Consider the following 144,179-nt stretch of genomic DNA (forward strand, 5'->3'; position numbering starts at 1 on the left):
CAAGGGTTTCTTCTTATACTAAATTCTCTCGCCAGGGAATAACAAGTATGACCTGCATTTCGATTATCAAGTAAATATGACTATTCCAGGTTTACATCTCCAGACCAGACCTCCTGGGAGCTGCAGACTCTCCATTCCAAATGCTTACTCTGCATTACCACTTGGAGGTCTCAAACGTATGGTACTCTCAAAGGTACTTCCCTCACCAAATCTGTTCCTTCCCTGATAATTTATCAAAAATTATCCAAAAATATAGGCATGCTCTGTAATCCAGGCACTATATGAGTTAATACAGTACAGCAGAGAATAAGACAGTGTCTACCTTTCTGGGGGTCCAGTGAGCAGAAGTCAGAGGTAGAAATGGAAGTATCTTCATGGATACTTCTTCTTCCATATCTAATTTATCATCAAGTCATGCCATTTTTATATCAGTTCATCTAATTTGTAACTCTCTGACTATCTAGCTGAAGCCACAATTTTTATTCACACAATTTTTATCACTTATGTTCTCTAAAGTGTACTTCTCACACCTACTCTGCACTTTCCTAAACCAATTCCTACAAGGGATAGGCAACGTCGTCTTTCAAAACACAGTCTTGCCGTATGATATTCTCTCCTCTTAAAATCCTTCAGTGACTTTCTATTGTTCTTATTTCAAAACTATAGTTTTTAACATATCCCTCAGGGTGCCCAATAATCTGGCCTCTGCTGGCCTTTCTAGCCTGACCTGCTGCTCCTCTTTCTCCTTTATCTCTGCACTTCAGCCATATTTCCATTTTTAAATGTATTCAGTGTCTCTTAGTGCAGTCTTACTTACCTTTCCTTCCTCATCTCAAATCTCCTTTTCTCTACAAACCTGTCCTTAATTCTCAGACAAGATCAAGTGATCATTATACGCATTTATTACCTCCTGAACGTCATAAAACATGCTTCATATGTTTCTGTAATACATGAGTTAATATCTCTCTTTTCTAATGGTGTACAAGTTTCATAATGGAAGAGATTTCCATCTGTTATTTTCAATTTTATACCTTTTACATCTAGAACAATGTCTAGCACACAGCAGATGCACAATAGATAAAATATTGAGGCTTCAGGAGTATGTCATATCACACTTATCAGACCTGTAGCAGATGCGGTCAGTCATATCCCCTCAGCCTATTCTAGGACAATCACACATGGTTCCTTTACGTAGTTGCAGTCTTCTGTGTCTCTTTGCCTAGTGGTATTCTCTAGCACTTCTAGGCTGCCAAGGAAAGCCTAGAAGTGCTGTAGAGTTAATGCCCCTGGAGTGACATTCAGCCAGTGAGGGATGGGAATCTCAGGGTGTGTTGCACAAAGACTCTCAGAGGGTCCTCAGTAGTATTGACACCCAATTGCCTACAGAAATAACTTGTTTATTTATTCACCCCTTACTAACATATCCCCCTTCTGCTCTCTCACTTTTCTACTTCTTCACAGTATTTCCTGGCATCCCCTCCCTGCAAAACCACTTGTACCCACATCATTGTCTCAGAGTTTGTTTATGGAGAAATCCAAACTAAGAAGGAGCTAGAGCATCGCAGAATGTCAGGGGTACTATTCTAGTGGCACTAATCACGTTATATTCTGTTTTTCAAAGTACCCCTTACATTAGAACATGAAAATAAAAATTATGAAAGAAATAGTTCAGGACAAGATTTTGATAATAACTAAAAGTTTTAGTTAAAAACTTTCAACTAAGCTGGATGCAGTGGCTCATGCCTATAATCCCAGCACTTTGGGAGGTCGAGGCAGGCGGATCACCTGAAGTCAGGTGTTCAAGACAAGCCTTATCAACATGGTGAAACCTTGTCTCTACTAAAATTACAGAAATTAGCAGGGCATGGTGGTGGGTGCCTGTAATCCCAGCTACTTGGGAGGCTGAGGCCGGAGAATCGCTGGAACACTCGAGGTGGAGGTTGCAGTGAGCCGAGACCACGTCATCGCACTCCAGCCTGGGTGACAGAGCGAGACTCCGTCTCAAAAAAAGAAAAAAAAGACAAGAAAATACTTTCAACTGGTGTTTATTGACTTTATTGAATGCTTTCTGTATTTTAGGAGTAGAAGGGAGGAAGGGATGCATGAAAATATATAGCTACTATGTACCCATAAAATGTAAAAAAAAGGTATGACTTTGATCTTTTTGAATTTATGCTTCTATTGAACCTAAAACATTTTGGTATATGAGACTTTCTATTTCAAAGTGCTACTTTTGGCCTAACAGATGATAACTGCAACTTGAGAGACTCAGAGCCAAAGCTGGGAGAGTTTGTCTCCTTGATGAACTGAATTGTCCATTTTATCCTAAGCATTAAGCAGGAATAGATCATCTGATTTTTTAAAAATGTCATTTATTGTGTCTTCCTTCAGGCAAAAATAACCTTAAGAATGACACAAAATAGCCTACTTAAGATATCACTGCCAGAGTTCATCAAGGTTCTGATTCTTCCTACCCTCTTGAGTGTTTTGAATTTTCTTCTCAGTTGTTTTTCAGTCTTCCATTTAATTCAATTCAACTAGTACTTATTGAACAAGAAGTATGCACCAGTTTGTGTGCTAGACACTGTAGAAAATTCATAGATACCTTTGAAATATGTACAATTTAGTGAGGGATATAGATAATTGTTATTACACAGTGTATATTTGAAATGGCAATGTTTAAAGAAATAGAAAGAACATGGTTTTGAGGACAAACAGGGAGATCATTCTAGAGAAAGAACATTGCAGGTGGGTATTGAAAGATCGGATGCAGCATTATGAGGCGGTAAGTGAGGTCACATGGTCGCTAGGTGTAAGCAAAAATAGTAAAAGTAAAGCACAGTAGGAAGGCGCAACCAAGAGCAGAGGGGGGTGGCCAGAACACATCTCAAGTGTGCAGTTTGCATAATGGAAGGAAAAAGTGGAAAGTTGGGTAGGAGCCTGGAGTAAATGCTGAATTCATAAGGACTGCCTTTATTCCATAAGCAAAGGAGCAGGAGCACATTAAAGATATGAGGCCAGGAAATACTAATAGCAAGAATGTTTTGGTTGTAAATAATAGAAACTTGGTTCCAACTAGCTTGAGCAAAAAGGGAATTGATCTCAACTAGTGTGAACAACATAGAAACATAGGAGGAGTAGGCATGGCTGGGCTCAGATGCTCAGATGATACTCTGAGGAATCTTTTTCCACCTCTGGGGTGATTTTTTTTTCTCTGGCGTTTTCATTATTCAGCAGCAAGATGACCATTAGGAGCCCCAGGGTTTTATCCCTAATCACTTTCAGTGGAAAGAGACACTCTATTTCTCTTAGCTCCAGGGGAAAGAAAACCAAAATAAAACAAAGTTTAAAAAACAACAACAACAACAACAAAGGCAAAACCCAAAAAACTCCATGATGTTAGGTCTCATTGACCTGGATTAATTCATGTGCCCATTCTGAACCAATCACGGTGGCCAGGAAGAAGGCCTAGCTACACAATTTGTGGGGCTTAGTGCGTGATAAAAGTGTGAAGTTTCATGTTCAAAAAGTAAGAAAAGAGTGTTGTCAAAGGTGATTAAATGTGAAGTTTCTTTCTTCTGCACTCACATTCAACTTGTCATGGTGTTTTTTATTTGCTGTTTAATGTCATTCTAAGTAAAGAAAATTTAAATTTTAAATGATTAGCATAGACCTTACCATTTCTCTTTATATGTGCAATGCCAGTTTTAAATGACATTTAATTCATATACAAATTCATCAAAATTACAAAATTTATGTTGTATAAACTTTCTCATGCATATGGATTTTGTTCTTTTCAGAACTGTAGAGATGCTGCATCACACTATCTTCACTTCTTGATATGTCCTCATTCTATCAATACTCTCTAGGTCCCACTCATTGATGAGTAGGGAAGGGTCAAAAGGAAAAGGAACTCTGAGTTGCCCTGTTTTTTCTTTTCCTGAATGTCATCATTTTCAGCTAAGTGGTTGCCTAATACAGGAATGTTACACTGGAAAAAATGAATACGATAGGGTTCTTTGGTCACCCGTGTTTCTTAGAATGCAATTGCCTTCTTTTCCTATTGAAGGAAATTCTGGCTCAAAAGAAAAATGTGGCTTTCAGGGCCCTCAATTATTCAATTTTAGATGCAAATGATACCTTCTTGCTTTGAATCTCACTGAACTCTAATGTACTGAAATTCTGTATTCACGGGGCCATGTGAATGCTACATGCAAATGTTATGAGTGAATGGGGTGGCATGGAGTGATGGACATTGTGCATATTTACTATGCTCATATGGAAACCTTATTGTCCCACTGGATTTTGCTTAAAAAACACAAGTTCAGAAACAAAATTATTACCTATTTTGAGACAGAGGCTGTAATGCATTAAGCCAAGTCTGAGATCCTTCTGACTGCAGGATCATGTATATTTACATGTCTCACACATTCCCCAATGAAGCTGGCCCTGCAAGGGAGCAAGGAATACTCTGTCTTAGTTTGGATTACTTGCTCATCCCTGGAGCCAAATTTCTCAATCAAAACTGTCTGACTCAGAAAGGAGGAGGGGATGATTCTCCAAGAGAAAGGGAGAATGGATTTGGGGCAAATGCAACAGATGTTCATTATAGGAACAGATAATTAGGGGGAATTGTCTGTTCTCTTTTCCTCATCCACAAAATCCAAAGAAGTGTCCAGCCAAAGAATAATTGGAAATTTTTTTCCTGCAAAATTAGGTCTCTTTATTTCTTGCTTTGCTTCATGGGTAATTCACCTCTGTTAAGAAAGAATAATCTAATCTGTCTGTGTCTATTTTTAGAGTCGATGCTATCTAGTACTCGTGAATAATGTTAAATAGGTAATCTGCTGATTGTTTGTGTATGGAGATGACCATATCTGTAGTGTGAGACTCCAAAGAAAATTTTCTTCAGAACGTTGCTGATGGTGCTTGGCGGTGTAGAAGGTTGATTCCATGTGCTTGAGTTGTTTTATCACATGACTCTGCGTACATGTCCTTGTTATTTATCTGAGACCAAGATGCCAGAAAATGCAATCTTCTTATTTGTATTTTTGATAATAATACAAAAATAATACATGAAACATAGTGCATGCTTATTAAATATTTCACTGACTGTTGAATGAGTGCCATATTCTTCAGTCTTTACTTGGAGGGGTTCTATTTTCTAGATTTAAATAGCAGTGACCACAATAGCTGGATGCGATATTCATTTAGACTTAAAAAAATTGCATCATATTGTCATTCTGGATAATTTTCCTGGGTGTCCACTGTCCAGGGCTTGACTTGCAAAAGTACATCTGAAGATTTTCCAGATTTTTGAAAGCAGTTCATTTCGGGAAGGTTGAACTATCCCATGGCTCACCTACTCATTCAATGTAAAAGATAGTTTAATAAGAAAAGATTGGTCACATGGCCTGCTTGTACTTTTTCACCCCATTTTTTTTGCCTTGATCCTCTTTCTGCCTACCATACTCTTTCCCCAGATATGCAAAAGGCTTGCTACTCATCTGTTTTAGGTCTTTTCTCAAATGTTATCATCTTGGTGAAACTTCCACTGAACACACTATTTAAAATTGAACCTCTCTTCCTACCATGGTATTTCTATTCCTATTTCCTGTTTATTTTTCTCTAAAACACTTATTTGCCAGATAGTATATATTACTTATTAATTTTTATGTGTCTGTCCCTAGATACTAGAATATAAGTCCAATAGATCAAGGACTTTTTACATTTTATTTACCACTCTATTTTGAGTATCGAATAGTTTCTGGCACATACTATGCTTAGTTAATATTTGTTCCAACTCCATTGAGTTGGAAAAGACCATGGCCCACCATGGAGACTGTGGCAGCCCACAATGGGCCATGGACCACATTTGGAGAAATCTGACCGACGAAGCACCAATTTATTAGTATATTATAAATATTTTTCCAAGGCCCCTTGGATTTGCATCTTTTGACCCTTTCCTTTAGATTTGAGAAATTCTGTGTGCCACTAAAGGTAATCTGAGCAGTTCACATGTTAGTATTTTTCCAGCTCAAAGTCCATTCTTATAAAAGAGATTAGAACTGGATGGCCCAGAACCTGCTGAAAACAAAAGTAGATAAAAAGATTGAGTTATGACAGAATAGAGTATTCCTAATCACTAATTGAAACCAAAACCAAACTTATCCTTTATAATTCTATTTTAGTTTCAACTTAATAAGTTGAATTTACTTTCTGAATTCAATTTTTTTTTCCTTCTAGCATCTCTTCACACGTTCAGAGTGGTGAAAACTGAAATCAGTTTAATCCTTTAGAGCTGAGCTTATCATAATAAAATTGCCAACAAAAAAAAGATACCAGTGGGATAGCAAAAGATAGTTCATGAAATGAAACAGCAGGTTGGTTGGAGGAGTGATTTCTGAGAGTAACTAACATGTAACCAGCATTTGCTTTATAGTAAATACCTTAATAGGTATTATCCATGTATGTACATGAATCTTGTTATTTAATTCAAACAATTCTATGAGATTACTGTTATTGTTTTCCTTTTACTAATATGAAGCTGGAGCTCATGGAAATTAAATTCTTTATAATCAAACAGCTAGTAATTACTGAATCTGAAATTCAACTCCATGTCTGCTCTTACCCAGAATTTATGCTCTAACCAATATATGCTGGACTGCATTAGAGAACTTAAATTTTCTAGCAGAATAAAGAAATGGATTTCATTGATTGGTAATTTCTTCAGATAGGTGGTTTAAGCGTCTTATATTTACATTCATTCAGTGCTTTGCACTTTTCAAAATTTTTTCATATTACCTCCCTCTTTTTCTCTGCCTCTTTCTTCATCTCTCTCTCTCTCTCTCTGTGTCTTTTTGTCCCCCTCTCTGTTTCCCTGCCTTATAAATGTATTTATTTTATTTTATTTTTTGCCAGAAGCTACTGTTTGTATGCTTTTTGATGATTGAAAAGACCAGTATATTATTGCCCTCTGAGATATCCTTGTAATGAATGGAATAAATGGATACTTTTCAGGTCTCTTTTCTCTTGACTGTAAATTGGTTGAAATGAGACAACATTATTTTATTAATAAAAAAATTGATGGTAATTGGGACAGGAGCTAGGCTATACTAAAATGAAAAATACCTTTTGGTATGCAAATGTTTTCTTCCTTAGGAAAATTAATCACATACATATGGTTTCAGGGGAATATTTAAATCACTTCTGGCATTAGTTTTCAAGGACCTTAAAAGCCTTCACATACTTAGTTCTAAAAGCACAGCATTAAACAGCTGAACAGACCCTCTATGAGCATTTATTTCAGCTATTTTATTTTGTGTTGGAAAACAATGCATAGAAAGTTGACTTGTGCAAAATCACAGTTAGTAAGTAGCTGAGTGAGATTTGAACCCAGATATGCTGGGGTTTTTTGTTTAAAAATCATTTCTCCAAATCACATGAACATAAAATGCACAAACAATACTTGCAAATCCAAACATAGTTCTACAAAATAGCATGATAGCTGAATTAAATTATTGTATCTAATTCTAAATACTAATGTATATTTCTCTTATGAGGGCCATAATCCAGAATTTTCCCTAATTTGGATAGTCCTCTATTCTTGTTTTGTTAGAGAAAGTGAAGACTGAGTTTACTGCCTCTACTAATACTGCTGCCATTGCTACTACTGCTGCTGTTTCAAGCGATCCTTTATTGAGTGCCTATGAGAGCTAGGTGCTGCGATGGATACATTATGTGTTTATCAGTGGGGTCAGTCAGGAAACAGATACCACCCTAACTATTTTGAGAAGAAAGGAATTTAATATAGGGGATTAGGTGCTTAGAAAACCACTGAATGGTCTCCAAGAGTGAAGGTCAGGAAAGGCTGTCACATGTTTTCTATTTGCTGTAGATTTTTAAAGGATCAGGAAATTGCTACTTTTTCTCATGTTAAGAAAATTTGTAAAATGTGGAGCATCAAGGAAGATGACTCAAGGAGAGAAGGTCAAATGACTGCTTGTTACTGCCAGAGGAAGAGAAATATGCTTCGGCCATCTTCTGTCTTCCAAACTCGCCAAAATTGGTGGAACCTAATCTGTGTCCAGAATAGTGTCAGCAAAGGAGCCTGGGAAATCCAGCTCTTAAGCTCCTAGTCTTTGCTATAAAAGGGAAAGTACAGCAAAGGGTGAAAAGGCTTCCAAATCTCAACGGACAACTTACAGCATACTATTTACTGTCTCATTAAATTCTGTGAGTAAGCATTATAGATGAGGAGACCTGAGACTTAGAAGTATTAAGGAACCATGTTAGTAGCCCTGGCTTGCATACTAGGTAAGCCGAAAATGTTTGGTAAAGCAGAGAGCGATAAACGATAATGAAACAATTTGTTATTTGGTATTTCTAAAAGAAGCATTAAGGCAGTCATTGTGGGAAACACCAGGGATTTTACTGAATTTCCTTCCTTTGATTTTATGTCTCTGTCTCTCTCTATGTTATCTACCTATCTATTTTGAACTATAAAAATAGTGAGGGTGTGACTTATGGTCACACAGCTGAACAATGGAAGAAGAAGGCTTTGAAGTCAGAAAGTCTCACTCTGGCACCTGGAATGAACCACCAAGCCAAATGTGTTATCATCGAGGGCACTCTACTTAACACGATTATTTGTTAATTAGCATTCACTGTCATAACTTCTCTTTTGTTTATCCTGTGTCTGCAAAATATACTTTACTTACTGTCACCCGATTCTGAGAGGAAAATAATAAAGGTTGTATTATATTTTAGACCTATTGCTTCAAGCTATAGAGCAAACAGTCAAGTATTTTTCTCCTTGAAGATATAAAGATCCCAAAGTAAATAGTCTTGACTTTTAGGGTGAAGTGAAAGCAAGAAAACACACATGAGAATAAGGGAATGAAGGTTTCATATTATATAAGCAATGGCAACCACTCATCTATGAAGACAAGAAACTGAGGGGGCTGCATGTTATTATAAAGAGGTGGCAAGCGTTGCACCAACAGGCAGCACCCTTGGGATCTAATCCCAACTACTTGTGTGCCTTCTAGAAAATTACTTAAGCACTGTGGATATGTTGCACAAATGTGAAAATTGGGGTTAGGTGGTTGCAAAGATTTTTTTTTTCTGCTCTGAAAATCAACTTTTGTGGTTTGTGAAACATGATAATTATATAAAGTTTATGCTTGCTTACCATCACCTGCTGACATTTTTCTTTTGTCTTTGAGATTTTGAAAGTTTAATAAATTTGAAATGAGGCAATTTTGAGGCAACTTATTTAAGCACAGATTTTTCATATTTCTAAGTACATTTCAGACAGGCAAAATTTTCACTTTTAAACATTTCTGTATCTGTTGCATATATTTTTAGTCCCAGCAGACAACTCCCAAGCTATTTAAAGAAAAAGATTTTTACAGATTATTACTAAATTTGCAAGTTTATAGGATGCATATCAGTTTTAGACCAAAGAAAACTAATTAGAATATAAGTTGGAAAAATAGCTGCATCTGCTCAATATCTGATTATTTTGAGGTTCAAAGCTGTACTTTTATTGCAATTAAACTACTTTTGTGTTTTTCTTCATTTTAGTTTTAAAAGTCATAGGCTGGAAAACCTAGCCATTTTAACCAACTCCCATTGAAGTGATTAATTCGAGGTATAGCTTATTCTCATCCAAATTAAATTAATATAGTAGAAGAAATGGATCACTCTTTTTTGTTTAATTACTTTTAATTGGTTCCAGCTTCATAAGCAAACATTACTTTAATGAAGTTTCTGAGTTTATTATGGTGTGAAGCATGTTGGTGTGAGCTGGTGTGCTTTGGTTCCAGGATTAACTTGTCACCTTAGGGCATGGCTGCTTTATACTAGTACAACATTTTGTCTTTAAGGATGGAATATAAGTTTATTCATTATCTAGGGTATGGGATGCATAGGGTAGAGGGTATTTTAACCTCTCTATCTGCTCTGTTAGAAAATGTGTTGTGATAGACAAACATTGGAGAGAGAGAGAAAGACAGAAAGGTAAGGAAGTAAGGAATGGCTGCAAGAAGTAACATGTAGCAGTTCTTTTCCATCAGTGGTGTCATACATGGGTAAAAGCATGGCCCTAGAGTTAAAGAAAACTTGGCTCTAGTGTCAAATGAGTCACCAGTTATACCTATTTTGTAGGACAAGACACCTTATCTCTCTGGGTCTCAGTTTCCTCACAGTGAGGGATTGACCCTGGTGATTTGACCTGCTCTGAGATTCCATGATCCTATTATGTTCAACTACTGTGAAAATTGACCATAGTTAATTCAGTCCTTGGTAGTTCATTTCAGGCTCATCTTTTTTAATGTTTTGGTGAGAAAAATAAGAAAGAGACTTGCTAGAAATTGACAGAGAGAGAGAGCCATTCAGGGAGACAATCTTATCCTTCAATAATACCAATTTTATCCACTTTAGGAAGGTCAGATTAGTTTATCCTGCAACTCTTTGCTTGAGCCTTTTTTTCCCTCCCAGAAGTTCTACCTCTCAGAATTTGCTAAAAAGTTGCTCTATTCTTTGAATTTTTTGTATATTGAGGGTAAGTGTTCATCTTTCTCATGTATATGTAAGTTTCTAGGGTACTTAATTTCTTAATATTTAGAAGTACATATTCAATGAATGCTATTTTTCTTTTTATGAAAGCTCATAAATATAAAAATATTTAATTTTCTTTTCTACATTATTTAAATTCTTTTTAATTCTTGTGATGGATATTTGGTTTTAATACACTTTTAAATATAAAATAGTTTTAGATTTATACAAAAGTTGTGCAGATAGCCCACACCTGATTTTACCTATTATTAATATCTTACATCAACATGATACACTTATTACAATTAATGAGCCAACAGTGACACATTATTATCAACTAAAGTTCACATTTTCCTCAGATTTTCTTAGTTTTTGCCTAATGTCTTTTTTCTGTTCTAGGATCCTATCTATGATATTACATTTCACATAGCGCTGTTTACTTAGGCTCCTCCTGGTTGGGACAGCTTCTCAGACTTTGCTTGATTTTGTTGACTTTGAAGATTTTGAAGGAGTTCTGTTCATACATTTTGTAGAACGTTATTGAGTGCCTGTGAGAGCTAGGTGCTGTAATGTATACATTATGTGTTTATCAGTGGGGTCAGTCAGGAAACAGATACCACCCTAACTATTTTGAGAAGAAAGGAATTTAATACAGGGGATTAGGTGCTTAGAAAACCACTGAATGGTCTCTAAGAGTGAAGGTCAGGAAAGGCTGTCACGTGTTTTCTATTTGCTGTAGATTTTTAAAGGATCAGGAAATTGCTGCTTTTTCTCCTGTTAAGAAAATTTATAAAATGTGGAGCATCAAGGAAGATGACTCAAGGAGAGAAGGTCAAATGACTGCTTGTCACTGCCAGAGGAAGAGAAATATGCTTCGGCCATCTTCTGTCTTCCAAACTCGCCAAAATTGGTAGAACCTAATTTTGTAGAACATTTTCCAGTAGTGATTTATATTGTGATTTGCTTATGATTGCACTGGTGTTATGAGAATTTGGGAGGGAGACCACAGAAGCAAAGTGTCATTATTATCATGTCATAGCAGGGGCACATACTAATCAACATATGCAACCACTGTTGATACTAACTTTGATTACCTGGCTGAAGTAGTGTTTGTCAGGTTTCTCCACTATAGAGTTATGTTCCCCTCCTTGAGAATGGGGTATCTTTGTAAATGATTTGAAATTCTTCGGCATAAGAAACTTATTAGTCCTCTCTCATCTATTTATTTAATTAGCTGTTTATATTAGTATGGGTTAATGGATATTTATTTTATATTTTAGGTTATAATCAAATATAATTTTATTATTACTGTTCCTGCTTTGGCCATTAGGGGCTCTTGCAGTTAGCTCATGTGCCATTATTTTGTCATATACCTATCAACGTGGGTTTGTTTCTTTTTATTCTTGAGTAAAACAGGCTCCAGACTCATCTTGTACATTTACTGCCCCAGTCTTAGAATCAGATATTTCTCTAAAGATATTTGGTTCCTTTATTGGAGAAAGGTATTAGAAACCAAGATCTGGCCTTTAGGTGTGGCTACTGGTGTGTTGTCTCTTGTAGGTAATTATCGTTGACAGAACAAGAAAACATATATGTGTATGCTAAGCTGTGCATAAACACATACACATGTACATCTCTAAACATTTCCATCAACATCTATATTAAGCTAGACAGGAGTTCGTACTGATGTTCCCAACTGTAAACATTACCACATGGATTTTTCTTGTCTTGTCTCTTTGCTTGTCTGTTATCTACCGCTCCAATAGTGAGAAATCTTACTCTCATCATCCATCATCCATTTACTTTTTTGTAAAATTACAATATACATACGTAGTTTTTAAATAACTGTTAACTATATCCTCAGGGAAAACAATTTTATCAAAGAGAGTATAATGCTTATGTTAAGTTTCCTTTGCATTTAGTCTTACAGTCTTTACTCCTTTCCAAAGTTACTTAGATGAGCACACTCTTCAGCAAAATTATTCCATGCATTTTTTCATGCATTTTTAATAGTTATGTTCTTTGGTCACGGTCTGCATTCCGTATTTGAATGTTTTTTTGTGAATGCCAACTTAATGTCTTTGGATATTCTGTTTTCTTTCTTTCAGTTACTTCTCATCCCTTTCTTTCTTCCCACCTTCCCATGAATGTATCTGCTAGCATGCCATTTCTTGCATTGCATTATGATTATTTGTTTATATATCTATCTTATTCTGTACTGATATAGTTTGGATTTTTGTCCCCACCCAAATCTCATCTTGGATTGTAATTCCTAATGCTGGAGATGGGGCCTGGTGGGAGGTGTTCGGATCCTGGACGCAGATCCCTTATGGCTTGGTGCTGTCTTCATGATAGTGAGTTCTTGCAAGAGCCCATCATTTAAAAGTGTGTGGCTCCTCCTGCTCACACTCTCTCTCTCTTGCTCCTGCTTTCACTATATGAAGTTCCTGTTTCTGCCTCGCCTTTTACCATGAATAAAAGCTTCCTGAGGCCTCCTCAGAAGCAGGTGCTGGTTGGCATTATGTTTCTGTACAGCCTGCAGAACTGTGAGCCACATAAACCTCTTTCTTGTATATTACCTAGTTTCAGGTATTTCTTTATAGCAATGCAAGAATGGCCTAATAGCACCCACTACACAGTATACTCTTCCTGAGCTGAAATTATCTTCTCCCTAGTGCCTAGTGTGACATTTGTGATACAGTAAGTGCCAATTAAATGTTTGTATCAATGAGTCTTTGAGTCTTAGGTGAACAGAGTAACATTGTCATATACCAGGGTTACATAGTTGGGTTGCCTTCAGATAGAAAGTTAAGCTGCTTTTTAGGTGTTTACCTGTAAAATGTGACCTTATGCAGTGAAATATCCGAGAGTGGAGTCTCTGTCATCAATATGTCTAGCAGTGGATCCTGGCTCCACCACTTACAAGTTATATGACCTTGGAAAGAGAACTTAACTTCTTTATCCCCCTGTAAAACCTGAGTAATAATAAAATCAAGCTCACAGCATTATCCAGAGTTGAATGAGAAAATACTTATAAAAGCATTTGACACAAGGCCTTGCACATATGGCTTTAAAAAGGCAAACATTATTATTATTGAATTACTTTCATATAATGTTATTCTTAAGAGGCATATCTAAATTATTCTTTCTCCTTTTCCATTTCCTTTGATAGAATAATTTAACCTAAGTACTATTCCTTTATTTCTACAGATTTGATTATTTTCCTCCTAATATTTGTGTGTGTGCGTGTCCTTTTCCTGAGCAGTGAGTAGAATAATTATTTCTCAGAACATACTCCCTAGTTTGGCTTCTGGCTTGAGAGGTAATTATTTTGGCATTATCTTCCACTGCCCTGCATTTACCATCTGTTGGCAACATCATTGAAATCATCTGAGTCTTCTGTAGTCTGGCAGTATTTTATCTTTTTATTGGCTCTACCTCCAACTTAAGTTTTATCTCCAAAATGCGGGATTTGGCTAATTTCTGAAGTAGGCCTGAATATTTTGGGGTTTTGTAGGACATCTGTAGTTTGCAATTTGGAAAGGTACCTGTCTTCCTTCCCAAAACCCTATTAAATATGAAAGAAAAGAATACCTTGAAAGTGAAATATGACTGCATTTAGTGTTAATTTTGGTTTATGCTATCATTTTATTAACTCAGAACTATCCAAAAAATGACCCGACTTTGTAATTTCTACACTACAAATGGATATTATCTTTTAACACTGAGACATTTTTAAAGCAAATCCATGCCTTACAATACTTCAACACGACTGTCTAGTTCTGGATCCTGTCAATTTCCCCATAGGTCTTCCAACTGCTTGATGTTCTTTTAAAATGCCATTTTCAAGGACTATTCAACAGGCTGAGTTTGCATCCCCAGAATCACTGCCTTTCATGTCATATGAAGGATATTCTCACTCTGTCACATCCTTCTTTTCCTGTTCACATTTGTTATTTTTCTTGCATCTGGATCTGTGCCAAAGCCGCCTGTAAATCTTAACAGAGTGCCTCTTAGCCTCTGAATTCCCTTTATCTGTCATGGAAGCATATTCTTGAAAGAACTCCAGGAGGGTAGTTATAATGAGTGATCCTCTCATTTTCCCCATTCTTTCTTTCAGACTTGCCAAAGAAGCTGCTTATTTCACAGAAGGACGGTGCTGGCTGAAAGATGCTTCCTTGAAACTGAGAGACTGCTGCCTTAGACAGGTCTCCTTGAAGAGGTATTTGATTTGCATTTTAATTGTTGGAGCTAAAAATCTGTGGACATGAACTATTGAAAATACTAGCTCGAAACTTTAGTTATCTGCATTGTTTCTGTTTGCATTCTGTACAGTCTGTCACTTAGGAACATACTGAAGTAAATTAAATATGCGTGTTTGGATACACATTAGAATTTCACATTTACTTGATAAAAGCTGCAACTATCCCTTAGACAAAAAGTACATACACAAATAACAAAAAGAATGATAATGTCTAGAGTTGGTAAAAGCGTGGGGAAGTAGTTACAATCATTCTTACATCTTGCAGAAAAATATTGATTGCAGCAACATTTTGGGGAAATTAATCTGGCAGCATCTATCCTAGCTTTGAGTCTCTCATATTCCTTTATCAATTCATTTAATAAAAATCAAGTGAGCATTTACTATGCGCCAGGCACAATTTTAGTTACTGGGGATATGGCAGTGGAAAAAGTAAGTCCTTACCCCTGTGGGTGGTACTCTTATTTGGAGTAGGACTGGAAACAGAAAATAAACAAATAAACAAGTAAATCCAAAGTATGTCAAATGTAATTAACGCTTTGAACAAAATAAGGTGAGGTAGGAGGAGAAGAGCTACTTCTTTTGGGGAGGTATGTTACTGTTTTTATTTAGCATTTAGCATGTTCTGGAAGGGCGCCGCTAAGAAAGTAACACTTGAGTGGAGGAGACCTGAAGAATGTGAGAGAGTGGGGCGTGCAGAGACCTACGCAAAGAGAGCTCCAAGTAGAGGGAACAAGCAAATGCAAGAAATTCCAAGGTGAAGGCTTGCATTGTTTTGGATTCAGGGAATAGTGCTGAGGCCAGTGTGTCTGGAGTGAAGGAACTGTGGTGGGGAGTGGTAGGAGATGGGGTCAAAATGATACCGAGGATGAAGATGAGCAATTCACAGAGAGACACAGGTCATCGAAGGACTTTGTCTTTTGCTCTAAGAGAACTGACAGACCACTGATGGATTGGGGCAGAAGACTGACATGGTCTAAGTTACAATTTTTATGTACATGATAAAAGAGCAAGGACAGAGCAGGCACACTAGTTAGACGATTGCAGCAATCTGGAGGCTATTGCTTTTAATTTCTGTGTAAATAAACACATCAGAACATAAGGCTCTGTGTGCAGGGGTGTTTGTTGCAGCACTGTCTTATGTCACCTAATTACAGAAAACACTGAATGCATACTATATCGATAGAGGACTGGTTGGATAAATACTGCTACATCCATACAATGGAATAGCATATATGTATTAAAAGAGTGAGTTAGGACTGGGTGTGGTGGCTCACACCTGTAATCCCAGCACTTTGGCAAGCCTAGGCAAGAGGATTGCTTGAGGCCAGGAGTTCGAGAGCAACCTGGGGAACATAATAAGACTCCATCTACAAAAATGTTTCAAATATTAAAAACTTAGGTGGGCATCGTAGTGTGCATCTGTAATTCTAACTACTCAAGAGGCTGAAGTGGAAGGGTTGTTTGAGCCCAGGAGGTTGAGGCTGCAAGGAGCTATGATCACATCACTGTGCTCCAACCTGGGCAACAGGGTGAAACCTGTCTCTAAAAAAAAAAAGAATGAAAAAGAAAAAGAGTGAGTTAGAATTTTGATCTACTTGGTTTGTTGTCAAAGCTTGTGCTTTTCTGTGGTTTTACTCCTACGTTACATAACTTCAAGTCAAATGGTTGTTTTGTTAATAGGAAAAAGGCCATGGGTCTTTGAAGGCTAGAAACCTGTTAACATTTATTTTCATACTCAGACAATTCATGATCTAGCATAATTGTTAGCATAACAGACTCACTCAACACTTAATTATTGAATAAATCGAATGGGAATCATAACTACATATCCTGTAATTTTTATATTTACCATAGAAATTACATATACTAACACTGAGGAAAAATTTTCATAATTTACTTCTTTTTCCAAATGGAAATCTCCCTTGTGAGTAAGATTATAGAATAGCACAAACATGCAGAATGTCTTTGTGTGTAAATTAGTGAGCATCATTTGAAGAAGAGCTATAACTTACCATTTGGGATCTCTGTATATACTTTGCAAGGGAAATCACATCTGAATGTTCTTTATTGTATCATGTGCAGAACTCTGAATTCTGAATGAAATTTAGGTTCAGGCAATTAAGTACATAAAAAGTTTGTTCTTTATGTGGATTTATCCACTTCAACTTTTATTTTAAATTCAAGGGTTATATGTGCAGGCTTATTACAAGGGTACATTGCATGATGCTAAGGTGTGGGTTCTTTACATTTAAAGAATGTAAAGAGGTAGGAGGAGAAGAGCTACTTTTTTGGGGAGGTATTTACTGGTTGTATGTAGCATGTTCAGGAAGGGCCTCTTCCCGTACATTTGAAGAATGTGAAGGAATCTGGATAGGACTAGCTTGACCTCTCATTTTGATATGTTTTTTAAAAAGACAAATATCTGTCCAGACATGGTGGCTCATGCCTGTAATCCCAACAATTCGGGAGGCTGAGGCCAGTGGATTGCCAGAGGTCAGGAGTTCGAGACCAGGGTGGCCAACATGTTGAAACCCCATCTCTACTAAAAATACAAAAATTAGCTGGGTGTGGTGGCAGGCACCTGTAATCCCAGCTACTTGGTAGGCTGAGGCAGGAGAATCACTTGAACCTGGGAGGTAGATGTTGCAGTGGGCCAAGATCATGCCATTGCACTCCAGCCTGGGTGACAAGAGCAAAATGCCATTTCAAAAAAAAAAAAAAAAAAAAAAAAGACAAATATATTTGTTTTCCTAATAGTTAATTATTTATACTCTTCATTTTTCTGGTATCTAAAGCTTTGATTCTCACTGCAGTGAACATTTAAGATAATTTTTTAGTAGGATTTCCTTGCCCAATACCTCCTTTACAAGCTTCCTTGAAGTAATATTATCCTAATGTTGCTCTTGAGTTGTTTTAAGCCCTCAATATATAAACAAAACATTAAAAATATTCTTTTATCCTAAAGAATATGCATATAGAGATATTTCAAGTGATATTAAGCATAAGTAGAAAAATGTACATAGAAGAATGTTATTATCCATGATCTATCAGCTGATTATATCCATAAAACATTTTGTTGAATAATCTTCCATGCTATCATTAATTCATTCATTGGCTCATTTATTTAGTCCTTCAGTTTGTTTAATAACTGCTTTCCTACCTTGTGCCAGGTACTGGGTGTTGGGAATATATTAGTGAAATAAGGCTATGAAGTCTTCGACCTCAAGGAGTAAATAATACAGGAGGAGAATCAGACAATAAAGATGTATTTATGTGTTGCGGGAAGTCAGGGACCCCGAACGGAGGGACCAGCTGAAGCCATGGCAGAAGACCATAACTTGTGAAGATTTCATGGACATTTATTATTTTCCCAAATTAATACTTTTGTAATTTCTTATGCCTATCTTTACTGCAATCTCTGAACATAAATTGTGAAGATTTCATGGACACTTATCACTTCCCCAATCAATACCCTTGTGATTTCCTATGCCTGTCTTTACTTTAATCTCTTAATCCCAGCATCTTCCTAAGCTGAGGAGGATGTATGTTGCCTCAGGACCCTGTGATGATTGCGTTAACTGCACAAATTGTTTGTAGAGCATGTGTGTTTGAACAATATGAAATCTGGGCACTTTGAAAAAAGAACAGGATAACAGCAATGTTCAGGGAACAAGAGAGATAACCTTAAACTCTGACTGCTGGTGAGTGGGTGGAACAGAGCCATTTTTCTCTTCTTTCAAAAGCAAATAGGAGAAATATCACTGAATTCTTCTTCTCAGCAAGGAACATCCCTGAGAAAGAGAATGGCCTCTGAAGGTAGGCTTCTGAGATGGCCCCTTTGGGGGCGGCTGTGTTTTACGGTCGAAGGCGAAGGGATAAACTTACATTAGCAAGTTCTTTAGTGGTGATTTGTGAGCAATGTATAATGCACAGTAGTTGTAGTCTTTTATCCCTCACTCCCTTCCTGCCCTTTCCCCTTGAGTCTCCAAAGTCTATTGTGTCATTCTTAGGCCTTTGCATCCTCATAGCTTACCTCCCACTTATGAGTGAGAACATATGATGTTTGGTTTTCTGTTCCAGAGTTACTTCACTTAGAATAATAGTCTCCAATCTCATCCAGGTCCCTGTGAATGTCATTAACTCATTCCTTTTTATGGCTGAGTAGTATTCCATCATATATATATATATATATGTGTGTGTGTGTGTGTGTGTATATAACAGTTTCTTTATCCGCTCATTGATTGATGGGCATTTGGGTTGGTTCCATGATTTTGCAGTTGTGAATTGTGCTGCTATAAACATGCATGTGTAAGTATCTTTTTTGTATAAAAACTTCTTTTCCTCTGGGTAGATACCCAGCAGTGGGATTGCTGGATCAAATAGTAGTTCTACTTTTAGTTCTTTAAGGAATCGCCACACTGTTTTCCATAGTGATTGTACTAGTTTTCATTCCCACCAGCAGTGTAGTAGATTTTTTGATTATGGTCATTCTTGCAGGAGTAAGATGGTATCACATTGTGGTTTTGATTTGCATTTCCCTGATTATTAGTGATGTTGAGCATTTTTTCATATGTTTGTTGGCCATTTGTATATCTTCTTTTGAGAATTATCTATTCATGTCCTTAGCCCACTTTTTGATGGGATTTTTGTTTTGTTCTTTTTGATTTGCTTGAGTTCATTGTAGATTCTGAATATTAGTCGTTTTTCAGATGTACAGATTTTTGAAGATTTTGCCCATTCTGTGGGTTGTCTTTTTACCCTGTTGATTATTCCTTTTGCCATGCAAAAGCTCTTTAGTTTAACTAAGTCCCAACAGTTTATCTTTGTTTTCACTGCATTTGTTTTTGGGTCTTGATCATGAAATTCTTGCCTAAGGATTTCATGCAATGTCTAGAAGGATTTTTCCAATGTTATCTTCTCAAATTTTTATAGTTTTAAGTCTTAGATTTAAGTCCTTTATCCATTTGAGTTGATTTTTGTATAAGGTAAGAAATGAGGATCCAGTTTCATTCTCCTGCATGTGGCTAGCCAATTATCCCAGCACCATTTTGGAAAAGAGTGTCCTTTCCCCATTTTATGTTTTCGTTTGCTTTATTGAAGATCAGTTGGCTTTAAGAATTTGGGTTTATTTCTGGGTTCTTTATTCTGTTCCATTGGTCTATGTGCCTATTTTTTATACCAGTACCATGCTGTTTTGGTGACTATGGCCATATAGTATAGTTTGAAATCAGGTAATGTGATGCCTCCAGATTTGTTCTTTTTGCTTAGTCTTGCTTTGGCTATATGGGCTCCTTTTTGGTTCCATATGAATTTTAGAATTATTTTTTTCTAATTATGTGAAAAGTGATGGTGGTATTTTGACAGGAATTGCATTGAATTTATAGATTGCTTTTGGCAGTATGGTCATTTTCACAATATTGTTTCTACCCATCCATGAGCAAAGGATGTGTTTCCATTTATTTGTGTCATCTACAATTTCTTTCAGCAGTGTTTTGTAGCTTTCCTTGTGGAAGTCTTTAACCTCTTCAGTTAGGTATATTTCTAAGCATTTTATTTTTTTTGCAGCTATTGTAAAAGGGATTGAGTTCTTGATTTGATTCTCAGCTTGGTTGCTGATGGTGTGTAGAAAAGCTACTGATTTGTGTACATTAATTTTGTATCTGGAAACTTTGTTGAATTCTTTGATCAGTTCTAGGAGCTTTCTGTAAGAATCTTAAGGATTTTCTGTGTAAACGATCATAGCATCAGCAAACAGCGACAGTTTGACTTCCTTTTCACTGATTTGGATGCCCTTTATTTATTTCGCTTGTCTGATTGCTCTGGCTAGGACTTTCAATACTGTGTTGAAGAGTAGTGGTGAGAATGGGCATCCATATCTTGTTCCAGTTCTCAGAGGGAGCTTTCAACTTTTCCCCATCCAGTAATATGTTGACTGTGGATTTGTCATAGATGGCTTTTATTATATTGAGGTATGTCCTTCTCTCAAGGGTCAGGTTTTTTATCCAATTTTCTAGATTCTTTTGTAATGAATGAGTGAGTCATTTCTCATTACTCCATCATAGTGTAAATAAGAAGTTTCAATTACATAACCATTTTAAAATTCTTTTTTTTTTAGTTAACAATATGCCATAGTAATATATTCTTTCCAATGAGTGTAAATACACATTCTTTTCAACACCTTCATAATATTTCATTGCATAGATCTTTATAATTTATAACAAATATCTTATTGATGGACATTTAGATTAGTTCCATTTGCTGACATTATTATAATTCTGCAAAAATAATTCTAATGAATATATTTTGCATTAGTATTAATCGATGATTTCTCTACAATAAACACTAAAATTAAATTTGAGTCAAAGGCAATTCACCTCATATTTGATAGATACTGCTATACACAATTCAGCAAATAGGCTAGTTAATCCTTATGTTATATATAGTGAATATAGCTAATTATATACTTCTTTCTTAACAATTAAATTTTAAACAATTTTGCATTTGTATATAGCAAAAGCACTACTAAGAAGAAAGTTTATACCTATAAGTGCCTACATCAAAAGAGATGAAAAACTTCAAATAAAGAATCTAATTATGCATCTTAAAGAACTAAAAAAGCAAGAGCAAACCAGCCCCCAAACTAGTAAAAGAAAAGAAATAATAAAGATCAGGGCAGAAGTAAAGAAATTTAAAATTGATAAAACAATTTAAAAGATTGGTGAAACAATTTTTTTTTAAAGTTAAACAAAATTGACAAAACTTTAACCAGACCAACTGAGGAAAAAAGGGAGAAGATCCAAATAAATAAAATCAGAAATGAAAAAGGAGACATTGCAACTGATACTGCAGAAATTCAAAGGATCATTAGTGGCTACTGTGAGCAACTATATGCCGATATAATCTAGAAGAAATGGACAAATTCCTAGATACATACAACCTACCAAGATTGAACCAGGAAGAAATTCAAAACCTGCACAGACCAATAACAAGTAACTACATTTAAGCCATAATAAAATTCTCCCAGTAAAGGAAAGCTTAGGACCTGATGGCTTCCCTGCTGAATTCTACCAAACATTTAAAGAAGAACTATTATCAATCCTACTCAAACTTTCCCAAAAAATAGAGGAGAAAGGAATACTTCTAAACTCATTTTATGAGACCTGAATTATTCTGATACCCAAACAAGAAAAAGTCACATCAAAAAAAAAATACTACAGGCCAATATTTCTGATGAATATTGATGCAAAAATCCTCAGCAAAATCAAATTAAACAATACATTAAAAAGAACACTCATCATGACCTTTCTCCTTGGGATGCAAGGATGATTCAACATATACAAATCAATCAATATGATACATTATATCAACAGAATGAAGGATAAAAACCATATGATTATTTCAAGTAATGCTGAAAAAACATTTGGTAAAATTCAACATCCCTTCATGATAAAAACTCTAAAAACAACTGCAGATATGAGTAACATACTTGAACATAATAAAAGCCATATATAGCTGACCCACAGCTAGTATCATACTGAATGGGAAAAAATTGAAAGCCTTTCCCCTAAGATCTGGAACCCACCAAAATGCTAATTTTACCACTGTTATTCAACATAGTACAGGAAATCCTAGCTGGAACAATCAGACAAAAGAGAGAAATAAAGAGCATCTAAATTGGAATGGAAGTGAAATTATCCTTGTTTGCAGATAACATGATCTTATATTTGGAAAAACATGAAGGCTGCAGAAAAAAAAAAGCTATTTGAACTGGTAAATTCAGTAAAGTTGCAAGTTACAAAATCAACATACAAAAATCAGTAGCATTTCTATATGCCAACAGTGAGCAATCTGAAAAAGAAAAAAGACATCCCATTTACAATAGCCACAAGTAAAATTGAATACCTAGGAATTAGCTAAACAAAACTAGTGAAAGATCTCTATAATTAAAACTACAAAACACTGATGAAAGAAATTGAAGAGGACACCAAAAAATTGAAAAATATTCTATATTCATGGATTGAAGAATCAGTATTGTTAAAAAGTCCATACTACAGAAAGCAATCTACAGATTCAATGCAATCCTTATCAGAATATCCATGACATTCTTCACAGAAATAGAAAAAACAATCCTCAAATTTATATGCAACCACAAAAGACCCAGAATAGCCACAGTCATCCTAAGCAAGAAGAATAGAACTGGAGGAATCACATTCTTGACTTCAAATTATAGTAGAGGGCTATAATAACCAAAACAACACGGTACTGGCATAAAAACAGACACGTAGACGAATGGAATAGAATAGAGAACCCAGAAACAAACCCACACACTTAAAATGAATTCATTTCTGACAAAGGTGCCAAGAATATGTGCTGGGGAAAAGACAGTCTCTTCAATAAATGGTGCTGAGAAAACTAGATATCCATATGCGAAGAATGAAACTAGACCCCTATCTCTTACCACATATAAAAGCCAAATCAAAATGGGTTAAAGACTTCAATCTAAGACCTCAAACTATAAAACTACTATGTGAATACATTGAGGGAAAATCTCCAGGACACTGGTCTGGGCAAAAATTTCTTGAGTAATACCCCACAAGCTCAAACAACCAAAGCAAAAATGAACCAATGGAATCACATTAAGTTAAAAAGATTCTGCACAGCAAAAGAAACAACCAAAAAGATGGAGACAACCCACAGAATGGGAGAAAATATATGCAAATTAACCATCAGATAAGGGATTAATAAACAGAATATATAAGGAGCTCAAACAACTCTATATGAAAAATCAATTCATCCAATCAAAAAATCAGCAAAAGATTTAAATAGACATTTCTCGAAAGAAAATATATAAATGGCAAACAGACATATGAAAATGTGCTCAAAATCATTAATCTTCAGGGAAATGCAAAGCAAAACTGCAGTGAGATATCATTTTACACCAGTTAAAATGGCTTATATCCATTAGGCAGTAATAAATGCTGGTGAGGATGCGGTGAAAGGAAACCCTCGTATACTGTTGGTGGGAATGTAAATTAGTACAACCACTATGGAGAAGAGTTTGGAGGTTCCTCACAAAACTAAAAATAGAGCTACCATATAATCTAGCAGTCCCACTGCTGGGCACATGCCCAAAAGAAAGGAAATCAATATGTCAAAGAGCTATCTGAATTCTCATGTTTATTGCAACATTATTCACCACAGCTAAGATTTGGAAACAGCCTAAATGTCCATCAACAGATTGCACAACAGGGTGACTATAATAACTTAATTGTACATTTTAAAATAATTAAAAGAGTGTAATCGGATTGTTTGTAATGCAAAAGGTAAATGCTTGAAAGGATGGAAACCCCATTCTCCATGATGTGATTATTTCAAATTGCATGCTTATATCAAAACACCTTATGTGCACCACAAATATATACACCTACTATGTACCCACAAAAATTAAAAATAAGAAAATTTTTAAAAAGAAAAGAAAAAATAAATAATTTGCATTTTGAGTATTTATTACCTTTTATTTGCTTTTAAAGAAATGTAATGCACCTTCTTTTGTAAACTTTAATAGAGCATTTTATTATTCAAATTTCTAAAAATTTTATGTTTTTAAATCAAGTTCTTTCTGTGTAGTTTTGAATTTTAACAGCATGTTTAAAATGATTTTCTGTGTGTTCTCAGTTATTTTTAAAATAGTTTTTTCTGTTAAACTCTATAGATAAGTGTGTTCACACACTTTTAAAAACTGCATGTTTAGGCCGGGCGCAGTGGCTCATGCCTGTAATCCCAGCACTTTGGAAGGCCGAAGTGGGAGGATCACGAGGTCAGGAGATTGAGACCATACTGTCTAACATGGTCAAACCCAGTCTCTACTAAAAATACAAAAAATTAGCTGGGCGTGGTGGCGGGCGCCTGTAGTTCCAGCTACTCGGGAGGCTGAAGCAGGAGAATGGCGTGAACCCGGGAGGCGGAGCTTGCCGTGAGCTGAGATCACGCCACTGCACTCCAGTCTGGGCGACAGAGCGAGACTCCTTACATAAAACAAAACAAAACAAAAAACAAAACAAAACAAAAACCTGGATGTTTAATTGGATGTTCAATAAAAAAGATTGGATATCAAGTTACTGTGTTTCCTAAAATCATCAATGTTTATATTTATCCTGTACTTGAACATCCAAATCACTCCACTTTTTTAGGTTTGTTAATATTAAGAGTATTAGCTATAAAAAATTACAAATCTTTGTAAAAGTAAATTACTATGGCAGTTTTGTTCTTGTATTAGGAATAGGCATTTCACGATAATATAATTTCACGTGAAATATAATTTCACGATAATTATATAGCCTATTATTTAATGTTCTTTTTGAGAAAATATTAATTATTAATTGTTATTATGGATCAGTCTTGGATAATATTATTTTCTGTTGTTACCTTAAATACATATTATCAAATATGCATCTCAAATTAGAAAGCAAAAGGTAAAATTTAACTATAATGTATCCATTAATTAATGGCAAAAATGCTAAAAAGGTAGGTTAAACCAGAATTGTTTACTTTCAGTAAGATTCCAGTTATGAAAACTTGCAAACATAACACCAGATTAAATTTTTATTTTTGTTTCTGGCTTGGTCTTATTACATATGAGGTCCTCCTTTTGGAAAATAAGTCCTATGACATGATTTGCTTTGATCAAGAGATGCTCATTAATATTAGAATTTAGATATGAACAGTTAAATGTTAGACTATAGATGAGTTAGATATCTTTTGTTGTTACTTATGATATTGCCTTTAAACTTTGAAAATATCTATTGATAATGTCAATTTCTAACTGAGGTCATGTTTTTCGCAGGACTTCAGCTAAAAGGATATTTACACACACACACACACGCACACATTATATGCAATGAAGGTGCATTCAATCTTGGAATTGTGCAAACTCTGATAATCATTAAAACATATTTAGTACTTGGCCATTTGCATTAAAATGGATTCCAGGATCCTTCTATATCTCTGATCTCATATTTTCAATGGAATTAGAAGATCTTTGCTTGGATGGCATATGGGAAAACAGCATAACATAGTTATGTTTCATAAGGGAGGTGCATATTATGATTTTAACCTGTATTTCCAGGGTAAAATATGGTCCTTATCATAAAGCTAGCTATCATATTTGTCCACTTCTGGTTATTTAAGGTTTTCTCTATTTATCTAAACTTTGCGGAAAAATGGTTCGATAGTTTGCATGTAAATTATTCCCTTGTCTGGTTATAAATAAATATACAGTGGAAAATGCTAATTAAAACAGTCCGGTTATTCAAACAATGCATTATTCAAGAAAATTCTCTAATATTTAATTTAATTTTTTCTTAGATTTTAAGTCTCTATGACCTTTTGTTATTAGAATTAATAAGTGAGTAATCAAAAACACAAATAAGCGTGAGTATTAAGATCTAATATCATTGTTCATAAAAACACTTTAATAGTGGATCCTTTAAGACATATCAAATATTTGTTATATTACAAAACCTGATGGTAACATTCTCTGTGTTGCCTGAGGGCATCAATTCCTCAATGAAATGTTTTTGTTATGACAATATTTTATGTTTCTTGTGGTGTACATTACAGCTAAAATAAATTGTGTTCTGAAAGCAATTCCTTTAAAAGATAATATGGTAAAATACTTTATACCTAGTGGCCAAGGGCAGCTCTTGTCTCTTTAAAGAGATTTTAATAAAAATATCAGTTTAATTTTGATTCACTACAATGTCTATAAATACATATTCTTTGGGAATGCACGTATGAAACTATTCCAGCTTTGCTCTTTGTTAGCATGCAAACCATTAATGTCTGTCTTTAAAAACTATTTTTCAGGCTCATTTATTGATAGTCAAGCTTTAATTAAATAAAAATGTTGGGGCCGGGCGCGGTGGCTCAAGCCTGTAATCCCAGCACTTGGGGAGGCCAAGAGGGGCGGATCATGAGGTCAGGAGATCGAGACCATCCTGGCTAACACGGTGAAACCCCGTCTTTACCAAAAAAGACAAAAAACTTAGCCCGGTGTGGTGAGGGGCACCTGTAGTCTCAGCTACTCGGGAGGCTGAGGCAGGAGAATGGCGTGAACTCGGGAGGCGGAGCTTGCAGTGAGCTGAGATCCGGCCACTGCACTCCAGCCTGGATGACAGAGCGAGACCCCGTCTCAAAAAAAAAAAAAAAAAAAAAAAAAAAAAAAAGTGTTGGGATTAATGAAAAGAGATTGAAAAATGAGAAAAAGATGTATCAACCTGGCAGATCTTGCTGATTTGGTGTAAAGCAGTTGTATTTAAGATGGAATTGTAAAAACAGTCTTTATAGTGTGACTCAATAAGGGAATATTCTTTACTGACTAATTTCCTTCAAATTTGCTAAACAATGTTTTTCTAATTTACTTAAATAATATCCAGTGAAGTGCAAGCATAATACTGCTTGCTGTCTAATTTTAGAATATCTCAGAGGTTTTCATTAGCAGCCAGATTAATGATTTTTTTTTTTTTTTCTGGAGGAGCTAGCATGATGTGTAACATTTAAATATTTTGAAGGAGATTCTCACTGTGTTAAAATCATCTACATCACCCCATCAATTGCAAAAAGAAATGTTATTTTAATAAAAAATAGTTTTGTGTTGCTGAATACACTATCTTAAAGATAATTTTTTTCACCTTAACCAGACCACGTAAGTATAGCTTAATAAAATTTGGATCATTTCAGAAATGGAAGCAAGATTGTTTATTTTTAATGTTTAGATTTTTTTTTCTTGCACAGGAGTGGAGAAATCTATTTCTAATTATGTTTAGCTTAGAAGGTGTAGCGGAAAATTATTTTCCTTTTAACCCATTAGGTTCTCTACTAGGTCTCTGAAACGAAAGATTAACAAGAGGAGAGCATGAACATTTATTTAATATAAAAGTCACATGATGTGAAAGCTTTAATAAACAGATTAAGACCTAAATATATGATTAAATCTGAGTGTCTTTACACTAAGTTTGATAAGGAGTGAAAAGTCGTGGAAAAAGCTAAGGTTTTTTTCTCCCAGTTCACTGGGGGAAACTTACCCTTCAGCAAAGCCTATGCCTTCAGATTATTCTTGAAGTTCCTCCATCTTTGGAGACAGGAGGTTCCTTTTCTCCAGGACAGGGTGGTCACCTCTCATGTGAAAGTCTTATGACCTGCCTCAGGGAAGACAGTCAGAGAATCCTTCTATCACCTACCATTACTCAAATGACTGCAGCTAAAAATACTAAATATGCTATGTTGTCATATTATGGGGTATCATGTCATGAACCCCACCATTCATCCACCTGAAACCTCCCCAAGAAGCTTCACAATTCAGAAGCCGAGTTGGTAAATTGCCCCACATCCCGTTGAACTAGTCTCTCAGCACTGGGAACAGTTCTATCCAGTTAAACAATTGTATCTCATTTTGGGAGGCAGTGGTATAGATGGGAGTAGTCAACCACCCAAATGAAGCGAGCAATCAGTCATTTAATAGGAGGTATGTTTATGGCAATAAGAGAAAAACAAAGGTTAATGGTTGTATCAAGTTAAGGACAGAGAGAAGTCAATTAAGATTTCTAGATGTTTAGACTGAATAATTTTAAGATGGTGGAGTGAAGATAATGGTAGCAATTTCATAGATTTTCCTGATTTATAGTTTGAATATCTTTGGTTATGTCACTGGGTGTTCCAGTGAACTTTCTGAGTTGCCCAGATGCCAACAGGAATGAAGGTTGTCTATACATGATATGTTGTGAAGATTTCTCTTAAGTTTGTATGAAATCCTCCAGCATCAGCCTGCAAGTCCTCAGGAAAAAAGATAGTTTTTGTTCTCAATAATTCCAAATCAGAAGGGAGACAATTTAAGAACATTTATTTCTGGAGTTGTAACCAGATATTGGAGAAAACTATTAATAATTAAAGATCCAGTCCTATTTATAAGTAGATAACAAAACTTTACAGTGAACGGGACTAGATTTTATTATCCATATGTGTTTCCTATAGTTTTTCATGGAAACATTGTTTTCTCCTCAGTCACACAGCTTATGTCAAATATAATTACAGTAAGACTAATTTACTTATAGTCTCATTAAACTTGGCCTGATTACTTACCTAAAAGTGGCAAGATTAGTAATTGACCACATAGGCTCTTTTTTCACTTTGCTTTGGTAAAACTTTTCATAAGGAATTTCAGATTAGGTATTTAAAAGCCTCTGAGGCTAGGAAGTTAAGCAGAGGAGCTTGTCATCAGATGTCATCCACAATACCTGTAGATTTCAATGAATTCATCTCTTCTCAACATTTCCAGTATTTGGAAGGTTCCTGGGCCTGCCAGCAAGCAACCTGTTTTACTCATCTGTAAGGTCAGAAATCCTGTAAGCCTGCTATCAGGTTGTTTTTCTTGTTTGTTTGTTTGGTTTTTCCCAAGAGGCTATTGAAAGCGCTGACTCAATAAAGTCAAGCTTAGTTCCTTAAAACTGGACATTCCAGTGAAAGCCTTACTAATGTAACCAATGTTTCCAATTATGTCCAGTTACAAGGAGAACAGATTCTTATTGAACTTATACAAATAACGACATTGCCATAAAAATATGAATATTTAATAAGAGTTTCTGAATTTCAGAGGATTAGATAGGAAGAAAAAAATAAGTGTTTCATTTTTGTTTACAATGGCATACTTTACCAAATAGCTGTAAGCTATAGATAGCTTAAGAGAAAAGAACAAAGTCATCCATTAGATCTGAAAACAAGACATTGAAGAACTATCAGTTTTCCAAAACAAAAATCATAATAATTGTATTTCAGTTCGTTCAGTTCCATGTAATTAATCACTGTTTGCTTGATCTTGGGTTAGTAGTTTTGTTACAGAAGCAGAAGCCCAGGAGAGTAACACCATTTTAAAATCAACTCCATTTTAAACAAGCAAGGCACTTTCCTTGTCAGTCACAACCCATGGTCCTGAGATGTTTATAGTTGAGGAAACAGCCTAAACCTATAAGGACACACTCTGACAACAGTAGACAGTCCAGATGTCCCAATACCCATAAAAATATATGCTTTCAAGAAAATAACACTTATGCTTTGATGTACTCACACATTAAAATGTCAAGGGTAGTTTTCTTTAACTCAATAGAATAATAAATTTTGTCATTTTGTCTGCTCACCTGTACATAAGTACAGCTTAGTTTAGTCTTTGCATAGCAAAGACCTCTATACACAAAAACTTAAAACAAATATGGTGCGCTCCTCCACTTGCTTTCTGAAGACATTGTACTCTGCAATGGAGTAACTTTGAATAAACTTGCTTCTTTCACTGAACTTTGAGACTCCATGAATTCCTTCTTGCACAAGATCCAAGAACCCTCTCTGGGTATCTGAATCTAGACCACTTTTTCTGGTAACAGTTTCATGAACACATCAGATTCTTCATTAGAGTTTTGGAAATTCTTACCCAGTCTAATGGCATGACCTTAAAATGATCATAAATCTGTACTTTGCAAAAGCTTTCAGGAAAGCATGAATGTAAAACTATCTCTAAATGACATAATACTTGAAATGACTAACAAATATAAAGAAGGTTAAATATCACTTTTTATTTTACAGTGTTTCCCTTGTAACTTAGAATATGAAACATTTTAATATCTCTCTTTTTATAAGGAGAACCTTTATATATATATATATTTTTTTTTTTCTCCCCCCCCCCAGACCCTCTGGAAAATCCTAAAATTAGTTTGAGATTGGAAAGACTTCGTTTAGATTTGATTTTAGGAAGTTTGTCAAGAATATTAAAAGGTTTGAATAACAGATCAAAGATTACTATGAAACTCTCTCTCTCTCTCTCTCTCTATATATATATGTGGTGTGTGTGTGTGTATACATATGGACAGAGAAGTTATTTAACCAAAATGACAAAAAAAAATTCCAAAGGCAAAGGCAAATAAAGAAGTTTACATTGTTTTAAGCAAAATGTAACTCCTTTGATTTTGAGATGACTTAGTTTTCCTAAGTAATAAAAGACCCAATTAAATGAACATAAATCATAGGAAAATTATTTACATAGAAGAAAAAAAATTTTGTGTCCTAGGCAGCCTACTTAAAAGATGAAGAACACCATGTTACAATTTACTAATAAGAGCAGACCAATAATCCAAGAAAACTGTGTTATTCTAGTTTTGCTTCAGTAGACTTTTGAAATTAAGGGTCAGTATGTTTTAAAAACTTGTAAGTAAATCCATTCAATCTTAGCAGCTGGAGTACACAGAAAATTCCTTTCCTTCACACCTATTATACAATCTTCTTCTTCTCTCCTCCTCCTCCTCCTTCTTCTTCTCTTTCTTGTTTTTTTTTTTTTTTTAAACACATCTATACTTTTTTCTCATTTTGGAATAAACAGTCATTCTCTCCTTCTCTCTCTCTCTCTCTCTCTCTCTCTCTATATATATATATATATATATATATATACACACATATAATTTTTTTTTTTTTTTTTTTGAGATGGAGTCTTGTTATGTCACCAGGCTGGAGTGCAGTGGTGCGATCTTGGTTCACTGCAACCTCCGCCTCCCGGGTTCAAGCGATTCTCCGGCCTCAGCCTCCCAAGTAACTGGGATTACAGGCACGTGCCACCACTAATAAAAATACAAAAACAGCTAATTTTTGTATTTTTATTAGAGACGGGGTTTCACCATTTTGGCCAGGATAGTTTCGATCTCCTTACCTCATGATTCGCCTGCCTCGACCTCCCAAAGTGTTGGGATTACAGGCGTGAGCCATCATGCCTGGCCCTATATTCTATCTTAGAATATAATTATTTTCATTTCTTCAGAACAAAAACATATTCTTCATACCTCACATACCCGGCCTACAAAGTTGTTTTCCTTTATGCTTACGGTTTCTAGTAATTTCATTTACATATATTAATTATAAATTTTAGCCATTAGTGACCTCTCTTTTATGGAGAAAACTATAAAGTAGGCAATTGTGAATTGTCTGTCACATACCAACATTCTATAGCACACTAGAAAATTTTGTGACTATTTCATCTCACAAGTTTTAAAAGTGTATAGTTCCTCATAGAATATATGAATTCTATGAGGAAGAATTTTTTATATTTTCTAAAGCAAAAAATTTTCTGCTATAGAATATTTTATGTTTGTTAAGAGACTGAAATATATTTAGCCTTTCTATACCATATAAAAATAATATGACAAAAGTACAAATTTAAACTTATGATTTTTTAATAAGTGAGTTTATCTTATGATTTTTAGTTAATAATTTTTATATCTTTAATATTTAATGCCTTCAATCTATTAATATATTTAATATTTAAAATTAATATGAGTTTAAAATATGTATTACTTAGCATAGCGTTAAGGTTGCAAGTTACCAAAAAAATTTTGGAAACAGTTTTCAGGCGGACATACTATAATAGCAAACAAAGCTAACCATCACGTCTAGTTATTTTTTAACATACATATATTAAGCAATCACCAAACATCACAGAGGCAAAGAAACTAAAACGTTAAGCATATGTTTTTTTTTCTTTTTTTCCTGCCATGCTTGATATACATTAAGCAATTCTCTCTCTCTTGTTTTTTGGTGGCAAGCAGATGAATAGAACTTTTTGTTTCTAAATTTATTTTTAAAAATTGATATTTTAACTAGATTAATATTCATTAATGGCACTGGTACAACATTTTCATTATTTTTAAAATAGAAATGACTTGGATTTGAAATGACGGGGCAGAGGACTATGGATAACTAGTGGTAATGCTACTCTTTTTATTTTTTTTGAGACAGTCTTGCTCTATCGCCCAGGCTGGAGTAAAATGGCTAGATCTCAGTTCACTGCAACCTCTGCCTCCCGAGTTCAAGTGATTCTCCTGCCTCAGCCTCCCAAGTAGCTGGAATTACAAGCATTTGCCATCATGCCTGGCTAACTTTTGTATTTTTAGTAGAGATTGGGTTTCACCACGTTGGCCAGGCTGGTCTCAAACTCCTGACCTTAGATGACTCGCCCGCCTTGGCCTACCAAAGTTCTGGGATTACAGACATAAGCCACTGCACCCAGCCAGTAATGCTACATTTATACACCATCTACTTTTTTCTTCTTTTGGCCATGTGTACAGCACTGCAGACTGTGTTTCCCACTTCCTCCCTTTCTCCTTTTCCTCTCTTTTCTCCTCTCTCCATTGTCCTCCACTGCTCAAACATGGTAAAGTTTCAACAAAAGAGGAATAAGGAAATATTCCTTTCTTTGAGTCTCTGATTTCATCTCTCATAATAAACCTCAGACAAGATTTCTTCAAGTAATTCTGTATTCCTAGAGAAGCTTTCAGCATGTTAGCCTTGAAGTGCCTTCATGTATATATATGTTCATACATTCATTTTTCCAAATACTTGTGAGTACCTCACTAATTCCTGGAGATATATGAGAATACATGCTCCTTTCCCTCAGGAACCCATTATCTGCCATCCTTTCTATAAATTAAAAAACAGTACTTAAATCAAGAAACAAACAAATAGTAACAATGAAGTAGAACTGGGATAATTTCTTATTTTCTTTCCTGTTAGATATCAAACCTCACCATGTCACTATCTACTACCTTGGAGTCTGGAGAACACTGAATGGATGAATGGATGGATGGACAGAAGGATGAAATAGATGGATTAATTAACATTATCTGCTGACTGATATTCAAAGTCCTTAGCATATAGTCTTAGGTTTTCAAAGAGAGTCTGAGCCTGCAGAGTAAAGAAATGGAAAATTTGAGAGCTTTTTATAATAAGAAAGTGCATGTCTTGTTATAGACATATAATGAATATATGTATTCTAACAGCACCATGCAAATTGCCTGTGTTTAAGAATACTTGAACTTTTGAATAGCTCATAAAGGGAATGAAGAAAAAAGAAAATTTGAGAGCTTTTTGATGGCCAAGTATATATGTAACGTTATATATATATGTGTGTGTGCACATGTATATGTTTGTATACCTACATGTATGTAGGCATATGTATGCATGTGTTTGTATGCCTACGTGTATGTAGGCATACGGATGCATGCATTTGTTTGTATGCCTACATGTATGTAGGCATACGCGTGCATGTATGTGTTTGTATGCCTACATGTATGTAGGCATACGCGTGCATGTATGTGTTTGTATGCCTACATGCATGTAGGCATGCGTATGCATGTATGTGTTTGTATATGCATGTATGTGTATGCCTACATGCATGTAGGCATATGTATGCATGCATGTGTTTGTATACCTACATGTATGTAGGCATACGTATGCATGCATGTGTTTGTATACCTACATGTATGTAGGCATACGTATGCATGCATGTGTTTGCATATCTACATGTGTGTAGGAATACCATGTATATGTTTGTATACCTACATATACATGTATATGTTTGTATACCTACATATACATGTATATGTTTGTATACCTACATATACATGTATATGTTTGTATACCTACATATATGTAGGTATATATACATAAACACACTATATAAACATACATGTATATATGTATGTATACATATGCTTATACACACTATACATACTCTTATATGCACACAAATATATAATAAGTATATGCACATATCTAATCACATAATTTCTAATACTTTATAGTTTACTGAATGACTTAAGTAACTGCTTAATTTTTCAAGAGCTTTAGGTGACTTTGTTCAAAAGGCAGGACTAATGTCAGAAGTGGATTAGACTTTGGTTCCTGGACATACAACACAATGTTTTTACTTCAACATGTCTCACCTTTATCTCTTTATACGTATTTTCTCCTTTCTTCATTATCAAACATATTTGACATATGTTAATAATTATTATTCTGTTTTAATCTGGTCTCAGAAAGCCAACAGCTGATTCTTTCAAAGGCATGCAGATAATGTAGAATTAGAATTTCTTTTGACAGAAGAGGTGGAAAATCATAGTGGCTGGAACATCTTCACATTTTCACAAGTCTAAATAAAGCTGGTCTTTGCTATTCTCTCGAAGGATTCACTGTAGAATGTGAGGAGAAAGAAGCATCTGTCATATGGAGGCATGGGAATTATTGGCATCACATAGGCTTTTTCCAACCAGCAGCAAAGCAAATATGAACCTGGCATCCTGCGGATTTCCATGCCCTTCCTGGTTTGAATCTTTGACGTGTCTGATAGGTCTGCCAGTTTCATAACTTGCTTTAATTTTAACTTTGATTATTTTTAGTTTTTAGACAGTTATATTTTAATGTGGTTGACCAAGACAAACAGGATACGTGAAAGACTTTACTTATTTTTATTGAGGCATATTTGAAAATTAAAAATTGTGTATATTTAAGGTGCGCAAGTTGATTATTTGACATACATATACATTGTGAAATAATCACTACAATCAAGGTAATTAATATATCCATCACCTCAGAAAGTCCGTCCTTCCTTCCTTCCTTCCTTCCTTCCTTCCTTCCTTCCTTCCTTCCTTCCTTCCTTCCTTCCTTCCTTTGTTCCTTTTTTCCTTTGTGGTAAGAACATTTAAGATCTACAATCTTAGGAAATTTCAAATGCACAAAAATATTATTAATTTTTGGTAAGTTTATCGTAAATTAGATCTCCCAAATTTTTTCATCTTACATAATTGAAACTATGTACCCCTCAACCACCATCTCTCCATTTTACCGTCCTCCTCCAGCCCCTGACAACCTCCATTTTATTCTCTGCTTCTATGAGTGAAATCAGTTCATGGATCTTCACAAGGGTGCCAAGCATACAAAATGAGGAAAAGATAGTTTCTTCAATAAATGGTGTTAGGAAGACTGGATATCCACATGCAGAAAAATAAAAGTTGACCCTTACATCATATACAAAAATAACTTCAAAATAGTAAAGACTTAAGATAAGATTAATTACATTAACATGAAATGTAATATTTGAAACCATGAAACTACTAGAAGAAGCCATATGGAAAACCTTCTTGAAATAGGTCTGGGCAATGATTTTTTTTTTTTTTTTGGATGTGATACCAAAAGCATAGGCAACAAAAGCAAAAATAGACAAATGATATTAAATCAAACCGAAAAGCTTCTGCAATCAATAGACTTAAAAAGCAACCTAGGAAATGAGAGAAAACATTTGCACACCATATATCTGATAAGAGTTTAATATCCAAAATATATAAGGAACTCATTCGACTCAATAGCAGGCCAAACACCTAAAATCAAAAAATAAATAACTGCATTAAAAAATGGTCAAAGGACCAGAAAAGATATTTCTGCAAAGAACCCATACTAATAGTCAAGAAGTATATGAAAAGGTGCTCAATGTCGCTAATCATCAGGGAAATGCAAATCAAAATTATCTCACACGTTAGAATGTCTGTCATAAAAAATATAAAATATAGGGCTGGGCGCCATAGCTGATGCCTGTAATCCCAGCAATTTGTGAGGCTGAGGCAGGTAGACCACCAGGTCAGGAGTTGCAGACCAGCCTGGTCAACATGTCAAAACCCTGTCTTTACTAAAAACTACAAAAATTAGCTGGACATGGTAGCAGATTCCTGTAATCTCAGCTACTTGGGAAATTGAGGCAGGAGAATCGTTTGAACCTGGGAGGTGGAGGTTGCAGTGAGCCAAGATCACGCCATTGCACGCCAACTTGGGCAACAAGAGTGAAATTCCATCTCAAAAAAAAAATATATATATATATGTATGTATATCTGTATGTGTATGTATACATCTGTGTATATAATGGAATATTACTCAGTCTTAAAAAGAAGGATATTCTGTCATTTGCAATAACAGATGAAACTGGGGGACATTATGTTAAATCAAGTAAGTCAGCTAGAGAAAGACAGATATTGCATGATCTCATTTATATGTGGAATCTAAAAACAGCTCAACTCATAGAACCAGAAAGCAATTTATTTTTATTGTACAATTTGTTCCTAGGTTAAATTTATAGTTTTATAATCTTAAACATCTCGTAGAGACAAGTTTGATTGACTAGTAAATCTACGTAGAAAAACTTACAACTCTGAAGACATATCTGCTTTTATTTATTGAAAATCTTAAAACTAGCTTTATATATCAAAGAATATCCTACCTCATATGAATCAAAAAAAAGAAGAAAAAGAAAAAATTTGAATGTTTCTATATTTCTGAGAGTTTCAGGAGTAATTAATTTACATAAGTGCTCATTCCTCCCTAAACAATTTCGAATAGAACTCCTTTAATGGGTTTTATAAATTAATTTGGTAAAATTACCTGGAGATGGAAAAAAAATATGTAACATAATATTAATATATAGACATACACATACATACAGATAGACACTAAGAGACATAGAATTTATTCTAAAATTATAGTCACAAGTCAGTAAAATAGTAATACAAACTCACTGCTTTATATCCACTTCATATTTTTATCTGAATTGTATTTCAGATAAATGGGACAAGTTGAGGTTACCTATTCAGTATGAGGGCAAATACTTCTCACCAGTATTTGTGGAGAAGGCTTTTTAGATTTCCCTTGTCCTGACATGTAATCTTATGGTAGCTGAAAGCTACATTTTAGGGAAGTGACTGGGGAAATATCCAGCAGTTGTCTGGATGTCTTCAAAGCCCATCTGAGTGGATAAAATATTCAGTTTATTGTCGATTAGACTTTTTTCTTTCCAACCTCAGTTATTTGCTTTTGGAGGAAGCTGAGTACCTAGCAACAAAGGGACCTAAAGTTCAGTGATTAAGAGGCTGACATGGAAAAGGGTAGGACCTAGGAAGGGAACCTTGGAATTTAGGAGAACTGAATGAGGATGGGAGGTGCCAAAAGGACTGTGGAAGAGCAGAAGCAATGGGGAGAAAGAGACCTTGGGGGGCCAGTGTGGGAAGATCAGAAGTTTCCCGAAGAAGCCAGTGAAATTCCAAATTATCCTCAGCAGATCATGCCAAGAGAAGGTTGGGCAGCACTGGCAGAACATAGAATCAGTAGGGTTTTGAGAAAGGAGTGTTCGTCGACAAGTTCCCATGGAAGGAGCAATATAAAATAGAAAGAGCGGACAGGCCTTAGAAAATCACAGCTCCTCTCAGGCTGTGAATATCAACTTCTGATTAGGCCCGCTTCTCACTTTAGAGCACTTAAAAAAGTCACCTTCTGTCCTTAGAGCACTTTAAAAAATCATTTGTTTGGGACAAACAGTAAATATTCCTGGCAGGACTTAACCCTTTTTTTTTTTTTTTTTTTTTTTAACCCAAGAATACATCTATTCCAAGTGACTCAAAACCAAAACCAGTAAGCCTTTTATGACTTATCCATGGACAAAAGAGGTGTCCTAAAAGAAATTTCCAAAGATACAGACCTCCCAAGATCCAAAATTATTTCCAAAGATAGCCAAAGGGAAAACAGATGAAGACACCACCCTCTCCACCTCACTAGAGACGGCAAAAGGTTGGTAGGACATTAGCAGCAAATGATGTGCAAACTCTGTTTCTGTTCAGCCTACTCCTGGCATCCCCAGTGTCGTGGTTGACTGCCTGCAGATGTTGTTGGCCCAACAATCTGTCTGCCCAGACAGGTAGAAAGTCAAGCTAAGTTTACAGGACACTAAACAAGATAAACAGGAAACTAATACTTGTCCCTGAGAAAGGACCAATAACCAATGAATACCCCGAAAACAAGTTCACAAGAATCACAACTCAAAAAATTTGTTCTTACAAATGCTTTTCTCCTACAAATCTGAATTTGGAAAGGAAGTGACAAGAAAACGGCTTTATTAATAACCTTCCTCTCTTGATTAGGCTCTATGGACAGAGACCCCGGAAACTGATATGGTAAGAATTCTTATCTTCTTTCAGATTTCACGGTTGTCCCAGACTTCAACTGCAGTCCCTGGGTTGAGTAGAGTATTCCAGGTTTTTTCTGCCTCTTTGTGGTCAACAAAAACTGTTAAGAGAGGGAGAAAATCTTTTCATTCTGCCCTTCTAGGTTCTCAGCTGGAGTTTTATAACAAAAGACAGATTACCAGGAAAAGATCATACTAATTCTTTTAATATATGTTTTATGTGACATGGAGCTTCATAAGGAAATGAAGACCCCTAATAAATGGTTAAGCCGAAGCGTTTTTATACTAAGTGTGATTAAGAATGGAGAGTTACGGGAAAAAAGAGTAATAGGACAAAAGGGTATGAGCTAAGTGGAGTAAACTGGAGGAAACTTAGTAAGGCTTATTCATTAAGATTCCTTTTGGCATTTCTCCATCTTCAGATGTAAGGAGACTCCTTTCCTTCTGGTATAGTGAGGGCACCTCTCACAGAAAGGTCTTATGACCTGCTTCAGCAAAGTAGGTCAGAAAGTCCTTCCAGCATCTGCCATTTCTCAAATTCCTTCAGCTAAAAATATTCAGTTTGCCACAGTGTCCTAGTTTGGGGTAGCATATCCTGAACCCCATCAAAGGTAATAGTATTCTGGAAAGCATCTCTGAGTTAATGAATCACACCAAAAGCATGTTACAGGTGAATTTTATGTGGTTGACCCACCCCTAGAGCACTATTAGAATTTTTCCCTTTAATTTTTTATCAAAGAACACCTTTAGATCTAAGTTTCTCTAATATTTCTCTGATGCTCTTTTTGTTCTTAGGTTTCTCCTCGCTTCTTGTTCTTGTTCTTCTTGTTCTTGTCCTCCTCCTCCTCCTCCTCCTCCTCCTTCTTTTTTGGTAAATTTCTCTCATCAGTGCAGTCCATGTATGTTAAGCATCCAAAGAGCTGCAAAATCTTCTCAGCCAACACATTTCTTTTTGTAAAAAAAAATTTATGAAAATTTAAAACATACACAACAGTAGATACAGAAATATGATACCCCATGTACCTATCAACAGTTTAAACAATTGCCAACTCATTTCTAAATTTGTTCATATTAACTATTTAGTAATCTTCCCTTTTGTAGATTATTTTGAAGAAAACCGTGTATTTCATATAGCTTCATCTGTAACATTTTCAACATAAATGATAGTAATTCTGCTTTTAAAAAAACCAATATTGTTATCACACCCTCCTTCAATTCGCCCCCGCCCATAAAAATCACAGTTATTGTTTAGCATCATTAAATATCCAGTGCTTCCATCTCTCTGATTGTCCTGGTTTTTTTTTCTTTGTCTGTTTGTGTTTTAGTTTAGTTATATTAGGATTGAAATAACAGAGCCAGCCTCCCGGGTAGTTGGGACTACAGGCGTTGCACCACCATGCCCGGCTAATTTTTTTGCATTTTTAGTAGAGATGGGGTTTCACCATGCTGGTCAGGCTGGTCTTGAACTCCTGACCTTGTGATCCACCTGCTTCAGCCTCCCAAAGTGCTGGCATTACAGGTGTGAGCCACCGTGCCCATCCCCATGCCTGGTGAGTATTTAGATGGGCATTTCTGAAGTGTATATACTGTGCAAGGAAGAAAGGTATATGTGATTAGGATATAAAGTATGGTGAAATATCCTGGAATTCAATGCTTTTAAAATATAGCTTAGAAGATAAATCACATTGATGTGAAAATAATATGTAGCTCAGAGGCTATACAGATTGAAGAATACTGTTTTCAAAGATAGATGCCTAGAATATAGTAATTTTCCCTCCCAAGAAAGAATCAACCATAGATTCTGGGGATGTTAGGGTTTCAGGAGACTTCAAACACTGTATGGTTGTTCCCCTTCATTTATTACTATTTTGATTTTTTAAAAGTTGTGTTAAATTATTATGGATACATAATGGTTGTATATATTTATGGTGTACATGTTATTTTTTGATACAAGCATACAATGTGTAATGATCAAATCAGAGTAATTGGGATCCACCTCCTCAAGCATTTATCGTTTGTTTGTATTAGGAACATTCCAATTTCACTCCTTTAGTTATTTTGAAATATACAATAAATTATTGTTAACTATGGTCACCTGTTGTGTTCCTGAACACTAGATCTCATTCCTTCTATCTCAGTGTATTTTTTGTGCCTATTAACCATCCCCTCTTTGTCCCAGGTCTCATTTTCCTTCCCATCCTCTGGTAGCCATCATTCTACTTTCTATCTCCATGAATTCAATTTCTTTTTTAGTTCCCACCTGTGAGTGAGAAATGTGATACTTGTCTTATTTTAATAAACATAATATTCCCTAGTTCCACTATATTTTTGAAAATGACAAGATGTCATTTTTTATGGCTGAATAATATTCCATTGTGTATATGTACCACATTTTTCTTTATCCATTCATTCGATGATGGACACTTTGGGTGATTCCATATCTTGGTGATTAGGAATAGTGCTGCAATAAAGATGGGAATGGAGATATTTCTTAGATAATAATAATAACCTTTCATTTGGGATATATACCTGGGAGTGAATTTCCTGGATCGTATGGTAGTTCTGTTCATAGTGTTTTTGGAAACCTCCATACTGTTCTTCAGAGCGGCTGTACTACTTGTATTCCCACAGAGTATGGAAGTTCCCCTTTTGTTATATCTTTTCCAGCATCCATTATTACCTGTCTTTTGCATAAAAGCCATTTTAACCGGGGTCAGACGATGTATCATTGTAGTTTCGATTTGCATTTCTCTGATGATTAGCAATGTTGAGCATGTTTTCATATACCTGTTGGCCATTTTTATGTCTTCTTCTGAGAAATGTCTACATAGATCTTTTGCCCATTTTCTAATCAAATTGTTTGTTGAGATGTTTGAGCTTCTCATATATTTTGCTTATTAATCCCTTGTCAGGAGGGTAGTTTGCAAGTATTTTCTCCCATTCTGTGGATTGTCTCTTCAGTTTGTTGATGATTTCCTTTGCTGTACAGAAGTTTGACTTGATGTGATCCCATTTGTCTATTTTTGCTTTGGTTGCCTGTGCCTGTGGGATGTATTAGTCAAGTCTTTGCCCACTCTAATATCCTGGAGATTTTCCCCAATGTTTTCTTGCAGTAGTTTCATAGTTTGAAGTCATAGATTAAGTCTTTAATCCATTTTGATTTGATTTTTGTATATGGGGAGAGTTAGGGGTCTAGTTTCCTTTTTCTGCATATGAATATCCAGTTTCCCCAGCACCATTTATTGAAGAGACTGTTGTTTCCTCAATGTATATTCTTGGAGCCATTCTCAAAAATGTGTTGACTGTTGTATTAGTTTATTTTCAACACTGCTATAAAGAACTTCCAAGACTGGGTAATTTATTATTTTATTTTATTTTTATATTTTGCTCCAGGTAACAGGTTTTTTAAAAAATGTATTCATCATTTTTTAAGTTTTGGGACACATGTGCGGAACATACAGGTTTGTTACATAGGTATACACGTGACACAGTGGTTTGCTGCACCCATCAACCTGTCATCTATATTAGTGCTACCCCTCCCCTAGCCCACCACCCCCTGAGAGGCCCTGGTGTATGATGTTCCCCTCCCTGTGTCCATGTGTTCTCATTGTTCAACTCCCACTTATGAGTGAGAACATGTGGTGTTTGGTTCTCTGTTCTTGTGTTAGTTTGCTGAGAATGATGGTTTCCAGCTTCATTCATGTCCCTGCAAAAGGGCATGAACTCATCCTTTTTTATGGCTGCATGGTATTCCATGGTGTATATGTGCCACATTTTCTTTATCCAGTCTATCTTTGATGGGCATTTGGGTTGGTTCCAAGTCTTTGCTATTGTGAATAGTGCTGCAATAAACATACGTGTTCATGTGTCTTTATAATAGAATGATTTATAATCCTTTGGGTATATACCCAGTAATGGGATTGCTGGGTCAAATGGTATTTCTAGTTCTAGGTCCTTGAGGAATCGCCACACTGTCTTTCACAATGGTTGAACTAATTTACACTTCCACCCACAGTGTAAAAGCATTCCTATTTCTCCACATCCTCTCCAGCATCTGTTGTGTTTTGACTTTTTAATGATCCCCATTCTAACTGGCATGAAATGATATCTCATTGTGGTTTTGATTTGCATTTCTCTAATGACCAGTGATGATGAGCTTTTTTTCATATGTTTGTTGGCTGCATAAGTGTCTTCTTTTGAGAAGTGTTTGTTCATATCCTTTACCCACTTTTTGATGGGGTTGTTGGTCTTTTTCTTGTAAATTTGTTTAAGTTCCTTGTAGATTCTGGATATTAGCCCTTTGTCAAATAAATAGATGGCAAAAATTTTTTCCCATTCTGTAGGTTGACTGTTCATTCTGATGATAGTTTCTTTTGCTGTGCAGAAGCTCTTTAGTTTAATTAGGTCCCATTTGTCAATTTTGTCTTTTGTTGCCATTGCTGTTGGTGTTTTAGTCATGAAGTATTTGTCCATGCCTATGTCCTGAAAGGTATTGCCTAGGTTTTCTTCTTGGGTTTTTATGGTTTTAGGTCATATCTTTAATCCATCTTGAGTAAATTTTAGTATAAAGTGTAAGGAAGGGGTCCAGTTTGAGTTTACTGCATATGGCTAGCCAGTTTTCCCAATAGCATTTGTTAAATAGGGAATAGTTTCTCCATTGCTTGTTTTTGTCAGGTTTGTCACAGATCAGATGGTTGTAGATGTGTTGTGTTATTTCTGAGGCCTCTGTTCTGTTCCATTGGTCTATATATCTGTTTTGGTACCAGTACCATGCTATTTTAGATACGGTAGCCTTGTAGTATAGTTTGAAGTCAGGTAGCATGATGCCTGCAGCTTTGTTCTTTTTGCTTAAGATTGTCTTCACTATGTGGGCTATTTTTTGGCTCCATATGAAATCTAAAGTAGTTTTTTTTTTTCCTAATTCTGTGAATAAAGTCAATAGCAGTTTGATGGGGATAGCATTGAATCTATAAATTACTTTAGGCAGTATGGCCATTTTCACAGTATTGATTCTTCCTATCCATGAGGATGGAATGTTTTTGCATTTGTTTGAGTCCTCTCTTACTTCCTTGAGCAGTGGTTTGTAGTTCTGCTTGAAGAGGTCCTTCACATCCCTTGTAAGTTGTGTTCTTAGGTATTTTATTCTCTTTGTAGCAATTGTGAACGGGAGTTCACTCATTATTTCACTCTCTGTTTGTCTATTATTGGTGTATAGGAATGCTTGTGAGTTTTGCACCTTGATTTTGTATCCTGAGACTTTGCTGAAGCTGCTTATCAGCCTAAGGAGATTTTGGGCTGAGATTATAAGCTTTTCTAAATATACAATCATGTCATCTGCACACAGAGACAATTTGACTTCCTGCATTTCTATTTGAATGCCCCTTATTTCTTTCTCTTGCCTAATTGCCCTGGCCAAAACTTCCAATACTATGTTGAATAGGAGTGGTGAGAGAGGGCATCCTTGTCTTGTGCTGGTTTTCAAAGGGAAGGCTTCCAGGTTTTGCCCATTCAGTATGATATTGGCTGTGGGTTTGTCATAAATAGCTCTTACTATTTTGAGATATGTTCAATCAATACCTAGTCTGTTGAGAGTTCTTAACATGAAGGAGGTGTTGAATTTTATCGAAGGTCTTTTCTGTATCTATTGAGATAATCATGTGTTTTTTGTCATTGGTTCTGTTTATGTGATGAATTACGTTTATAGATTTGCATATGTGGAACCAGCCTTGTATCCCAGGGATGAAGCCAACTTGATCGCGGTGCATAAGCTTTTTGATGTGCTGCTGGATTCGGTTTGCCAGTATTTTATTGAGGATTTTTGTATCGATGTTCATCAGGGATATTGGCCTGAAATTTTTGGTTGTTGTGTCTTTGCCAGGTTTTAGTATCAGGATGATGCTGACCTCATAAAATGAGTTAGGGAAGAGTCCCTCTTTTTGTATTTTTTGGAATAGTTCAGAAGGAACGGTACCAGCTCCTCTTTGTAGCTCTGGATTCAGCCGTGAATCCTTCTGGTCCTGGACTTTTTTTGGTTGGTAGGCTATTAATTATTGCCTCAATTTCAGATCCTGTTATTGGTGTATTCAGAGATTCAACTTCTTCCTAGTTTAGTCTTGGGCGGGTGTATGTGTCCAGAAATTTATCCATTTTTTCAAGATTTTCTAGTTTATTTGCATAGAGATATTTATACTATTCTCTGATGGTGGTTTGTATTTCTGTGGGGTTGGTGGTGACATCTCTTTTATCATTTTTCATTGTGTCTTTTTGATTCTTCTATCTTTTCTTCTTTATTAGTTGGCTAGTGGTCTATCTAGTTTGTTAATCTTAAAAAAAAAAAAGCTCCTGGATGCATTGATTTTTTGGAGGATTTTTTGTGTCTCTATCTTCTTCAGTTCTGCTCTGATCTTAGTTATTTCTTGTCTTCTGCTAGCTTTTGGATTTGTTTGCTCTTGCATCTGTAGTTCCTTTAGTTGTGATATTGGGGTATCGATTTTAGATCTTTCCTGCTTTCTTCTGTGGGCATTTAGTGCTATAAATTTCCCTCTCAACACTGCATTAGCTGTGTCCCAGAGATTCTGGTACCTTGTGTCTTTGTTCTCATTGTTTTCAAAGAACTTCTTTATTTCTAACTTAATTTTGTTATTTACCCAGTAGTCATTCAGAAGCAGGTAGTTCAGTTTCCATGTAGTTGTGTGGTTTTGAGTGTTTTGTAATCCTGAGTTCTAATTTGATTGCACTGTGGTCTGAGACACTGTTTGTTATGATTTCCATTCTTTTGCATTTGCTGAGGAGTGTTTTACTTCCACACATGTGGTCAATTTTGGAATAAGTGTGATGTGGTGCTGAGAAGAATGTATATTCTATTGATTTGGGGTGGAGAGTTCTGTAGATGTGTATTAGATTCCCTTGGTCCAGAGCTGAATTCAAGTCCTGAATATCATTGTTACTTTTCTGTCTCATTGATCTGTCTAATATTGACAGTGGGGTGTTAAAGTCTCCCACTATTATTGTGTGGGAGTCTACGTCTCTTTGTAGGTCTCTAAGAACTTGATTTATGAATCTGGGTGCTCCTGTATTGCTTCCATATATATTTAGGATAGTTAGTTCTTGTTGTATTAATCCCTTTACCATTATGTAATGGCCTTGTCTCTTTTGATCTTTGTTGGTTTAAAGTCTGTTTTATCAGAGACTAGGATTGCAACCCCTGCTTTATTTTATTTTATTTTATTTTATTTTTTTTGCTTTGCTTGGTAAATCGTCCTTCATCCATTTATTTTGAGCATATGCATGTCTTTGAGGTCTGGCTGGCAAGATGGCTAAATAGGAACAGCTTCAGTCTGCAGCACCCCGTGAGATCAGTTGCAGAAGGCAGGTGATTTCTGCCTTTCCAATAGAGGTACCCAGCTCATCTCATTGGTACTAGTTAGTGCATGAAGCCCGTGGAGGGCAAGATGAAGCAGGGTTGGGCATTGCCTCACCCAGGAAGCATGAAGGGTCGGGGAACTCCCTCTCCTAGCAAGAGAAGCTGTGAGGGTCTGTGCCATGTGGGAGGGTGCATTCTGGTCCAGATACTACACTTTTCCTACTGTCTTCACAACCTGCAGACCAGGAGATTCCCTTAGTTGCCTACAACACCAGTGCCCTGGGATTCAAGCACAAAGCTGGGTGGCCGTTTGACAAGACACCGAGCTGGCTACAGGAGTTTTTTTCATACCCCAGTGGCACCTAGAACAACAGCAAGACAGAACCATTCACTCCCCTGGAAGGGGCCTGAAGTCAGGAAGCCAAAGGTCTTGCTCAGTGGATCCCACCCCCACAGAGCCCAGCAAGCTAAGATCCACTGGCTTGAAATTCTCACTGCCAGCACAGCAGTCTGAAGTAAACCTGGGATGTTCCAGCTTGGTTTGGGGAAGGGACATCCGGCATTACTGAGGCTTGAGTAGGCAGTTTTCCCCTCATGGTGTAAACAAAGCCACCAGGAAGTTCCAACTGAGTGGAGCCCACCACAACTCGACAAACCCACTGTAGTCAGACTGCCTCTCCAGATTCCTCCTCTCTGGGCAGGGCATCTCTGAAGGAAAGGCAGCAGCCCCAGTCAGGGGCTTATATATAAAACTCCCATCTCCCTGGGACAGAGCTCCTGGGGAAATGGGAAGCTGTGGGTGCAGCTTCAGCAGACTTAAACACTCTTGCCTGCCAGCACTGAGGAGAGCAGCAGATCTCCCATTACAGTTCTCGAGCTCTGCTAAGTGACAGACTGGCTCCACAAGTGGGTCCCTAACCCCCATGACTCCTGAGTGGGAGACACCTCTCAGCAGGTGTCTACAGACACCTCATACAGAAGTGCTCCAGCTGGCATCTGGTGGATGTCCCTCTGGGATGAAGCTTCCAGAGGAAGGAACAGTCAGCAATCTTTGCTCTTCAGCAGCCTCTGCTGGTTATACCCAATCTATCAGGGTCTGGAGTGGATCTCCAGCAAACTCCAGCAGACTGGCAACAGAGGGGACTGACTGTTATAAGGAAAACTAACAAAGAGGAATACCATCAACATCAACAAAAAGAATATCTACACAAAAACCTCATCCAAAGGTCACCAACATCAAAGACCAAAGGTAGATAAATCCACAAAGATGAGGAAAAATCAGTGTAAAAACTCTGACAATACCAAAAACCAGAATGCCTCTACTCCTTCGAAGGATCACAACTCCTCACCAGCATTGGAACAAAACTAACTGGAGAATGAGTTTGACGAATTAACAGAGGTAGGCTTCAGAAGGTCGGTAATAACAAACTCCTCGGAGCTAAAGAGCATGTTCTAACCCAATGCAAGGAAGCTAAGAACCTTGAAAAAAGTTAGACTAATTGCTAACTAGAATAACTCATTTAGAGAAGAACACAAATGACCTGATGGAGCTGAAAAACACAGCACAAGAACTTCATGAAGCATACACAAGTATCAATAGCGGAATTGATCAAGCAGAAGAAAGAATATCAGCGATCAAAGATCAACTTAATGAAATAAAGCATGAAGACATGATTAGAGAAAAAATTGTGAAAAGAAATGAACAAAGCCTCTGAGAAACATGGGACTATGTGAACAGATCAAACCTACATTTGATTGGTGTACCTGAAAGTGACAGGGAGAATGGAACCAACTTGGAAAACACTCTGCAGGATATTATCCAGGAGAACTTCCCCAACCTAGAAAGACAGGTCAACACTGAAATTCAGGAAATACAGAGGATACCACAAAGATGCTCCTCAAGAAGAGCAACCCCAAGACACATAATCATTAGATTCACCAAGGTTGAAATGAAGGAAAAAATGTTAAGGACAGATGGAGAGAAAGGTCGGGTTACCCACAAAGGAAAGCCCATTAGACTAACAGAGGATATCTCTGCAGAAACCCTACAAGCCAGAAGAGAGTGGGGGGCCAATATTCAGCATTCTTAAAGAAAAGAATTTTCAACCCAGAATTTCATATCCAGCCAAACTAATCTTCATAAGCAAAGCAGAAATAAAATCCTTCATAGACAAACAAATACTGAGAGATTTTGTCACCACCAGGCCTGCCTTACAAGAGCTCCTCAAGGAAGCACTAAATATGGAAAGGAAAAACCTGTACCAGCTACTTCAAAAACATACCAAATTGTAAAGACCATCAGCACTATGAAGAAATTGCATCAACTAATGGCAACATAACCAGCTAGCATCATACATCAAATTCACTCACAATATTAACCTTAAATGTAAATGGGCTAAATGCCCCAATTAAAAGACACAGACTGGCAAATTGGATAAAGAGTCAAGACCCATTGGTGTGCTGTATTCAGGAGACTGGGTAATTCATAAAGAAAAGAGGTTTAATTGACTCACAGTTCTGCATGGCTGGGGAGGCATGAAGGGAAAGCAGGGGGCAGATGAGAGAGAGAATGAAAGCAGGGGAAATGTCAGATGCTGATAAAACCACCAGATCTCATGAGAACTCACTCCCTATCATGCAAACTGCATGAGGGATACTGCCCCCATGATGTAATCACCTCCTACCAGGTCTCTCCCTCCACATGTGGGGATTATGGGGATTACAAATCAAGATGAAATATATGTGGGGCATAGAGTCAAACTGTATAATTCCACAGTGTGAAAATAGACTATTACAAACGTAAATTCATGGATTTATTTCTGGGTTCTCTATTCTATTCCATTGGTCTGTGTGTCTGTTTTCAATGCCAGTTCCAAGTTGTTTTGGTTACGATAGCTTTGTAGTATTATTTGAAGTTAAGTAATGTGACACTTCTAACCTTTTTCTTTTTGCTCAGGATTGCTTTGGCTATTGAATGTCTTTTGTGGTTCTATATATATTTTATGATTTAAAAAATTCTGTGCAAAATATTGTTGTTGTTTTGATAGAGATTGCATGAATCTGTAGATTGCTTTGAGTAATATGGAGATTTTAACAATATTGATTATTCCAACCTATCAACATGGAATATTTTTCATTTTGTTTGTTTCCTCTTTAATTACTTTCATCAGTGTTTTGCAGTTGTCATTGTACAGATATTTCACTTCTTTGGTTAAGTTAAATCCCAAGTATTTTATCTTATTTGTAGCTATCATAAATGGGATTACTTTTTTGGTTTCTTTTTCAGATGATTTACTATTGACGTATACAAAAACTACAGATTTTTGCATGTTGATTTTGTGTCCTTCAACTTTACTGTGTTTGTTTACCAGTTCTAATGGTTTCTTTTTGATGGAATCTTTAGGTTTTTCTAAATATAATGTCAGATTGTCTGCACACATGGATAATTTGATGTTTTCCTTTCAATTTTGATGCCCTTTGTTTCTTTCTCTTGTCTGATTTCTCTAGCTAGGACTTCCAGTACTATGTTGAATAACAATGGTGAAAGTTGGCATCTTTGTCTTGCTTCAGATCTTAAAAGAGAGTCTTTTTTCTCATTCAATGTGATACTCTTTGTGGGTTTGTCATATATGGCTTTTACCATGTTGCACCATGTTCCATCTATATCCAGTTTGTTGAAAGTTTTTATCAAGATAGTGTGTTGAATTTTATCAAATGCTTTTTTGGCATTTATTGAAATGATCATATGGTTTGTGTCCTTCATTTTGTTGATGTGATGTATCACATTTATTGATTTGCCTATCTTGACCCATCCTTGTATCACTGGGATGAATCCCACTTGATCATGGTGAATGATCTTTTTAGTGTGTCATTGAATTTGGTTTGCTAGTATTTTGTTGAATATTTTTGCATCTATGTTTATCAACTATATTGGTCTGAAATTTTCTTTTTTGTTGTTGTGTCTTTGGTTTTGGTATCAGGGTAATACTGACCGTGTAGGATGAGTTTCAAAGTATTCCCTTCCCCTCATGGTTTTGGAATAGTTTGAGTCAAAATGGTATTAGTTCTTGCAGTGAAACAATCAGGTCCTGAACTTTTTTTGTTTTAATGGGACCCTTTTATTATGGCTTCTAGGTTGTAACCTGTTATTGGGCTATTCAGGTTTTAGATTTTTTTTATGGTTCAATGTCGGTAGGTTGTGTGTATCTAAGAATTCATTTCTCCTAAGTTGTTTTTCAATTTACTGGCATATAATTGCTTAATAGTCTCTAATGATCCTTTAAATTTCTGTGGTATCAGTTATAATATCTCCCTTTTCATCTCTGATTTTATTTATTTGGGTCTTCTATTTTTTTCCCCCTTGGTATGGATAAAGATTTGTCAGTTTTGTTTACCCCAGTAAACCAACTTTTTATCCTGTTGATCTTTTGTTATTTTGTTATTGTTATTTTAGTGTCCATTTCACTTATTTCTGCTCTGATCTTCATTTTTTTCTTCTTCTAATTTTGAGTTTGGTTTGCACTTGCTTTTCTAGTTCTTTAAGATGCACTGTGATGTGTATTTAAAGTTTTTCTGTTTTTTTGATGTAGGCATTTATTGCTAGAAACTTCTCTCTTAGTACTGCTTTTGCTCTATCCCATAGGTTTTGGTATGTTGTGTTTACATTTTCATTTATTACATTATTTTTTAAAATTTTCTTTAATTTTTATTTATAGTATGATTTTTAAAATTTCCTTCTTTAGGCATTTATTGCTATAAATTTCTTAGTACAGCTTTTGCTCTATCTTATAGCTTTTGTATGTTGTGTTTCAATTTTCTTTTATAGCTTGATTTTTAAAATTTCCTTCTTATTTTTTCATTGACCTAATGTTTATTTGAAAAATACTGTTTAATTTCTATGTGTTTCATAGTTTCAAAGTTCCTCTTGTTATTGACTTTTAGTTTTATTCCATTGCAGTAAGAAAAACTACTTGATATGACTATAATTAAAAAAAAATTTTTGATAATTGTTTTGTTGTCTAACATATAGTCTATCCTTGAGAATGTTTTATGTGCTGAGGAGAAAGACTTGTATTCTGCAGCTGTTAAATGTATGTTCTGTAAGTATCTATTATGTCCATTTGGTCTATATTACAGGTTAAGTTTGTTGTATCCTTGATTTTCTGTCTTGATAACCTGTGCATTGCTAAAAATTGGGTGTTGGGGCATTACTGTATTGGAATCTATCTTTTTCTTTAGTTCTAATAATATTTGCTTTGTATATATGGGTGCTCCAGCATTGAATGCATACATATTTACAATAATTGTATTGTTTTGCTGATTTGATCCCTTTATCATTATTAGTGACGTTTTGTCTCTTTATACACTTTATGTCTTGAAATCTATTTTATCTGATACATGTATAGCTACTTCTACTCTTTTTTGGTTTCCATTTGCATGGATTTTTTTTATATTGATTCTATTTCAGTCCATTTGTGCATTTTTAGATGAAGTGGATTTCTTGTAGGCAACAAAGAGCATAAAGTTAAGTCTTATTTTTTAATCCATTAACCACACTGTATGTTTTCAATTGGACATTCAATGTTATTATTGGTATTTAAAGACTTACTACAGCCATTTTTGAAATTTGTTTTTAGGTTGTTTTGATGGTACTCTCTTCCTTTATTCCTTCTTCCTGTCTTCCTTTTTGCAAAAGTGATTTTCTCTGGTAGTGTGTTTTATTTTCTTGCTTTTTATTTTTTGTGTATCTGTTGTAGAAGTTTATTTTGTGATTACCATAAATAGGGCTTGCAAATAATCCCTTATAACCAATTATTTTAAACCAATGACAATTTAACTCTCATTGCAAAGAAAATAAAAAATCAAGCAAAGGGAAAACTAAAAAACTTCACACTTTAAATTCCATCATCCCTTCCCTGCTTTTTGAGTTTTTGTTCTCTCTTTTATCTTTTTATATTGTCTCTTTTAAAAAATTGTAGTTATTATTTTTAATAGGTTTATCTTTTATTTAAAGATGTGAGTGGTTTACATACTGCAGTTACACTGTTAGAATATTCTGTATTTGTCTGTGTACTTACTTTTACCAGTGAGTTTTATAACTTCAGATGATTTCTTGTTGCTCATTAATGTTCTTTTCTTTCAGACTGACTACCTTCCTTTAGTATTTTTTTTAAGAGAGGTCTGGTGTTGAAAAAAAATCTGTCAGTTTTTTTTCTTTTTTTTTTGTCTGTAAGACTCTTTACTTCTTCATGTTTGAAGGATAATATTTGCTAGATATACTATTCTAGGTTGAAAGGTGTTTTTCCTTCAGCACTTTGACTATGTCATCCCACTTCCTCCTAGCTCGTAAGACTTTCTCTGAGAAGTTGATTGCCAACGTTATCAGAGCTCATTTATATGTTATTTTTTTTCTCTTGCTGCTTTTAGAATTTGTTCTTTGTCTTTGACTTATGATGGTGACTGTTATATGACTTGAAATAGTCTTATTTGGGTTGAATCTGCCTGGTGTTCTTTGACCTTCTTGTATCTGGATATTCATATCTTTCTCCAGGTTTGAAACATTCTCTGTTATTATTTTCTTGAGTATACTTTCTACCCAATTCTCTCTCTTCAAGGCCAATAACTCTTAGAATTGCCTTCTTGAGACTATTTTCTGAATCTTGTATATGTGTTTCATTCTTTTTAATTCTTATTTTTCTCTTCTGATTGTTTATTCATATATAGCCTGTCTTCAAGCTCATTAATTTTTTTCTTCTGCTCAAGCAATTCTGCCACTGAGAGACTCTAATGCATATTTCAGTTTGTTAATTGAATTTTTTAGTTCAAGAATTTTCTGCTTGATTTTTTTAAAAAAATTATTTCAATCTCTTTGTTACATTTGTGTAATAGAATTCTAATTTTTTTTTTCTGTGCTATCTTGAGTTCATTAAGCTTCCTCAAAACAGATATTTTGATTTCTCTGCGTGAGAGGTCACATATCTTCACTCCAGGATTGATCTTTTGTCATCACTCCAGGATTGGTCACAGATGCCTTATTTAGTTCATTTGGTGAGGTCATGTTTTCCTGAATGTTCTTGATCCCTGAGAACATTTGTCAATGTCTGGGCATTGAAAAGTCAGATTTTTATTTCAATCTTTGCAGTCTGAGTGTGTTTATATTTGTCCTTGTTTAAAGGGCTTTCCAATAATTCAAAGGGGACTAAGTGTTGTGACCTAAGCCTGTGGTCCCTGCAGCATTTTCACATGAGAGGATTCTCTAAGCCCAGGAACACTACAACTCTTGTGAACTCCTAGATACACAGACTTGGTAGACTTGGGGAAGATAAAAGGAGAATTCCCTGGGTTATCAGGCAAAGTCTCTCATTCTCTTTCCTCTGTTCTTCCCAATCAGAAGTAGTATTTCTCCGTGAGGGAGTTTCTTTTTCTGTCTTTGGAGTTGTGGGTGGGATGACACAGGCACTCTTGTGGCTACTACAGCTATCATCATGTTGAGTCACACCTGAAGCCCATGGCTTTCCAGACCAGCATAGTACTAGAGTTCACCCAGGGCCTGAGGCCACCACTGTCTGGCTGTCACAGATATTTACTCAAAGCCTAAGCCCCCTTTAGTCAGCAGTTAGTGAATCCTGCTGGGACTGCGTAGCTGTCATCAGGGCAGTGCATTCCCTTTTGGCTGAAGTTGTATCTAGAAATGCCATCCAGGAGCAAACAAATGAAACTGGGGTCTTCAGGAATATGCCTGGTGCTTTGTTTTACTGTGGCTGATTTGGTACCTAAGTTGCAAGACAAAGTGCTCTGTACTCTTACCTCTCCTTCCCCCAAGTAAAAGGAGTTGCTACAGGAGCTGCATTGCTGGGAGTTGGGGGAGGGGTGATTCAGGCACTATCATGGCCACTGCAACTGTTGTTGCAAGTCCACTGCAGCACCAGGGCTTCCACAAGGACTGCAGTCCTTATGGCCCAACTGCCACTCAGATTTATCCAGAGCCCCGGGTCACTTTAGTCAGCCAGTGGTGAAGTTGGCCAGGAAGTGAGTTTCTCCTGCTAGGGCAGAGGAGTCCCTTCTGATCCATGACTGTCTGGTCTAAATGCTCCCTCAGTTGGCACTGGCAGAATTCTGCCCTGTGTTGTATTCCACTGTGACTGGGCGGCTCTGAGTTTCAAAGCTAAAACCCACCCTCACTTCACTTTCTCTTCCCTGAGCCCGTGGATTCTTTCTCCATGCTGCCCTGCCTGGAGTTGGAGAATGTGTTACAGTGCAAGACTCTCTGTGTTACCCTCTTCAATGCCTTTTTCCTTGTTATTATGTTAAAACCAGGTACTGTGACTACCTGCTTTTTTTGATTCTTATGAAGGTGTTTGCTTGCATGGATATTTGGTGTTCCTGTGGGAACGCTGAAGGATTCTATTTGGCCATCTTGCTCCACCTTCCCTAATCCCCTTCATTTAGAGATTAAAATGCAAATCATGAGAAGATAAGAAGTTTGCTTATCTGAAAATATCCAAAGGTTCTTCTTCAAATGTCACTTTTTTCTCCGTTTTAAAAAAATAGTTCTGAGAATATCTTTTACTTTTAAGTGTTCACTTTTAGTAGTCAAATCCCAGAAGACAATGTTATTTTTAGGAGTATGTTTAAATAAAAAAGCTCATATTTCCATCTAAGTTTAAGAAGGTAAGCAAATTAATATTGCATGATAAAGTCCCCATCAAGTATCTCATACTTAAGCAAAGAACCCAACTTATAGTTTGTGGCTGTATTAGTCTGTTCCCACACTGCTATAAAGATACTACCTGAGACTGGATAATTTATAAACAAAGGAGGTTTAATTGAGTCACAGTTTCACATGGCTGGGAGGCCTCAGGAAACTTCCAATCATGGTGGAAGGGGAAGCAGGCACCTTCTTCACGAGGTGGCAGGAGAGAGTGAGGAGAGAAAGAAGGGGGAAGAGCCCCTTATAAAACCATCAGATCTCTTGAGAACTCACTCACTATCATGAGAACAGCTTGGGGGAAACCGCCTCTGTGATCCAATCACTTACCTCCAGGTCTCTCCCTCAACACCTGGGGATTACAATTCAAAATGAGATTTGGGTGGGGACACAATGTCTAACCATACCAGTGGCTTTATTAAAACTTTCATTCAAAATATGTGTTACATTATCTGTGACTCAGGAAATCCCCATCTGCATATCAGGCTAAAGAAACAAGAAACACAGTAGGAGAATAATTAGACTTTTAAGTATTGAGACGTTTAGAGTCCAAATATCCTATATGCAGAAGAGGATGCTCTTATTTGTTTGTTTAAATAAGAATCTGGTCTAAAGGCTCACATTTTTATATAAGTTATAGTTTTTTAGTTCTGGTACCTGGTAACAATGGGGCAGCCTCGCAATCTATAAAATCAAAAGGTAATGACACAGAGTTAGGACCATTTCTGGATGACATTGAGATGGTCAATCTTGTCTACAACAGATCTATGTTGGGGGACCTTGGAAGTATTGGCCACCTTCATGGCCTCCATAGCCTCTGCCCTGCACACTGCAGTAGCATGGCCATGCTGCTGCTCCAGGGTCAATAGGGCATGGACAGCCAGTAGTGGTTTTCCACCCTGATCTGCAGGCAATGGATCATGTTCTGATTGGTGTGCAATGGTGGGCAGCAGCCACCAGTGCATCCTCATCCACTGCCTGTCAGGTATGGGAGTGCAGATGAAGAGGGTGGTCAGAAACATGGTGCCTGCCCTCTGAAATCTGCGTCTGGATTCCCTCTGGAATCTGCGTCTCCCAGGCTGCCATTGTATCAAAAGTGCACCTGCCTCCTTTTCTTTTCTTTTTTTAAACTATGAAGTGGCAAAGACAGTTTGCTGACTAAAAATGATGGTTCTCTTAGACTTCAGGGACTGAACTCAAATCTGGAACAAATTCTCAGTATAAAAACAGAAGGATGAGAAAAGGGACAACACAATAGTCTTGCCTCTAGGTGTTTATGCTGTAGATGGAAGTGCCACTCATATTACCATCAGGGGTGAGGAATGAATAAATTCAAGGATGACCAGAGTAATGCCATCGGATTAATGCATATCTGCTGCATAAGGCAAAGAGCAATACTCATTGATACTAATCCTTAATGAAAGTTGAAAAGGGAATACAGTTATATGGGATTTTTTACAGAGGTTGCCTGACTGGCTACCCAGAGGTAGCATTGTTGTATTTTATTGTAACTGAGGGCAGCAGGCAGAGCATATTTTACTTAAAATACAGAGTATGTCAGTCTTTCAGGGTTGAATGATATGAGATAACCTCATTGTATAGAGCACCATTGACATAAGTAACTCCATCTTAGAAAAAGACTCAATCTTACATTTCAAAAGGCACCTTGTCAACCAGGACTAGATGTTTTGCTTGATCAATAAAGACTGGACCCAACCAGATAAGGACAAAGTACACTCTTTCACTGTCAGTCCTCACCAGAGGATTCTAGGGAAATAAAAAGAGCAGGACTTCAGCAGCTCAAAATGACTGTCTTAACAGACACTGTCTTTCTAACAGTCATGATAAGCAACCGGCATCTGCCACCAAAGGCTCTGTCCACATCAAAGACTCTACCGTGAAAGACCAGCGACCACCTGGGCCAGATCGGGATATTCTTTTGGCCTACATCACGGTCTATGAACTGGTCTGTTAACCTTTTTTTTTTTTTTTTTGCTATCCCTTTTCTCTTGATGTTAAATGTCACTTAGTTTGTTGTGGAATGTTTAATCTATAACACTTACATATTGTTTAAGTATACTATCATGTATGGTTGGCAATATTGACTGACTTGTGGAGTGGCTTGAGCCAGTGTGCCCACAGCTCTAATTACCAAGTGAGTGGGAATTACTAAGGAGAACTGCCTCCTTGGGAACTCCATGTAGCTCGTGGCTTTTATGATTGAGATAGTGTCAATAAAAGTCTGACATTTGGGGAAAGACACAGACAGGCATGGATCTGATTATCCTGACCTTGCACCACTCATGCGACACATTCACATGAATCTTACCAGGATGCCAGTTGATTAATTCAGAAAGAGTGATATTAAAGGAGGCTGCCAGATATTCTTTTTCTTATAGAGCAAGCTACAGGGAAGCCAAATATTGCATAGTTATTTGATAAGCACATAATAAGAGCAATAAGGATTAGTAGATTAATCAGTTATTCAAGAATATCTGGTAATGATAACTTGATTCATCCATTTCTATAATGAGAGCCACTGAAACTTGCCTGGTCATGTCCCTAGACTAGAGCAGTTCTTCCCCAGTCTTTATTTTATTCATGCTGAACTCAATCTCATTTTCATCTTTTCATTCTGGCCACCCCATGTGTGGTGAGATACCTAGTCTTTCAAAATTAATATTATTTGCTTTGCATAGCTTTCAGACATTCTAACATGGTCATTTTTTACTAATGAGGTATAGATTTAAAAAATATATGTTTGACTTACAAGTCCCTTTTGAATAAATGTATTTAAAAAAAAATACATATCTTTATGCTCATGTCCCCTTTCCTTCTAAGATTTTACCCCTTTTTCACTTTTAAATTCCTATATTCCTCAATTAGGTGTCAGGGTGATTAATTCATACACACACACATGCCACATATATATATATGTGTGTGTGTGTATATACATATACATATATATATTTTTTTAAATTAAATGACGTCTGTTAGTGAATATCTGTTTTTGGCTACCTAGAATCAACTCATGCTTTAGGTAACCACAACTCTGATTCCTCTGGTACCTTCACGCTTCTTATACTTGAGTCCATATGCTTCCAAGATGTTGAATCTATCCTAGACCAGGAATGGTTATGTGCCTATGTGCCTTGGGTCTGCCCAGTAAGACATAGAATTTCCTTGATACAGTGATCAAATCAGGAATGACACATGACCCAGTCAGAGCAATAAGAAAAACATGTGAACTATACAGCATGGACGATAAGGGCTGTTTCTTTTCCTCTTCCCCCTCCTGTTTTTTTCTCCTTCCTTCCCAATCTTTCTTTTTCACCTTCTCTTTCTGATTCCTCTTCCTCTTATTCCATCTCCTTCTCCTCCTCCTTTTTCTACTCTTTTCTTCTCTAAGGAAACTTTCTTCCTGGTCCAAGAATGACTTACTATAGTAATATTATAAATAGCAGGATATCAAATGGTTAAATTGCCTTGTTTAATTGAAGAACAATATTTTTTAAAAACATAGCTTTTTGACTCATAATAACAGGTGCTCTATACAATGAGGTTATCTCATATCATTCGACCCTGAAAGATTGACATACTCTGTATTTTAAGTAAAATATGCTCTGCCTGCTGCCCTCAGTTACAATAAAATACAATAATCCTACCTCTGGGTAGCCAGTCAGGCAACCTCTGTAAAAAATCCCATATAACTGTATTCCCTTTTCAACTTTCATTAAGGATTAGTATCAATGAGTATTGCTCTTTGCCTTATGCAGCAGATATGCGTTACTCCGATGGCATTACTCTGGTCATCCTTGAATTTATTCATTCCTCACCCCTGATGGTAAGGAATCAAAGGTCACAAATCTTTGACACTCCTCTCTTAAAAAGATGGAGTCCGTATTAGTCTGTTCTCGTGTTGCTGTGAAGAAATACACAAGACTAGATAATTTATAAAGAAAAGAGGTTTAATGGACTCTCAATTCTGCATGGCTATGGAGGACTCAGGAAACTTACAATAATGGCAGAAGGCACCTCTTCACAGGGCAGCAGGAGAGAGAGAATGAGTGTCAGCAGGGGAAATGTCAGGTGCTTACAAAATAATCAGATCTCATGAGAACTCACTCACTATCATGAGAACAGCACGGGGGAAACTGCCACCATGATTCAATTACCTCCCACCAGGTCCTTCCCAAGACACATGGGATTATGGGATTAAAATTCAAGATGAAATTTGGGTGGGTCCACAAAACTAAATCATATAATTCCTCCCCTAGCCCCTCTCAAATTTCATATCCTCACATTTCAAACCATGATCATACCCTTCTAACAGTCCCCCAAAGTCTTAACTCGTTCCAGCATTAACTCAAAAGTCCAAGTCCAAACTCTCATCTGAGACAAGGCAAGTCCCTTCTCACTATCAGCTTGTAAAATCAAAAGCAAGTTCGTTACTTCCTAGATACAATGGGGTACAAGCGTTGGGTAAATACACCCATTCCAAATGGGAGATATTGGCCAAAACAAAGTGGCCACAGGCCCCATGCAAGTCCAAAATCTACTAGAGCAGTCATTAAACCTTAAAGTTCCAGCCTGATCTCCTTTGACTGCATGTCTCACATCCAGGTCATGCTGATGCAAGAGGTGGGCTCCCATGGCCTTAGGCAGCTCTGCCTTTGTGGCTTTGCAGGGTACAGCCCCTTTCCCAGCTGCTTTCACAGGCTGGCATTGAATGTCTGTGACTTTTCCAGGAACATGGTGCAAACTGTAGGTAGATCTACCACTCTGGGGCCTAGAGGATGGTGGCCCTCTTCTCACAGCTCCACCAGGCAGTGGCCCTGTAAGGACTCTGTGTGGGGGCTCTAACCCCACATTTCCCTTCTTCACTGCCCTAGCAGAGATTCTCCATGAGGGCTCTGTCCCTGCAGCAAACTCCTTCTCCTCCTCCTCCTTCTCCTCCTCCTTCTTCTCCTCCTCATCCTCCTCCTCCTCCTCCGCCTCCTCCTTCTTCTTCTTCTTTCGATGGAGTCTCACTCTGTCACCCAGGCTGGAGTGCAGTGTCACTAACTTGGTTCAATGCAACTTCCACCTCCCAGGTTCAAATGATTGTCCCACTTCAGCCTCCCAAGTAGCTGGCATTACAGTCATGTGCCACCGTGGCCTGCTAACTTTGTTTTGTGTATTTTTAGTAGAGTCTGGGTTTCACCATGGTAACCAGGTTGGTTTTGAACACTTGACCTCAAGTAATCCACCTGCCTTGGCCTCCCAAAGTGCTGGGATTACAGGCATGAGCCACTGCACCTGGCCAGCAGCAAACTTTTGCCTAGATATCCAGGCATTTACATATATCCTCTGAAATCTAGGCAGAGGTTCCCAAATATCAGTTCTTGACATCTGTGCACCTGCAGTCCCAACACCATGTGTGAGACACCAAAGTTTGGGGCTTGTACCCTCTGAAGCAATGGTCTGAGTGGTACGTTGGCCACTTTTAGCCAAGACTAGAATGCAGGGCACCAAGTTCTGAGACTGCACAAAGCAGCATGGCCAGGGCTAGACCCATGAAACCATTTTTTTCCTCTTATGCCTCCTACACTGTGAAGGAAGGGGCTGCCTTGAAGACCTCTGATGTGCCCTGGAGACATTTTACCCATTGTTTTATTTAGATTTGGCTCCTCGTTACTTATGCAAATTTCTGCAACCAGCTTGAATTTCTCCCCAGAAACTACATTTTTCTTTTTTACTGCATCATCAGGCTGCAAATTTTCCAAACTTTTATGCTCTGCTTTCTCTTGAAGGCTTTGCTGCTTAGAAATTTCTTCCACCAGGTACCCTAAATCATCTCTCTCAAGTACAAAGCTCCACAGTTCTCTGGGGCAAGGGCAAAATGATGTCAGTCTCTTTTCTAAAGTGCAACAAGAGTTACCTTTATTCCAGTTCTCAAGAAATTCCTCATCTCCATCTGAGACCACCTCAGCCTGGACTTTGTTGTCCATACCACTATCAGCCTTTTGGTCAAAACCATTCACCAAGTCTCTAGGAAATTCCAAACTTTCCCACATTTTCCTGTCTTCTTCTGAGCCCTCCAAACTGCTCCAATCTCTGCCTATTACCCAGTGCCAAAATCACTTACACATTTTTGGGTATCCTTATGGCAGCACCCCACTCCCTTAGTCCCAATTTGCTGTATTAGTTCATTCTCATGCTGCTATGAAGAAATACCTGAGACTGTGTAATTTATAAAGAAAAGGTTTAATTGACTCACAGTTCTGCATGGCTGGGAGGCCTCAGGAAACTTATAATTATCACCTCTTCACAGGGCGGCAGGAGAGAGAATGCATGCCAGCAGGGGAAATGCCAGACACTTATAATACCATCAGATCTCCTGAGAACTCACTCACTATCACAATAAAAGCCTTGGGGAAACTGCTGCCATGATTCAGTTACCTCCCACTGGGTGCCTCCCAGGAGACAAGTGCAGATGATGGCATTACAATTCAAGATGAGATTTGGGTGGGGAAACCAAACCAAACCATATCAAAGCTTAACTTCCCTTCTCTTGAGTATGGGCTGGGCTTTGTGATTTGCCTCTAATGAATAAAATGTGATAGAAGTAATGTTGTGTCACTTCCAAGAGTGTTCATGAAGACATGGGAGATCCACCTTCATCTCTTTTGATTATTCACTTCTTCTGGTGGAAGTTGGCCCCCTTGTCATGAGGACACTCAAGCAGTGCTGTGGAGAGGTCTGTGCATCAAGAAACTTGTCCTTCTGTCAAGAGATAGCACCAACTTCTCACCTATGTGAATGAACTATCTTAAGCAGATTCTCCAGCGCCATTCAAACTTTCGTAAAAGTGTATCTTCAGTTGATGCCATGACAGCAGCCTCATGTGAAACCCTGAGCCAGAATCACTGGGCTAAGTAGTGCCACATCCCATCCACAGAAAATGTGAAGTAATGTCTTAGTCCATTTATCTGTTGCTTACAATAAAACTCCTGAAACATGGTAATTTATACAGAAAACTAAGAGTTATAGATGCTGAGAAGTCCATATTGGGTGAGGGCCTTCTTTCTAGTAGGAAGTCTGCAGAGTCCTGAGACAGCACAGGGCCACACATGGAGAGGGGACTGAGGGTGGTAGCTCAGGACTCTACTTCTTATAAAGGCAGCAGTCCCTTCCCATGATAACCCATTAATTCATTAACCTATTAATCCATGAATAGATAATCCATTCATGAGGGCAGGGCCCTCAAGATGCAATCACCTCTTCAAAGCTCTACTGCTCAATACTGCCGTACTGGGGATTAAATTTCTATGAGCTTTGGAGGGGACAAATATTCAAGTCATAGCATCATACATATTTATTGTTTCAAGGCACTACATTTTGAGGCAATTTGTCATGTTCAACACTTTAATATTTTGAAATCGGCATGGATAGAGAAGATTTTGGTTTAACTTGAGTGTCTATAAGCTGTTTTTCTTCCCATAGTTGTAAATTATTCCTTGGAATTTTATTTTTGAAAGTGATTTTAAAAGCCTCTTGATTCTCTGTACAACAAGTAATTAAAAGAGAGGAAAATAGGATACTTTAAGGTTTGAAAAAATACCCACATAGTAGTATTTACTCTTAAAACTTTAATATTCAAAAGTCTTAGATATTAATGTAAATATAAGCTAGACATTAACAAAGGTTTTATTGATGTATATAATTTCAATTAGATTGCTTGAAACCTCATTTTAATACCCTAGTAATTATATGGCTACCTGAGAGAAGATGTTCATGGTTCTCAAGGGGCATCTCAAAATCACTGATGCCTAATGAATTCATTCATTAATTCTGATCAAATATGTATTGAGCAGCTACTATGCACCAGCCACTGTTTTAGGTTTTCCATATGATTAAGCGAGACTTTCTGACAAATTAGGTCAGTTTTGGGACCATCTGGCCATTCTGTCTCTGTCTCTGTTTCACACCACATGGACCCAGATGAAGAAATTGGCTTTTCCCATTACTTTCACCAAACCACTTATTTTATAACATTTTGTGTCAAGTCTTTCCTGAATTTTTGACAATATGGAGAATTTTGCAGTGAAGTAGCACATACAATTTAAAATTCACTGTAAGAAATTCCTGTTTGTGGAACTCCTGTAGCTATTTCTGTAAATTGAGCTCCAGACTCCCTGGTTGTGTTTCTTGGCCACCTTGCCCTTCATCCTCTCTTCTTTGTTCTCTCACTTTCCCCACCATCGGAGTTCTATTTATTTTTAGTGCAGAACATTTTAGCTATTTCTTCTACTGTCTTGACTTTTGCCAACTTATAACCACATGCATTTTCTCCTAACTCACTTTCTTATCAAGGTGTTTTCCTAAAAATTTGTTTTCCTCTATAAAAATAAGTCTGATACTGTCTGTTAAAGAAATAATTTTTACACTATACCAAGTATTTTTTCCCTGAAGTGATAGGTGCTATGATACATTGATGAATAACATTCAGAAAACTGGTTGATCTAGACTTAAAGATAGTGCAAAGATTATTTGCAGTGCAACCATATACACATTCTGCAAATGTTTAATTACCAGTGAATTAGGAACATCAGAGGGCAGTTATATAGTTGAAAAGGAAAAACAAACTCAGTTTCTTCCACTACACTCTCACAAAACACTTCTGACACCAGATGTGTGTGGATTTCTCCCCAGCAGCAAGCAATTAATTCTGCAGTGGATACCAGCTCAGTGTCCTTTAATTCACTCAGTGTCCTTTAATTCAATTCAGTTCTGACACTATCTACCTGGAGGTTGTATAGATTGCACAGATTGAGAGCTCAGTCCCTACAGGACTGCCCCAACTTCGGATGCCAGTAGCAAGCCTCAGTTTGTTTTTCCTGCACTTCTGACTGACTAGCTGTAAATTGAGGTTCCCGTGGTGACCACCTTTTTAAGTTTGATTAATTTGCTAGAGGAACTCAACAGAGCTCAGGAAAACACATTTACCAGTTTCTTATAAAGAATATTACAAAGAATATAGACAAAGAGATGCACAGATCAAGGCATGTAGGAAGGGATGTGGAGCTCCCATGCCCTCTTGGGTGTGATGCTCTCCAGGCACTTCCATGCATTTGGCTATCTGAAAGCTCATTGAGATCTAGTCCTTTTGGTTTTGCTGGAAGCTTTATTACTTAGGCATGATTGATTAAAGCATTGGCTGCTTTGGTTCACTTAACCCCCCACCCACCCCTAATCCGTCCCCAGAGGTTGTGGATGGGGCTGAAAGTCCCAACTTTCTAATCGTGCTTTGGTCTTTCTGGTGTCCTGCCCCATTCTGAAGTTAGCTAGGGGCTGCCAACCATCAGCCAACGCATTAGCACATAAAAAGACATGACTTTGGCCATTCTGCAGATTTTAGAAGTTGTATGAAACCAGGATGAAGAACCAATATATTTTTTGTAATATCACAATAGTCCAAAGAGGCTATTATTTTTAGATAAATGATTTTTTTAAATTCTTCAATTTTTAATTTAAACACAAAATTTGTCTTTTTTCAGCCTTTTTTCTGTTGTCTGACACAGCAGTTCCGTCCACACCATAGATAATGTTGACATTAGAATAATTATGCCATAAAAAGGCTAGGGTATAAATAATAACTTTTTATGTAAGGAAATAGCAGGGAGAATAGTAAGACTGAGAAATCTCTGTTTTGGGAAAAATCATTAGAAAATATTTGCTATTCTTTTTTCTTTTTCTCTTACTTGATTTGAATTTACACAGATTTTAACTTTTAGAGGGCAGAAATATGTGAATCTCTTTGAGAGTTTTGAAAACACAATGTTTTAACTTTAAAGTTAGAAGTTAGGGCAGGTTTATCATTTAACAGTTGTTACCTCTAAACAAACACACAAAGGAGTTTTAGATATGTGGATACTAATGAATTTGGTTTTTCCTATCAAGGGAAGCATTGATATTGTTTGGCTCTCGGTCCCCACCCATATCGCACCTTGAATTGCAATAATCCCCACATGTCGTGGGAGGGACCCAGTGGGAGGTAATAGAATCATGGGTGTGGGTTTCTCCTGTTCTATTCTCATGGTAGTGAAGAAGTCTCACAAGATCTGATGGTTTTATAAAGGGAATTTTTCCTGTACATGATCTCTCTCTTGCCTACCACCGTGTAAGATGTGCCTTTCTCCTCCCTCACCTTCCGCCATGATTGTGAGGCCTCCCCAGCCATGTGGAACTGTGAGTCAATTAAACCTCTTTCCATTATAAATAACCCAATCTTAAATGTGTCTTTATTAGCAGTGTGAGAACAGACTAATACAAGCATATCTTTTGGTATTGCATTACTTACCAATTCTGTTGGCAATACTCTGCTATTGAAGGTGGCAGACAGAAAATTAGACAATAATATAAAAATGTTTCTTTTAAATGTAAAAGCCTTGAAAAAGAGTTGTCTTTGACAAAACAGAATGTCCAAGTAATTAGTTATCTTTCTTTTTTCCTTTACCTTTCCTTTCCTTTTCTTTCCTCTTTTTGTTGTTTCTTCTTTTTCTCTCCATCTCATCTATTATAGGTTGGAGAACTTAAAAACCATTCAAAATGAAATAGCTATGTAGGATCATGGCATGTATTCAGACAGATGTATTTCTTTGCCCAGACAAGAATCCATCAATTTTCTTCTACTAGAAGTATTTAGAGGGTGTAGGGCTAATTTAAAAATGACTCTAGTGGACCCATGTGAATGTAGTCAACTGATCTTTGATAAAGGAGCACATACAATATAATGGAGCAAAGATAGTCTTTTCAATGAGTGGTGTTGGAGCAACTGGACATCAACATGCAAAAATAAGTCTGGAAACAGACTTCACATCCTTCCCCAAAATTAACTCAAAATAAATTGTATGCCTAGATGTAAAATGAGAAACTGTGAAATTCCTAGAGGATAACATAGAAGAGAATCTAGATGACATTGGGTATGGTGATGACTTTTTAGATACAACACCAAAACCAGAGTATCTGAAAGAAATAATTGATAAGATGGACTTCATTAAGAATAAAAACTTCTGCTCTGGGAAAGGCAATGTCAAGAGAATGATAAGTCACTGACTGGGAGAAAATATCTTCAGAAGACATATATGATAAAGGACTGTTATCCAAAATATACAATGAACTTTTAAAACCTTGAAATAACTTTAAAAACAAGGACTTTTAAAATAAGAAAACAACCTGATTTAAAAATTGGCCAAAGACCTTAGCAGACACCTCATCAAAGAAGATATACAGATGGCAAATAAGCATATGAAAATATGCACATAATCATATGCCATTGGGAACTGCAAGTTAAAACAACAGAACACCAGTATATACCTATTAGGATGGTCAAAATCTGGAATACTAACACCACCAAATGCTGACAAAAATATAAAGCAACAGGAACATATGATCAGGGCTGGTGGGAATGAAAAATAGTACAGTCACTTTGAAAGCCAGCTTGGTGATTTCTCATGACACTAAACATACCATTTGACTCAGCAGTTATTCTTATTATTTACCCAAAGGAACTGGAAACATATTTTCACACAAAATCCTGCATGCAGGTGTTTATAGCAGCTTTATTCATAATTGTTAAAACTTGAAAGCAACCAAGATGTCCTTAAGTAGGTGAATGAATAAGTAAACTGTGGTACATCCAGATAATGGAATATTGTTCAGCACTGAAAAAAGAGCTATCAAGCCATGAAGAGACACGGAGGAAACTTAAATGAATATAGGTAAGTAAAAGGGCATATCTGAGAAGGCTATATATGTAATAATTTCAACTATATTACATTCAAGACAGGGCAAAACTATGGAGACAGTAAAAAGATCAGTGGTTCACAGGAGGTGGGGATGAGGAGAACTGAATAGGTGGAACATGGATTTTTAGGGCAGTGAAAACATTGTTTGATGTTGTAATAACAAATACATATCATTATACATTTGTCCAAGCTCATAGAATGTGAGGGAACTCAACACCAGGAATAAACCCTAATGTGAACTATGGATTTTGGGTGATGGGTGATGATGTGTTAATGTAGGTTCACCAATTGTAACAAATGTACCACTGGTGAGCAACGTTGGTAATGAGAGAGACTATTGGAAATCTCTGTACTGTTCTCGTTTTTTTTTTTTTTTTTTGAGACGGAGTCTCACTCTGTCACCCAGGCTGAAGTGCAGTGGCGCGATCTCGGCTCATTGCAACCTTCGCCTCCCGAGTTCACGCCATTCACCTGCCTCAGTATCCAGAGTAGCTGGGACTACAGGCACCCAACACCTTGCCTGGCTAATTTTTTGTATTTTTAGTAGAGACCCGGTTTCACCATGTTAGCCAGGATGGTCTCGATCTCCTGACCTCATGATCCGCCCTCCTCAGCCTCCCAAACTGTTGGGATTACAGGTGTGAGCCACCATGCCCGGCCTGTACCTTTCTCTTAATTTTGCTGTGAACTTAAATCTGCTCTAAGAAATAAAGTCTGAAAAAAATGACTTCATGTTTTATCAGTCTAAATTGCCATTGAAAAGAGATTTGAGATTTGTGTTGTATATTTGTCCTAGGCTGCTCCTCCAAGAACAGAAATAAAAGCAGAGAAATACGGATTCCGTTTACAAATAACTTTTAAATTTGATATTAAACCTGCCATTTATGCTCTTCTGGAACCATTTTATTAATCTATCAAAATAAATAGGTTGTGTCTACTGATTTTTTTTTTTTTTTTTGTATTTTTAATAGAGACAGGGTTTCACCGTGTTGGCCAAGATGGTCTGGATCTCTTGACCTCATGATCCCCCTGCCTCGGCCTCCCAAAGTGCTGGGATTACAGATGTGAGCCACCGCACCCAACCCTATATTTACAAATTTCTAAGCTGTCTTATAGTTCTTAAGATTTAAGGGTTTATGCACTAGCTCTTGGATTAAAGAGTGTCATTGGCCAGGTGCGGTGGCTCATGCCTGTAATCCCAGCATTTTGGAAGGCCGAGGCAGGCGGATCACCTGAGGTTGGGAGTTCGAGACCACCCTTACCAACATGGAGAAACACTGTCTCTACTAGAAATACAAAATTAGCTGGGTGTGGTGGTGCATGCCTGTAATCCCAGCTACTGGGGAGGCTGAGGCAGGAGAATTGCTTGAATTTGGGAGGTGGAGGTTGCTGTGAGCTGAGATCGCGCCATTGCACTCCAACCTGGTCAACAAGATTGAAACTACATCTCAAAAAAACAGCAACAACAACAACAAAAAAGAGAATCATTATTTAATGTAAGGTCCATGGCTATTTCAATAGCATCTGGTAATACAATACTGATTGTATTACCCTTCAGCCCTCCAAACAAACAAAATTTCAAAATTGAATTTATATCATTAATTAGCGATTATTCATTTTTACATCATAATATTTAAGTTATGGGATATGAGGAAAAGAGTAAACATCACTCAAGGACTTAACCTCCTCTTCTAGGGAAAGGATTAATACATTTTTGGTTGTACACAGAATAGTTACATCATTTTAAGTGGAACTACAACCGTGTTATTTTGTTTATGTGGAGACTAAGTATGATTTAAAGACATGAGTATGGGTTGTCTAGTTGACAAGGAATAGACTTGTGGTGGCTGATTTGGGGTGTCAGCCTGACTGGATTAAGGGATATCCAGATAGTAGATAAAGTATTATTTATTCTCAGTGCTTCGGTCGGCCTGGGCTCATCCCTTTTCTGCTGAAAAGGAAGCCCAGGTGGTTTAGCTTTGGATTTCAATGACAGGGCTGCCCCAGTTGTGTCTGTGAGAGTGTTTCCAGAGGAGACTGGCCTGTGAATCACTAGACTGAGTGTGGAAGATCCACCCTCGATGTGTGGGGCACCATCTAATGAGCTGGGGTCCCTGATGGAACAAAAAGGCAAAGGAAGGGTTAATTCTTTCCCTCTCTCTTTTGGAGCTGAGGTGTCCTCCTTCTCCTGACCTTGGACATCAGAACATTAGATTCTCTGGCCTTTGGACTCCAACACTCCCCCAGCAATCCCACTGGGCTCTTGAGCCTCAGCCTCGGACTGAGAATTATACCATCAGCTTCCTTGGTTCTGAGGCTTTTGGACATGGACTGAGCTGCATTACCAGCCTTCTTCGTTCTCCAGTTTGCAGGTGGCCTATCATGGGAATTCTCAGCCTCCATAATCAAACCAGCCAATTCTCCTGATAAATCTGTTGTAGCATTTCTCTCTACCTATCCTATCAGTTCTGTCTCTCTGGAGAACTCTCATTAAAACATCAGTGTGGATGGACATTTGTTGATATCTTCTTTTCCAACCCTCTCCTCTGCTCCTTTTCCAAATGGTCACCAGTTTCCGCTTGGGCATCTAGTGCTGGAGTGGGGCTGGAATACCTAGGCCAAGCCAATCAGAGCATTTCATTTTCCTGGTCACACACTTTGGTTCAGGACTTGCTATCCCATTCCCATGGCACCTACACTCATTCAGAGTGAAATTCAGTTTGCTGGGAATTCTGGAGCAAACATGACCTCTTTCCCTTGCTAAGTATGAATGAGGAAACAGGGAGCCCTAGGTATTAGCAGTCATTTGAGATGCTAAAGTAAGTCAATTTTAGGAAGATGTAAATATCTTGGAAGGCAGAGTGAGATGTGAGAAGCACACACACACACAGATACACACACATACCTGCCCAACTTTTGTGACACAATTAAAGCCTGAGCTTTGTGTGAGTTAATAAAATCTCCTTATATTTTAAGCCAATTTGAGTTAGGTTTTCTTTTATTGGTAACCAAAACCAATCCTCACATCTTGAGTGTGCTAGCTGAGGGAAATTTATGGGGCTAATCACAATTTTAGGATTGTCAAAGCAAATATATGACAGGAAAAACCAGAAGAGATCTGTCAAATACTGTGAAGAATCCTCAACTTGTTAAAGGGAATGGTAATAGAGTAGAAAAAGCATAGACTTTGAGGTGAGGCAGACATTGGTTTAAATTATGACTCATTCACTTGACATAAATATTTGCAAATATTTATTGATCATTTACCATGTGCCAAGCAATTTAAGATCATTATCTCATGTAATCCTCTTACTGAGTCTATTATTTTACAACGAGGAGACCAAGAATAGAGAAATAAATCCAAAGTGTACAAGTTAGTGTGGGGCACCAGTAGTTTGCAAACCTATGTGTACATCATACCATGTTTTCACTTTGACTCCCTTACATCTTTGAAAAGTGCTGATCCACGTGTATTTTATTTGGCCCGTGCATTGTGTTTTTGAAATGTTTGAGCCAGCATATAAACATTGGCTAATTCCATGTAAAAATCTGAACTTGCATCTTCACTTAAAAAATGAGGTCTGGCCACCCTAGGTCTGCATTCCCATGGGAATTATCAGGCGGAGAGGTACAACGGCTGCGCCATTTAACCATGACATGCCTTCTACAGTTTTCCGTAATTTCCATCCTTCTTTAGTGTTGCCCTGACTCCAAAGTTGTGTTAGTAAGTAATGGTCACTTATTTCACATTGTTGCTTTTCTTATAATAGAGATATAATTATTTGTACTTTTGAAAATGAATTATTAATCTAGAGGGTGAAACTTTTCAAGTAACGAGAGACAGTGCACTCTTACTTGAAGAAGCAAAGAACATTTCTTTTAGTTTAATCTACAAGTGTCACACCTAATTTATTCATTTATTTTACCTGCTTGGCTTCTGTGAGCACCAAGGTTTGCAAATATTCCATTAAATTATACTTTTTTGTGTGTGAAATTTTGAGAAAACTTTTTCAATTCTCCAAAGGTCCTTTTCCTTATTTTAAAAATGATGGATGAAGCTAGAAACCATCATTCTGAGCAAACTATCGCAAGAACAGAAAACCAAACACTGCATGTTCTCACTCATAGATGGGAATTGAACAATGAGAACACTTGGACACGGGGTGTGGAACATCACACACCGGGGCCTGTGGTGGGGTGGGGGGTAGTGGGGAGGGATAATTTTAGGAGATATACTTAATGTAAATGACGAGTTAATGGGTGCAGCACACCAACATGGCACATGTATACATATGTAACAAACCTGCACGTTGTGCACATGTACCCTAGAACTGAAAGTATAATATAAAAAAAAAATTGTAAAAAAAAAAAAATGAAGATTTTGTTGCATGGTTAAATAAGATAAACAACCCGGCCAAACACTTGAAATCTAGTAGTTGTTTAGAAAGAGGAGTCTTAGCTCCCTTCCTCATTATATATATATATATGTGTGTGTGTGTGTATATATATATATATAGTGTGTGTGTGTGTGTGTTTGTGTGTGTGTGATGAATCTGGCCTATATTACTATATTAAATTGTGAACATGAACACATCATTTCTACATTAATAGATTTGCTGTCTGTATCATTTGCAAAATATTATCTATTTATTCTTGTGCATCATTGGCTTGTGGACAATGCCTTTCTAATTTGAAGACTACAAAGGGAAAAGTAATTAGTACTATGTGGGTGACATCCCAGTGGGCTGAAACTTCCCATGTTATGCGAGAAATCAAGCAAGTGTCTGTTTTCTCAAAATGCCATCCAGGAGAGGAGATTTATGACAGAAAGAGGCCAAATTGCACATCTAGAATGAAGTGGATACTGACTGTCAGGAGGAAGAGGCACTTTAATTGGTGATGATACTGTTAAAGTTTGCCAGTAGCTGTCACCATGGGATTGACCCCTCCCAAGGAATGTTAGGTCAAATGAGGGAAGAAAAGTATATCCTTCTCAGAGTATTGTCTTTTTGGAGCCATGCAGTTTATCAGGTATAATAAGAGTTCTGTGATGTGAAAGTCAGTATCAATATCTATCTTTAACTTTGTAGAAAAAATAGATTTTCTTTCTTAGTGTCTCTTTAAACAAGTGATTTTTGTTTGAACCTAGTCATCCACTGTAGAAGCACAAAGTTATAGCATTAGATAAGAGGTCTAGAAAACCCCACATGGATTATTGTAAAAAGTCAAGACAAAAATTATTTATGTTCATTAAAATATTCTGAAATTTAACCCATCATTGAAAGGATTGAATAATAGCACTTTAAGGCAGCCAAAAATGATAGTATTTAATGTAATGGTTCTCTTGTCCTTAGTGACTTCTCTGAATTTTTCCTGCTGGTTAACTAGACACTGGAAACAAGATCTTTTAGCTTTCAGAGCAATGATCTTTTCATTATACTATACCTTCCTACTGTGGTTATTTTTCAAGCTAATGCTCCAAGGTCAGACACTAGTTAAGGTTTCCTTTTTAAAATACAATTGGAATAGACTATTTATGATCTTTGCAATCCCCCTTGACTTATTGGAGACTACTTCCTTGTTTATGTAGGTAATTGCTCTCCCCACAGATATATGCATCAGAAGGAACTTTTATGTTTCTTCAATATAATCCTAGCTCTCTGGCCACAATTGATTTGTTGAAAAATAAATGTATACATCAATTCAGTCAAATAAATTATTTTCATGAGAATTTGGAGTAGGGAATAAAAAAAAATCAGCATATTTCTGATTGGCTGAATATGTAACCTATAGCCTTTGTAGCCATTGGCTGCCACATTAGCTGAATGCTGTTTGGAATGAGGGAGAAGAAGTAAATCCACTAAATTCACTGCAGAGAAAAGCAGAAATGAGAAGGGGAGAGGAGGGATTTCTGAGTTCCCTATTTTCAGTCTTGGGTTCTATAAGATACCACTATAATTTTCCAGTGGATTTTCTCTTTAGTTTGAAATAGTTTCAGAAGGCTCTTTCCCTCTTTCTTTTCTTTTCTTTTCTTTCTTTCCCTCCCTCCCTCCCTCCCTCCCTCCCTCCCTCCCTCCCTCCCTCCCTCCCTCCCTTCCTTCCTTCCTTCCTTCCTTCCTTCCTTCCTTCCTTCCTTCCTTCCTTCCTTCCTTCCTTCCTTCCTTCCTTCCTTCTTTCCTTTTCTTTCTTTCTTTTCTTTCTTTCTTTCTTTCTTTCTTTCTTTCTTTCTTTCTTTCTTTCTTTCTTTCTTTCTTTCTTTCTTTCTTTCTTTCTTTCTTTCTTTCTTTCTTTCTTTCTTTCTTTCTTTCTTTCTTTCTTTCCCTCCCTCCCTTCCTTCCTTCTTTTCTTTCTTTCTCTCTTTTTTCTTTCTTTCTCTCTCCTTCCTTCCTTCTTTCCTTCCTTCCTTCCTTCTCTCACTTCTTCCCTTCATCCCTCCCTCCTTTCCCTCCTTCCCTCCCTCCCTTCCTCCCTCCTTCCTTCCTTCTTTGCTTCCTCCCTCCCTCCTTCCTTCCTCCTTCGCTCTCTCCCTCCCTCTTTCCTTTCCTTTCTGTTCCATTTCTTTCTTTTCTTTTCTTTTTCCTTCCTTCCTGCCTGCCTGCCTGCCTGCCTGCCTTCCTGCCTGCCTTCCTTCCTTCCTTCCTTCCTTCCTTCCTTCCTTCCTTCCTTCCTTCCTTCCTTCCTTCCTTCTTCTTTTATTTCCTTTTTGGTTTTCTTTTATTCTTTCTTTCATTTTAAAAAATCAAGTAAAAGTCTAAAACTCTCATTTTATATTTCACGTGTTTATGTTTTGGGGTGCTCTTGATGACAGATTGCATCTTGCTTCTTCTCATGTGGAGACTATATATAATAATCTCTATCATTTACAAGGAACCTTCTGTGTGCCAGATACTATGGTGGGCATAGTAGATTCATTATCTCTAAGCTTTACCTAAATATTTAAAGAGTACAATTCAGAAAGATTTGGCAACTTTCATAAGATTCTTAATCTCATAAATGACAGACCAAATTTTATATCCACTTCTTTATTTATTCCTTGGTTAAACTTTCACTGAAGGCCTACTCTCTTCCAAGTATTATTCCAAAGATACTGAAGATGCAGAAATGAAAAAGACAAGGTTTCAGATCTCATGGTTCTACATCCTAGTGGATGATAGAGTCAGTAAACAAAGAAGTGAATATAAACATAAAGAAGTGGTGATGGATATAAAAAAATAAAATGTGACAAGGGATTAAAAAACAAGCAGTGAGAGACTGGGAAATACTTTAGGTTAAAATTGTCATAAAGTCCTCTTTGAGCAAAGACCCAAAATGAGGGAGAAGTGAGTCAAGCAAAGACCTTCCAGGTAGAGGCAACAGCAGACACACACACAAAATTCAGCCCATGGAATGTTAGGAATCCTAAAAATTTAACTATAACCTCTAGAAATCCTAGAAATTTATCATATAGCCAAATATTTTATACACATACATATATATGAAAACAACATATTATAAAGGTGCTATACAGATAACTGAAGAAAAGTGAGCTTAGCAATAAAAGATTCTTAGATACGTGCTTGTTAACATGAAAAGATGTAAAATTGAATCCTGCTTCACCTCCACACTTACACACACATAAATATCAGCTCTCAGTGATACTATGAAAAATATAATTTTATGTTTTAAGAGGAAAATATCTCTATTATATTCTCAAACAATGCACAAAATTGTAAATCATAAAGAATAAAACAACTTCATATTGAAAGTAAGAATTTGTAAATATACAATCATGTCATCTGTAAATAGGGACAATTTGACTTCTTCTTTTCCTAACTGAATACCCTTTATTTCAGCCCAAAATCTCCTTAAGCTGATAAGAAACTTCAGCAAAGTCTCAGGATACAAAATTAATGTGCAAAAATCACAAGCATTCTTATACACCAGTAACAGACAAACAGAGAGCCAAATCATGAATGAACTTCCATTCACAATTGCTTCAAAGAGAATAAAATACCTAGGAATCCAACTTACAAGGGATGTAGAGGACCTCTTCAAGGAGAACTACAAACCACTGCTCAGTGAAATAAAAGAGGACACAAACAAATGGAAGAACATACCATGCTCATGGATAGGAAGAATCAATATCGTGAAAATGGCCATACTGCCCAAGGTAATTTATAGATTCAATGCCATCCCCATCAAGCTACCAATGAGCTTCTTCACAGAATTGGAAAAAACTGCTTTAAAGTTCATATGGAACCAAAAAAGAGCCTGCATCTCCAAGACAATCCTAAGTCAAAAGAACAAAGCTGGAGGCATCACGCTACCTGACTTCAAACTATACTACAAGGCTACAGTAAGCAAAACAGCATGGTACTGATACCAAAACAGAGATATAGACCAATGGAACAGAACAGAGGCCTCAGAAATAATACCACACATCTACAGCTATCTGATCTTTGACAAACCTGAGAGAAACAAGAAATGGGGAAAGGATTCCCTATTTAATAAATGGTGCTGGGAAAATTGGCTAGCCATAAGTAGAAAGCTGAAACTGGATCCTTTCATTACTCCTTATACAAAAATTAATTCAAGATGGATTAGAGACTTAAATGTTAGACCTAATACCATAAAAACCCTAGAAGAAAACTTAGGTAATACCATTCAGGACATAGGCATGGGCAAGGACTTCATGTCTAAAACACCAAAAGCAACGGCAACAAAAGCCAAAATAGACAAATGGGATCTCATTAAACTAAAGAGCTTCTGCACAGCAAAAGAAACTACCATCAGGGTGAACAGGTAACCTAGAGAATGGGAGAAAATTTTTGCAATCTACTCATCTGACAAAGGGCTAATATCCAGAACCTACAAAGAACTCAAACAAATTTACAAGAAAAAAACAAACAATCCCATCAAAAAGTGGGCAAAGGTTATGAACAGACATTTTTCAAAAGAAGACATTCATACAGCCAACAGACACATGAAAAAATGCACATCATCACTGGCCATCAGAGAAATGCAAATCAAAACCACAATGAGATACCATCTCACACCAGTTAGAATGGCAATCATTAAAAAGTCAGGAAACAACAGGTGCTGGAGAGGATGTGGAGAAATAGGAACACTTTTACACTGTTGGTGGGATTGTAAACTAGTTCAACCATTATGGAAAACAGTATGGCGATTCCTCAAGGATCTAGAACTAGAAGTACCATATGACTCAGCCATCCCATTACTGGGTATGTACTCAAAGGATTATAAATCATGCTGCTATAGAGACACATGCACACGTATGTTTATTGCAGCACTATTCACAATAGCAAAGACTTGGAATCAACCCAAATGTCCATCAGTGACAGACTGGATTAAGAAAATATGGCACATATACACCATGGAATACTATGCAGCCATAAAAAAGGATGAGTTTGTGTCCTTTGTAGGGACATGGATGCAGCTGGAAACCATCATTCTCAGCAAACTATCGCAAGAACAGAAAACCAAACACCGCATGTTTTCACTCATAGGTGGGAACTGAACAATGAGATCACTTGGACTCGGGAAGGGGAACATCACACACCGGGGCCTATCATGGGGAGGGGGGAGGGGGGAGGGATTGCATTGGGAGTTATACCTGATGTAAATGACGAGTTGATGGGTGCTGACGAGTTGATGGGTGCAGCACACCAACATGGCACAAGTATACATATGTAACAAACCTGCATGTTATGCACATGTACCCTAGAACTTAAAGTATAATAATAATAATAATAAATAAATAAATAAATAAAAAAGTAAGTAAGAATTTACTTTTTTTTTTTTTTGGATGGACTCTCGCCCTGTCGCCCAGACTGGAGTGCAATGGCGCGATCTTGGCTCACCGCAACCTCTGCCTTCTGGGTTCAAGCAATTCTGGGTTCAAGCCTCTGAGTAGCTGGGATTACAGGCATGCACCACCATGCTCGGCTAATGTTTTGTATCTTTAGTAGAGACTGGGTTTCACCATGTTGGCCCGGCTGGTCTCGAACTCCTGACCTCGTGATCCACCCACCTCGGCCTCTCAAAATGCTGTGATTACAACAATTTACATTTTTCAAAAGATACCACAAATATACAAACCAAAACCCAAGAGATATTTATAACACTTATTACTGCCATAGGAATCATATCCAGACCATATAAAAGAGTCATACAAATCAATACAAGGACAAATAAATAATCAAATTATAACAAGCATTTCACAAAAAAGGAAATATAAATGTTCAAGAAATATATTTTTTAAGCCCAATATTGATAGAAAGCAGAAGGATGTAAACTATAACCAAAATATGACATAATTTTACAGTTATCACAGTGGTAAAGTTGTTGGCAAGAATGTGGAACAACAGGAACTCATACTCGCATGGTAAAGGTATATAATCACTTGAGAAAGCAAGGTGATATTATCTAATCAAAAAGGTAGATGCAAGTACCTTAAGAATCCAAAATTCTAGACCCAAACATACATCCTGGAGAAAGTCTTCCACGTGTCTAAGTGCTAAAATATGCATATATATTTCTCTCAATAGAGGAAACAGCCCAAAAAAGAAACAACCCAAATGCCAATCAATCAGAAAATGGAAAAAAAATAAATTTTGGTTTACGCATGCAATGCTTTCCTATTTAGTGATGAAACAGAGAGAGATCTCAAAAACAGTACTGAAGAAAAAAATGACCTGAGGATTTGCCCATTTATCTAAACCTTAAAAACATGCCTAGGCAGGCTGTTGACTAGGGGCACATCGATTTGTAGACAAGACTAAGGAAAAGCAAATGATGATTAAAGGAATTTAGTATAGCAGTTACCCCTCAGGAGCAGGGAGGTGTTATGGTCTGGTAGAAGCATGAAGAGGCCTTCAAAAGGTATCTGTAAGGATCTGTTCCTTAAGCTGGTTTCCAGGTGCTAGGTTATTGTTTTGTCATTCTTTAAGCTACACACTTAACAAATTTAAACTTTAAATATGCTATTTTCTATGTGAAAGTTGTTCATCATTTAAAAATAAAACAAGAAGTTCTTGACTACTTCATGATGCTATGCTTCCAAAATGCAAAAGAAAGCAACCATTATTTTCTCACCTGTGCATAAAAATTCAAATTGATTCCATTTCTTTATTTCCTCCATGGAGCATACCTAAGGTCCTTTTGCAGGAAAGCAGTTTATTGCTCATTTATTTATATTTTGCCCCTTGACATTTCTCACTTTATATCCTATTTCAAGTCTTTAAGATATGATGAAAGAAATAATACCAATTTCATGTTTGGATATGGGTGATCAAATGTGCAGCTAAGTAAGTAAAATGTAAGTCATTACTGTCAAATACCATTACAGACCTCTTTATTTACCAAAGAAACCACTTTTGTTATTAGACGCTTTAAAAGCCCTTCTGAACATTGATAAATGACAATGTTTATAGACTATTTTGAGCTTTCAATTAATTTCTTTCTGTAGAGATAAACTGGAAATAATTTTTATTGTAAGTGCATGAAATTGAAGGTTGGGAGAAAGAATGTGTAGTAAAGGGAAACCATATAAATTTATGTGGATAACATTCTATTTTTTTCCTCTAAATATTATCTGCTGCTTTTCGTGGATGGCTCCTTCTTATTCTTTGGTAATACTACCCAAACATTTCAATACACTAAGCAAGAAAGAATTTCTGACTCCACTTTCTCAAAGGATGTAACCTTCAACCAATGCCACTTTTAATTTCCCAATAATTATTATCTCGAGTTGATAGAGGCAGAAGAGCAAAGACAAGAACCATTTAGGGAAAAGGCTTATGTTCCTGTCTCTTTGCAAAGTGCCAAAAGTGATAATAAAGAGAGTGGTAAAGATCGAAGCTACCTGGGTTAGAGGGAAGTTATTTCCACTGAGAATCTTTTCTTCTCTTATTTCTCATTGTGATTCTGAGGTCAGGTTACCTAATTCTTTTCAGCATGAAAATTCCCTTATGCAAAAATGAGAAATTCTAGTTCAGAAACAGCAGTAGATTTGTTCAAAGTTTAATTTTCCTTATATGCCTAAGACATCTTCTAAAACCAATTCATCAAAAATAGCTGTGTGGCAAGAGACAAACCTGCAGCACCGAAGCTCTGAGTTTTAAGTGTTTAGAGATATGTATGCTTTTTCTGCAGAGACAACCTATGTTTGTTTTTCAAGAATCAAGGAGGATTATCTTTCCATCATTTGCTTTAGAAGCACTAAGGGAGGTAAAAGGACTTTGGGGACTTTTGCTATTATAACATTTTGCTTTTGCTTTTCATATCAGTATGGTTCTTTAGTTGCAAGAAAAACAAAACAAAACAAAACAAGCTGACTCTGATAAGCCTAAGCAAAGCAGGGATTTGTTGGAAGGATATGGAATAGTTCAGAGAATTGACCAGAAATATAACGATGTAAAGTTTAGAGATGACCACAGTCACTCTGAAAATTCAGTTAAGAAATGGACTTTAAAAAAATTTTTACTTTAAGTTCTGGGATACATGTGCAGAATGTGCAGGTCAGTTACATAGGTATCCATGTGCCATGGTGATTTGCTGCACCTGTCAACCCACCATCTAGGTTTTAAGCCCTGCATGCATTACGTATTTGTCCTAATGTTCTCCCTCCCCTTGCCCTCCACCCACTGACAAGCCCTGGGGTGTGACGTTCCCCTCCCTGTGTCCATGAACTCCCACTTATGAGTGATAACATGTGGTGTTTGGATTTCTGTTCCTGTATTAATTTGCTGAGAATGATGGCCTCCAGCTTCATCCATGTCCCTGCAAAGGACATGAACTCATTCTTTTTTATAGCTGCATAGTATTCCATGGTATATATGTGCCACATTTTTTTTTATCCAGTCTATCATTGATGGGCATTTGGGTTGGCTCCAAGTCTTTTCTATTGTAAATAGTGCTGCAATAAACATACGTGTGCATGTGTCTTTGTAGTGGAATGATTATAAAAATGGATGACACTTAATAGGGCACTACTTGTGGATGAGTGAGTCCAGGTTTCTTTTTATCTGTGAGTCCTTCTGCTTAAGACTAGAGTTCCAGGAAGAGAACATCTGGCCTCCTGCCCACCCTTGGCCAGAAGTTGTGGGGGACCTTGACTGATTGTCCCACTATATTTATATAGAAGGAAGAATCAGGGACTTTTAACTAAAAAAAGAAGGAATCAATGCTAGCATAGCAGTAAAAAACAAACTACTAACTACAAATAAACAAAAATTTAAAATATTTTCTTGCCACGGCACTGTCATTGCAAGGATGCACTGCCCAGTAGAAGTCTCAAGAAGAGTATGCTTTCCTGTGCCTCTCTTGCTTTTAAAATAACATCATTTCTGTGGATATCCAATTTACCATATTAAAAGTGAGTGATGTTAGCAACTTTCCAATTAAAATAAGTTGGAAAAAAAGGCAAAAGTAGAAGAACTTTGAACAGTCTGGAAAGCATTACTGAATATAGCAATCGGGACTACAGGGATTGTTAGAACTAAATGAATGAGTCTACATTTTGTTCTTCATCAAATGGATGTTTATGTCAAGAGAATGGCTGTTTAACCATATTTTATTATGTTCCACTAGTCCCTCAAATTAATAAGAATTTCTTTTGCCTCCACTGAACAAAAAACCCCACATGACTAATTTAGTGGACTCAGGTAAAAAATGTGCTTTAAGATCCAATGAAGTGAAATTAATAGCTAGTTAGGGAACTAAGGTACTCGTGTTATACAAAAGAATGGCTTCTTCAGGTTATCTGATAGCAAAGACCTAAATGGCAGAGCTTCCAATAACAAGACAGTGTTACAACTTTGTCTGGAATGTGGGTTAATAAACCTTTCCCCTCGGAGAAATTGGCAATGCATGTTGTCTATTTGCAGTTTAGTGGCTCTATTTTATGGTACCATTATCTTCTAAAATATGAGCACTTTTATTCATTAAATTACTCCCGAATGTTTACTGTCCAATCAAAGCTGGATGAGATTAAAACCAAATTCATTTTCATTTTAACTTGTGGGAGGCCTTATCAACATTTTTCCTGGAAAGTTTCTTTAAAAGTAATGAATTGTTCTATAGTTTGAGTTTTAACATTGCAGAATCTTAAGAATGCATGGACAAGACAGGTGACTCTCATCAGGTAGACATTTAGCTTTCACAGATTCAGCTGTAGCAAGGGAATGAGAAAGGGAAGAAAAGAGAAAGAGAGAGAAAGAGGAAAATTCCAATGTTGGAAGAAAACTTGATTGATTTCATTGGACTTATTGAGAGAAGATATCTTCATGTCCAATTTAGCTATAGGTATGAAAGTTTTGCTTCATCCACTGGCTTTAAAAATTAAAATATTTTATGAGCAGAAATCAAATTCTTGTCCAGGTGCACTGACTCCTATCTGTAATCCCATCACTTTGGGAGGCCGAGGTGGTTGGATCGCTGGAGTTCAGGAATTCAAGGCTGGCCTCAGGAACATAGTGAGACCCCCATCTCTGTGAAAAACACAAAAATTAGCCAGGCATAGTGTTGTGTGCCTGTAGTTCCAGCTACTTGGGAGGCTGAGGTGGGAGGATTGATTGAATGGGGAGGTCAAGGCTTCAGTGAGCCGTGATCATGCCACTGCACTTCAGCCTGGGTGACAGAGTGAGACCTTGTTGCAAAAAACCAAAACACACAAACAAAAAGACAAATTCAGTGTGTCTCATTAAGTTGAAAGAAATAAAGATATCTTAGTAGTGTTTTCAAGATATAATCCTCTGATACCTTTCTCAAAAATCACCTGCCGGTGCTTGGCAAAATTGCAGATTCATTAGCTCACTGCAGACTACTGGATGAAAGTTTTTGATGATGTGGCTCTAGAATCCACATATTACTAGCTTTCCTTGGGGACTGTGATAGATTTAAATTGAAAAAAACACTGTCCAATTGGTGATACAGAATACCCCCTTTATTTTTAGAAGGGATGTGTCTGAGGAGCAGAATGGTAAAGTGACCTGCTAGAGTAGCACAGTATGTTAATCAATATTAATATGTTTACTGATTTGAAAACTTGTGCTTTTTGCCTACACACCATTTTTTAACCTTCATGCATCACCTCTAAATAATGATAGTCAGATGTTTGTTATATACTGGTCACAATAACGAATAATGAAAGAATTGAGCTTAAATATGTTTGTTAGTGGGTATGAGAGAAGGCAATAAGAATAGATAAAAAGGGAATAATGGAAGAATAGTCAACATATGGTCAACATGTGATGATATAAGTCTGTATTCCAGTATTGTGACACCCCTGTTGTAGATATAACCTACATTATATTCAACAGATTCCCTGTCTTTGTCTTCATGTTTATCAAAATACTGTGAAAATTCAAACATTGCAGAAATATATAATATGGGAGAGGTCTTCCATAATTCCATCACTAATATCACTAATATCACCACTGTGGTAAAATAAAAGTTGTCCATTTCTCTATTTCTTCCTTAGTAACAGTTGTTGTCCTCAACTTCTTCCTTAGTAACTGTTGCTTGAATTGTGGAAATGGGGTAGGGAAGTAGCATGATCTACACAAAACAAAACGGCAAGTCCCAACCTCTTCTGCAAATAAAAATCACGAATGCAATGTAAGCAGAAGTCATTTGATAAGGACTCCAGGAAAATTTTATAAAGGAATCAACTTGGCACAGAGATGTTTCCTGTTTATCCTCCCGCTCTTCTGTTTCTTCCTTGATGGTGACATGATAGCTGGAGCTGCATCTGCTTTTCTTTGGTTGAGTTTAGGAATTCAAACTTGAAAACGAAAATCATGTGTTAATGATGGTGGGATAGGAAGATGGAAGGGGCCGGGGGTGAGAATATTGGGAATTTTCTATGCCAGCTTTGGTCTGCCTAGCTCTTCTGGATTTTCTTAATTAAAAAAAAAGTAAAACTTTACCTTGCTCAAGCAATTGTTATTGCAGGTGTCTGCTTTAGTAGCTGAATTCAATTGCAAACTCACATGACACCCTTAACAGTTAGTTGTATGTTCTTAGTCTGCTTTCCAGGAAACCATCGTTATTCTATGGGAAGATGGCAGGAAGACTAAGCTATGTAGGGAAAAGAATGAGAGTCAGTCTGGTGTAGAAATATATGAGATAAAGAAAGACAGAGCAAGGACAAAAATGATGAGAGCCATGAAGAATTTTAAGAGTCCTTCCTGGGAGCTTTACTTTCATTTATACAATAAATACATGAGCATATATAAAGTATCCCATAGAAGGCTTGGTTTTTGTCAGGCTGGTACCTTTTATTTCATTTGTTGGTAGCTATAGCTTGATTTCAAAGGGCAACCACCCGGCCTATATTCTTAGTTCCTAAGGTTTAAATGGGACTCACCAGATGTTTTGTCACCATAGTTGGGCAAATGACCCAGGACTGGTCAAACAGCCTATTTCATGTTTCCACAATGACTGGTTCAGGAATCAGCAATGTGACACAAGCCAGTAGGATATAATCTTAGTAAAGTCTGGAACAGAAGAGCTCATGTTTTGCTAGCTGTGAGGAGCCTGGAAACTTGGAGCTGCCTATAAATATCTCAAAAGAGAACCTGCCTGAAGATGATGCCAACATAATAGAGCAGAGTTGAGAGATAGGAATGTATTTCTGATGAAATTACTTTAAACAAGTTCTCTAACTGATTTTTGTACAAATTGTCCAAGGCATCACTTTGGAAAACATTGTTTCATATTTTAACCTTTACTAAAGAGGCTAGCTAGAGGAATACCCTAAAAGAATCAGAAGCCTATTTTATTAATGTTCCCCATAATATTTCCTCATTTCTTGTGTACATTAAACTCATATTTCCATTGTTTGTGGTTTATCGTGTTGGCATTCTCTACTTTTTTTTTTGTGAGACCGAGTCTTGCTCTGTCACCTAGGCTGGAGTACAATGGCATGATCTCGACTCACTGCAACCTCCGCCTCCCAGGTTCAAGCAATGCTCCTGCCTCAGCCTCCTGAGTAGCTGAGACTACAGGCGCCCGCCACCATGCCCAGCTAGTTTTTTGTATTTTTTACTAGAGATGGAGTTTCACTGTGTTAGCCAGGATGGTCTCGATCTCCTGACCTCGTGATCTACCCGCCTTGGCCTCCCAAAGTGCTGGGATTACAGTTGTGAGCCACTGCACCCGGTCCGCAATCTCCACTTTCTTGATCACATCAGTCTAGGTATTGATAACCTCATTTGTCTTCTCATTTTACTTGTAGGGAAAGAGTCAAATATTGTGAGACTGAGACTTGGTGCTCGTAATTGGGTATGAAAGACAGAATATTCATCCTTTCTTAGAATCTGTACCCTAGAATCTGTACCCTTAGAATCTGAACCTAAAAAAACTGAAAGTAGGTTTTTTGTTCCTAGAAGAGGCAAAAAAGCTTTTGCCATATTCATAAAACTCTCAAATTCCAAAACACCATTCAATAATCCCCCAAAGTACTATAATCGATGTTCAACTAACACATAAACAATCACTTTTTCCCTCGCTGATGATTCTACTGCAATATTTTCTCAAAAACTGTACCGTGGTGGGCCATTCCGTTCTGCCTCTTTAGCTATTGAGCCTACGATATGATTTTGTTAGCACCAAAATACGTCTTCATATCATAATCATTGCTGCAATAAATGGGATAACAGAGTATCTATCAAGTAAGGCTTTGCTGGACCCAAGAGAGTTGTATATTACATAAGAAATAACATGAATTCAAGACTGAAAAGCATAAAACATCCTTTCGTAGCAGAAACAGGACAACCTGTAAACTGCAGATTTAGGTGTTTCTACAATTAGAAGTCTAATGGCAGTTCTTATCCTTCTTCCAGCTTCGTAAATAGAAGTATGTCTTCTGTTTAGGTTGATTCGAAAGATAACCTTTGAAAAGATAACCTTTCCCTCAAGGGAATATCAGAATCCCGTGTTTTCTGTGGAATAGTATAAAACTTGTATTTTATTTTTGCTCCTGTTTTAGGGGACATCTTTAAAGATATTCTGTTTTAAGAGTATATATTGTGCTAATGTAGTATCATTCTGGATGAATGGGTTGGTAAAATATTAGGGACCAAAAATTAAGAAATGTAAATTCAGAAAAGTTTAAGAAACTCAATTATTTGTTTTTACCTGCCTATGAAAATAGTATTTGCAGTTACCTACCATTAAATACTTCAGAATAAATTCAATGTTTCTATATAAAATTATTTGAAGTTATTAGAATATATTCTGTTAGAAAAAGCAACATGGTAAGTTACATAAATGAGTAAATTCATATACAGATATTCTTCTTTCCAGTCAATTTCTTTTTTAGTTCAGGAAAAATGTGGAGTACAAGATTATTTATTTATTTATTTATTTTTATTTTTATTTTATTTTATTTTTTTTGTGTGTGTGTGTGTGTGACGGAGTCTCTCTCTGTTGCCTAGGCTGGAGTGCAGTGGCGCGATCTCGGCTCACTGCAAGCTCTGTCTCCTGGGTTCATGCCGTCCTCCTGCCTCAGCCTCCCGAGTAGCTGGGACCACAGGTGCCCGCCACCACGCCCAGCTAATTTTTTGTATTTTTAGTGGAGATGGGATTTCACCATGTGAGCCAGGATAGTCTTGATCTCCTGACCTTGTGATCTGCCCGCCTCGGCCTCCCAAAGTGCTGGGATTACAGGTGTGAGCCACCGCACCCGACCAGTACAAGATCATTTTTAAACAACTGCCTAAGTCTCCACTTACATTCCGTTGATTCGCTCAATCAATCATCCAATTATACAGAAAATACTGGAAGGTCTACTCTAAAATGCATTGGAATCACCCAAAATACATGGTATAAACGCAGATTGTCAAGCCTCATTCTCTGATTAAAAGAGAGAGTATAGAAATCCCAGTTTTTCCAGGTTTTTCAGATACTCCTGATTTCAGTGGACCTTAAGCTACACTTAGGAAAATACTGCCTTCCTGTATCATATCCACCCTAACATCAAATGTGACTGAAAGTATCAAAACACTTAAAATTCCTGCAGGGCTGGGTGCAGCAAGCAAGCAACCAACATGCAAAATATAAGAAGGCATCAACTCTCAGATTCAATTCGACTTTCTTTTTTTCTTTTTCTTGAAACAGAGTCCCACTGTGTCACCCAGGCTGGAGTGCAATAGCACAGTCTTGGCTCACTGCAACCTCTACCTCCCGGGTTCAAGTGATTCTCCTGCCTCAGCCTCCCAAGTAGCTAGGATTACAGGCCTGTTCCACCACACCCGACTAAATTCTTGTATTTTTTACTAGAGACGGGCTTTCCCTATGTTGGCCAGACTGGTCTCAAACTAGAGGCCTTAAGTGATTTACCCACCTTGGCCTCCCAAATTTCTGGAATTACAGGCATGAGCCACCGAGTCCAGTCCTGACTCTGCTCTTGTGAAAGCTGAGAGTACTGTGTTATTTTAATATCTGATATACCTGTGGATTCAGCTAACCTAAAGTTGTTGAATTCTTAAGCCACCACCCCCATCTCACCAGGCAAGCCCTGCATTCATCATAACTTTGACTTTCTAGATTCTCAGACACAGTGAATACCCATTCAGATGCTTGTCACATAGATGGACATTATGTAACTTTCTCTCCCCAGCACAAGAATTACTTTCAGATCATCAGTGACTTAATTGAACAAATGACAAAGATCTTGCCAAAATCTGAGAAGATGTCCTCTGACCTTGTAAGTACTTTTAAGTGTAATTTCATTTAAATAGCCCAAAGCTTTTAGCCAAATACAACTTGGCAGTTCAATAATATTTGGAGAGGGTAAAAGCAGGTACTGTGTCAAAGAGCCAAGTGAATAAATTTTTTATAGAAGTCAGTCATATTAATTGTATTGTTCAAAGATGATACCGTTCACATCGGTGTTTATATATCTATTAAAACATTTGGGTTTATCTAATCCATGTTTTCCTTTATCATATGTTAATACTGGATGTATTTAACACTTCAAAGTGAGGTGATCTGCAAGCAGAGGGGCCCTGAACATGTCTAAATGGAATAGTGACATGTTTCTCCTACAGATGACATTGCAGTTACTAATTGCTCATTATACTAGAACATGTGTGAACCCTCACACTTCAGGGGTGCTTGTTTTTCACCCTTGAAGTTCTTCAGTTCAAAAAAGGTTAAAGATCTCTACCTTAACCAAAGAGAGACAGCCTCAGTTTGCTCTGTAGTATGTACTAAACTTAAATATTCTTTTTATAATATGCTAGTTAGAAAGAGATGTATACTCTTAAATAATGCCAAGACTTTCCTTAACCCCATTTCTGTGGATATTGTTTGCTTTTCAGCCTTTCAATTCTTGCTAATCTTATTTCAGCATCCCACATAATTAGAATTGTACAGATTCTAACTATTCAATCATCTCTTCCCTTCCCTATGAAATGTGCTAACAGGATGTGAAATGGAGGTGGGCTCCCTGTGTTCTTGCTCTGAGTCTAAAGGAAGTTAAATATAAAAACTCAGGAAGTGTCTGAACACACCTCCATTTCAATGTGATCCTCAGTTAGTACATTTCCCTTGAGGTAGGCAGAAAAATGTGAATACATTTTTTTTTAACCTATCCAATTTCAACTTAAAACTTCATCTTAAAATTTTCCTTTTGCCCCGTCAACTGGGTGCCCTAGATTATAGAGGAATGGAGAAAGAAAAAAGAACTTGGCTTAACCATTTGCTATTTTGTGATATTTTATATCATATGCTGCTAGCCTCACCAGGAGTGAATATATGTCAATTCGTATATCCAAATCTATGAAAAGGAACATGAAATGGGATCAACTAAATTATATTGAAGACATATACAGATACATTAAGCTTTGGAAAACATCTGGACTTTGGAATACTGGTCCACACGTCTTTCAGAGAGTCTTTCACAGGTAAGAAGAAACATTTCTTGTGATTTTTATTATGTTCAAATTCAGCAAAGGAGATGACTTCATTTCCCTCGTGCTGTGGTTGGAATGTGTGTTTGAATTTATACGTGCAACCTTAACCCCCAAGGTGATAGTATTAAACGGTGGGGTCCATAGGAGGTGATTAGGCCATGAGGGTGGATGGGATTAGTGCCCTTACAAAAGGACTGGAGGGAGCAAATTTGTCCCTTTTGCCCTTGTGCCATGTGAGGACACAGAGAAGGCACCACACAGCCCTCACCGGCCAGTGAATTTGCTGGTGCCACAGTCTTAGACTTCTCAGTCTCTAGAACTATGAAAAATAAATTTCTACCACTTATAAATTACCCAGTCTATGGTATTTTACTGTAACAGCAGGAATCAACTAAGACACTTAATCCAACTTAATAGGGTTTGGCTGTGTCCCCACCCAAATCTCATCTTGAATTGTAGTTCCCATAATCCCCACGTGTTGTGGGAGGGACCAGGTGGAAATAAATGGATCATGGGGGCAGTTTCCCTCATCCTGTTCTTGTGATAGTTTTCATGAGATCTGATGGTTTTATAGGGGGTTTTTCCTCCTTTTTGCTAGGCATTTCTTGCTGCTGCCATGGGAAGAAGGATGTGTTTGCTTCCCCCTCTGCCACGATTAAGTTTCCTGAGACCTCCTGAGTCATGCTGAACTGTGAGTCAATTAAACCTTTTTCTTTTATAACATAATGGCCTAGATTATGGACAAAATCTAAGTTTACTTCAATGCTGGGTTAACCGTATGACCGCGGTGGCTGGCATGAAGTTAACCAACCCTAAATATTAGTATGGCTTAGTCAAACTTTCACTTATTACTAAAAATTTATCACTGCTGTTTCCTATGGGGATGTGGTTGAGCAAAGTGTTTTGAGCGTCATTTGTGCATACTTGATACCTGCTCCTTTTGATCTGGGTGATCTATTAGAAGGAGGAGGAGAAAAATTAAACCTAAAATATCTTTAGTTGTATGGTAGAGGTGGAAGGTAATTTTGTCAGGGTCTGATGAAACCCCTGAAGGGTTATTAGATCCTGAAACCTGAAAATTAGGCTCTAAAATGTAGCCCAATTGGAGAAATTTGTGAACTTGACCCTTTCTAGAATTTTTGAAAATCGGGTAAGTAGAGATACTTGAGTTTCTAGACTCAAGATTTTAGATAGTGTCTTCTCTATTTTTTCTCACATTTTACAATGAGGCATTGATAATTAATACACTTACCACTTCCTTTTAGCACAGACCTTGTTTAATAGAATATAGACAAAACTCTCAACATTTGAGAACTGCCAGAAAAGGAGAGGAAACCACTTGCTTTCTGAGAACACACTGGATAACTTCAGCACAAGGCAGAATAAGGGTATTTAGCTCAGAGGGAGGAGAAAGAGAGCGGCCTCAGATATTGCTTATTTTAGTTTTCCTTAAGGCTGCCCACACAAAGTTTTCAGTCAGTGACTCATCAAATTTCATTCTGCTAGATGTGATGCTAAATTTTTTCTATCTTAAGATGTTCAACAAGAATTTTCTGCTAGTAAATGTATTTCCGGTGAGCAGAGGTTATTAAGAATACTTGTCCCATAGACCCCTTTGGCACCTGGTGAAACCTGTAGACCCTCTTTCTAAATTAAGTTATTGAGGGCACAAAACACCTAAGATTAAAGAAAACCTATATTTAAAAACATTTCACAAAATATAGTAAAACAAACTTGTGACATGGTAAACTTGTCACTTCTTCAACACATTTAATAATTGAATCTATGATTACCTAATTATTAGTATAATTTTGATATAGTGGTGGACATAAATGATATATTGAACTATTTGCACAACTTTAATGTATTAGTAATATGAAAATTCTGATTTCTCCTGATGAGAACCACAGATTTTAACAGTACTATGGTCTGTTGCCTACATTCATAGCTTAAGGAAAGGCTAAACCACTTACAGGTTAGTGGGAAAAGGGGATCTAATTGTATTCACTCAAATTCCTGGACCTCCTGAATTCCATAGATGGTCTCCTGGGTGGCTCGAGCTTCCCATGTTAAAAATTCTTGCTATATAGATTAAGGTGATAAGATACAACCAGATTTCTTTTTTACATGTCAAATAATACTTTTGATATATTTCTCATGACATAGTCTATAAAAACTGAAAAAAACAATCTTTGAGATGATATTTGTGTATGGAAATTAGGTCCTGATTTTATTCTTTTTTTCTTTTCATGTTTTTTTCTTTATGAAACTAAGTGTTCTGTTGGCACGTTTACCACCGTTAAATGCATTTTAATAAAGTCCCTGTAGTATTGTGTGCTTTGACATTGCTGGAAAAGGGTGTCTATTTATGAAAATAATGTTAGACTATAAAGTTAAATAAAGGGAGATGAGGTATCAGAAATAACACGTTTCCATGGTAATTGTTTTTAAACAGTAGATTGATCAATAGCATTTTGTGGTAAGATGTTGTTAATCTGTCTCAGTCAGGACCCAAACGGCAAGCCATTTCAAATTGATCACAGAACAAAAATTGGCATTACGTTCCCTTGGCTTCATTGTGAGTGTGCTCTACAGCTCAATTCACGACCAATGAAAATACTGATGCTAATGACAACTATAAGAATACTGTGCAAAATATCACAAAGAAAGAAAGCAAAGGTTGGGAGTGGAGATTATTATTGTTTCTAGCCCTGTGTTTAAAACTCTTGGAACTTGCGTTTTCATAGTGAAAGAAAACAATTTTTAATAGCAAGCTAGGTGTGTCATCCACAACATCCCAGTTGTGTTTAGTTTGTATTTTCTGAGAAGTTGCATTTCTGAGAAACTCAATGAGAGAAAACCAATGGAAGTTATAATTCCATACCAAAAGTTCTGACTCAAATGTTGACAAAGATCACGTAGGAAATATAGAGACTTACAGTAGGCCAGGTATAAAATAGAACAAAGTTTGGAGATGACCAGAGTCACAAGGATTGGAATGTAAGTGAAAATAATAGCTGTGTAGCCAGTAAGAATTTTGTAGTCTGCCTGTTAGAAAGACTGTTATGCCTGGACTTGTGATCTTCCTGATCTTACGTGGATACAAACCAATGTCCTTGTTTCTTTGCTTTCTCAGCTAATAGATTTTTAGAAAAGGGTTTCTGGAGCCAAACACACTGTCCATGGTTTGACAGAGTGAATGGAGACAGGAAAACATACTTTCTCAAAAGAGCAAGATTGCTTTTCCATCCTCATTCTTCTGGTCTGTCCACTGTACTGCAGCAATATTAACCAACTTGATCTTTCCTTTTGTCACATTCTTACCACCATATTTCCACCTTAATTTATTATTTAGCAGCAGGCTTTCATGTAATTATTTAATTTTTGGTTTCCTACCACAGATTGTGTGTGACTTATCCAGTGTTCACAGTAATACTACAAAATAAACAAACAAAATGACAATTTATTTAGCCTTGAGTCTATAGGGTTTTGCTGATTGGAACTCGGATTGACTGACATGGCTATGCTTAGGTGGTTTCAGCTGGGCTTGCATATGCCTCTGCAGCCAACAAGAATTAGCTTGGAGGTGCTGCCCATCTTGGCGAGCTCACTCACATGTTTGGTTGAGGGTCAGCTACTGGTTGCCTTACCTAGGATGTCCTCATCTGGGCTGACTTGAGTGGTTTGGTTCGTTCCTCATATCCCTTTCTTCAACAGGCAAGCCTGAGTATGTTCTTCCCACTGTGTAGATGCTCCTTGACTTATGATGAGGTTACATTCCAATAAACCTATTGTAAGTGAAAAATATTTTAAGTCAAAAATGCATTTGATACCTTGCTAAAGCCATCATAAAGTTTAAAAATTGTTAAGTTGAACCATTGTAACTCAGGGACCATTCATTACTAGCAGAGGGTAAGAGACATGTCTAATCTTATTTTTTCAATAAGTTTTCAATCTTATTCATGAGTCACTTTGCTAGTATTTCATTGACTAAAATTAGTCACAAAACCAGCCAGGTTCATGAGTAAGAGTATAAAGGCAAATCCAAATCACAAAGAGATATCACTTTATACCCATTAAGCTGGAAAAATAAAACAAAATGAAATGAAACCCGAAATTAACAAGTGTTGGAAAGGATATAGAGAATTTGGAACACTTCTGCATTGTTGGTGAGAATATCAAATGAGGGAACTGCTATAGAAAATGGTATGGTGATTGTTCAAAAATTTAAACATAGAATTACAATGTGATCCAGAGATTTCCTCTCTAAGTACATACCCAAAGAATTAAGAGAATTTAGTTTTCAAATAATCGAAAGCTTGGGTTCAAACAGATATTTTCACACCCTTGTTCAGTAGCAGCATTATTCACAAAAGCCAGAAGTTGAAGTGTCCCAGGTGTCCATCAACAGATGAAAGGATAAACAAAATGTGGTACATATGTACAATGAACTATTATCCAGTCTTAAGGGAATTTTGTTGCATGCTAGAGCATGGTTGAAACTTGAAAACATTACGTTGTGAATTATGCCAGTCACAAAAGGACAAATATTGTATGATTCCACTTCTACTAGGTTCCTAGAGTAGTCAAATTCATAGCAAGTAGAGTGGTGGTTGCCAGGAACTAGAGTTGCTCCAGGGACAGGAATTGGTAATTAATATTTAATAGATACAGGGTTTCCGTTGGGGAAGACAAAAGAGTTCTGAAGATGGATGGTAGTAATAATTGCATAATGTGAATGTACTTCATGCCACAGAATTGTACACTCAAAAATGGCTAAAATAATGAATTTTGTGTTATGTATATTTTGCTACAAGAAAAAAATACACAAAAAGAGCAAGGTTATAGATTGAACCTCATCAGTACTTATTAGTGAAAGCCATGTAGCAAAATGGGTGCACAGAAAGGTGAAGAATTAGAGACATTCAGGCAGTATCTACCACAATGGGAATCTTTAAAGGTGGTAGCACTTTTAGCAAAGCACTAGAATCATTACAGTATTAAATTTTATTCCAAGTGGCCTGATATTTATAACAGATTTAAAACATTATAGAGGGGTATTATACCAGTCTTAGCATTGAACTCTAAATGCAATAGGGGTTTAAGTTTTGATCCAGAATTCAAGAATACAGATGACAGAATACCCAACCCTCATAGCACACAAAATGCTAGTTGCAGTGACACATTTGAGTTGTAGGGAATAATTCAAACCCTGTTTAGGTTTTCTTATGATGCATATCACATGATGCATATAATAACTAAATAATTAAAATTGTTTGTATCAAATGGATATCATTAAGATATCTGGGGCTGAGCACAGTGGCTCACTTCTGTAATTCCAGCACTTTGGGAGGCTGAGGCGGGAGTATTACTTGAGGCCAGAAGTTCAACACCAGCTTGAGCAACATAGTGAGACCCCATCTCTACAAAAATTTTCTTAAAAAATTTGTCACATGCAGTGGTACACATCTCTAGTCCCAGCCAGTTGGGAGGCTGAGACAGGAGGATTTTTCGAGCCCAGGAGTTTGAAGCTGTAGTGAGCTATGATTGTACCACTGCACTCCAGATGCGGTGACAGAGCATGATACACTGTTTCTTTTTTTAAAAATGAAAAAAAAAAGATGTCTGGGAAAATAAGGTACTGAACACCTTATTTAATAAATTCACTTACTTTTCAGCAGTTCTATAAAGTTATATAAATCTGGAGTTGCTGCCTTATTTCTTATGTCATTGTGATTTCAGCTTAGAGTATTTAAATGTTAATTAAAATTCTGGACTGTTTTTCATAATTTCCTTCTTAATCTAGCTTATTCATCAATTTCCTGAGTAGTGAAAATGCTTGTGGTTCTCATAGCCAAGGCATCTGCCCAGTATTTACACAAGAGCATCATTAGATATTTATAATTTATTAAAATGCCCATGTATGTTCCTTTTGAATAATTGGCTAATAACTCCATTCATAAGGGAAATTTGTGTGAGTTCTAATTTAATTCATAGAAAACCGAACAACATTTAGTATATTTTTAAAGCTATCGCAGCACAAATAGTACTGATATTTGTTTTAGTATTAGTAATCCTTTTTGGTGTTTGTTTTTATTACTAATTTTCAAGTGATAAAAATCATGAAAGTAAAGTAAGATGGAAATCATTCTTAATATGAGCTATTGAGTTGAATATTCAAATATATTGAATTGTTTTTAAATTCATTATTTTATTATTATAACTTTTTGAGGCAGATTAAATGAATATTATGCCTATGTCATAGATGACAAAAGGAAAGCTAAAGATTAAGTGACTTTAAGGTCACCAAATTGATTAGTGTTAGGGAAAGAATAAGATACCAGAACCACCTAGAGCTGTGATGTGTGATACAGCAGCCACTAGTCATGAAGGTATTGAGCATTTAAAATGGGAATACTCTGAGATGAGATACACTGTGAGAGTCAAAAAAAACACTGGATTCCAAACATAATACTAGGAAAGAAATGGAAAATATCTCAATAATTATATATTGATTGAATGTTGAAATAAGATTTTCAATTTATGGGGTTAAATAAAATATTAAATTAATTTCACCTTTTAGTTTTCTTATGTGACCACTAGAAAACTTAAAATTGTACACATGGCTGTCATTATATTTCTGATGGACAATACTATCCTAGAATAGTTTTATCTACTGCTTTAGGCTAAATATCTAAGCCTGGGGTCTGAATTATGTGTATAAGTTCCTATAGTGTGATTCATACATAGTTTATAACTTTCTAGATGTTTAGTAGTACTTAGAAATTTTAAAAAATCTTACCTGAAAAGAATCTTACCTAAAAAGAACAAACAATTGTTTGTTGACTTTTTCTCATATGCCTTGCCCAAAGCAATAGAGAAAAATAAAGTTTATTTAAGACTTTTACCTAAAAAGAACAAACAATTGTTTGTTGACTTTTTCTCATATGCCTTGCCCAAAGCAATAGAGAAAAATAAAGTTTATTTAAGACTTTCCATATAAAATGTGAGAGCCACACATAAAATTTTAAGTTTTCTAGGAGGCACATTAGAAGACGAAAAAATAGTGAAATTAATTTAGTCATGTATTTTATTCAATTCAATGTATCTAAAGCAACCAAGCTAGTGATATTTTAAACAAATCTGTTTATATATCTCTCTCTACTTCTTATAACCCTTATAACCTACCCTTGCCTTTCTGTTGTTAAGGCAATTAAAATTCTTACCATGGTAAAATTCTTATGATCTATCCAGCCTTACCGTAATGCTTACTTTTTCTCAATCTTTCTCTCCACTCCCTTCCTACTACCAGGGCTATTTTACTGTCTTTCATAGCTTTCAACACTCCAGCATCCTCTCACTCACCCCAGGGCTCTGAGCACTGCTTCCTCCTTGTGGAACACTGTTTTCTTTTTGCCTAGTTAACTCCTGTTAATTCTCCAGATTTCAGCATGGGATTATCATTTCCTTATGGACTATTTCTTTGATTCTCAAATGTAGATCAGTTATTTTTTATAATATGCACTCACAGTAGCACTAAATTTATCTAATTTACTTTGGGTAAATTATTCACCCTTAGCTGAAAAGTTCACTAACATGATTATTTGATTAATATCTGTATGCCCTAGTAGACTCTACAAGTCATGACACTGGTCTTCCTGTCTTTTTTTTTCTCTTTTTTTTTTCAGTGCTATATTCCCAGTACACAGTAACTGATACATAGTAGGCTCTCAATAAATATTAGTTTAATGATATATAAGTGAATAAACTCATAGATGGGCATTCTTTGAGGTATGTATAATGCTGTATTTAAAATAAGATTCAAGATGTTTAAATAAGGTCCTCTGACATTTTTTATAGCTATTTTATCTTTCCTATTTGTTTTGCAAAGTAATTCAGTTTTCAAATAAAAATCAGATTCACTATTATAGTATATCTTTGAATACTTGAGCATTGTCAATTGTATTGCTCAACATATACCGGCATTATGTACTTGGTTCACACAAAAACCCTAAGAGAGAAAAATGGATATTTCTACTTTTGGGGCAAAAAGTTAAGTTGAAAAGTGAAGTGGCTTTGCTTCAACTTAAAGGGACAATAATAAATACAAAACAGATTTGGAAGTGGTGTTTTTTGTGTACATGTGTGTGCACGTGTGAGTGTGTGTGTGTGAGAGAGAGGGGGGGAGAGAGAGAGAGAGACAGAGACAAAGTCCAAGGCTAGATTTTCAAATACTGATGAAAAATGAGAACTGATATTTAAATGATGACTTAATGGCCCAGAGAGAGATGCCTTATTTAAGGAATACTAAATTATGTCTGGTAAGTAATTCTAAAGAATGTAGACCATTACTATTTTTTTTTTTTTGTTTTTTTGGGCAGAGTCTCACTCTGTCTTTTAGGCTGGAGGGCAGTGGCACAGTCTCTCAACATACTGCAACCTCCACCTCCTGAGTTCAAGTGGTTCTCCTGCCTCAGCCTCTCCAGTAGCTGGGACTATAGGCATGCACCTCCACGTTAGGCTAATTTTTGTATTTTTAGTAGAGACAGGGTTTCACCATCTTGGCCAGGGTGGTCTAGAACTCCTAACCTCAAGTGATCTGCCTGCCTCAGCCTCCCAAAGTGCTAGGATTACAGTCGTGAGCCACCGTGCCTGGCCCCTCACCTTTTTTAAAATTAATTTATTTTCTTGAGACAGGGTCTTGTTCTGTTGCCCAGGCTGGAGTACAGTGGTGTTATCTCGGCTCATTGCAGCCTCAGCCTCTGGAGCTCAGGTGATCCTCCCATCTCAGCTCCTGAGTAGCTGGGACTACAGGCATGCACCACCATGCCTGGCTAATTTTCGTATTTTTGGTAGAGATGAGGTTTTGCTATGTTGCCCAGGCTGGACTCCTGCACTCCAGCATACGGCCTGCCTCGCCTCCCAAAGCGCTGGAAATAAAGGTGTGAGCCACTGTGCCCAGCCTAACCCTTACCTTTTAAAAGGATTTTCATCAGAAAGTTCATATATTTAATATTATTTAGGGCAATTTTTCTAGTTGCTAATAAAATATGGTTAAGTATCCAATGGTTTTCAAAGTATGGGGCCTAAGCTGGGAACATATGCATCATCCAGAAACTTGTTAAAAATGCACATTCTTGACCCCCAACCCAAACCTATAGAATCAGAAATTCTCAGAGTGTGTGCAGCTCAGGAGTTTGTGTTTTAACAAGCATCAGCATTTTAGTATTTGAGAACAAGTGAAGTAGACTATTAGATTTAAGGAGCATTCTCATTAACAGCCTCAAAATTATGTAGTGTATGGCAAAACATTTTGGAAGCCTTTCTGTGACAAAGGGAAAATGATAAATCTTAGAAGACTTCTGTTCTTTAAAAAATAAAACATAACTGATTTTTATATTTCAAATGTCCTCTATAAGATTTCTATTTCAGTCATCAAATTCTCAAATATTTTCACAAGAATCAAGGTTCCCGAATCAAGAAAACATTTGGAATGTTTATAATTAGTTATGTATTGGAAAATTGACTCTGGGATAAAAAACTGCCCAGATTTGTTGCCTTTGCTGATTTCTGTGCTGTATGTTCTTCCCAAATGGCCAATTTCAAGCTACCAGTAGAGTCATTATGATTTGACTGAGTGTGGGATTGAAGAAATGCTCAGAATAGGTGTTCTATTTTTTCTTTTTTTTGGAGGGAGGAAGGAGACTCTTTAGAAAGGTCTATTTTGCCCAATCCACTCACATTATAGAAAATTTCTTTCTACTTTATTCTTTTTTTCCCTTGTTAAAAATAAGTCATACAGATTCTTCACACAAAGTATTCTTATAATATTTTGGTATTTAAATGGGCTGCCGGTCACTTGATTACATTATCTTTTATTATAAAACATGTGCTGAGTTCTCAGCAATTTATGCGTGCAGAGGGTCCTTTGCAATGGGAAGTATTTGGAACGTGTATAATTCAATTTGGATTTTGGATAGATATTCCAGCTATATGTTTTTATTTAGGGATTTCTTTGGTAAGTAGAGCCAATCTTCAATAATTTCATACTGTAACAAAAACCAAGAGTTTTGCATAACTAAGAATCAACGTTTCAATTATTCAAAATATTATTGAATGTAATTATGATTGAAAATGGTTCCAATGAGTAAAAACAAACAGTGGAAGTGAGGGCATTTTTTTTCTCAGCTGGTAAAAAAGCAAATCTGCTGTGTTATAATTGGTGATGAGGACTTTTTAAACAAATCTGGCTAGTTATTATTTCTAGTCTGGTTGCTGTCCTGGTTTTCAAAATATTTCAATGCTTTCTTGGGTCTTTTTGCTTTTTTTTCTTTTAAAATGGCATACTCTTTTATGGCATACTCATACAAGAGTATGCCATTTTAAAAGAAAAAAAAGCACTACTATTAATGTTCGTAAAAATCTGTTTTGAATATGTGTCTCCTGTGCTCAGAAAGGTTCGATATCTCCCACTGCTCACAATATAAAACCCAACAATTTACCTTGGTACTCAGTCCCTTTGACTCTTTGGCCCTTCCTACCTTTCCATCATAATTTTCTAATACTGTTCTACAAACACACATGCACTTTGCTATCTCTGTGAATACTTGCAATATGTTTTTTTCTACCTGTGATATTCCTCCTTTTTCTCATAATTCTATGCATACTTTTTGTCCTATGCGTCTCTTGTTCTCTCCAAAATTTTTTCATCCTTCCTACTGCTCTAGGTGAGTAGTACAATACGATGATTAGAGTCACTGCCATGGTTTGAACATTTAGCTGCTATACTATCTTTTGTACTTTACTAAGTTACTCTCAGTGTGTCTTTATCTGTAAATGGGGTTTAATAAGAACTGTTTTGTGAGTTGCATTGTGAAGATTATGTGAGAAAAGATCTGTAAAGCATTTACTAACGTGCTTGGCAGGAATTATTAACCATGGCTTTATGTTTTTTCTCATTTGAACTTAAAAGCTATATCCAAACACTTGTTTGGACCTTTGATGTTTTCTTGTATTATACTTTTATATACTTATTATGGTGTTCTGAATATAACTGTAGAGTCTCAGCCACAAGGACGTACTTTTGGCCTTCTCTATAACATCTAACATACGCCTTCTCTTGTACATAGTATATACCAGAATAACAATGAATGAATAAATAAAATGGAAGAGTATAAGAAACACTGATTAGATCATTGGGAAAACAAAGCTGTCTCAGCTCTGCTAATATCATGTTGTGTTGTATTAGCTATTACTAACTGACTTCTTTGAAAGTCAGTGTCTTTATTCAAAATAGAGGCACTAGGTAATCTCTATGGCCTTTTTCAACTGCAGGGTGTAACTATCTGAGATATGACTTAACTTCATGAATGTAAATACAGAGTGTTTGTTATAATTACTTATTAATTTCTCTACTGAAAACTTTTTGTTTTATTGTACTTTATTTTTATGCCCTCAGATGCTCAGAACTGAGATGATAATACTCCTCAATTAATGATACACAATTACCCCTGATCTGTGGGAGACTCTTTTTCCTTTTTAAAAATTGTGTTATGTGTGTTTCCCTTCAACTTATATACTCTGTGACTTAGAGATTTAAATGTGACAGTAAAATTATAAAAGCAATAGAAGAAAACACACAAAACAAAATAACAAGAACAAAAACAAATTTTCCTGGTCACTTACCTCATTGTACGTATCTCAACACCCAATAATTAAGAAGACCTGTCATTTCTGCATCAAAGGTATCTCTTTGCCTTTTCATTTCTAGCCATTTCCTCCACTAATACGCCACTTGAGAACACCATTGTCTCTCTTGCGGATTATTGTAGTGACCTTCTCCTAATTTCCTTTTCTCTCCTTCATTCTTCAGTTTCGAATTAGCTCACCCCTTATAAACTTATTGAGTTATTTAGTGTAAGCTAATCCAAAATGTACTTTGCTTCTTGCAATCAGAATACTCTTATGATTAAAAAAACTTTTAAAAAGTAACATCTACATTAAAAATTATTAATTTTTGTGGGTATGTACTATGTGTCTATATTTATAGGTTACATAAAATATTTTGATATAAGCATGCAGTGTTTTATAATCACATCAAGTAAATGGAGTATCCATCACTTCCTGCACTTATCCTTTGTTACAAACAGCCCAATAATACTCTTTCAGTTATTTTTAAATGTACAGTTAAATTATTTTTGACCATAGTTTTTTAAGGGCAGAAATAAATTTTATAGTGGGTCTATCTCATACAGTCCATTCACTTTGTACACTTTGTAGATAATTTCTCTTTTGCTCGGATTTATTTGGTTGCTAAAAAAAATTGCCATGTAAATTCTAGGTTTATTCACACTAAGTGCTTTCCTTTTTCTCTTTTAATTCAAACCTGTGTTTTTTTCTTTCCTTCTCAGCAAGAACCAGTATTATTCAATTTGCAGCTTTCTATAGAGTCAACCCAGTTCATATAATTCTTTATCGTTTTAGCAGATTATGGGTCAAAAATAGGAATGTATCTACCATATGTTTGATGATAAATTAGCCAGTGGTTTCATTTCCTTATTATATCTATAAACCAGATCATTAAGTAAACAAATTAATTGAATTATCAAATGTAACATAATTTCTTCTGACCCAAGCAATTTGGGGATGATTCTACTATTAAATGTTATCATTAGGAAGAAAATTAAGAGTGTAGACAAATAGTGGTTGAACTGCTCTCAAAATGTGGACACACTTTGGAAATGTTTCAGAAATTTAATTTCCATCTTCCACTTCAATGTGTATGGCAGCAAATATTAGTTCATCCTATACTATTACAAAGCATTATCAAGAACAAAACAACAGCACATGCAGTATTTCTATAGAATTGTAATCTACTGGGAAATATAGAGAATAGCATTTTAGATGTCTACCGCTTTTGGAGGATTACATTTTTGCCTTATCTAATGTACGTTGCCTTTAGTTAGTTTCTTTGGTTAAATAAAAGATTCCTTGACTTTCCTTTATGAAAGTTGCAAGAAAATTTTCCAAGTCCAAAATTGAAAATTTAAAAACTATTTAGAATTCTCTAATTATTAGGGTTTTTTTTTTTTTCTAATAAAGCCACCTCAGGGTCCAATCTTCTTTCCTCATTCAGTTTATGTCAGTCGTTATTTAGTACAGGTCAATGATTTAATTCAGATCATTTATTTTGCCTCTATAACATGGTGCTTAATTTCTAATTTAACTTTTCCATATATGTTTACATATCATTTTCAGTTAGTAGTATACTCTTTAGGTCAAGTGTCATGTTAGACAACACCTGTAGGAAAACATGCTGGCCTATTGTCAGAAATTCCAGGTTCAAGTCCCAATTCTGACACTATCTTTCTGAACTTGAGCAAATAGCAGTCTCTCCTGAATCTCAGTTTTCCAGTGAGCTACCTTACTTTTTATCATGTGTGTTAAGTGAAATGTAGTGAGATCCCTTTACAAGCTCTAAAGAGCCCTAGAGATATAAGGTTTTTTTTTTTTGTTGTTGTTCTTTTGTGGACGCCTCAACACACTGCAGAAAAGAGCTCAGATATTGATGAATAAGCATAGAATTTCTCAAGGCTTAATGAAAATAAAAAAGAATTTATTATATTCCAAAGGATTCACTGAGTTTCTAAAGTACTCATAGATGCTATTTAAACTAATTAATTTCCCCATCAAGTGGCTATAGAGCATGAACAAAAATGGAATATGATAAGGTTTCAGGGTATTAAATTTTCTTCATAGAATTTCAACATCTGTTTCCAAATACTGTCTAGGTTGTTGTAAAGAATTCATTTAACTATCAGATAACTTTTACTCTTTTCCTTTCATATAGAAATGGGATCTTAATGTGACATATATTTGTGTTTGAAACTGAGCCATAATCCAAATAAACAATGTCCTCAGTTTTATCCAAATAAAAATTATTTTGTTATCTCTTCTGGGGAAGATAATTAATCACAAGAAAATAATTTTTCACAGGACATTTACTTAAAAGCATGTGTCATACCCACTTAAATGCTTATTTATCTTCATGATATTAGAAATTCAGCCTCAGTAATTTCCATCCAGAGCTCAAAAGGACATTTGCTAACTGAATTTAGAGCTCTATAATAAGAAAGCAGCTTAGTTATAACTAAATAAAAAAGGATGAAATGCTTTTCTATGTTAGTGAATAATAGTCATGTTAACCATTGAAAATAAATGGAAAATGACTTCAACTCCAGAAACTGGCTCCTCTTTGAAGCTAAGTAGGGAGCATAGAAATAATGTGGTCAGCAATTTTGGCCTCATGTACCTTTCCCACAATGCATTTACAATCTGTCCATCTCATTTGTCAGCTATTGTTGCAACTGTGCTTTCAGATTTTATATAAACCAAAATATATAATCTAAGAAACAAATGTGGAAAAGAATTCATCACATTAATTTTATATAGAATCAAATGTATTTTTTAAAAAATCACAGGAGAAATATAGCATATGCTTTCTTAATGCAAAGATGAGGTATTTTACTTTAAGCAGATTTTCAGTCATATAAAATTTCTTATTAATGGCATACTATGGAAAATCTAAATAGTGCATGCAAAATATAACCTTTTCTAAATTATGACTCAGTATTGCTTGACAGATTAGTCAGTCACAACGTGATTTGATTCTGTGCTGGTTTGTGCTCAATGTGATTTCAGAACCTGAAACTAAGTAATTAAAATCTACCTTATCTCACTAAGCCAGTGGGAGAGGCTCATTATGATCCAGAAACAAACTTATTGGCCTGTGGTCATGCATCAGAAAGAAGAGTCAAGATTGTGTTTATGCCTTCAGAAAGTTTCGTCATCCGTCTTTGAAGTTTCAGCACCATGAACAGCAGTAGTCTCCTGACTGGTGGCAGAAAGGGACCGAAAACTCAATTAGGGCTGTAGTTATTTTTCAAAGAATAACATTTCTTTATTATCCAGCCAGTTTACTGAAGGATGAGCTAAAATGTAGGAAAACCTATCAGATTATTAGGTAGATGATATTGTAGCTTGCTTTAGGATCTTACACCGATAGAGACTTGGTTTGTAGGAAACAGTTTTACTTAGTAGTCAAAGGACCTGCCCTATATCTTATCCAACTCTTTTTCACTCTACAGCAACTTCTACTAATTTTCTGTTTGTTAAAATGTGTGTGGGCTGGGTGCAGTGGCTCACACCTGTAATCCCAACATTTTGGGAGGCAGAGGCGGGTGGATCACAAGGTCAGGAGTTCAAGACCAACATGGCCAAGATGGTGAAAAACCCATCTCTACTAAAAACTACAAAAAAAAAAAAAAAAAATTAGCCGGGTGCGGTGGCAGGTGTCTGTAATCCCAGCTACTCAGGAGGCTGAGGCAGGAGAATTGCTCGAACCCGGGCAGCAGAGGTTGCAGTGAGCCGAGATCTCATCACTGCATTCTAGCCTGGGTGACAGAGTGAGACTCCATATCAAAAATAATAATAATAACAATAATAAATAAAAAAGGTTTGTATAATGTTTAGTAAACGAAAAGTTAAAAAAATTCACTTTACTGACAGCACTTGGGGGAAAGACTTTTCATGTGGATGTATAAGATATTGCTATAAATGAGTTTTCAGCCACATATTAATTTTTACCTCTATTTCTCATATATACAGAATGAACATTTTTAATAAAACTATGTTTCTAAGGCCAATAACAGTTAGTGTCAATTCTTGTTCATTTGATCATTCATTCATTCATTCCACAAATATTTATTTGGCATCACCTCTGTACTGAGTACTCTTCTGTGTATGGGGGTCAAAAGAGGTAAATATAACTGATAAGATTCCTGCATTCATGTGCGAGTCTAGTGGGAAAGCAGGCATTAAAAAAACCTTTATAAGACAAAAACTATATGGTTGTGATATCTATGAAGAAGGAAAGGTACAAAGTATCATTAGAGTACATAGGGGCTGGGGACGAACACTTGATCAGATTTGATATTGACCAGGAAACACTTATAAGAAGACATGCCTTTATTTCTTGCCTGGATGTCAATATAACCTCAGAAATGGAATTCACACACTAACTCATTTTTTTTTCCTCCAAACTATGTCCTGTACGGTGGCTCTCATGATCTTTGCCATGTGTAAAGATGGGAAAATGCAGTTTGAAGGCTATAAAGGTTTTAGTTACCCACTTAGAATAATAAGTTATGTATGTCTGTAAGCCATTGGTCTATAACTGAACAGAGTGTATTGTTGGCTTCAAGCTAGAAGGGTTATGAGTCAAATGTGATTAATGCTATAGCATGGATAGGTACTGTGAGATTACTGAGTAGCTATATATGTTTCCTATTAGATTAGGTACATATATTCCCTAAAAATATTCATTAAGAAGTTTAGGACTCACTCAGTTATTCACCTTTAAATTATATATGGCATATATATATATATATATATATATTTGTTTTGTTTTATTGTGTTTTGTTTTAGATGCATAAATTTGTGATTTCTTTCCAGAAAAATTATGTTGCTTTTCATGTCTTCATTATTTTTTATGTTTATATTTATTTCTATAAGTGAGATTTCAAAATGCTGAAATAATTGGCCATCCAACAGTTAAAATCCTATAGTAGTAAAACTATGGAAATCCTGGATAACTGTGACTATTCTTTATGATACAGCTTTTTCTTAAAATTGATATTAACAAAATGCCTTGATTCAGAATTAGCATGAAGTTATACATGTGCTTTTCCCCTATCTTTCAGTAACTTAATGGTTTAAATTGATGTCATATTGAAAGACAAAATTTCCACAAGAAGAGACACTTTGAATAGAGAAAATTCTCAAAAATGCCTCTCTCAATCAAGTTGCATCTTTTGATACTTTTGTAAGTTATTTTGAAGCAAAGTCGCTATTATTTACATTTATTGTTAAGCTGTTAATTTCCTAAATATTTTGATATGCACAATTAACTTTCACAATAAGTCCCATAGATAAATACAATAATTAATCCAATAATTAATAATAGGTGGGGTATATGAACCTTTATTCCACAGTAGAACAGTTAATTTGAATGGGACTGGAGTCCAAAACTTTTTACTTCTGACCAGACTCCACACTCTTCATATTAAATTGCAGGTCAGAGAACAGCCCAGTTTATGTGGCCCAGAGTTTCACCTAGATATTACATAACAATACTGGATTTTTATTGGAATATTGTCTGGTTGTTTATTCTATTTTGCTAAAGTGCCAAGTATACAAAATTTCCCATAATGCACTTTAGAATAATATTGCTTGTCACTTTAAACATAGATAAAATTCTCAAAGCCTTCCTTGGATTCCCCCAGATTACCCATGTGTGTTTGGAATTACGTAGGAAAATGCAACTGAAGAGTTTCTCTGCACTGGGCTTGATGAATGTGTTCCTGAGATGAAGAAATTTGCCAGCTGTCTGAGAAATAAAAAGATTACAAAGTTTTACCAGTTCTTGAATTCATTGACTTTCTCACAGTTTGTAATGAGATCTGAGGGTGACTTTCAGTGCAATTGAGATGATCCTTTTTGATCTATCTCAGGGTTTCTCAACCTCAACACTATTAACATTTTGAACACATAATAATTGGATATGAGGAGGGCTGACCTGTGCATTGTAGGGTGATTCATGGGATCCTTGGCCTCTACCCATTAGATGCCAATCTCAGCTTCCCATTATGACAAACAATATCTCCAGGTGTTGCCAATGTCTCAAGGAAGTGGGCAACATAGTTCCCAGTTGAAAACTGCTGATCTAGATGTATACACTTCCCAGAAATGCAAACTTTTTCCTTATTTTATGGAATGCAAACAAATGTCTAGGCTTTTTCTGAATAATGAGTATCTTGATTTTGTTGTGGTTGAAGGGAAATTCCTAAGTGACCGCTGTTCTGTGCTTTCTTTTAGAACCATTAACTACACTGCTCTCTCAAGCCAATTATTATCATATAAAATGTTTTCAAGGCCTGTGTGAGTATTCAAAGGTCATGTCCATAGTAAAATGGCAAGTCTTTTCATCTGAAAACTCAGTAAATCAAAAACTACTATTCAAGAGGAAGAAACAGCCACAAACTATTATTTTTCCTAATAAATCTGCCCTTCCCTACAGTCTCACATTGTGTTGAGGCAGTGATGCCAGCTTGAAAGCCTCATTATTCAAAAGGCTCATTGTCTTATTTCTTTGTCTTTCCATTGGGCCTTGGTTGAAGCTATTCTGTACCACTCCTCCAGGTTTTCTAACTTCAGGTCTCAAAGATCAGGATTTCAGGCATAACTCCTTTTTCTCTCACAGACTCTCACCTTCGTAGGCCTATCAGTTCACTTATTCTGAGAAATCAACTTGGAATATGAAGGAGTGAAACAGATTGGCTAAGGTACTCAAAAACATAACCACTGGTGCCCACTTCTTTACACTGTCATCACTAAACAAGGCATCCGAATAACCTGTTATAGAAGCAAAATTACCTTCAAGGTGACTCCATCCATTTCTGTGTTATAAAGTAGGTGCCAACTTCTCTTTCCAAAAGACAACTTATCTCCTAAGCTAAATGGTGAGGAATTTTTGCTATCAGTTATTCTACCAGACAGTGATGCAATCTCCTTGCAAATGCAATCTGTTTTTCTGATGAATTGCCAAAGTTTAGTGGCCACAGACGGAGGTGAGGACAGGGAAGAAAACCCCACAGGCATAGTTGTCCTTGTTTGAGGATGTCATTAAGAAGTCCATTCTGTTTCATGGCCAGATGCTTCCTTGTTGCCTTTGTAGAAGGCACACTCATTTGTGTTTGGTGGTACAAAGAGCTATTTTTGTTGTTGAGTGCAATTGCCTCCATTTAGAATTACTTAAAATGAGCACATGCACTTTCTGGAAGGCTACTTCACTTTCATTTTATTAAATGATTTATTGGATGGCTCCCAAAATGATTACCTAGAAATGTCAGGTAAAGGTTAATTCAATACCATGGGGCAGAGTGGTGTTAGACTTATGTGGCATGAGGCTGATTAGAGCATTTGCCTTAGGAAAGGAAAGGGAATAATGTAGTGTAACACCATGGGTACCTGGCATTATTTTTCAATTTACCTGTTGATCAAGAAATACATTTCCAGGTGTCATTTCCATCTCAGAAGAAGTGAAAATATTTTTGAAAGAATGGTCACACTTCACTATTTGAAAATATATAAAATGGTCACACTTCACTATTTGAAAATATATATTGACATAATTTAGGAATATTTTTTATTTGGTCTTCCTAGCTCTTCCGGATTTCCTTAATTAAAAAAAAAAAATAAAACTCTACCTTGCTCAAGCAATTGTTATTGCAGGTCTCTGCTTTAGCAGCTGAATGCAATTGCAAACTCCCATGACACCCTTAACAGTTTGTTGTATGTTCTTAGTCTGCTTTCCAGGAAACCATCTTTATATAAGATTATGTCTTCATATAAGATTATACTATGGAAGAAAGAAGGGACATGATATGGGAGACAAGGGGAAGTGCATTTTGGCAGATATATTATTACATAGAATTTTTGAGGTCTGGAAACTGAATTACAGTGTGGGCTTGATTACTAGCTTCATGGTCTGTGTACTAAATATATGACATTAGGACAATTCATCTTAAGCTTTAGTTTCCTCATCTGTAACACAGAAAATGCAGAAGACAGTTTGCTTCACACAAACATGCTCAGTCTACACATTTTCTTATTCAAGAAGCATTCATTGAGCACCAGCTGTGTCCCAGGAATGGTTTCAAGCTCTGGAAACAAAAGAGTGTGCTGAAACAAGCCCATTCTGCTGCCTTCATGGAGCCTGTGAGTTATGAGCTTGGTTAGAAAAGCAGCTATGAATTAAGTAATCATATAAACCTGTGAAATTTTAACTGTGATAACTGCTATCAAAGCAATGCAGTGTTATAACTCCTAATTAGATTCAGAGTCTGAGACAACAGGAAACTTCCTTGAGAAAGTGACAGTAGAGCTAGATTCCAAAGATGAATGGAAGTTAACTAAGTACAATGGTCTGAATATTTGTGTCCCCTCAAAATTCATATGTTAAAATCTGTTCACCATTGGGATGGTATTGGTAGGTGGGGAATTTGAGAAGTGATTAGATTATAAGGTGCTCTCATGGTTGGGATTAGTGCTCTGGGAAAGAGGCCTTAGGGAGCTGCCTTGCCTCTTCTGCCATGCAAGGACACAGCATGAAGACATCCTCTATGAATGAGAAAGTGGGCCTTCACCAGACATTGAATTTGCTGGGATCTTGATTCTGAATTTCCTTGCTTCCAAAACTGTGAGCAAGCTACCCAGTCTCTGGTGATTTGTTATAGCAATCCAAACAAGCTGAGACACTAAGGGATGGTGGGGAGAGAAAGGGAAGAGTAATCTAGGCAAAAGCCCTGCATCGACAGAGAGTGTCAGAGGAATGTAGTGAAGGCCAGGGTGGTCGATGCCTCAGGAATGAGAAAGTAGAGTAGTGTGTAGTGCAACTGGAGATGCTAGCAGGAGTTTGAACATGTAGGGCCTTTTAGACCATATTATGGATTCCTGTTTTTTTTTTTTAATTAATATTTTTGAGAAGCCACTGAATAATTTTAAGAAGACTGAAGTGTTGGTGATGGTGACATAAGTATGTTGTATTTTGAACTCTGGTTACAATGTAAAGAAGATAGGTGGATGGGATGGATCCTGCAATAGGCTAACTGGGGGCTGAGGGCACCTTGGGTTAGGGAGACAGTAGAGAGGAGGGGAAGAAGTTAATAGCATTGAGAAGGTAGAATCAATATATATGTATTAGATATAATTATTGTTATTGCTATGGTTCTTATGCCATGTGATCCGACTATTGACATAGAACCAATTGCTTTTCCATGCTTAGTGATATGGTTTGACACTGTGTCCCCACCCAAATCCCATCTCAAATTGTAATCCCCATGTGTTGAGGGAGGGACCTGGTGGGAGGTGACTGGATCATGGGGAAAGACTTTCCCCATGCTGTTCTTGTGATAATGACACGAGATCTGATGGTTTAAAAGTGTGGCACTTTCCCTTCACTCTCTCGCCTGCCGCCATGTGAGACGTGCTTGCTTCCCTTTTGCCTTCTGGCATGATTGTGTTTCCTGAGGCTTCCTAGCCATGCTTCCTGTTAAGCCTATGGAACTGTAAGTCAATTAAATCTCCTTTACTTATAAATTACCCAGTCTCAGGTCGTTCTTTATAGCAGTGTGAGAACGAACTAATACACTTAGAAAAATTTGATGCCAATGTGAAACCCCCTTTTTCAGGTATTTTTTCTTTGATAATCATCATCTTTAAGGGAAAATCTTCACCCAGTAAGCTGAGACCCTCTAGTGGACTCTGAGAGATCCAATAGCAGATCTTAAGTTGCACTAAGCACTTTAGTCTCCTTATGGATTCTGGGGTTTCCCACAAGAATGGTGCACCTCTGCTGAGAAGATCCATGGCCAGCTTAACCATCTGTTCTCCTAAACTTGCCATGTTTTAGATCCTGGTTCCCCATTTTTTTGGTGATGAGGTATAGATTTAAAATGTTTCATTTTGTCCTATGTTACTTGGAGGGCAAAAAAAAAAAAAAATGTGTTGTACAGAATTGACAATCTGGTGCATAGCAATGACTAAGTCTCTATTCTTGGATACCTGACTCCCTTTAATCCTCATTTGCAGTTCTGACAGTTAGTGTATGGACTTGAACTCACTTCTTTTTCCTGACTCTATTCAAGTTGTTGTACTAGGAAGGTGGGGATAGAAGTATCTACATACTCAAGAATGTTCTGAGGTTAAACCATTACATTTATTTGTGTAAATATTTGCATGCCAAATATTTATTTATTCTAAAGATATTTATTAAGCATATATTAAGTGCCTGAAACTGTTTACTGAAGAAAACATATACGAAAACAAAATATATCTGCTCTTTTGGTATTTGTACTCTGATTAGGATGGGATGGAGTGGGGTTGAGAGTGCAATATCTTCCTAAAATTCCCCAGCTGGCCCATACCTTGGCCCTCACATATAAGAGGAATGCGCTCTGGCCTGATCTGGCACATCTCTCACTACTGGCCAAGGAGTCTGAATGGCCACTTGCTCTTCTCTGGAGATCATGATGTAGGCAACTGGCACTTGAATTCCCTGCCCAAACAACTTCAAGCCCATACTTTTAGGGAGTGCACAGGCCTATTTCCTGGGTCCATATGCACAAGACAAAGTATACCACTGTTGTACCCCTTTCTATGTCTGAGGAGTGGCCAGGGGCTTATAGTTTCCCTGGGGTATGAGATGGGCACTGTAGATGGAATATGGTTATATGCACTGGTGTGTCTTACATACAAACATGAGGCCCATTCTTATATGAGACAATGTCAAGGGTGGGAAGAAAAAGGGGTTGGGCTGTGGGTAAGGATTGGTCTCCTTCTACCATGCTGTTATATTCTGGCATAGAACACCAAGCAGTCAAAAATTCTACATTTGAGCTTGGCCTTTCATTACCAACCCATTTGTGTCAAGGCAGTAGATAGATATTTTACTTAGCAGTTTTATCACTTGATTTCTAAACTTCTAAATATTCAAGCATACAGTAGTGGGCCTTAAAACCTCAGGAGAAGGTTTATTAGAGAGGTGTTTAATCAACAGATAAACAAATACCTGAAGACAATCATTGTAGACAGTGATAAATGTATGAACGTAATAAGTCAGGGAGATGTGACCATGACCTCTGGAAATAGCAGCTCTGTTAGACTGGTTGCTGAAGGAACTTCTCTTTGAACAAGCAGCAGAGAAATGAGATGAATAAGAAGGCATTCATTAAAAAGATCTTACTGCAGGTCATTTCTGGCAAAGGAAAAAACAGATGCAAAGGCTCTAAGGAAGAGAAGCACTTGGTGCATCCAATAGAAATAGAGTGAATAAAAAGAAGGACAGTGCAATTGGAGTATAGTAAACTCAAGTACCTAGTATAACTTGGAGTTAGAGAAGTCAGCAGGAGACAGATCCTATAGGGCCTTGAAAATCACAGTTTAGAATATGGATTGATTCCAAATGCGGTTTAAAGGCAACTGCAACATTTTACACAGCAGAGCAGTGTGATATGATTTATGTTTTTCAGTGATCATTCTGGCCATTCAGTGGCAAATAAATTGTAGAGACATAGTAACAGAAACAGGAAAATCATATAAAAGACTATTGCAGTGGTCCAAGTTAGTGTTGATAGTGGCTTGGATTATGTTGCCGGTACTGTGCTGGACATTTGGTGTAAAAATATTGTGATTGAATGGTGTGAAAAAATGTGTTAAGAACTATTCTATTGACTCCAGCCAGAGGGACAGAGTGCGATCATGTCTCTAAAAAGAAAATACATAAAATATAGAAAATATTATATTGAGTTCTATGGAAACTTCTAGCAACTAATTACATGTTGAATTCCTTTGGGGACAACACTGTTTAGCCCATGCCTCAGCAAACTGACTATTCATTCAGTAGTCTTCCTCTTTCAGACAGCACCCCTGTCCCCACCTCCACATGTGATACTAACAACATCAGTAAATCAAACCAAATTATTTAAAATGTTATTTGAAGATGAAATATAGTGAGCTGCAGTGGAGGCTCAGACTGAGTTCTGTGGTGGGTCACTTCTTAACAGCTGAAAATGGAAAACTGTTAGAAGGGAACAGGAAAAAGTATGAGGATATAGCACAAATTTATTCCAGTTTCATGTCAGATGAAATTAAAACTGAAATGCTTGGCTTATTCATAAAACTGTGGTGTATCATGTAAGGCCTTTACATAATGAATGACTAAGCAGTGTTTTCAGTTTATGCTATTGAATTATTAACATATATAGTAGAGTTTACAAGTGCCAGAAAGTTCAGTTTACCCAATAAGTGTTTCCTGAAGGCCCACTGTGTGCAGAATGAACCAGGGAATACAGAGAAAATTCTAGTTCTTGACTTAGAAGTCCTAGAGGACTAGAGGAGGCCACGATTCAGTAAAGGCTTTGATTTTTAAATCTTTCCAGCCTACTTTTTCGATTGTTATAAAGCTCACAGGTTTTTTGTTTGTTTGTTTTAATTTGCCCACTTTATTTTCCTTAATATTGTCTTCTTTACATTCCAAACTTTCAAAGAAGGAGTCTTTGTGAATTGCAGTATTTTCTTTAACATGGCCCCATTCCCATGGATGTCTTTATTATTTAGTGAAATGGTTATTATCTCCTAAATCTTTGTCCAGAGGGTAAATTGCTCCTTAGGTTATTTTAATGTTCCAATCCCCATGAAATGTAATTAACCTGCCTCTTGTCTTATCTTTTGTCCAAAGTAGCTAGTTACCATTAAACTAGATCTTGATTTTGTGATTAAATGGCAAAAGCACTTTCTTAGGTAAAAGGAATAATGTCTTCCATGTAGGTGTCATTTAAAAATAATAAAATACATTTTTTTTTTGCACTGTGACAGTTCCATTGTGCTTATGGCATCTTTGTTAGAAACTGTAATTCCTCTTATTTTGAAATTATTTTTTCCTTGGCTTTTTTAGACTTGAGCAAAAGTTATATTTCCATATGGCTTCTATAAAAATACCTTTCTGATGCTCACATTTTCACTAATAATATGAGTGATAATTAAGATACACAACATATGTAACTATGCAGGTAAAGGAATTATCTACATGATTTTATATCATCTTCACAACAACCTATAATGTATGCACAACATACAATTTGCAAAATCTACATTTTTATAAAACTGGCATTGTTTGTTCACTCCCTTTAAAAAAAATCCCCACTATAATGTAAACAATATGAAGTCAAGGATTTTATCTGCCTGTTTCCCTGTTATTCTTCAGTGCTTGCCTGATGCCCGATCCAAAGGTGATATTTAACCTGACTTTCTAACTACATGGCATTCAGAGATAAAGTAGTTTGCCTACAGTAACACAGCTACTATAGAAGTGTCGTGCTCCAAAGACTGTTCTTAGTGAGCTTTATACGTAGTTTCAAGGGGCACGTTCAGAGCCCTGCTGGGATTAGAATTAGGGATTCCTTATGCCATTTGGAATTATCTAATAATGGTGGAGCTAAAGATCTGCTATATTTTATATGATCTAATTTGGAGAATGTTTTATTCTAGATAAATAGCATTAGATTCTTATTAAACAAAAATGACTTGCTGTAAGGCTTTTTCTTCTCATCACAGTAGCATTTTCCCTCATATTCCAATTTAGTCCTAACGGAAGTAACTGAGCCATGAATGTCAACTTCCCCTTTCTGCGATAACCCACATAAAGTTATGTTTTTCACAGGCTGTCTAATTAAAGTCTTCCTATCCTACCATAAATGAGTTTAGAAATAGTAAATTCTCCTTTCTGGGGAAATTATTGATCCTGCCCTCATTGTTCTAATGACAAACATTGGGTGATTTCACATTTCCTGCTGCAGTGAGTTTCAGCTCCTTCTCTGAGCATTCAAGATGCTTACTTTTTTTACACTCTCTTCCAAACATTGAAACCCAGTTATATCATTAGTCCTCATTTCCAGAAATTTCTACTGATATTGAGGGAAAAGAGAGAAAGGAATTAGTTAGGCAGATAGCTGGGACAAGTCCTCGGTAGAATTCCTTTTTTTCCAAACAAAGGAACAGCCTGAAAGATCGGGCTGCAAGCATAGATAAGGAGGCAAGGTCCACCATAAAGATGCTTAACTAGTAAGGGTCACATATACATGGTAGGCTTCAGTGAGCACATTCCTTTCTTTTTCTGGACACACTCAGATATGGGTGTTTGTGCAGGGGAGGGGGAAGGGGGGCTTACTTGAAGCATGCCTAAGAGGAATAGCATAGAACCCAGAACATCTGCAATAGGGAATCCCACCCCCTTAGACATATGCAGTAAGGGAAATTAAACAACATGGAGTAACTTAGGGTGAGTCCACATGTGCACTGAAAGGATAGGGAGGAGCTGTCGGGAATTCATGCCTTATGCAAATGAAATACCTAGTCCTAACCAATTCTTTGTACCTTATGTAAATGAAATATCTCAGCCTACTAGCCTGTTTATAAAATCACTAATATTCAACTTTAGAATGGCAGCCCTCTTTCGGGCCCTCTCTCCATTGCTGAGAGCTTTCTCCTTTTGCTTATTAAACTTTTGCTCCAACCTCACCCTTAGTTTTCTTGGTGGTGAGACAAAAAACTCCAGGTCCTACTTTGGAAAACAGAACTCAAACACTATGGTCATTGGTAAGGCTGCTGCAATATCGTGTAACCTAGGGAGGCTGGAGGGCCCTCTTTAGCCTAGGCTGAGATCATCCACTTCTGTACCTTTGTTTGTGCTGGTGTTATCACCTCAGATAACACCAGCTTACATGAAACTTACATGAAGTATGTAAGTCTGCTTGCATGAAGCCTGCTGTCTCCCAGGGCAGAACAGAAGTAACATCTTCTTTTATAACTTGTGTCTCACTTATGGCTCTCTCCCATAGACTAGGCCAATGGTATATGCCACATCCCCTCAAGGTGGCAGCCTTCTGTGACAAGGCGTGAGTTTGAATCTCTGTGAGTGCCCTAAGCAATACCTACTTCACAGTGAACAGAATGATGCTTAGTTAGCAGCAGGGTTCTGCTCCCTCACATCCTTTCTTCCTTTGTTCTTTCTGTGAGACAACCCTCTATTCTGAAGAGTCAGGATGCTGCATATCACTTGAGAAGGATTTAGAATCTTTGGGTTGGAGCATCCATATGGACAACAGAATTTCTCTTTGAATACTGAACACTCTTTTATTCTTCCCGAGTAAAGGCGTTCCTCCATGAAAGAGTCAGGGAGGAAGGAAAAAAAAAACAAGTCCCTTAGATATAAACCCTGTGGTTATTTTTATCACGTGTGGTGTGGTGTTGATACAATTCACTATCTTCCCCACATATAGTAACACCAATTCTTTATTTTTCCCATTCAGTAATTTGTTCATTCAGAATCCGTCTTGGATAGGCACCAGATAATTCCCTTCTTTCTTTGATTGTTCTCCCTTTTCTTCAATTCCTTATCGTTTTGTCCTCTTCTACCTCTTTGAAAGTCCTATTATTCCATACTGGACAGGCACCTCCTGCACTGAGAAGCCTTGTGTGTTTTGGGAAAGCAGTTTAGGTTCTTGATGTGCTTTAGGGTGAAATGTCGGTGGCAAACAAACTTTTATTGGGGTGATAAAAAGTTTTTCACAAGATAACTTTCATGAAGTATCTAGAATGTGAGAACTATGAAAAATACGTGTGCCATGTGAGCAGGACCTTGTTAGCTCATTATGGAATTCCCTTAGTAAGTCCTCGGGCGAGGTGGCGGGCGCCTGTAGTCCCAGCTACTCGGGAGGCTGAGGCAGGAGAACGGCGTAAACCCGGGAGGCGGAGCTTGCAGTGAGCTGAGATCCGGCCACTGCACTCCAGCCTGGGTGACAGAGCAAGACTCCGTCTCAAAAAAAAAAAAAAAAAAAAAAAAAAAAAAAAATGTGTGTGTGCCCCTCTGCTCTGTTTTTTTAACCAAATACTTAGTGAGGGGTGAGAACGTGGGGAGATGAAACAAAAACGTCTGGGAGATGCAAAGAAATTCTCTTGCTGCAAATGAAAATGAGAGGAACTGAACTTTTAATGTTTCTTCAGTGTTGCCACCTCTATTAAGGGCCTCGTAATAATTCTTCAAATACAGAATAAGGAATTCAACCCATCACAGTGTCATTTTGAAAGGATTTGCATTTTGAGTACAAGGAACTCAAGTCTTGTCTCCTGTTTTGTTTAGGAAAAATTTAATAGCACAATATAAACAGCACCACAGAGAGACTTACCTTGTGGGCAATTTGAATCTTTCAATCACCACCTTTGGTTACTTTTTCTTTCAAAGAACTTTCCTTTTTCCCACTTGCAATGAGGTTCATGCATCTTTTATCCTTTGGACTTCTTGAAATCATAGTTGAAACGCTTTGCTAATGTAAAACATTTCCATTGTTTTTGGCAGCATATGATTTAGGTTTTTTTATACAGTTTTAGTTTCCTTGGCTGGCTTTGCTTTAAAGCTATTGCTCAAACTACTCTAATGACAAAAAGTATTTTGTAGATAGTATCCCATGACAGAAAGGGGGAACTTTTAAACTATTCTTAGCAAATGTGAAGAGAAGCAGTTTAGCCTTCACTAGTAGATGCTAAAGTCAACCAATCCATCTACGTTGCCATCTATATCTTCTAAGAGCTTCTGTTAATTTTCATCATTTACCTACTTCATACTCTTGTGGAAGCTATTAAATTTGAGTTGACTCTATTATTTTTTTCAAGAAGCAATGTCTAATCTCATTCTGTTCTTATGTTCTCTGAAGGATGCCTATCCCATCCTGTGACTTTTGCTGTACTCCGGGCTGAACTTGAGATAACTTCTGTCTATATCTTATCTTCCCTATTATGTTCCAAGCCACTTATTACAGGAAATGCTTCTTTTACATTTTTTATATTTCTCGAAGACATAGATAGGTATTAAGGCCCCATTAAATATTTTTTTTCAGGGCCTAATTTGGATAGCTCAGCACAACAAGGGAGGCAGGGCTAGGAGTTAGAAAATGCAGCATGAGAACTCTTCATCTTAAATGAAGGTATACATTTAGCGTTGTTGGTGAACTGATCCTATTGGTCCAGGGAATATGGCTTAAAGAATGATCATTGTGCAAACTCAAAACCTCTCTCTGTCCCAAAGCTAGCATGGGCTGTAAATGTTGCTTAACCTGCTCTTTCTCTAAAGGGCACAAAACCTGTATTGTGTATTGGGTGTGTGCATGTTATGTTGTTTTGGAGAATGGGCAACAGCCTGTCCAGGCCAGGAGTGGGACTCACAGCTGGCAATAATCTTTAGCTAACTTTTTCCAAACAGTGAATAATTCTAGAACTCTACTCTAACCCTACATTTGGAATTAAAGCCATGTTCTTATTATAGCCCAGAAGGACTTCCATCTTTCCAGTGCACCAGTGTCTCGAACCAGTTTTCCTCCTATATACAACATCTGAGAAATATTGGCTTTCGTTTTGTCTCCGTGGCACACTCTGGGTCTTCCCATGGGCTGGAGCTCTTATCCAGGACTGCTGCCAAATCCCTAATCCACATTCCATTTGTGATCTATCTGGCTAATTCCTCCATGTCTTTTAGATCTTAGTGCAAAGGTTATTGCTTCAGGAAGATGTCCTTGCCACCCCAATCTAAATGATATACGTTTGATTGCACAGATTATTCCCATTTACAGCTTCTTCTTTCTTTTACAATCTCACAATTTGTAAAACTGTGATGATTTCTTTTAGATAAACATGCCTTATTAAATACAAGAAGTGAGGTTTACTGCTATATTGGCAATACTTTGCTTGAGTATTCAGCACATAGTAAATCTCGATAAATATTTTTTTTGTATGAATGAGCTGCCAAGGAAGACTAAGGAAAGAGTGGATCTAAACTATGTAGCCAAAGGAAGGGATTGTTATCTCTTGGTATAAAATGTAAATGATGCAACTGAAAGAAATTTATGCAGCGTTTTCTCTTCTCTATAAACATCAATGTGTCTTTTTACAGAGAATGGGTGGTTCAAGAGTATTTTTAAAATGATAAGTCTGTCTCCAGGTTTCTCAATGATGCTTATTCACTTTGTTTGGTACACTATTTCTACCAGTGACAGCTCCATTTTTACTCCCTCTTCACATACGCCATCTTTTAATTTGGTAATTTCCATTTGTCTTTCAGCTCACAGTCCAAACCTGTACCCTCAGAAAGACTTTCTCTGGTTTTATAAATTAAGCTAAACCTTTTGCTACCTACTGTTAAAGCAATCTGTCCATTGCTTTTCATAAAACTTCTCACATTACATTCAGTCAGTATTCAGCAAATGTCCGTGTGCAATAAAATCTTGATTCATCAGGCTTGTGAGATTCCAACACTGCATATTCCAAAGAAAGGACTAGCCCTTGACTGGCTTCGGAGGGATCACATCAAAATGTCCCTTGAAATACACTGCCTGATAAAGTATCTTTGTGTACCTGGGGCCTTGGGCTATGGCGGGTACTTTATGCTCACACTGTGACTTACGGTGGGCCTTGGGCAATGCTAGATGAGTTTGACTTTGAAAGGGGCTAAAAATCGAGTAACCAAGGTCAGATACATGGGTGTCCCATACCTATGTGATTGACTCCAAACCAAAACCCTTGATAAGAGGATCCAGGCGTGCTTCTCTGGTTGGCAATACTTAATGTATGTTGTCACACATCATTGCTGGGAGAATTAAGTGCTTTTCTATATGACACCCCAGGGAGAGGACAACTGGAAACTTGTGCCAGAACTCTCTTGAACTCTCCTACATGTGCCTTTTTTTCTTTGCTGATATTAATCTGTATCATTTTGCTGCAATAAGTCATAACCATGAATATAACAGCTTTACTGACTTCTGTGAGTACTTCTAGTGAATCACTGAAACTGAGGGTGGTATGGGAACCCTGACAGTACTGGTCTAACATGCGGAGTATCTACTAGGGACAGAAGATACAGTGATGAGCAAAGTAGCCTTTTCTCTAAGGGATAGACTTGCTAATAGAGGAGTCAAACTGTAAAAAAGTAAAAAGACAAATACATAGTTACAAGTAAAAGTAAGTCCTACAAGCAAAACAAACAGGATAAAACCACAGAGTGTAGTAAGAGAATCTGTGTTTCTTGCCAGACCATCAACTCTATGAGAGGAACTGTGTGCTTTTTATTTACAATTTATCTTCAAAATGTAACAGATTTCTGGCAGAGAATAGATACTCAATGAATACTTGTTGACTTAAATAAAATGAAGTACCTACTTCCTTTCCCACAGCTGTCTTTTTTCTCCCTGAAATTTTCATGAGCAGAGTGAATTGAATTTGGGATGATAAAATGTATAGAGCACACCTAGGTTATATATTAAACTGTGTGTGTGTGTGTTTGTGTGTGTGTGTGTGTGTGTGTGTGTGTGTGTGTGTGTCCCCTCAGAGACAAAAGGTGCAGTGACTTTTGAAAATAAAAGCCTTCTCTGGTTTGTTGATTTGGGTTTTGAAATTTTTGATGTTACTTCTGACTCATCATAAGTAAGTAACTTCATATTGAAACAATTTATCTGATATAAGAATAAATAGAATACAAAGATAGATGCAAATGCTTAATAACATGAGTATTTGGTAATGTTAAACATGTAAAAGATTTATTGCATTTTGAAGGTGACATAAAGTACCATCAGATTTGCTTTTAAATCCTAATAGCTAAAGTGCACGTATATTAATTTCTATATTTTTAAGCCATTATTAAAAGTTAATTTTGTGGGCCAGGTACGGTGGCTCACACCTGTAATCCAAGCACTCTGGGAGGTAGAGATGGGTGGATCACTTGAGGTCAGGAGTTCAAGACCAGCCTGGCCAACATGGTGAAACCCTGTCTCTAAAAATATAAAAATTAGTCCAGCGTGGTAGCGCATGCTGGTATTCCTAGCTACTTGGGAAACTGAGGCAGGAGAATTGCTTGAATCTGGAAGGTGGAGGTTACATTGAGCCAAGATCACGCCATTGCACTCCAGCCTGGGTGACAGAGCTAGACTCCATATCAAAAAAAAAAAATTAATTTTGTGAAATCATCATCTTTGTAACTTGTTGAACTATACCACTTACCACTTTTTTATTCCTCTAAGATGTTTGTACAGCACTATGCTCTAGTTACTCCATCTGTGTTTATTGTGCACATTTCAGAGCCCAGGCGAGTATAAATACTGATCATGTGTGTTTATTAATTCTTTTTTAAGGAACTAGACTATACTGTGCTCCTTCAAATATCTTTCTGTGATATTGGGCCAAGTTAGAAGGTGCCAAATAAACGATGTCATGTAGAAATTTAAATATTGTAACAGTAGTAACATATTCTGTTGTTTTGCAGTTAAAATATTATGACTGCATATTCTCTTTGATTGTATTGATCGACCAGAGCTAAATCTTCTCTTCTTTTTAGAGATGCTGCCACTACTTGCAAAGATGTGTGATATAAGCATTGATGCTGGTAATGTGTTTTGATGTGTGTGTGTGTGTGTGTGTTGAGCCTTACACACTAAATGCTTTCTTCCATTCCTGTGTGCCAAAGGAAAATGATGATGGGTTTTTGAGTGATCTCTCAGATCTTTTTTATGAGATGTTTGCCAGTGATCAAGGGTGGGTGTAGTGGGAGTCATGAAAATTATTTTAAGAAAACAATTTCTTTGTTATTTATGTTCTTTTATAAAAAGTAATTTTTATAATTGCTTATTAGTCACATTTTAAGTGGGAGAAATGACTGTAATATGCCATAATAGGAATAGTATGAGCTTTGGATTTAGACAGCTAAAAGTTTGAAATTTCGGTTTTAGCATTCAGTAATTGTATAAACTCAGAAAAACAATTTTATTTCTTTAGCCCCAGTTTTCTCATCTATGAAACAGCACAGAGTATTCTAACAGCAGAAAAAGGGAGACCTAGATTAATTTAGAGGTTGGATTTATATTTGTAAAGAACTTAATATCTTTCAAATACTTTTACAGGCACAGGCTGCTTTTTCCCCCACAAACTATTTTAATCATCTTATATTCATGTTGTCTTAGTTCATTCTGTGTTGCTACAACAAAATACCACAACTGCATAATTTGTTTAAAAAAGACATTTATTTAACTCACAGTTTTGGAGGCTGAGAAGCCCGAGCTCATGATGCAGGCATCTGGCGAGGGCCTTCTTGCTGCATTACAACTTGGGGGAGGGCATCAAGTGGTGAGAAGGTTAAGGGTATGCATGTCAGCTCTGTTCGTTCTTTCTCTTCTTATAAAGCTACCAGTCCCATCATGGGTGCCCTGCCCACACTGGCCCAGGTAACCTTGTTTAATCCTAATTATCTATCAAAGGTCCTAACCCTAATCTACATAAGAATTTGGAGATTAGCTTTCCAACACACAAACTTTTGGAGGACACATTCAAGCCATAGCACACATCATTTGTGATAGTGGAATTCTGCCTGAGGATTATGCAGATGACTGAACCTATGGCATCCAACATGGAACAGATGAACTTGGCAGCAGTGGTTTATTAGTTACATATATTCGCAGCCAGAGGAAGGTAGACATTGTGCCATGCAGGGCTACACAAGAGCTGCACACAGGAAGACAGGAAACAACCAGGGGCTGTGGGAAGCAGGCTTTGCAGTACCAGGAAGCTGGAGTTACCTCTAGTTCCTGGGTGAGGATGGGATTGGCTTGTTTTAAAAATTCCAGGGGCTGGCAAGAAACTGTAATCTGTTACTCAGGGATGAGCAGGAACTGTTCCTGGTCTCCTGGATAAGGAAGGCTGTGTGGCTAGGGAACCTTATGAGCAGAAGCAAGGTGGAGAAGGACAACTGCAATTAGGCCAGATGAGGTTCCCTGGTTTCTCCCAAGTGTCAAGGCACCACTTAATGTTGGGCTTTAATTTTAGGCCTTAATACATGCTTTCTTTCATTTGTTTATCATACTAAGACTGTGAACTAGGTAATATTGTAAAATTTTGAAAACCTTAAGAGAATACAATGCTGTCATAATAAAAAGTGAATTAGAAGGTGAAAGGCTTTGGGAGGCTGAGGCAGGTGGATCACCTGAGGTCAGGAGTTTGAGACCAGCCTGACCAACATGGTGAATCCCTGTCTTTACTGCAAATACAAAAAATTAGCTGGGTGTGGTGGTGCATGCCTGTAATCCCAGCTACTTGGGAGGCTGAAGCACAAAATCACTTGAACCCAGGAGGCAGAGGTTGCACTGAGCCAATATCGTTCTACTGCACTCCAGCCTAGGCAACAAGAGTGAAACTCTGTCTTAAAAAAAAAAAAGGTGAAAGACTATTGATGCATAAAATATCATGTATGGATACATGTAAGTTTAGATATCTATGTGCATATAAGTTTGATACTTAAGAGTTATTCTATTCAGCGCACCTAGTAAAATAGAAAAATATTTCTCCTTGCAATTGCTTGGAATTAAGATTTTTGATAAGTAAAATCCTAGTAAAATGAAAGTACAGTCTGACCAACAAAATGTCTTACCAACTTTGACCAAAACCCCAAGACTTTCCACCAAAAACATACTCTTGCTTAAAAATCCTCCATCACTTTCCTCTGTTCTCAGGACAAAGATCAGTCTTTTTTTACTTATGGTGTCTACAGGACCTCACATGCCAAGGGCTTTTCCTCGCTTGCTTCACTTCATTTACAGTGACGTTTCTTCAGCCATGTCTACTTTCCATGTCCACTCCAAACACAAAACTGTCCATATTTTTCCAAATGTGTGAAATCCTTTCTCTTCTTCCACCTATCCTTGGTTCTGCTAGTTAACTTAATTTCATCCTCTAGGCCTGCTCAAATAATATTTTTCTGGGAATATTTTCCTGATGTCTCCTTTTTAAAACCCCTAATATACTCTTTATCTTCTCTTCATAAAACTTACCACATTATGTTTATTTATGTGATATTTTAGTTATTTTAAGTAATTATAGATTCATTTATAAGCTAATCTTTGAAGGAAAGGAAATGTCTTTTTTACTTTTTTTCTATACTAGCTCCTTAATTCATTAAAAAGCCTGTTACATAGTAGAGTAGGTAGTTAATGCATATTTTAAATTGAATTAATAAATTTAACCTATTCACACCATGGTTCAAGGATAACTTAGAGGGAATTTGAGTCAGAAAGATGTGACTTCAAATGCAGATTCCTCCTGAGGTAAGATACACACCTTCATTAAACCTTAATTTCTTCATCTTCAAAATGGGGATTGCAACATATAGATTGAAAACCCCTTATCTGACCATCTGAAATCTGAAATGCTCCCAAATTTGAAACTTTTTGAGCACCGACATGACACCATAATTAAAAAAAATTCCATATCTGATTTCATGTGACAAGTCACAGTCAAAACACAGTCAAAACTTTGTTTCATGAACAAAAGTTATTTAAAATCTTGTAAAAAATTTATTTCAGTCTATATGAATAAGATGTATACAAAACATAAACAAATTTCGTATTTAGACCTGGGTGCCATTCCTGAGATATCTAATTATGTATATAAGATATTCTAAAATCCAAAACAATGTGAAATTCAAAGCACTTCTGGTCCTAAGCATTTCAAAAAGATAACTATTTATTTCAACAGTATGAAATAATGAAAAACAGACCTTAGCAAACTGGCATACAGTAGATAATAAATAAGATAATGCTAGGCTGGGCACGGTGGGTCACACCTATAATCTTAACACTTTGGGAGGTCAAGGAGGGTGGATCACTTGGGTTCAGGATTTCGAGACCAGCCTGGGCAACATAGCAAAGCCTTGTCTCTATAAAATATACAAAAATCGTGGCATGGTGGTGCAGACCTGTAGTCTCAGCTATTTGGAAGACTGAGGTGGGAGGATCATCTGAGCCTCTTAGGAGATTGAGACTGCAGTGAACCATGATCTGTGATTGTGCCACTGCACTCCAGCCTGTGTGACAGAGTGAGACCCTGTATGAAAAAAAGATAATAAGTTGCAATTAATATTCTTCAACTAAATAGTGGATATAAACAATAAATCAATATTTCTCAGATAGGGTTCAAATACTTTTTTCTATTTCCAATAAATGATTGTTTTTGTTCTTTTTTTTTCTAAGCAGAACAAGAAGAGACAAATGTCATTTCACAATATTCCTTGGCTGTTGATCAGCACAGCCTGGTCTAGAGTAAGATCTCCTGGGATGGCAGGTTACTACATATTCTATATTACCCTTTCATTTATGTGAATTATACCTCTACAGTTTGAACCTATAAAAGTATAAGAAAGGAGGCCCTATTGAGCTTTGAAAAAAAATCATAATGTCATAAAGATCACATAAATTGGCCATGTTTCAAACAATACTATTTTCTCACAAGTATCAGATAGAATGATATTCCTAGTGGAGATGGAAGTTTACTGAGAATAGTTATATAAAATCTATGCTAACACTTAAGAGCATGAGCAAGTAAATTTATAAATGCCTGAAAGTATCTAGCAAAAATTCAAGATGCATGTTTATAATAGTTTTACAGCCAGAAAAAAAAAATGATGAATGTGTGAGTTTTTATGCAACAATATTAGAGAAAGAAAAATACTCTGGTAACTAAAGAGAAAGTGTTGTCTCCATTAATGGGTCAAATTATACTACAATAGTGGTGCTATTTTTGTTTTCACTTGTCAGGATCTGTATTAGTCCATTTTCACAGTTCTGTAAAGAACTACCTGCAACTGGATAATTTATAAACAAGAGAGGTTTAATTGACTCATATTTCTGCATGACTGGGGAGGCCTCAGGCAACTTACAATCATGGCAGAAGAAGGGGAAGCAAGGCACATCTTACATGGAAGCAGGAGTAAGGGGACTGCCACACACTTAAACCATCACAAGAATAGCATGAGGGAAACCATACCCATGATCCAATCACTTCCCACCAGTTCCCTCCCTTGAGATGTGAGGATTGCAATTTAAGTTGAGATTTGGGTGGGGACACAGAGCCAAATAATATTATTCTGCCCAGGGTCCCTCCCAAATCTCATGTCTTTCTCACATTTCAAAACACAATCATGCCTTCCCAACAGTCTCCCAAAATTTTAACTAATTCCAGTATTAACCCAAAAGTCCAAGTCCATAGTCTCATATGAGACAAAGAAAGTCCCTTCCACCTATGATCCTGCAAAATAAAAAGCAAGTTAGCTACTTCCAAATATGATGGAGGTATAGGCATTGGGTAAATTCTTCCATTCCAAATGGCAGATATTTGCCAAAACAAAGGGGCTACAGACCCCATGCAAGTTCGAAATCAAGCAGGGCAGTCACTGAATCTTATAGCTTCAAAATAATCTCCTTTGACTCCGTGTCTCACATCCAGAGCATGCTGATGCAAGGGTCAGGCTCCAAAAGCCTTGGGCAGTTCCACCTCTGTGGCTTTGCAGGGTCCAGTCCCCGTGGCTGCTTTCATGGGTTGGCATTGAGTGCCTGCAGCTTTTCGAGGTGCATGGTACAAGCTGTTGATGAATCTACCATTCTGAGATCTGGAGGACACTGGCCTTCTTCTCACAGCTCCACTAGGCAGTACCCCAGTGGGAACTCTGTGGCTCCCACTCCATATACCCCTCTGCTGTGCCCTAGCAGAGGTTCTCCATGAGAACTCTGCCCCTGCAGCATTTTCATACATCCTCTGAAACCTAGGTAGAGGCTCCCAAAGCTCAGCTCTTGTCGTCTATGCACCCACAGGCAGCCTAACACCACATGGAAACCAGCAAGGTTTGGAACTTACACCCTCTGAAGCAACAACCTGAGCTGTACGTTGACCCCTTTTAGTCACAGCTGAAATTGGAGTGGCTAGGACACAGGGTGCCATGTCCTGAGGCTGCACAGAGCAGTGGGGCCCTGGGTCTGCTCCCACAAAACCATTTTTTCCTCCTATGCCTCTTATCTTGTTATGGGAAAGTCTGGCATGAAGATCTCTGAAATACCCTGGAGACATTTTCCCTATTGTCTTGGCTATTAACATTTAACATTTGACTTTCCATTACTTATGCAAATTTCTGCAGCCAGCTTGAATTTGTCCCCAGATAATTTTTATTGTTGTTGTTTGTTTTTCCTTTTCTACTGCACGGTCAAACTGCAAAAATTCCAAACTTTTATGCTCTGCTTCACTTTTAAACGTAAGGTTCAATTTCAGATTATCTCTTTGTGAACCCATATGACTGTATGCTGTTAAGAGCACCCAAGTGATATCTGGAATGCCTTGCTGCCTAGAAATATTTTCTACTACATACCCTAAATCATCTTTCTCAAGTTCAAAGTTACGCAGATCTCAAAATCAGGGGCAAAATGCCACCAGTCTTTTTGCTAAAGCATAGTAAGAGTGACCTTTACCCCAGTTCCCAATAAATTCTTCATTTTCATCTAAAACCTCCTCATCCTGGACTTCATTGTCTATATCACTATTAGCATTTTGGTCAAAACGATTTAACAAGTCTTTAGGCGGTTCCAAACTGTCCCCTATCTCCCTGTCTTCTGAGCCCTCCAAACTGTTCAAACTTATGCCCATTACCTAGTTCCAAAGTCACTTCCACATTTTCAGGTGTCTTCATAGCAGTGCCCCATTCTCAGTACCAATTTTCTGTATTTGTCAATTTTTACACTGCTATAAACAGCTACCTGAGACTGGGTAGTTTATATAAAAAAAAAAAAAAGAGGTTTGACTGACTCACAGTTCCACATGGCTGGGGAGGCCTCAGGAAAATTATAATCATGGCAGAAGGTGAAGGGGAAGGAAGGCACATCTTCCATGGTGGTAGGAGAGGGAAGGGGGAACTGCCACATACTTTTAAACTACCAGATCTTGTGAGGACTCGCCATCACGGAAACAGCATGGGGGAAACTGCCTCCATGATCCAATCACCTCCCACCAGATCTCTCACTTAACATGTTGGGATTACAATTTATGATGAGATTTGGGTAGGGACGTAGAGCCAGACCATAACAGGACTTTACAGAAAGATTAGTCTCTTACATGTTTCTCATGTAACAAAGAGTCTGTATGTAATAATTTCTCAAAGATGAAGTTTTTTTGGCCTCCAAAGTTAATATGACAGTAAATATTTCAATTACAATAAAAAGTAATATAAAGGTAAAATTAAGGCATTAGAGGCTAAATTGAGTCACTGGGTTATGGATTGCTTTCAGAGAATCTTATTAGCCAATGAATTCAGGAAAAGAAAAAAAAATCCACTGGCTGTAGAAATGGTCAAAGGGCTTGTTGACTGATCACTTTCTAGTGATATCTGGATGGCAATACCAGTAGCCATCTATCAACTTAGTGTGATTAGGAATTGTGAGTATAAATATTTTGAAATTATTATGAAATGAACTGATTCAGCCTTGGTTTCTGCACAGCAGTCAAGAGGTGTTAAGTCCCCTGCACTTTTTATTGTGTTTCTGCTAGGGAAGAACCACTTTCTGCAGGCACTGTAACCAGTGTCATCAGGGAAGCTTGCACAGGAAGTAAGAGGGCCCAGTTCAATCTGGAGGTGATATGGTTTGGCTCTGTGTCCCTACACAAATCTTGTCTTGAGTTGTAATTCTAAAATGTTGAGGGAGAGACCTGGTGAAAGGTGATTGGACCATGGGGGCAGCTTCCTGCAAGTTGTTCTCATGATAAGGAGTTCTCATGGGATCTGATAGTTTTAAAGTGGAAGTTTTTCCTGTGCTCTCTCCCTCCCCTGCAACCTTGTGAATAAGGTATCTGCCTCTTCACATTCTGCCTTCTGAGCCATGTGGAACTGTGAGTCAATTAAACTTCTTTTGTTTATAAATTACCCAGTCTCAGCTAGTATTTTTATAGCAGTGTGAAAATGAACTAATACAGAGAATTGGTACTGGGAGTGGGGCACTGCTATAAAGATGACCTAAATATGTGGAATTGACATTGAAACTGGATAAAAGTTAGAAGTTAGAACAGTTTGGATGGCTATTTCAGGAGACAGGAAGATTGGGAAAGTTTAAATTTCCTAGAGAGTTGTTAAATGGCTTTGACCAAAATGCTGATAGTGATATGGGCAATGAAGTTCAGACTGAGGAAGTCTCAGATGGGGACAGTAAACTTATTGGGAACTGGAGCAAAGGTCACTTGTGATATATTTTAGCAAAGAGATTGGTGGCATTTTTTCCCTGCCCTAGAGTTCTGAGGAACTTTGAACTTGAGAGAGATAATTTAGTGTATCTAGCAGAAGAAATTTCTAAGCAATAAAGCATTCAAGAGGTGACCTGGCTGATTCTGAAAGCATTTAGTCATATGTGTTAACAAAGAGATGGTCTGAAATTGGAACTTATGTTTAAAAGGGAAGCAGAGCACAAAAGTTTGAAAAATTTGCAGCCTGACCATGTAGTAGAAAAGAAAAAAAAAATCATTTTCTGGGGACAAATTCAAGGTGGCTGCAGACATTTGCGTACGTAATGAAAAGTCAAATGTTAATAGCCAAGGCAATGGGGAAAATGTCTCCAGGACATTTCAGAGATCTTCACGGCAGCCCCTCCCTTCATAGTCCTGGAGGCCTAGGGTGGAAAAATGGTTTTGGGGGCAGTCCCAGGGCCCTGTTGTTCTGTGCAGTCTTGGTACATGGCACCCTGTGTCCCAGCCATTCCAACTTCAGCCATGGCTAAAAGGAGCCAATGTACAGCTCAGGGTGTTGCTTCAGAGGGTGCAAGCTCGAGGTCATTGTGGCTTTTATGTGGTTTTGGGCCTGTGGATGTGCAGAAGACAAGAGTTGAGCTTTTAGGAGCCTCCGCCTAGATTTCAGAAGATGTATGAAAATGCTTGGATGTCCAGGTGGAAGTCTGCTGCAGGGGCAGAGTTCTCATGGAGAACCTCTGCTAGGGCAATGCAAAGGGGAATGTGAAATTGGAGCCACAAACAGAGTTCCCAATGGGGCACTGCCTGGTGGAGCTAACAGAAGAAGGCTGGCATCCTCCAGACTCCAGACTGGTAGATCCATCTACAGGTAGCACCATGTGCCTGGAAAAGCCACAGTCACTGAATGCCAGCTCATGAAATCAGCCTGGGTGCTGAACCCAGCAGAGCCACAGAGGTGGAGCTGCTCAAGGCTTTGGGAGCCCACCCCTTGTATTAGCATGCCTTGAATGTGAGACATGGAGCCAAGAGAGATTATTCTGGAACTGTGAGATTCAATGAATGCCCTGTTGGGGTTTGGACTTGCATGGGGCTTGTAGCCCCTTTGTTTTGGCCAATCTCTGCCATTTGGAATGGAAGCATTTACCTAATGCCTGTACCCCATTGTATCTTGGAAGTATAATAACTAACTTGCTTTTTGTTTTACAGGCTCATATGTGGAAGGGATTTGCCTTGTCTCAGATGAGACTTTCAACCTAGACTTTTGGGTTAGTGCTGGAATGAGCTAAGACTTTGGGGCCTTGTTGGGAAGGCAGAATTGTGTTCCAAAATATGAAGACAGGAGATTTGGGAGGGGCCATGGATGGAATGATATGGTTTGGTTCTGTGTCCCCACTCAAATCTCATTTCTAATTGTAATCCCCATAATCTCCATGGTTTGGGGGAGGAACCTGGCAGCAGGTGATTAGATCATTGGGGCAGTTTCCTCCATGCTGTTCTCATGTTAATGAGGGAGTTCTCACAAGATCTGATGTTTTAAATGTGGCAGTTTCTCCTGTGTGCTGTCTCTCTCCTGCCATCTTGTGAAAAAGGTACCTGCTTCCCCTTCATCCTCCACCATGATTGTAAGTTTCCTGAGCCCTCCCTGACCATGCAGAACTGTGAATCAATCAAACCTTTTCTGTTTATAAATTACCCAGTCTCTGGTAGTATCTTTATAGCAGTGTGAAAAACAAACTAACACAAATTGTAAGGGCCAGTGGCTGCCAACAGTGACTGAACTAAGAGGTGAGGCAAAGATGAGTTGATATGATGCACAAGCCATGTTCAGTTGTGATCCTACAGTGATTTTATAGAATAGAACACATAGTGTTTCTTCTTCTGTAGCTTGTTGTCAATTTACTGTGAGGCAGACTTTCTGCTGTTAACGCCAATACAGAAATATAGGTTTTGTATTACAGACTGAGATACTGTTTTGCTTCTAATAGTTATTAGCTAAGCTTTTGAATATTATGAAACAAAAAAATTATTTATTGCCTAGGAGGTACAAATTAAATGGTTGAAATTTTCTTACGTATTTTAATAAATAGTGACTATGCCATAAAATATATAATTTATAGTAGGCATTGGAAAGAACTTTAAAGCAAGAGAAAAAAAAAAAAGCCAGGTGCGGAGGCTCATGCCTGTAATCCCAGCACTTTGGGAGGCAGGCGAATCACGAGGTCAGAAGTTCAAGATGAGCCTGACCAACATGGTGAAACCCTGTCTCTACTAAAATTACAAAAATTAGCTGGGCATGGTGGTGCATGTCACCAGGCTGGAGTGCAGTGGCGTGATCTCGGCTCACTGCAACCTCTGCCTCCCGGGTTCAGGCAATTCTCCTGCCTCAGCCTCCCGAGTAGCTGGAATTACAGGCACACACCACCACGCCCAGCTAATTGGCCCCTCCCAATAGGGGCTGACAGACACCTCAAACAGGTGGGTGCCCCTCTGGGACAAAGCTTCCAGAGGAAGGATCGGGCAGCAATATTTGCTGTTCTGCAGCCTCTGCTGGTGATACCTAGGTAAACAGGGTCTGGAGTGGACCTCCAGCAAACTCCAACAACCTGCAGCTGAGGGGCCTGACTGTTAAAGGAAAACTAACTAACAGAAAGCAATAGCATCAACATCAACAAAGGGACATCTACACCAAAATCCCATCTGTGCATCACCAACATCAAAGACCAAAAGTAGAAAAAACCACAAACATGGGGAGAAACCAGAGCAGAAAAGCTGAAAATTCCAAAAACCAGAGCACCCCTTGTCCTCCAAAGGATTGCAGCTCCTCACCAGCAAGGGAACAAAACTGGACAGAGAATGAATTTGACAAGTTGACAGAAGTAGGCTTCAGAAGGTCGGTAATATCAAACTTCTCCAAGCTAAAGGAGCGTGTTCTAGCCCATTGTTTAGCACAAGGAAGCTAAAAACCCTGAAAAAAGTTTAGATAATTGGCTAACTAGAATTAACAGTGTAGATAAGACCTTAAATGACCTGATGGAGCTGAAAATCACAGTATGAGAACTTTGTGACACACGCATAAGCTTCAATAGCCAATTCGATCAAGTGGAAGAAAGGATATCAGTGATTGAAAATCAAATTAATTAAATAAAGCAAAAAGACAAGATTAGAGAAAAAAAAGAGTGAAAAGAAACGAACAAAGTCTCCAAGAAATATGGGATTATTTGAAAAGACCAAATATATGTTTGATTGCTGTACCAGAGAGTGACATAGAGAATGGAACCAAGTTAGAAAACACTCTTCAGGATATTATCCAGGAGAACTTCCCTAACTTAGCAAGGCAGGCCAACATTCAGGAAATACCGAGAACACCACAAAGATACTCCTCAAGAAGAGCAACCCCAAGACATATAATTGTCAGTATCACCAAGGTTGAAATGAAGAAAAAAATGTTAAGGGCAGCCAGAGAGAAAAGTCGGGTTACCCACAAAAGGAAGCCCATCTGAATAACAGCAGCTGTCTCGGCAGAAACCCTACAAGCCAGAAGAGAGTAGGGGCCAATATTCAACGTTCTTAAAGAAAAGAATTTTCAACCCAGAATCTCATATCCAGCCAAACTAAGCTTCATAAGTGAATGAGAAATAAATTCCTTTACAGACAAGCCAATGCTGAGAGATTTTGTCACCATCAGACCAGCCTTACAAGAGCTCCTGAAGGAAGCACTAAACATGGAAAGGAACAACTGGTACCAGCCATGGCAAAAACATGCTAAATAGTAAAGACTATCAATGCTATGAGGAAACAGCATCAATTAACAGGCAAAATAACCAGCTAACATCATAATGACAGGATCAAATTCAAACATAATACTAACCTTAAACATAAATGGGCTAAATGCCCCAGTTAAAAGACACAGATTGGCAAATTGGATAAAGAATCAAGACCCATCAGTGTGCTGTATTCAGGAGACCCATCTCACATGCAGAGATGTACACAGACTCAAAATAAAGGGATGGAGGAAGATCTACCAAACAAATGGAAATAAAAAAAGCAGGGGTTATAATCCTAGTCTCTGATAAAACAGACTATAAACCAACAAAGATCAAAAGAGACAAAGAAGGCCATTACATAATGATAAAGGGATCAATTCACCAAGAAGAGCTAACTATTCTAAATATATATGCACCCACGACAGGAGCACTCAGATTCATAAAGCAAGTCTTTAGAGACCTACAAAGAGACTTAGACTCCCACACAATAATAATGGGAGACTTTAACACTCCACTGTCAGTATTAGATGGATCAGTGAGACAGAAAGTTAACAAGGATATCCAGGACTTGAACTCAGCTCTGCACGAAGTGGACCTAATAGACATCTACAGAACTCTTCACCCCAAATCACCAGAATATACATTGTTCTCAGCACCACATCACATTTATTCTAAAATTGACCATATAATTGGTAGCAAAACACTCCTCAGCAAATGTAAAAGAACAGAAATCACAATAAACTGTCTCTCAGACCACGGTGCAATCAAATTAGAAGTCAGGATTAAGAAACTCACTCAAAAACCACACAACTATATGGAAACTGAACAAACTGCTCCTGAATAACTACTGGGTACATAATGAAATGAAGTCAGAAGGAAAGATGTTCTTTGAAACCAATGAGAACAAAGACAAAATGTACCAGAATCTCTGGGACACATTTAAAGCAGTAGGTAGAGGGAAACTTACAGCACTAAATGTCCACAAAAGAAAACAGAAAAGATCTAAAATTGACACCTTAACATTGCAATTAAAAGAACCAGAGAAGCAAGAGCAAACAAATTCAAAAGCCAGCAGAAGGCAAGAAATAACTATGATCACAGCAGAACTGAAGGAGATGGAAACACAAAAAACCCTTCAAAAAAATCAATGAATCCAGGAGCTGATTTTTTGAAAAGATCAACAAAATAGTTAAGCCACTAGCAAGACTAATACAGAGGAAAAGAGAGAAGAATCAAATAGACGCAATAACAAATGATAAAGGGGATATCACCACCGATCCCACAGAAATACAAACTACCACCAGAGAATACTATAAACACCTCTATGCAAATAAACTAGAAAATCTAGAAGAAATGGATAAATTCCTGGATGCATACACCCTCCCAAGACTAAACCAGGAAGAAGTTGAATCTCTGAATAGACCAATAACAGGTTCTGAAATTGAGGCAATAATTAAGAGCCTACCAACCAAAAAAAGTCCAGGACCAGATGGATTTATAACCAAATTCTACCAGAGGTACGAAGAGGAGCTGGTACCATTCCTTCTGAAACTATTTCGATCAGTAGGAAAAGAGGGATTCCTTCCTAACTCATTTTATGAGGCTAGTATCATTCTGATACCAAAGCCTGGGAGAGACAGAACACATAAAGAGAGTTTTAGGCCAATATCTCTGATGAACATCAGTGTGAAAATCCTCAATAAAATACTGACAAACCGAATCCAGCAGCACATCAAAAAGCTTATCCACCATGATCAAGTTGGCTTCATTCCTGTGATGCAAGTCTGGTTCAGCATCCACAAATCAATAAATGTAATCCATCACATAAACAGAACCAATGACAAAAACCACATGATGATCTCAATAGATGCAGAAAAGGCCTTTGACAAAATTCAACAGTCCTTCATGCTAAAAACTCTCAATAAACTAGGTATTCATGAAACATATCTCAAAATAATAAGAGCTATTTATGACAAACCCACAGCAAATATCATACTGAATGGGCAAAAACTGGAAGCATTCCCTTTGAAAACTGGCACAAGACAAGGCTGCCCTCTCTCAGCACTCCTATTCAACATAGTGTTGGAAGTTCTGTCTAGGGCAATCAGGCAAGAGAAAGAAATAAAGGGTTTTCAGTAAGGAAAGGAGGAAGTCAAATTGTCTCTGTGTGCAGATGACATGATTGTATATTTAGAAAACCCCATCGTCTCAACCCAAAATATCCTTAAGCTCATAAGCAACTTCAGCAAAGTCTCGGGATACAAAATCAATGTGCAAAAATCACAAGCCTTCCTATACACCAATAATAGACAGAGAGCCAAATCATGAGTGAACTCCCATTCACAAGGGATATGAAAGACATCTTCAAGGAGAACTAGAGACCACTGCTCAACGAAATAAAAGTGGACACAAACAAATGGAAGACATTCTATGCTCATGGATAGGAAGAATCAATATTGTGAAAATGGCCATACTGCCCAAGGTAATTTATAGATTCAGTGCCATCCCCATCAAGCTACCACTGACTTTCTTCACAGAATTGGAAAAAAAACTGCTTTAAAGTTTATGTGGAACCAAAGAAGAGCCTACATAGCCAAGACAATCCTAAGCAAAAAGAACAAAGCTGAATGCATCACGCTACCTGACTTCAAACTATACTACAAGGCTACAGTAACCAAAACAGCATGGTACTGGTACCAACACACATATATAAACCAGTGGAACAGAACAGAGGTCTCAGAAATAACACCACACGTCTACAACCATCTGATCTTTGACAAACCTGACAGACACAAGCAATGGGGAAAGGATTCCCTTTTTAATAAATGGTGCTGGGAAAACTGGCTAGCTCTATGTAGAAAGCTGGATCCCTTCCTTACACTGTATACAAAAATTACCTCAAGATGAATTAAAGACTTAAATGTAAAACCCAACACCATAAAAAACCCTAGAATAAAATCTAGGCAAGGTCATTCAGGACATAAGCATGGGCAAAGACTTCATGACTAAAACACTGAAAGCAATGACAACAAAACCCAAAATAGACAAATGGGATCTAATTAAACTAAAGAGCTTCTGCACAGCAAAAGAAACTATCATCAGAGTGAACAGGCAACCTATAGAATGGGAGAAAATCTTTGCAATCTATCCATCTGACAAAGGGCTAATATTTAGAATCTACACAGAACTTAAACAAATTTACAAGAAAAAAAAACCATCAAAAAGTGGGCAAATAATATGAACAGACGATTCTCAAAAGAAGACATGTGTGCAGCCAACAGACATGTGATAAAATGCTCATCATCACTGCTCATCAGAGAAATGCAAATCAAAACCTCAATGAGATACCATCTCACACCAGTTAGAATGGCGATCATTAAAAAGTCTGGAAACAACAGGTGCTGGAGAGGATGTGGAGAAATAGGAACACTTTTACACTGTTGGTGGGATTGTAAACTAGTTCAACCATTATGGAAAACAGTATGGCGATTCTAGAACTAGATGTACCATATGACCCAGCCATCCCATTACTGGGTATATACCCAAATGATTATAAATTATGCTGCTATAAAGACACATACACACGTATGTTTATTGCAGCACTATTCACAATAGCAATGAATGATGAATTACATTTCTATAAAATGCCTGAAACAGAAAAATAAACTATATATACATTTATAAAGACATACAATTTATCAGTAAATTGGATAATATAATGGAGATAAGAAATATAAATTAATACCTGTTTTTCTACTCGAGCAATACTTAAAATATAGCTAAACTTATTGTGGAAATAATTATAGTAAATATATACTGAAAAGTACTTAGTAATGAGTTCAGGAAAAAGACGCACACAATTTACATGAGAATATTTTTTTTGAAACTCGTAAAACAAGATCTTATTAAATGGAAAAGAAAATAATATTCTTAGCTGGAAAGACTTCTTATAAAAAGGTCAATTGTCCCCAAATTAACATAAATTTAATGCAATTCTATTTAGAATACCACATAAAGTTTTAGTTGTGTAAGATGGTCTTAAAATTTATGAGTACCCATAAATGCTTGCAAATACCTGAAGAACAATGATAGAATATACTATAAATTGCCTGCAACCAATTTAATATGGTTGTACTATGGTGAGGAAGCAAATAAATCAGTGGACACAAATATATCCCAGAATATTTGAGAAAGGAAATACATGATATAAATATGATAACCAACCAACCGTATGATGGGTGTGTGAAAGGAAAATATCCCCTAAAATCACTAAGGAAAACTCAAGCTGGAAACTGCTTAGGGCAAACCTGCCTCCCATGCTATTAAGTCACCCCTCTGCTCACTGAGATAAATGCATATCTGATTTGCCTCCTTTGGAAAGGCTAATCAGAAACTTAAAAGAATGTAACTGTTTGTGTATTACCTATCTGTGACCTAGAAGCTCCCTCCACGCTTCGCTTCGAGTCTTCCTGTCTTTGCTTCAAGTTGTCCCGCCTTTCCAGACCAAACCAACGTAATTCTTACATATATTGATTGATGTCTCTTGTCTTCCTAAAACGTATAAAACTAAGCTCTATGCTCTGACCACTTTGGGCACATGTCGTCAGGACTTCCTGAGGCTGTATCACGGGCACATCCTCAACTTTGGCAAAATAAACTTTCTAAATTAAGTGAGACCTTTCTCAAATTTTGGGGGTTCGCAGGTGATAGTTTAATTTAGTATGGGAATAGGTTAGTGGTAACACTCTTGAAACAGCATTGAAAGAAAATGATAGTGGATCCTCCATCTCCTACTATGTTTAAAATTAAATGGTATAAGCATTAAAACTTTAAATTTAAAAGACAGAACAATAAAAGCCTTGGAAAAATATGTAGACTATGTCTACAGTTTAAAGGCAGTGGGGGTCTTCTGAATTAAGAACAAATACATAACACTAAAGAACAAGAGAAAAAGTAAAAATTATTTAAAATAGAAAAAAGTTATAGTAAAAGCACACCAATAATTATCATAAAAAAAGATTGAGCTGAATAAATGCTAAAATTTAAAAAAAAACCTGCTTTAAAGCTCAAAAATGGAATGGTTGTGGGAAAAAGATACTCTCATATTTTGTTGAAAAACAAACACAAAAAAGGTTATAAATGGGGACAATGGCTGAAAATTTTTTAAGCTGTTTAATGCAATATTATGCACCATTAAAAGAATGAACTAAAGCTGTACCACCTGAATAGCAGGGACCTCTCAGCTTATTGTTTAATAATAATAAAAATGTAGAAATGTATCATATATGACCTTATTTTAGTACAATGACCAACACTACCCCTCCTTCCATTTTGAAGGCATACATTTGTAATCATATTTGGGAAATCTGAGTCATTCTTTTTAGAAACATTTATTCAGAGTCTACTATACACCACACACTGCTCTAGGGATTAGGCCAAAGATTTACTGGACAGAAAAATCTCTGCTCTCTTGGAGCTAATAATTCATGCAGGGAGAAAGTAACAACAAAAAATAATAAACAGAGAGGATTTAAAGAATAAGGCAGAGATTAGGTGATAATGGTCTTTGTAGAAAAACAATTTGGGGTTTTATTCTTAATACAGTGTAAAGTCACTGTAGGGTTTTGTTCAGGGGAGTGGCATGGATTGATGTATTGTTGTAAAAGGTTATCCTGGCTGTTCTTTTTGTTGGAAAATGAATTGTGGAAGAGGGAAGAATATAGGCAGTTATCCATTTTGGAGACTACTGCAGTTTCCTGGGAAGAGATGACAGTGGTTTGGACTAGGGTGGTAGCAGTGGAGATGGACAGAAATGGATACATTGAAGTTGTATTTTACAGGTAGGATAAAACAGGGCTTGCTGGAGATAGCGTGGAGAGAATGAGGGTAAGCAAGGAGTCTGGGATGACGTGTAGTATTTTCAACCGTGTTACAGAGAAGATGGTGGCATTTTTTTGGCCCCGATGGTCAAAATTGGTAGAGGAGTAGATTTTATAAATTGTGACATAGAGTTGACTTTTGGGAGTACTAAGTTTAATATATTTACTAGATATCTATCCAAGTGGAAAGATCAAATAAGCAGTTGAATGAATAGATATGGAATATAGTGGAGCAGACTGAGCTGGACAAATAAACTTTAGAGACATCAGCAGCACATAATTGCTATTTATAGATATAGCACTAGATGAGAGAAACCAGAAGGAAAATGTAATAAAGACAAAGACCCAAGCCTGAGTTCCCGCTGCTGATACCACCTCTAAGTTTGTTAAAACTTTAAACTTTATAGTGTTGAATATGTTGATTCACTATACAAAAGAAGAGTTCAGTTAAAGTACATTAAGGTAGGCATATTAATTATTGATATATTCCATGCAGATGATTATTTGCTTCTGAATAATTAAGGACACACTTCAGGGTATGTGGTTCCCCTTTAATGCTAAAACTAATCCTGTAGTTCTGTAGTGTCATTTTTGGTGCTTTTCCATAATCAGTGTGTATTAATTACCTCGTGATAATAAAAGACTTGCATAAATGTAATAATTGATACTTCCTAGAATTGTGAAGTTTCAGATATTGCAGTATTTCAGATCATGTGACAATTTTCAGAGATTTTTGGGTTTGAAAAATTTTTATAAGTTTAGAGACCATAAAATTTTAATGAAAGGATTTTCAAAGGTAGAAGAGGCCAGGTTTTGAATAGGGAATAGCTCAGAAAGAGAAATAAAACATGCTTCTTGTTGTTGCTGTTGTTTGTCAGAATAGCTGGACTAATTTTCTTTAGCAGGCATAAAAAATAAATGGACTCCTTTCCCTCTGGGTCAACAGCACTCTTAGCCTAACAGTTCTGCCAGAGTTAAAGTTGTAGCTGTGTGACCCACACTGAAATTCTTCTCATGGAATCCAGAGACAGCTTTTATTTAGAGCCTTGGAGATTTCCAAGCATAACACCATAATTGGAAAAACCTTGGCTTCTGGGTCTTGGGGGACAAGCAAGAAGAAGAGATAGAGTTTTAATATCAAGCAGAACTTTAAGTATGATTTAAAATTTTCATCTGAGCAAGCTACATGAGAAAACATTTTTCAGTACCTGAATTTTCAAAGTGCGGCTATCTTTTTCTAAAAGTTGTTGCTTTTCTTTTAAATATATTTATTAAGAAGTATAAACTTGAATGGCAGATGATATAATTTGGCCATGTCCCCACCCAAATCTCATAATTTCATTTTGAATTGTAGCTCCCACAATTCCCTCATGTTGTGGAAGGGACCCAGTGGGAGATAATTGAATCATGGGGATGATTTCCACCATACTGTTCTCATGGTAGTGACTAAGTCTCACGAGATCTGATGGTTTTATAAGGGGAAAACTCTTTTGCTTGGCTCTCATTCTTTTCTCTTGTGTGCTGCCACGTGAGATGTGCTTTTTACCTTCCACCATGATTGTGAGGCCTCCCCAGTCACGTGCAACTGTGAGTCCATTAAACCTCTTTCTTTTGTAAATTGCCAGTCTCAGGTATGGCTTTATGAGCAGTGCGAACACAGGCTAATACAGTGGATAGCCACATGTTAATTTATTCTTTACTAATTCAAAAATTGATACTGCTGGTAATTTCAATTTATATCAATGTAGAAAACTCTTTCTTCATGAAGGTCACTTAAGATAATGCTCCATTTTAAAAAACAGTTTTTTTTCCAGGACTCTTAATCCCCTAGTGGCACACATTTTTATACTGAAAATTAATAGAATAGTTTGCAAATTAATCTTATTTCTTAACGAAGGAAGAAATAGATTTCTATTAGGCAGTTCTCCCTATCTTAGTTTGTAGTATGTATTACAATTAGTAAAATTATAATTATTCTTAAAAATTTTACATGTAGACATTTAAAAATCAGAACCTTTAAAAACTCCATTTGAGAAAAAATAAAATCTCATAAAATTATAAGAATTTCTCTTGACAAATATTTTTAGAATGTTGGCAGAAAAAAACCTAGCAAGAAGCTTATATATTAACATAAGATTTTGACAGGCCTTGTACATTTCACACTACTCCTATGGTTAGTTGTGAAGAATAAAAAAAACCTGAATGCTTCATTTGTTAGAAAATACCTCAGAATGCAACTGATATAAACACAGTTAACTTTGCTTAGTTTCAATTCAGCGTTGTTTGTACGTTTTGCCTATGATTTTCCAGAATTTTGAAATACAACTTAAAGCATGTTTTGATAGGCTCTCTTATAATTTGATGGAAAAAAAAAAATTGGCAAAAAAAAAAAAAAATAACCTCTCTGAAATCCCTTAAGAACAGTAGGGAGAAAGTCATGAATCGTGGATGTTTAATCGAGGGTTTAGTAATTTTGAAATCTTAAAATTCAGAACCAATACTTCTAAACTCATATCTGTGATACAAAGTGTAAATTGTTCTCCCTCGCCCATACAGACATTGCTAATCAATCATGCTCCGTGCACCACCTCTGGAAGCACTCGCAATCCTTTTGGGAAGGATCTTCTGGGAAGCTGCTCTGATATTAGACCTGACAGAAGATGAAATCTATTTTTCTTCTGCTTCTTACGGAAAAGGCATGGGAAGAATAAAAAAACCAAAATGTATGAAAGTGTATAAAAAGGGAATTTTAAATAAGAAAATCGTATCAGGGAAAAGGATTATGAAAAAGATTTAATGGGGAATTATAGGCTACAGTATTATTAATAACTTTAGTAGTTGTTGTTGAGAAGCTGTGAAATACTTTGTCTACATCTATTCTACATTTTTAGGGGTTGAAGACATTTTAGACATTATCTAGTCTAACGGTCATCAATTCAAAAGAGGAAATAATTAGCATAGAGATGTTAAATGATTTGTACAGTGTCATAAAACTAGTTAACAGTAAATTTGATTTCAGCAGTAAATACAGGCGTGCCTTGCTTAGTGACAGGGATATATATTCTGAGAAATGCATCATTAAGTTTTCCTTGTGGGAACATCATAGAGTGAATGTACACAAACCTGGGTAGTGTGACCTACCACACACCTAGCCTGTATGGTATAGCCTGTTGGTCCTAGGCTACAAACCCATATAGCATGTTACTGGCAATTGTAACACAATTGTAAGTATTTGTCTATCTAAACACACCTAAACATAGAAGAGGTCCAGTAAATATACTTATGAGACCACTGTTGTATATGTGATTCATTGTTGACTGAAATGTTATGTGGCACATGACTGTATACAGAGTTTCTTGCAGTGTGTTTCAACTCTGTGACTTCCTACAGTCTGGTCTTTGTTGCCCTCTTCACTCCTTCCCCTCCTTTCCCCTTGCACACACAACCTGGAAGAACTCAAGAACAAAATAGACATCAAGACAGACCCACAGTAGAGGTGTTCTCCAAATGTTACTAATTCACACATAACTGCATGATTTTTGTGATATCTGTACTCTATACTTTCTGACTACAAGACATATCATACCAGGCCTGTGACCTAAATGTAATTTTACACTTGCATTTCATTGCATTTGTGTTATGTTTTGGAAAGGTTTTCAGAAATGTTAAAAAAAATTAAAAGATTGGGTAGCTCTGGACCTACATTTTCAAAGGCAGCAATCAGACGGGATTGGCTGAAACCTTTGGTGAAATATGGGGTCTCCACTTCACCAAAGTCCTCACCATTCCCACTTGTCTCTGATCCCAATATTGAACAACATTTGCCATTCATCATCAAACTTATATAGCATATAAGTTTTATCCTCATTGGAGCTCTGTCAAAAGATGGATGACAAAAATGTAGAGCAAAATGGCAATGTGATTTTTCTCCAAATGAACTCACTTTACTTCTTCAATTTCACTGTGTAAACTCTGTAAACATTGGGGTTTACAACCTTTGACCAGACTCTATTATACCCATGTGGCAGCAGAACACATTAGAAACTAGATTTAAAAGCACAAGACTACACAACCTTTTAAAAATTACCAATATTAAAGAAAATAAGGTGTAACAAAATTGGTTAGCCACTTCCTTTATTCCTATTATTGTTCCACCTGCATGATTTTTTGCACATCATTTGGCCTTAAGAAATGACTAAAAATACATCTCCTTTTGAAGTTTGGTATTTATTATAAATCTCATGACCTTCATAACACCTCTAAATGTCAAATGATTTAGAAACACACGACAAAGTAGTTTCTCAGCAGCAGATGAATTCTACGGCACAAAAATGAGAACTCCAATTAAACCTGTAACTATTGTCAGGCAGATTTTTTAGCAATAGAGAAGACCCATGGCTAAATTATTTTGCTCTTCAACAGAGTAACCTGTCATGCTGCACTGTGGATATCGGACATTTCCTCTTTCTTCAGCTTGTTTCCATTCACAATGAACAGTTATGTGTGCATTCTAGACAACCTTGGCAAGTGATGGATTGATATACCAGCTACAGTTTAATAAAATCATGAAGAATAACTCTGGTTTTCTCATTACTTGACTTTTATATAACTTTTACATTGATTTAAATGGCATCTTATTTTCAATGAAATGTTCTTATTAATTCATCTTTTAATATTTTAAGATCCACAGATTATACATGTACTCCTAAATACAAAGAAAGCAAAGTATGAAGAGAGACTCTCCTGACTCCTTTGTAATAAATGATAGTGTAGCTTATTTCTCTATTGAATTCTCTAGTCTTCCCAGTGGCACATTTGACCTTTGGCGTACATTTTCCTCTGTCAAAGACTTCTGATTTGAATCTTATTAAAAACATAACACTCAGTGCTATATAATTCCATCAGGAAAGAGAATCCCAGAAGAACTGTTTTTAAAGTTAAGCAGTGAAATATGAATATATCTGCCCAAATCCCGCATTTGGAACAAAGATGAAAAAATAGCACACACTCTCCCATTTTCATCTTGCTGCTTCTTTTTTCTACTCAGTAATTAGGGAAAGAAGAGAAATAATCACACATTTTGTAGTATCTCTCTGGATTCTATTGTCAGATGTTCTTGGAAAGTTACAGACCATTTTTAACAGAAGGTGCAGTCCAAAAGTCCTTCTTCAGTCTCTGTCTCTGTACAGGATAAAATGCAATCATAGAACTCTGTAATGGCAGACTCTTGGATGTGGGATTTTATCTCTGTTATTACCACTGCCACCTTTTCTTTATGCTGTTTTCTTCTTTTCTCTTCTTTTTTGTTCTTTGATCCTCAGTCCTTTATTATTTTCAACTTACCTAGTTCGTTTGGTCCTTCTAGGCTTATCACTTAATCATAAATTTGAATCTCAACTATGTGACCTATGGCAAACTATTTTGTGTGAATCTCTGATTTCTCATTTGAAAATGAAAATAATCAGAGTTCTTTATTCACGCTATTTTTGAAAAATAATTGATGCAAGTATTCTGCACAATGCCTGGAAGGTAATAATTACTCAATTCAAATATATTATGTAATTATAGAATAATTAGTATTTTATGGATTTCCTGGCGTTAAGAGTTGGGGATTGCTAAGTGCTGAGGAAAGTCTCTCACTTTTATGAAAGAATTATACCTGAAAGGAAAGTGTACTTTTGTTTCATTTCTGAAAAGGATTGTGTTCAGTTGATGTACAGCTGTCAACTTTCTTCTCAGTCAAATCCACCTTTAATCAGAAATCTGTTCAGCATGGTACTTTCCCATAAAACGAGGTGACACAGGCCATGAAATAAATGCTCTAAGAGTGTGTAATATTTCTCTATCTTTGTTAATTTTGAATCTCTTGTACATTAGAAGCCTTTTTTTTTTTTCAGAAAATGACATGATCTGTGAAGGAAACTTCGAAAGAGATTAAAATTAGAATAGACATGAAATTGGAGACCAATGACTAAACTGTCAGGCTGATGATAAAGGATAAACTCTACTTAAGATTTTATTTATTTTGTTTCTTATTGTGGCCTTAATATTTTTGAGTCAACATTTAAAAATCGGTATATTGTACATAAATAGTCGGATTTTTGGCTAGTCTTAAAAATCGTATTAGATTTTCCTTCTGAGATTGATATGTATTCATTTCTAGCTTTGAACAAAAAGACTGACACTGTTATAGTGGCTCAATTAATATTTGTTAAACACATTGGAGAATGCCTATGCTATACAAAAATCACAGAGCACTTGTGATTACTAATGCTGATGAACCTTTTGGAGGCCAACAGAGAACATAAGATAGTCAGTGAAATATTTTTTTCTTTCCATCTTAAAATAGCTTTGCAAAATGATTTCTATATACCAGTCATTAAGAAATGCCTGTTACAAGGTTGAAAACTAACTATTGAATACTATGCTCACCACCTAGGCGATGAGATCAATTGTACTCCAAATCTCAGCATTATGTGGTATACCTATGTAACAAACTGGCACATCGCGTACCCCCCGAATCTAAAATAAAAGTTGAAATTATAGATATAAAAGAAATGGCTATTAGAAATCCTGGATGACTTTTTCCAAAGTTTCCCAAGAAACTTTATTTGGGAACATTATAAGATCCTTCAGTCTATAACCTTGACCTTCCCTCAATCTTCTGAAATTGCGTTCTTGAAATTTCGAGTGGCATCTTGATGCTCAAATCCAATAATAATGTCTTAACTCTTAAATTGTTTCTCTTTTTCTAACATTTGGTATATTTTGCTCTTCTATTCTTCGGATTTTCCCCCATTGAAATTTTGCTAGTATTCCAATATTGAAAATCCGGTTAGTACCAAGCACTGTTTTACTCTCTTCATGATAATCTCATGAAGGAAGTACTTATCATGTCCATTATTAAAGTTGGGGAGCTGTGTACAAGCTCATTCAGCTGGCACATAGATGCAATACAATGACCAGTGTCTTCTCTGACTTCATTACTATATAGTTTAGTCAATGTGACCGACTGACTGAATTTATATTATCTGCCCTGTCCTAAAAATGATAACAACCCCAGAACAGTCATTCCCTTTGTTCCATCTCCTCCTTTGAAATTAGTGTTCTTTGATCACATTCCATGAATTTTGAAAGGAAAGGTATTCTTACTGATTTTTTTCAGCCCTTGAGCTTTTTAATTACCTTTTGCCTTAAAGAAGTTTAGAAGAATGCTTTTGACTATCGAATGGGGTGAATGTATAATAATTTTAACTTTTTATTTCTATTTTTTTAAATGAGATTGTAGTCACTGAATATTTTTTGTACTCTTTCCA

General features: G+C 36.8%; 1 long non-coding RNA gene across 1 annotated transcript; it reads left to right on the forward strand.

Moving 5' to 3' along the window:
- The first annotated feature begins 14,686 nt into the window (after nt 1-14,686).
- Nucleotides 14,687-104,392, forward strand: LOC126955947 (uncharacterized). Its single transcript, XR_007726201.1, has 5 exons — nt 14,687-14,782; nt 86,171-86,257; nt 87,291-87,458; nt 88,066-88,158; nt 104,228-104,392. It is a non-coding gene; the product is annotated as an uncharacterized LOC126955947 (long non-coding RNA).
- The last annotated feature ends 39,787 nt before the right edge of the window (nt 104,393-144,179 follow it).

The sequence above is a fragment of the Macaca thibetana genome, chromosome 6, assembly GCF_024542745.1.
Source record: "Macaca thibetana thibetana isolate TM-01 chromosome 6, ASM2454274v1, whole genome shotgun sequence".
NCBI lineage: Eukaryota > Metazoa > Chordata > Mammalia > Primates > Cercopithecidae > Macaca > Macaca thibetana.